The sequence below is a fragment of the Bufo gargarizans genome, chromosome 1, assembly GCF_014858855.1.
Source record: "Bufo gargarizans isolate SCDJY-AF-19 chromosome 1, ASM1485885v1, whole genome shotgun sequence".
NCBI lineage: Eukaryota > Metazoa > Chordata > Amphibia > Anura > Bufonidae > Bufo > Bufo gargarizans.
In genome coordinates, this window is record NC_058080.1 from 323900837 (window position 1) to 324045015 (window position 144179).

The 144179-nt window shown below is 42.3% G+C and overlaps 1 long non-coding RNA gene across 1 annotated transcript; it reads right to left on the minus strand.

The window, feature by feature from the left end:
* Positions 1 to 33101: 33101 nt before the first annotated feature.
* On the minus strand, positions 33102 to 78245 carry LOC122928628. The gene is made up of 5 exons (XR_006387907.1): positions 78133 to 78245; positions 38222 to 38305; positions 37580 to 37672; positions 35099 to 35131; positions 33102 to 33195 (listed from the first exon to the last, which is right to left on the minus strand). It is a non-coding gene; the product is annotated as an uncharacterized LOC122928628 (long non-coding RNA).
* Between the last annotated feature and the right edge of the window lie 65934 nt (positions 78246 to 144179).

Here is a 144179-nt window from a genome sequence, read left to right on the forward strand (position 1 = left end):
TCACCTCTTCTCATTGTGCAGCATTTTCTGCCACACTTTTTCCTTCCCACAGACTTCCCACTGAGGTGCCTTGATACAGCACTCTGGGAACAGCCTATTCGTTCAGAAATTTCTTTCTGTGTCTTACCCTCTTGCTTGAGGGTGTCAATGATGGCCTTCTGGACAGCAGTCAGGTCGGCAGTCTTACCCATGATTGCGGTTTTGAGTAATGAACCAGGCTGGGAGTTTTTAAAAGCCTCAGGAATCTTTTGCAGGTGTTTAGAGTTAATTAGTTGATTCAGATGTTTAGGTCAATAGCTCGTTTTGAGAACCTTTTCATGATATGCTAATTTTTTTAGATAGGAATTTGGGGTTTTCATTAGCTGTATGCCAAAATCATCAATATTAAAACAATAAAAGGCTTGAACTACTTCAGTTGGTGTGTAATGAATCTAAAATATATGAAAGTCTAATGTTTATCAGTACATTACAGAAAATAATGAACTTTATCACAATATGCTAATTTTTTGAGAAGGACCTGTAGAGATAGCTAACAAAGAACATGAGTCCTAGCCCAGAGACCAGAGGAGAGTGGGAAGAGGCCCAGAGAAGATATCATCTTCATCTGTTAGAATATACTTAGAAGAAGTTATTGTATCAGAAACAAGTGGTGTTCTCGGAAGGGGACAAAAACAGGAGGGCTTTGGCTTATTTAGCAAAAACTGAAAACCCTCAGACAGTGGTCTCCGTTATTACCAATGCGGAAAGAATCCAGTTTTCCCAACCAGGGGATATTTGTACTCTATTTGCCTGTTTTTATTCTGACTTATATACCTCTAAAACGCCATTTGCAGCTAGTGATATTCAGGGGTTTCTGAAGAACGTTCTGGCTTACGTCACTTTCTCACTTGGACAGATCTTTTCTGGATGCTTCCATTGAGGTGGGGGAGGTCAGGGCAGCGATAGAAAGTATGGTGGTGGGGAAATCTTCTGGTCCGGACGGTTTGCCGTTAGAATGGTATAAATCGGATGTAGACAAACAAAGTGCATGGTTGTTAAACTCCTCAACTATGCCTTTAAGTGCAATAGATTGCCCCCATCATTCATGGAGGCGACTATTGTGGCAATCCACAAACCAGGGAAACCTCCGGACCAGTGCAGCTCCTATAGACCAATCTCACTTTTGAACGTAGATGCAAAAATCCTAGCTAAACATTTGATCAGGACTGTATTACTCGTAAACTGGAGGCTTGGGAAAATTTGCCACTGATGTTAATAGTTAGAACAAATATGATAAAAATGATTTTGTTGCTGAAACTTCTGTATCTGTACAGAGCAGCTCCTACATTTCCCATACCCACTTCGAGTCCCTGGATAAGATTTTGTCCCCTTTTCTGTGGAAACACCAATCCTCTCGCATTGCTAGGAAATCTCTGAAAGCCTTATATAATCAGGGAGTTTTGAGACTACCAGATATGTATTTGTACTACGTTGTTGCCCAATTAATGTATGCCTCCTGGTGGATTAGGGCGGATGCCAATAATCCTGCAGCTCTGGTGGGCTCTTATAAGGCATTGGCCAATTTGGTATATTGGGGGGGGGGGGGGGGGGGGGAGGGGTGACCTCAGCCTTGCATTACACTAAAGCGATGGCTGCAGTGATGATGGCTTGGAAGCAGTTTGTGAAGACGCACATTGAGAGTGAGGGGGGTGATACTTGGTCCCCGTATATACCATTGTGGCGCAATAAACAGTTGCAGGAGTTGTTTCACTTATATGACTATGAATTTTGGCCCCAAAGGGGTGTGAAGTACCTCACTCAATTGTATGTAGATGGGGTCTTCTGCTCATTTGAGAGTCTTAACAGAGAATATAATTTACCCCGTACAAGTTTTTATCGGTACCTCCAGCTGAGGCACGCCTGTGAGGCCCAATTTAAATCTTTATCTCTGTGTTTAAAGTGTGGCCCCATTGAGTCTGTGGCTCGGTTGAAACAACCATATAAACCTATTTCATCATTCTTTGTTGAAATTATGAAAATGCAGCAGTACTGGAGTGAAATGTGTGGGTTTATATCCTCAAAGCTGGGGCTTCCAGGGATACTTTCTCCTATAGTCTGTCTGTTAGGTTTGGTGACAGAGATAGTTCCTACCAAATATGGAAGGAAGCTGCTTCGTTTACTTATGTTCTATGGGAGGAAAACAAGCCTCTTGAATTGGAAACCTCCAAAGAACCCCACCCTTGGTTCCTGGATCCAACTAATAAACGCTGACCTACAGATGTACAAACTCACTTATGCACCAAGGGGGACTCCTGATAGGTTTGATCAGATTTGGGGCCTGTGGTTGAGTGCCCAGAGTACTATTTAATTTTAGGTGCAGGGCTCTGGGACTCCAGGACATATGTGTGTGTGAATGGGTTGTCTAGTCCTGGACTCGTAAATTTGCCATGATGTAACTCGGGACTGCCTATTTGTCTAGTAACATATGTTACTAGACAAATGATAATATTTGTTGCTGTACCATTTCTAGGAACCCTGGAAAAACTTCAGGCTGACCTATTTCGTAGGCTTCATCAAGCCTGTCAGTGAGATCAGAATTTGACTTAGCAGCCTTTTCAGCCAACTCATGATATTCCTGGGCTTCCTGCTCATTAATTGTATGATTGAATACCTGAATGGGTAATAGGAAATTATTAGTACTTGGACGTATGATTATATCTCGTGGCACTAATACACTGACTGCATAAGACAGTATCTGGGATGACTTGATTGCTTCATGTTCATCCATAAAGCCATCAGGATTCCCCTTTAATCTTGTCCATAATGTGGAATTTACTATATCCACATGGATGGCAAAACAATGTATTATATCGTTACCAATGTAACGATGTTACCATGGGATATCAGGGCTCATTAAGCACCAGGAATAAATGAGTTGCTGATTTACCTGCAATAGAAATGGTTAACATACATTTTGCAATTATATTATAGCTATTAGATTCAGTATCCAAGTCATGGACCCAATTATCCTGAGGATTTGGATACCTAATTACTTTTGGATCGGCCAATTGATTTAGTAGATCCCTACTAATATAACTATTTTAATGGTGCTAATCCAATTTAGCCCTTTTAGTTCTTCCTAGGTCATTCACTTGTACTGGGAAGAACACCTCATCATCCACCTTTTCAATCCCCACCAGGAATTGTTCCTGACCACTAAACCCAGCAGGGTCAGTAGTTTCTGGATGTAGATGGATTGTAATAACATCTCCTTCCAAACAGACATCTTTATGTCACGCCTTGCCCTGTGAATGTGCGGAGGTCTGTCAGACTGGCTGCACATGTCTGACTTCTCTGTTTGTTTTGGTTTGGGTTTGAGCTGGATCCACCTTCCCTCAGGTGTACTGGGTTTGATTGTTCGTGAGGCTATTTATCCCTCCTTCCCCGCCCCTCCAGTGGCCTGTGCAGGTTATAGTTCTTTCCTGTGAGCTCTGGATGTGTGGTGGATCATCTGCCTCAGCTCTGCTCTAAGATCCTCTCTGTTATTTCCCATTGTGTCTTTTATCTAGGCCTTTAGGGAGACGCTTGCTTCCTCTGGGTTTGAAGAAGCAGGTTGCCTCTTCAGTTTTCCCTACAGCTTAGGGTTTGCCCAGGGTGTATAGGTTTAGGCATGAGGGCATGTGTATATCCATCATTAGGGTATGCACATGGGCACAGCAGTTTAGTGAAAAGTTTTAGGGATCGCTAGGATGTGACCATTTTCTCCCTAGCTTTTGGGCCTAGTCATTTGTTCTGTTTGTTTTCCTGTGTTTGGTTATTTACCCGCTAACCTACCTATCATGACATTATAACCTGCCCAAAAACTGTAATTTTCCTGCTGTTTGCGAAATGGAGGCTATAGATGCTTTGGTTGATGGCATGCAGGGATTATCGCTGGAGGTTGCTGATCTCCGCAGTTCTGTTGCACGGTGTCAGAATGCTTTGGCATCTGGCGCCGTTGGAGGAAATCAGGTCTGCTTAGAGCCTAAAGTCGCTCTCCCTGATAGGTTCTCAGGGGGTGTTGATGACTTTATTCGGTTCAGGGAGTCCTGCAGGTTGTATTTTTGTCTGCGTACGATTTCATCTTGTGACGAGAATAGAACAGTGGGAATCATTATATCTCTGCTCAAAGGGGACACGCAGTCCTGGGCTTTTTATCTGCCGACCGGTTCACCATCGCTCCGGTCGGTGGATGAATTTTTCAGAGCCTTGGGCTTGATTTATGATGACCCAGACCGGGTCTCTATGGCTGAATCTAAGTTGCGCAGTTTGTTACAGGAAGAGCGTACTGCAGAGTCGTATTGTGCAGAATTTAGAAGATGGGCAACTGACTCGGGGTGGAATGATCCTGCACTCCGGAGTCCGTTTTGTCAGGGGCTATCTGGGAGGTTGAAAGATGCCCTTGCTTTTCACGAGTATCCCGATTTATTGGAGACGGCCATGTCTTTGGCAGTGCGGCTTGATAGACATCTTAGAGAGAAGTATAAGACTCCTCTCGAGCGGGGGGTTCCGTCTGAAAGTGGATCCGTCCCACCTAATACCCGGGGTAATATGACATTTGAATCTGGGGCAGGAGAGGAGCCTATGCAGTTGGGCTAGGTTTCCATCGGCTCAGGTGATAGGGAAGTTTAGGAAGCTGCATAAGCTATGTTACTTCTGTGGAATAGAAGGTAATTTTGTTTGTGCATGTCCTTTTGTTAAACCTCAAAGCGGTAATGAAAAAGTACGGAGGTATTTACATTAAAAAAAAAAACTTTCCTGACTCTTGGTAGTGTGAATGGGGAGTCTGAGTAAGCAAATATGCATTCTACCTGCAATACCCATTTCTTCCTGCCTGCCATGGTGGACCAGGAAATTTTGATTTTGAGGCATTTGTTGACAGTGGTGCGGGGGTAAACCTTATTGATTTTCATTTCCTCCAAAATCTTGGTTTTAGAACTAGCACATTAGATAAAGAGATACCAGTGTTTGCTATTGATTCCTCCCCTCTCTCACAAAAGAGTCTTATTCATATCGTTCATGACAGTCAGTTAAAGGGGTTGTCCGGGTTCAGAGCTGAACCCGGACATACCCTTATTTTCACCCCGGCAGCCCCCCTGAGCCTAGCATCGGAGCATCTCATGCTCCGATGCGCTCCAGTGCCCTGCGCTAGATCGCGCAGTTCACGGGCTCTTTTGTTTTTAATAACACACTGCCGGGCGGTAACTTCCGCCCAGCAGTGTGTTCGGTGACGTCACCGGCTCTGAGGGGCGGGCTTTAGCTCTGCCCTAGCCGTTTTACTGGCTAGGGCAGAGCCAAATCCCGCCCATCAGTGCCGGTGACGTCACCGGGGTTCCTGTCAGCCCCATGGAGAGCCCGGTATGTCACCGGAACTCTGAAAAATGCCTTTGCCCTGCGCGATTTAGCGCAGGGCAAAGGAGAGCATCGGAGCATGAACTGCTCCGATGCTCATGTCAGGGGGGCTGCTGGGGTGAAAATAGAGGGCTGTCCAGGTTCAGCTCTGAACCTGGACAACCCCTTTAAGGGTGGGTGATTCACATGTTGAGTTCATTTCTTGTTTTGTGATGAAGGGCTTGCCTGCTCTGATGATTCCAGGTTTGCCGTGGTTGAAAAAGCATAAACCCTACTATTGATTAGCAAACAAGACAAATCAGTAATTGGAGTGAACAACTGTCTTAGTGCCTCTATTTCGGGAGTGTGGAGGGTGGAGCTCAGGAGTTGCCCCCCCATTGAGATTATGATTGTCTGGTCAATCTCATCCCTGGAGCTAAACTGCCAAAATATAGGCTATACAACCCTTCCCACCCCGAAAGAGAAGCTATGCGGAAGTATATTGCCGAGAGTTTGGCAAAGGGACATATTAGGCCATCTAAGTCCCCTGTGGCCGCGGGCTTCTTTTTCGTAAATTAGAAAGACGGATCACTTAGACCGTGTTTAGATTTCCGGGAATTGAATCTCATTGCGGTCCGTGATCCGTATCCCCTTCCTTTGATTTCTGATCTATTTGATCAAATTGTCGGGGCCAAGGTGTTCTCCAAGTTCAATACACCTGAAGGTCATTTCGAGAATCTTGTCATGCCCTTTGGTTTTACTAATGCGCCAGCGGTCTTTCAGCAATTTATCAATGATATTTTCCATCATTTAGTGGAAAGGTTCATTGTTATTTACCTTGATGACATTCTAATTTACTCACCCGATTTGGAGACCCATCAGGATCATGTGAGACAGGTGTTGTCGATCCTTCGGGAGAATAAATTGTATGCAAAATTGGAAAAATTTGTATTTGCTGTCCAGGAGCTACCGTTTTTGGGATACCTGCTTTCTGACTCTGGCTTTCGTATGGACCCCGAAAAGGTCTGGGCGGTACTGTAATGGGACCAGCTTGAGAATCAGAAAGCTCTGATATGGTTTTTGGGTTTTACCAATTACTACGGAAATTTCATCTTGAATTATTCCACCATTGTAAAACCTTTGACAGGTATGACTTAAAAAGGTGCCGACTTCTCTGTCTGGTCGGATGAGGCATTACAGGCCTTTTCTGCTATTAAGAAATGTTTTGCGTCTGCTCCCATTCTGATGCAACCTGATGTGTCTCAACTGTTCGTCGTAGAGGTTGATGCATCTGTCGCAGGGTTCATCCCCTAGTAAATGGCGTCCGTGTGCTTTTTTCTCCCAAAAACTCTCGGCTGCTGAAAGAAATTATGATGTAGGAGAATTACTGGCCATCAAATTGGCCTTTGAGGAATGGCGTCATTGGTTGGAAAGGGCTACTCATCCTAGTACGGTATATACTGATCACAAGAATTTGGCTTACCTGCAGTCTGCTAAGCGCCTGAATCCTAGACAGTCTAGATGGTCACTGTTTTTTACTAGGTTCAATTTTGTGGTCACCTTTTGCCCTGGGGTTAAAAACGTCAAGGCAGATGCATTGTCACATAGTTTTTCTGGGGAGAGTGATTTGGAGGATCATACTCTGATTTTGGCTGATTGGGTGGTGGTTTCTGCTCTGTACCCCGACTTGGAGATGGAGGAGTTGGGGGCCCAGAAGGAGGCTCCTGATTCTTGTCCTCCAGACAAGTTGTTTGTTCCTGCTGAACTGCGATACAAGGTGTTCAAGATACATCATGATATGGTCCTTGCGGGACATCCTGGAAGCGAATCCACCATAGATCTTATTTCCCGGAGATTTTGGTGACCAGGGTTGTGAAAGGGTGTGGAGGGTTATGTGGAAGCTTGTTAGACCTGTGCACGTGCGAAGGTGGCTCACACTTGGCCTTCAGGATCCCTTCTTTCTTTGTCCATCCCGTCTCGTACTTGGACACATTTGTCAATGGACTTTATTACCGATTTACCTAGTTCATCTGGGAAAACTGTGATTTTGGTGGTAGTGGATTGCTTCAGTAAGATGGCCCACTTTGTACCGTAAACCTAGCTTGCCCAATGCAAAAAATATCGCTCAGGTTTTTATCGATAACATTGTTAAACTACATGGCATTCCCTCTGATGTGGTGTCTGATAGTGGGACATCATTTTTTTCCAGGTTTTGGAGGGTGTTCTGCTCTCGTCTGGGAATTCAACTGTCTTTCTCTTTGGCTTTTCATCCCCAGTCGAATGGTCAAACCTATTTGAGGTGTTTTGTTGCTGAGAACCAGGATGACTGGTCCTCGTTATTGTCTCTAGCCGAATTTGCATTGAATAACCGTAGACAGGAGTCCACTGATAAGTCACCATTTTTTGGTGCATATGGTTTTCACCCACAGTTTGGTACTTTTTCTGGGGCTGGATCTTCTGGGATGCCAGAAGAGGAGAGATTATCTTCCCCCTTGTCATCTATCTTGCGGAAGATCCAAGTTAATTTGGAAAAGATGGGGGAAAGATATAAGCGGATGGCTGACAGGAGATGTATGACTGGTCCAGACCTGTGTGTGGGTGATTTGGTGTGGTTGTCCACTAAAAACATTAAGCTGAAGGTACCATCGAGGAAATTGGGTCCAAGATTTATTGGCCCTTACAAAATGCTATTGTCAACCCGGTGGCATTTCGTCTGGATCTTCTACAGACCTGGAAGATCCATAATGTGTTTCACAGGTCTTTATTGAAGAAATATGTGGAACCATCTCCATTGCCACCTCCCCCTGTCCTGGTGTATAGCAATTTGGAGTTTGAGATCTCTAGGATTCTCGACTCACGTGTTCTTTGGGGTTCCCTTCAGTATTTGGTGCACAGGAAGGGATACGGTCCCGAAGAATGTGGGTACCGGCTACTGATGTTAGTGCTAGCCACCTGGTGAGGGTATTTCACAGAGCACACCCGGATAAAGTTGGTCTGGGGTGTCCAGAGGTCACCAGTAGAAGGGGGGGTACTGTCACGCCTTGCCCTGTGAATGTGCGGAGGTCTGTCAGACTGGCTGCACATGTCTGACTTTTGTTTTGGGTTTGAGCTGGATCCACCATCCCTTAGGTGTACTGGGTTTGATTGTTAGTGAGGGTATTTATCCCTCCTTCCCCCAGTGGCCTGTGCGGGTTATAGTTCTTTCCTGTGAGCTATAGATGTGTGGTGGATCGTCTGCTCCAGCTCTGCTCTAAGATAAGTCTTCTCCATTATTTCCCATTGTGTCTTTTATCTAGGCTTCTAGGGAGAGGCTTGCTTCCTCCTGGTTTGAAGAAGCAGGTTGCCTCTTCCTTTTTCCTTACAACTTAGGGTTTGCCCAGGGTGCATAGGTTTAGGCACAAGGGCATGTGCATATCTACCATTAGGGTATGCACATGGGCACAGCAGTTTAGGGAAAACTTTTAGGGATCGCTAGGAGGTGACCCTTTTCTCCCTAACTTTTGGGCCTAGTCATTTGTTCTGTTTGTTTTCCTGTGTTTGGTTATTTCCCTGCTTACCTACCTATCGTGACACTTTAACTCGTTCAGGAGCTACACATAAGGTGTTATCCTCCTGTCCACCTACAGTGGTGTTAGGGGTTGCTGGCAGGAAAGAGACATCAGGGACTTGACTATTTCTGAAATGTATCTCAATGGAATCCGGCCTTTCCTCTATCACATGGCAGCTATGCTGACTGTGATAGGATTGTGACTGTTCATAATTGATGGGCATCCTCACTTGAGACCATATAACCATATTAAAATCAATCACGGGGCTTAATCCTTTGAGGAAATCAATGCCAATAATTAATCGATGGGGCATATCCACGATCAATGTAGGATAGCTGATTACATTATTTCCTACTTTAAAATCCAGCCAAGCTCTACCTAATACCTTCAGGGCATTTGCCTGAGACACTTACCAGGGTAGCATTAAAACTTTTTAACTTATACTTCTCAGAAGATATATCCTGTAGTTGTTGGAAATACTTTTGAGATAAAAAAGTTGCTTGGCTACCGGTATCCATCAAGGCTATTATTGGTGGGAAATTATCAAATAATTCAACTTTCATATAATATCGGTGTTCTATTTCCTGTAAGGAACAAAGATATTTGGAATGAAAAGTGAAATTGTTTTCTTGCTCCGCAGTCATACTTACCCTCGACTCCTCCTCCTTCCTTTTATTAGCAGGATTGCATGTCGTCATCTGCACATCTGAAGACTTTGTGGGCTGTAAGACAGAACAAACATGTTGCCCCTCCCCCTTGCCATGTGGCTTTGTAAGGGTTAAGTTATTTTCATAGGGAAAGACCTTTGTGTTAGTTTCCCCATTATTACATACACTTAAGTCTTCAGTATTTGCAACACTGCACATACTTACCTGCTTCCCCCATTTATAATTGGGGAGGATTCTCTACAGGAGGAGCTGCTCCTAAAAAAGGATTTTTCGGGTTAGCAGAAAATGCTTTGGACAACTCTTTCATCCACGGCATCATCACTCCAAACTGGCTTTGGATTTGATCCATGTGATTATACAAATTACTTCTATTTTTCCCATAACCTTTTGGAGGTTGATTTTGGGACCTATATGATTGGGATCTCCCATAAACATCTGACTCAGAACCACTTTGAACCCTTTCCGGCCCACGTTGAAATCTCCTGTAATAATTTCTCTGGTATCATTGGAAAGGAGGGAACCGCCTTGGGTTTTCAGCAACATTTGGGCCCTTATTATCATCTGGCCTAGGCTGAATTTTATTTGGCTGGGAAGACCTAGAGCTTTTTAACACCTTAGCATAACTCCTTTGGGGCTCTCAAATTTACCCTGATGTCTTTTTATATGAGTTTCAGCTATCTCCTCATTGGATTTTTTAAATCTCCTATCTGGAGACTCATCACTATTTTATAGCGCCGCATACAGAGTTGTACTTTCTGTTAGCATCCAATCCAGAGTTTTTCTGGGATGGTAATCCCTAGCCAAAATAAATGTTATTTTATTTGGCAAAGCGTCATAAAACAAATGGATGAATTCATGGTTTTCAAAATTGGGATCTTTTTCAGATAGACTATAAGCATTTTTAAGGACAGACAAAAATTCCCTGGGACTTTCATTTGGCCTGCACTTCAGTTTAAACAGGGCCCTCCCTGCAGCAGTAGACTTATAGGGGCCAAACTCAGTCTTAATCTCCGACACTATTTCTGACCAGGTATATTTGCCCACATCTCTGAGCTCAAATACCCAGGTAATATATTCCATTTTTTGTCTATCCTTTTCTAAATGTAATATTTTAATTGCCTCTTCCTATGTTTCTAGATGATTGATTATGGAGGGTGATCCCTTTTTTGTGAATTGACCCACAGTTTCTTTTAGAAACTTGATCACTTTGGTGGTTTCTATCATAGGCTGATAGGCTTTCTGTGTCAAACTTTTTGTAGACCTAAGGGGTGATATGGGTTTTAACTTAGGAAGTGAATGTTCTCTCAGAGACATTAGTTCTTCTCCTTCAGAAGGGCCACAATATTCGCTTTCTGCATCTAACCTCCATATTGAATGTCTAACCTTTACTTTACTCTTCCTGTCTATATGGCAGAGATGTTAAATCCTGGCTGTCTAGCTCTTTTTGCAAATTTCTATTGTCATTATACAATCTTTTGCATTCCTTTTTCCATCAACTCTTTATGGTGATTATCTCTGTCACAATATTCTGATAATTTAGCGGATAATTGTGCTAATTCACCAGAAACTGTGGAGACCTTAATTTCAATCTCACTTATTTCTTCAGCCTGCTGCCAATTTTTATATTTCGCCTTTTATAATCGTTTTGCGAATTCACAAATTACAAGCATGAATTCAGGCCAAGATTAAAGGATCATCGTATCCTTATCCTTTTTGTGTTTAGCTTGAGCAATTCTATAGATAAACTCGGCAAACCTGGATTCCTTAGTCCAAATATCATTGGGATATTCTGCAAGTGTTTCTTGCATAATAGCTCCCCATACTTTTAAATTCCCTTTGATTTCTAATCTATCTTGAATATGCAGTAATACTTGATCTTTCATTAATGCTTGCCTTTCTTCACTTTGCTTCTGCACCAGCCTGCAATGCCTTTCTTGCCTCACCATTGTCTTCAGCCATTTTTCTACTTTTTGCACTACAAGTACCACAATAACTTTATCAAATATATATTTTGCACCCCACATTTTTGTGTCAACTAGGCAGATCTTGGTGGGACCTAAAATTATGTCGGAATATTGAAGCTGTCTCCGATTGACGGTCTGTAATGAAGGAGATTCTAATCTATTATCATAAATACCAAGCTAAAACGAGCTCGTGATCTGCGCTAAGTTAGATGACAAAAAGAAGGCGGTGGTATATCAAAATATATATTTATTAAATAACAATAATATGGTGCAAACTAATATATAAGAAAATGGGTGACAATTGACATTCAAGCAATGATATGCAAAATAGTAGGAAAGTCAAAATAATCTAAAGTATATATATTAACTACTATGCCTTAGTATAACAATACCCCTCAATTTATATTTTAAATCAATTTGATACCTGATTTCTCTCAGCCGACAAATGTCTGATTAAATCCAAATATGGTCTATTTCAGATTTTCCTCTTTTATAAATACATCTATATATATATATATATATATATATATATATATATATATATATATAACCAACCATACCGGCCTAGAACTAAATTCAGTTATTTGGAGATGATACCGTGTTTCCAACAGTATATATAAATCTCCCTGAATCGGATAAAGTTTTAGGATGATGATGCAGGTACACCTCAATCTTATTCCAAAACAGATACTATACACAAGGTAGGGTTAATTTAATATATATAGATATATATTATATTAATTAATTATCCTATAAAATATAGGTAAGGTTATACTATTTCAATGGTTTGAAGATGGTTGCCTCCAATGGCTGAAAAGGTGGTCAGGGCTGGGTCTGATGGAGTAAGATGTCCTCATTAAGATAACCATCCCAAGCTGATTCAAGAAAATGATGATCTGCCTCCTGATGATCCCTCTCTCAGCCCATACCATCTTTTTATCCTATTTAAAATGGGACTGGTCTAGTTTAATCAACAACTACTGACATCACTTTATAACTAATAGGACCTCCCCTAGAGATTTTGCAATAAATTCCTTAATTTTATCCTAACACTAGGTGGCACTAAGGCTCCATATAAAAGTATTTGGCAATTGTAGCTATTTCAGGTATATATTTTTTTAATTTAAAGAAGGGATACATTTTAACTAAAGTTTCACACAGACCTTGAAGAGATCGAAAAGAGACAATGAAGTTAATCTTTTGTCAAACATCTAGTCTCTTTCTAATTCTCTGACTAAGGCCTCTTTCACACTTGCGTTGTCCGGATCCGGCGTGTACTCCACTTGCCGGAATTACACGCCGGATCCGGAAAAACGCAAGTGTACTGAAAGCATTTGAAGACGGATCCGTCTTCAAAATGCTTTCAGTGTTACTATGGCACCCAGGATGCTATTAAAGTCCTGGTTGCCATAGTAGGAGCGGGATACTTACAGTCCGCATGGCTCCCGGGGTGCTCCAGAATGACGTCAGAGCGCCCCATGCGCATGGATGACGTGCCATGCGATCACTTCATCCATGTGCGTGGGGCGCCCTGACGTCACTCTGGAGCGCCCCCGGGAGCCGCACGGATGGTAACCATTCAGAAAAAGCTAAACGTCGGATCCGGCAATGGGCCGAAACGACGTTTAGCTTAAGGCCGGATCCGGATCAATGCCTTTCAATGGGCATTAATTCCGGATCCGGCCTTGCGGCAAGCCTATGGGGCAGACAGGCCAATCAGGAGTGCACGAATATATACCTCCCAGTATATATTGCACTAGGAGGTGCTGACTGACCCCCTTTTTTTTGCAGATTTGCAGTGCTGGAGATGTGGCACTCCAGTGAGTCGTGCACTCCTGATTGGCCTGTCTGCCCCATAGGCTGATTTTAATTGCTTTCAGTATGGAGCTGTGGCCTGCTCTCACTGCATTCATTGGAAGCTGTCTAGCACCAGGAAGGGTATAGAGTGGGCTCAGCATGCATGTTGGTACCTGCATCCCTTGCAATGGAGGCCATTTTGGCACAAAAAATGGAAAAAGGCAGAGTGGATCCAACATGCATGTGGGTCCAACACTCCCTGAATTTTATGGCGGTCATTATTGCGCATAACAGGTAGTATTTAGTGTTAGGACCCGTCTAACAGAGATCGCCTTGACGTTCGGCAGATGGGCTTAGATGGTTTTGTACAAAATGCATTGTCCAAGCATCTTGCTTTTATAAATAAGCGTAGTATTAGCACAATAATTTTTGTAAGCATTGTTGTACTTTGTCTGATTTGCAGAGTGCTGCTGCATTGTCTCTTTCTTTCCTCTAGGTCTTTGCCATGGCAGCGTGCACCTGCGCACTGGGAGGTGCTGACTGACCCCCTTTTTTTTTACAAATATTTAGCATGCACAAACGTTATACAGGAGATGTAGCGCAGGTAATGTCACTGTCACCAGCGGTGAAAAAATTACACTGAATGTTACTTATGTTTAGGATGCAAAAAACGTTATACAGGAGATGTAGTGCAGGTAATATCGCTGTCACCCACGGCTAAGAAAAAATTATACTGACTGTCACAGATATTTAGAATGTGCGAACGTTATACAGGAGATGTAGCACAGGTAATGTCACCAGTGGCGAAAAAATTACACTGCATGTCACAGATATTTAGGATGCGCAAACACAATACAGGAGATTTAGCGCAGGTAATGTCGCTGTCACCAGCAGCTAAGAAAAAATTTGACTGAATGTTACAGATATTTAGGATGCGCAAACGTTAAACAGGAGATGTAGCGCAGGTAATGTTGCTGTCAGCAGCGGCCAAACAATTGTGCTGAATGTCACAGATATTTAGGATGCACAAATGTAACACAACAGATGAAGCAGAGGTTGTGTCACTGTCAGCAGCGACCAAACAATTGCACGCAATTTAGCGCAGGTTGCACTAATAATATATATTGCAGCCAGATTAAACACCTTTCAACACTAAACCCTGCCTAAAAAATAAAATAAAAATTCCTGTCCCTACACTATCTGTCCCTTCTGCTGCAGCTCTCCCTGACTAAGACTGAGCCGAACCACGTGCTATATGATGCGTTCCGGCCAGTCAATCACTGTAATACCAGGAACCAACATGGCTACTTCATTACAGTGAGTGCCAGTACTTCCCTGCGCGTTTATTAGCTGCGGGGAGGAGACCCGAGCATCGCGCTTGAGCACACGTGGTGTTCGGCCGAACACAGCGATGTGCCGAGCATCACTGTGCTCGAGTCAAAATGGTGTTCGGCCGAGCATGCATGTGGCAAGTGCAAAAAATTGCTGAGTTTATGGATTTTGTTTAAATATAGATATTGACATGGAAAATTAAAAATAACATAACATCAAAAGTTCTTTAAGAACTTATTTAACATAAAAATGACACCAAAAAGTTTACCTGCTGTTATGGCAATTGGCCCTTATCTATGATTGCTGGAGTCCAAATCAAACTGCAGAGTTTAATGTGCACATAAAGAAAACTGACACAGACACAATGGCTGGTTCAAGTAATCTGTTAATTGTTTGAAGAATACAATCTTATATCAGAATTTTACTGACAGTCGTTCAACAGCCATGACCGTCACATAACTTGAGCGAAAACCACAAAGACAGAGAAGCGAGACAGTTTCTTATCAGAAAAAGATGTGGAACTAGAACAGCAGAAGTTAGCATTTCTAAGAAGAGAGAAGGTGGGGGGGTCGACTGCTCCCCCATACCTGCACTTCAGCTGACATTTCACTAGCCTCTTATTGAACTCTGGTTCAGAGGAACAAGATGGAGTTCTATCTCCCACAATTCCCCCATTTCAAGAAATCTGTGAACTGTTACCGCCCAAAGGTACTTCAGAACAAGCTAACCTTATTCTGCCTAACGGGCTTCCCTTCGCGGGGGAACAGTACCATAGATCCTCTCAATAATCTCAATATTGTTTCCCTGTTATACAAACTTAATTAATAAACATAAGCATATGCTTGATTACAATGTAAATAACTGGTAAAATTAGTACCACTAGTGCCATCGTTTGTATGAGTCCCATTTGCTAGCCACCCAGCCCTTTGAACCAGTTGGCAGGATTTAGAAAAGAGAAGGTGTCACTCCACCAACTGTCCCGTTCTGCACTATGGGCCTTCAACCATTTGTCACGTATTTCCTTAATTTTTTTATATACCTGCTCTCACCTGGGGATTACTCTGTGGATCTATGTAGTGGCAACAAGTGGGTCCTATTACTTGACACATTCCTCCCTCATTAGCAGTGAGATAATCCAAAACCAGAGTATGTTGATTAGCTACTATAACTAGCTGGGATTGTACATCATTAGTCTGGTTGAGGAGGCCTAACATATCCCATACTTGATCATCTAGATAATCTGTGGCTACCACCAACTTATCCCACATCTGCATTACCATAAGGCTACTTTCACACTAGCGCTTGATCGGATCCGTTCTGAACGGATCCGATCATATTAATGCAGACGGAGGCTCCGTTCAGTACGGATCCGTCTGCATTAATAACTTAGAAAAATTTCTAAGTGCGCAAGATGCCTGAGCGGATCCGTTCAGACTTTCAATGTAAAGTCAATGGGGGACGGATCCGCTTGAAGATTGAGCCATATGGTGACCTCTTCAAGCGGATCCGTTCCCATTGACTTACATTGTAAGTCTGAACGGATCCGCTCGCCTCCGCACGGCCAGGCGGACAGCTGAACGCTGCAAGCAGCGTTCAGCTGTCCGCCTGTCCGTGCGGAGGCGAGCGGAGCGGAGGCTGAACGCCGCCAGACTGATGCAGTCTGAGCGGATCCGCTCCATTCAGACTGCATCAGGGCTGGACGGAGGCGTTCGGGTCCGCTCGTGAGCTCCTTCAAACGGAGCTCACGAGCGGACCGACGAACGCTAGTGTGAAACTAGCCTTAGATAGATAAACAAAATACCAAAGAACTTGTTTACAATACTCATTTCTACAACGTGGGGTCTTCTGTTGGGCCTGCCACCAGGGTGCCTCCACCCACCCTGCAATTGGGATGGGGACTGCTGTAGAGTTAAAATTGAGAATTTCATCAGTAGATCTGAGATTTTTAACAAAGTCAGTACAGCTCATATCCGCTAGTTCTGACCATGATATGAGTATGGCCAGGTAGGGCATAGTCTTGGAACTCACAGGGCTGTGAGTGCAGATCCAATAGTTTTTATAATTGTCAGCATCTGTCATGTTCTTCAACATGACCTGATGATGCTTGATAATGGCATTTTCCCAGTCATTTTTTAGGTTCACATGCAGAGCTTGAATGCTCAGAGCCAGGACTACCAGTACAAAGATCCTCATCTTCAGGACTTGGCACCTTCTTGCAGTGTGAGGCGTGGATCCAGTTGGTTTTTCCCTCTACTTTCACTGCTGTGTGTGTATTCAGCAGAACTTGGAAAGGACCATCAAATCTGGGATCCAGGCCTTTTCTCATGTGCCTCTTTATCACCACCCAGTCACCTGGTTGCAGACTGAGTTCCTTCTACTGAGTCAGGATCTGGAAGTGAAGCAAACACCTGTTTATGAGTGTGTTCCAACCTTTTTGTGAGGGTCCGCATGTAACTGGTCAGACTGTCATTATTCAGCTGCAGCTCCTGGGGAAAGTACAACTTCCAAACAGGATCTCAAATGGGGATAAGCCTGTCTTCTTGTTTGGGGTGGTCCTTACTGAATACAGGGCCAGAGGTAAGCACTCTGTCCAGGGACTCTGGTTCTCCCGCATGGCCTTTTGTATTTTTAGTTTCAATGTGCCATGCAGGCGCTCAATTCGGCCACTGCTGGGGATGGTAGGCCATGTGAAAGGCTTGGGTCGCCCCTAATGCCTGCATGACCTCCCTTATAACGTCTCTTGTAAAATGAGAACCTCTGTCTGACTCAATGACCTCAGGAACACCATACCTGCATATCAGTTCACTGACCGGTTTCTTTGCAGTGTTCTTGGCACTGGCTTTGGCTATTGGGAAGGTTTCCGGCCAACCTGAAAAGAGATCAACACACACGAGAACAAACTCATACACTCCTACCTTTGGTAGCTGTATATAGTCTATCTGCAGTCTCTGGAACAGGTAAAGTGGCCTGGGGGTCTGCTTGCTTGGAGTCTTTACCACTTGACCAGAGTTATTCAATGCACAGACCATACATCCTTGTGTGAATCGAGCTGCTACTGTAGAGAATCCTGGAGCAATCTACCCTGCATTAACCACACTTACCATGACACCTTTAAATAGGTGAGTGGGCCCGTGGGCCTCCTGAGCCATAGCTGGGTACAGAGGGTGCGGTAGACAAGTTCTGTCTTTGTTTTTCCATACTCCTTGGTCATCTGGCCTTTCCCCTGTTTAGTCCACAGTTCTTTCTCTTCAAGTGGGGCCTGTTCAAACAACTTTATTAAAATGTCTTTAGATATTTCCACAGTTTTTAAGGCTCTTACCGGGGTGGCATCAGCACTCAGTGGCCGGAGCGCAGCTTGCTTGGCTGCCTTGACAGCTCTGTCATTGCCTTTTGCTTCTACCGTGGTACACCTTGTGTGAGCCTTTACCTTTACAATAGCAACTTTTTCTGGCAACAGAAAAGAGTTCATCAGTTCAAGCACAAGATCTTTGTATTTAATACAATTCCAGCAAAGTACAAGACCCTTAAAAACAAAATACTTTATTATAATTGGTTAGAAAAAAAACGTATCCCTTATAAGTATAGTATAATTGATGATGAGTGATCAATTCATCACACAATATAGTACAATATAACTAATACGCAGTTCGCTGCTAAAAGATACACAACTACATGTAACAACAAACAAGCAAATATGATGTCACTGTAGGGTGGGGAGACCTTTCCCTAAAGATCACCCTATGATATATCTCACAGAGACGACCCCTTATGGTGGGGACTCTCTGTCCTCGTGCCTGGGCTATAACACCCTAACTGGCCGTCATCAGGTCCTAGCACCCCTAGCACCCCGATGTGTTTCTCCCAAACACTGGGTTCCTCAGGGAGTCAGTGTAATGGGTGGACCCTACTAGATGCTTGAAGGTAACCAATGAATACATGGACACATAAGTCACAAAGAAAAGCAGATAGTCAAACAAACGTATATATAAACAAAACTCCTTAATAAATACAGCAATAGAGTGTGCTGCCTGTATTTGAGAGTAGTGTTGAGCGCGAACATTCGAATATCGATTTTATTTTAGCGAAAATTGGCACTTTGCCAATTCGCGAATATTTAGAATATGGTGCTATAAATTCGCTATTTCGAATATGTATTTTTTTATTTTATTGTTATATTTTTTTTCTTTCCCACTTCCCAAAAGTAGTTCTTACCTGTCCTGAGGATTCCTGGCTTCCTGGCTGCTCCAGTCAGTGCCCGTTGCCGCTTCTGCCGACTTCCGTGCTCATGGAGCGTCCCCATCACCATGGGAATGCCTCCATACTAGAATGTACTGTCGGATGTGAGAATTAAGCTGAAATTGCAACGCGATTGATATAACTTGAAGTAATCGCATTGCGATTTCAATTTAGCACTTCTATATTCCATATTCATTAACTTCGTTAATTCAAGCCTAGAAATAACAAAGTTAACGAACAAATATGGAATATAACAGTGCTAAGTTGAAATTGCAATGCGATTAATATAATTTGAAGTAATCGCATTGCGATTTCAACTTAGACCTGGTTTACTATGATAGAATTTGCGAAGATGACAAATATGACGAATGTATTCGTCATATTCTTCAAAACGAAGATTTTCTCCATCTTCGTTTTAGCTCCATATTCGTCAACTTCGCTAATTCTATCAATCAAATAGGAAAGTTGACTATAGAGACAGCTGTACCACATCAAAAGACCGCTTAGCAGTAAATATAAGTGAGGGAAGAATAATTATCATGCACTAGAACACCTTCCCAATTAAAATATACCTTTTATTAATAATGAACTAAAATCTGGCCTACAGCCGGACTACATATAACAGGAGAGTCAGCAAGACATACAATACATTACTATAATCAATGAGACAAGGGGTATACTGGTAGTACATGTGACAACATCCAAAAAGGAATCCTTGACATGTATATAGGAGACAGCTGAGGAATCAATTGCGATACGATAAACGACAATTATAGCTCAATGATGACCTGATATTGGTGGGGCCATCATAAAAAAACAGTAATGCAATATGGTCAATTGACTTAACATATATTCCACAGTTAGACACGGTTTGCTGAATCACTATGCATATATTCCGTGAAAATTCACGCGTTGCTGAAATACTGAAGAAAGGTTTTGTGGTTACTCACGGTTTGCTGAGATACCAGTAGGTATAGAACTTAACGGTTTGCTGAGATGTCAGTGGGTGTAGTTCTCAATAGCCAGGTGTGGAACCAACACTGGTGAATGAAGCAATCAGGTGAATATTTAACATTACTGATAACCAGGATGGTCCGGAGGCCGTAATATTAGTGCAGCTCAGAGATGTAATGTCCAATAGTCATTGAAATCCTATCCTACATGAATCTCTCCGTGACCCTAATTAAGCTCAGCCCAGGGACACCCCTTAAAGGTAGAGGTTCCCTGTCCTCGTGCCTGACTCTCCCTGTATGCCCCTATCCTCATTAACCAATAGTATATAACATAACAGACACACTAAAGAAAACAACAAAAAAAACACAAATCCCTTCTGACTGGTGAGTTAGGGGAGGTGGAGAACAATACTCCAGCAGCAGTGTCTCACAATGGAGATTTTCAATTTAGCGTCCCTCAATCGAGACCCTCCAGGAATAGGAGCCCAGATGTAGGCAATAGATGACCGGTGTCCAAGATCCTAATCAAAATCAGCGCCTTATAAAGTATCCTCCCTCAGCTAGTCCCTCCCCTTTAGACAATTATTTACTTAGTATAGATTAAAGAGAACAAATTATATCATAAGCGATACCTTATAGTATAATTATCAGCCCCCTTATGTATAACAATACTGTATTTATAAGGAAAAGATAATAAAGCACCTTAAAATTGAATGCTCCATTGGTGCAGCATGCGAACGCCAATTTGGAACGCATATGCGTTCCAAAGACCGAAAGTGATGTATTAAACCGGAAGTGACGTAGCGGGAGTGACGTACATAGTGCTGCTCCGATAACCGGAAGTTGCTCTGGAACGCAAATTGCGTTCCACACTGCGATTATAAGGTTTAGGAAAGCAATGCATGCGGCTTCCAGTCATCCCACTATTTTAATGATAGGAAATACCAATATTTTTAGTATGATGTTCCTCTTTTATATAATATTTCAGTCAGGATCTTATTAGAAGGAGGAATAGAACACCAATTAATCTGGGGGTAATAGGTCTAACCAGGAAACAATGAGGATTACAATTCTTAAAACTTAGGCTGGATCACACCGGACATGGCATTTTTTCAGCCATCCATGGGGAAAATGTAATTACAAAATACACCCCATTCCGGCAACATTATATACATTAGAGGATCACTTTTGATCCGATATTTTAGATGATGACAGGATTCATGATACCAATAAAGTCACCATTGGTGGTTGGTTTATTTAGAGAGAAGAGGGGGGAGCCACCCCAGAAAGGGAGGGCCCCCAATACGCGGACATTATGATTTAGTAGTCGTGTCAGAGTGGGCAAATACAGAACCAAAGGAGTATAAGCCCTTGACAAGCCATAATATAGGGAAATTATAGTCGTGGTCAAGTGGGCACTATTGAAAACATTGTAGTCGTGTCCAAGTGGGCAATCTGAAACAATGTGGGGATTATGATGGAAAGACCTTTAGGAAGGAGGAGTGATTGAAAGCGGGAGAGCACCTATTTCACAGGAAACAGCTAAACGATAATTGTTCGTTAAGACCATATGGACTGTACGTTTTTAATCTATATATCCACTGGCATTCCTTCTGTAAAATCTTTTTATCCCAATCTCCCTTACGTGGAGAGGGAGGAATGATGTTGATAATTTGGAATCCCAAGGATCTTGGATCGCCCCCATGGAACTCAAGTGCATGATTCGCCATAGGTTTGTCTTGTCTGTGTCTAATATCTCCTAAGTGCTCTCCCACTCTCCTCCTCAACTCCCTCTTAGTCTTGCCCACATAATTCATGGGACAGGAGCATGTTATCAAGTAAACCACTCCGCAACTCCTACAATTACCAAAATCCCTTATCTCAAAGGTTCTACCCGTTATGATACTTTTAAAGGTTTTAGATGTAGTGATGAATGGGCATGGTTTGCATCCACTACATTTAAATGTTCCCAACGGTCTCCTATCCAACCAGGTTCCAGAAGTTTTTGGTGTCGTGTAAAGACTGTGTACCAGGAGATCCCTTATCGATTTTCCCCTCCAAAAGGTAATCCCTGGTTTGGATGGGAGCACATCCACCAGGTCTCTATCTGTTCGGAGAATATCCCAGTGTCTTCTCAGGATTTCGAAGATTCTCTCATGGGAATCATCGTAGGTCCTGATGACCCTTATAGTCTGGTCCTGTGTTTTCTTCTTTTTGTGGGGGTGCAGAAAATCTTCTCTATTATGAGTAAGGGATTGTCTAAAGGCCTTTTTTAATGTTTCATCCGGATAGCCTCTATTTAAGAAGCTATCCCTTAGGTCCCTGGACTGTGTCATGAATGTTGGGGTATCAGTGCAGTTCCTTTTAATCCGGATGTACTGGCCCTTCGGAATGCCTCTTTTACTGGGTTCGGATGGAAGCTACCCCAGTGTAAAAGGCTATTAGTAGCCGTTGGCTTCCTAAGTGTTTCAGTACACAGTAGTCCATTCCTTTTAGAAATTTTGATATCTAGAAATGAGATCTCCCTATTATTAATTTCATAGGTAAATCTCAAGCCTATAGGATTGTTATTCAGCGATGTGACAAACGACTTAAAGGCAACCTCTGGACAATCCCACAGGAGAAAGATATCATCAATATACCTTCCCCAGAAGGTAATGTGGGTGGTCCATGGTTTCTCCACATCGCTGAATACAAGTTGGTTCTCCCACCATCCCAGGAGAAAATTTGCGTAGGTCGGTGCACAAGGACTACCCATCGCGGTGCCCCTGAGCTGGTGGTAAAAGACATTTTTAAACAGGAAGAAATTGTGTGTTAAAACAAATCTAAGGATGGAGATCATGAAGGAATTATGGGCCCTAAACTGGATGCCCCTAGTCATTAAAAAGGACTTGACTGCCTTGACACCCCATTCATGAGGTATACTGCTGTAGAGGGCCTCCACATCGATAGAGGCCAAAAAAGTATTTTCCTCTACAGCAGTATCCTGGGTTCACAGAAGGAGATCGGTCGTATCCCTTATGTACGAGGGTAACGCTGAGACGAATGGTCTCAAGACCTGGTCAATATAGATACTTGTATTTTGGGAGAGGGAATCAACCCCAGATACTATGGGTCTCCCTTTCAGCGGATCCACCCCCTTATGGATTTTCGGGAGTGTGTAGAAAGTTGGTATCTGAGGATTTTTGGGAGTCATAAACTTAAGCTCATCTGATGAAATTAATTTATCTTAAAATGCTTGCAGGAGAATCTGATCAAATTCTTCTATGAATATGTTCGAGGGATCGTCTAGTTATCGACCAGCATCATTGAGAAGGCCTTCGCACATTCCATTATACATAGCATGGTCCATAATAACGATATTACCCCCCTTATCAGCGGGTTTCACAATGATGCTGTTGTCTTTTTGTAGTTCAATAAGGGCCTCTCTTTCCTGTTTAGTAAGATTTGACCGCGGTACTTGCTGTGGTCTAATCTTTTCCAGATCCTGAATAACCAGTCTGGAGAAGATGTCAATTGCTAAGTTTTCTTTGGGGGGGGGGCGGCATTTTGTTGCTTTTAGGATGCAGTTTGGTGAAGGGGCCCAGACCATTTTGTTGGTAAGGACCATCATTATTGGAAAGGAGGAGTCTGGTATCCATAAGACAGTCTAATGGGATACCCAGTTTGGTACATTCCTCCCTATCATTGTTTTTATAAAACTTGTGCCAACGTAATTTGCGTGTAAAAAGACTTAAGTCCTTCACCCACGAGAATGTATTAAAATTTACCGTAGGTACAAAAGAAAGACCTTTTGACAGGATCTCTAATTCACAGGCTGTCAGTACCTTATTCGTCAGGTTGATAATGCATTTCTCATTCATTTGCACCTTTCCTCTTTCTGCATTGGATCCCTGTCCCTCAGGTGGTAGGGGGGACCAGCTTGATCCTCCCCTCCCTTCCCTAAAAAACTCGTGGGCGTCCCCCAACCCCCAACAACAGCACATGATTCCAAGGAAGATGAGGCATGTCCCCGGCCACTTCTCTGCCATCCTTTTCCTCCCCTTGGTCGAGAATTTCCTCTACCACGTCCTCTGTAGGGTAACTTAGATCTATTGTATCTCTCTGTGTCTGAGGAGTCTATATCAGTACTAGAATCCTCTATACTCTTTGTTTCAGATTTATCTCTCAGAAAATCAAAGGCTCGTTTTTCTCTAAAGGTATTCAGATCAGTTATAAACTGTCTATGTTTCCTCTCTTTGAATTGTGTTTGGAAATTCTCGACCGAGGTTTGGAGAGTGACTTCCTTCCTGTTGAAATCAGGGTCCCCCTTCAGTGTCAGAGCCAATTCTATCTGTTTGTTTAATTTAGTACAGGTGTTATTCAGAATTTATTTTTCTTCTTCAAGGAGGATTTTCATAAAACGTATTGAGCTATCGATTGACTCCTTTTCCCACTTATCTAGTAGTCCAGGAGAACTAGACCTCTGCGCCGGGACTAACCGAATTCTCAGTCCTTTAGGTATTATCCTATTTTTTATATAATTTTCCAAGGTGCGTGTTTCCCACCACGATTTAAGATTTTCTTTATAGTCGAGAAACAGATCCTTAAAAATGGATTTTAATGATAAATGTCCCCTTTTGTTGGAGGAACCCTCCTGCTCAGAGAAGACCCCCCCCCTCCTCCTCCAACCAACTATCCGTATTTATGGGGCCTTTAAGAAAGCCTGCCATCCTATTTGGTCGTAAACTCTACCACATCAAAAGACCGCCTAGAAGTAAATATAAGTGAGGGAAGAATAATTATCATGCGCTAGAACACCTTCACAATTAAAATATACCTTTTATTAATAATGAACTAAAATCTGGCCTACAGCCGGACTACATATAACAGGAGAGTCAGCAAGACATACAATACATTACTATAATCAATGAGACAAGGGGTATACTTGTAGAACATGTGACAACATCCAAAAAGGAATCCTTGACATGTATATAGGAGACAGCTGAGGAATCAATTGTGATACGAAAAATGACAATTATAGCTCAATGATGACCTGATATTGGTGGGGCCATCATAAAAAAACAGTAATGCAATATGGTCAATTGACTCGACATATATTCTGCAGTTAGACACGATTTGCTGAATCACTATGCATATATTCCGTGAAAATTCACGCGTTGCTGAAATACTGAAGAAAGGTTTTGTGGTTACTCACGGTTTGCTGAGATACCAGTAGGTATAGAACTTAACGGTTTGCTGAGATGTCAGTGGGTGTAGTTCTCAATAGCCAGGTGGGGAACCAACACTGGTGAATGAAGCAATCAGGTGAATATTTAACATTACTGATAACCAGGATGGTCCGGAGGCCGTAATAATAGTGCAGCTCAGAGACGTAATGTCCAATAGTCATTGAAATCCTATCCTACATGAATCCTTCCGTGACCCTAATTAAGCTCAGCCCAGGGACACCCCTTAAAGGTAGAGGTTCCCTGTCCTTGATCCCCCTATCCTCATTAACCAATAGTATATAACATAACAGACACACTAAAGAAAACAAAAGAAAAAACACAAATCCCAACATTACGTTTCCCCAGCCAGTATGACTTCTGGTTCGTCAGGGGAAGTGGAGAACAATACTCCAGCAGCAGTGTCTCACAATGGAGATTTTCAATTTAGCGTCCCTCAATCGAGACCCTCCAGGAATAGGAGCCCAGATGTAGGCAATAGATGACCGGTGTCCCCAGATCCTAATCAGCGCCTTATAAAGTATCCTCCCCCAGCTAGTCCCTCCCCTTTAGACAATTATTTACTTAGTATAGATTAAAGAAAACTCAGCAATTTACATCTTCTCCAGACTAGTTATTCAGGATCTGGAAAAGATTAGACCACAGCAAGTACTGCAGTCAAATCTTACTAAACAGGAAAGAGAGGCCCTTATTGAACTACAAAAAGACAACAGCATCATTGTGAAACCCGCCGATATGTATAATGGAATGTGCAAAGGCCTTCTCAATGATGCTGGATGTTACGGTCGATTACGGGACGATCCCTCGAACATATTCATAGAAGAATTAGATCAGATTCTCCTGCAAACATTTGAAGATAAATTAATTTCTTCAGATGAGCTTAAGTTTATGACTCCCAAAAATCCTCAGATACCAACTTTCTACGCACTCCCGAAAATCCATAAGGGGGTGGATCCGCTGAAAGGGAGACCCATAGTATCTGGGGTTGATTCCCTCTCCCAAAATACAAGTATCTATATTGGCCAGGTCTTGAGACCATTCGTCTCAGCGTTACCCTCGTACATAAGGGATACGACCGATCTCCTTCTGTGAATCCAGGATACTGCTGTAGAGGAAAATACTTTTTTGGCCTCTATCGATGTGGAGGCCCTCTACAGCAGTATACCTCATGAATGGGGTGTCAAGGCAATCAAGTCCTTTTTAATGACTAGGGGCATCCAGTTTAGGGCCCATAATTCCTTCATGATCTCCATCCTTAGATTTGTTTTAACACACAATTTCTTCCTGTTTAAAAAAGTCTTTTACCACCAGCTCAGGGGCACCGCGATAGGTAGTCCTTGTGCACCGACCTACGAAAATTTGCTCCTGGGCTGGTGGGAGGACCAACTTGTATTCAGCGATGTGGAGGAACCCTGGACCACCCACATTACCTTCTGGGGAAGGTATATTGATGATATCTTTCTCCTGTGGGATTGTCCAGAGGTTGCCTTTAAGTCGTTTGTCACATCGCTGAATAACAATCCTATAGGCTTGAGATTTACCTATGAAATTAATAATAGGGAGATCTCATTTCTAGATATCAAAATTTCTAAAAGGAATGGACTACTGTGTACTAAAACATTTAGGAAGCCAACGGCTACTAATAGCTTTTTACACTGGGGTAGCTTCCATCCGAACCCAGTAAAAAGAGGCATTCCGAAGGGCCAGTACATCCGGATTAGAAGGAACTGCACTGATACCCCTACATTCATGACACAGTCCAGGGACCTAAGGGATAGATTCTTAAATAGAGGCTATCCGGATGAAACATTAAAAAAGGCCTTTAGACAATCCCTTACTCATAATAGAGAAGATTTTCTGCACCCCTACAAAAAGGAGAAAACACAGGACCAGACTATAAGGGTCATCAGGACCTACGATGATTCCCATGAGAGAATCTTCGAAATCCTGAGAAGACACTGGGATATTCTCCGAACAGATAGAGACCTTGTGGATGTGCTCCCATCCAAACCAGGGATTACCTTTAGGAGGGGAAAATCGATAAGGGATCTCCTGGTACACAGTCTCTACACGACACCAAAAACTTCTGGAACCTGGTTGGATAGGAGACCATTGGGAACATTTAAATGTAGTGGATGCATAGCATGCCCATTCATGGGTAGAACCTTTGAGATAAGGGATTTTGGCAATTGTAGGAGTTGCGGAGTGGTTTACTTGATAACATGCTCCTGTCCCATGAATTATGTGGGCAAGACTAAGAGGGAGTTGAGGAGGAGAGTGGGAGAGCACTTAGGAGATATTAGACATAGACGAGACAAACCTATGGCGAATCATGCACTTGAGTTCCATGGGGGCGATCCAAGATCCCTGGGATTCCAAATTATCAACATAATTCCTCCCTCTCCACGTAAGGGAAATAGGTGCTCTCCCGCTCTCACTCCCTCCTCCCTCCTAAAGGTCTTTCCATCATAATCCCCACATTGTTTCAGATTGCCCACTTGGACACAACTACAATGTTTTCAATAGTGCCCACTTGACCATGACTATAATTTCCCTATAATTATGGCTTGTCAAGGGCTTATACTCCTTTGGTTCTGTATTTGCCCACTCTGACACGACTACTAAATCATAATGTCCGCGTATTGGGGGCCCTCCCTTTCTGGGGTGGCTCCCCCCTCTTCTCTCTAAATAAACCAACCACCAATGGTGACTTTATTGGTATCATGAATCCTGTCATCATCTAAAATATCGGATCAAAAGTGATCCTCTAATGTATATAATGTTGCCGGAATGGGGTGTATTTTGTAATTACATTTTCCCCATGGATGGCTGAAAAAATGCCATGTCCGGTGTGATCCAGCCTAAGTTTTAAGAATTGTAATCCTCATTGTTTCCTGGTTAGACCTATTACCCCCAGATTAATTGGTGTTCTATTCCTCCTTCTAATAAGATCCTGACTGAAATATTATATAAAAGAGGAACATCATACTAAAAATATCGGTATTTCCTATCATTAAAATAGTGGGATGGCTGGAAGCCGCATGCATTGCTTTTCTAAACTTTATAATCGCAGTGTGGAAGAGCAACTTCCGGTTATCGGAGCAGCACTATGTACGTCACTCCCGCTACGTCACTTTCGGTTTAATACATCACTTTCGGTCTTTGGAATGCATATGCGTTCCAAATCGGCGTTCGCATGCTGTACCAATGGAGCATTAAATTTTAAGGTTCTTTATTATCTTTTCCTTATAAATACAGTATTGTTATACATAAGGGGGCTGATAATTATACTATAAGGTATCGCTTATGATATAATTTGTTCTCCTTAATCTATACTAAGTAAATAATTGTCTAAAGGGGAGGGACTAGCTGGGGGAGGATACTTTAAAAGGCGCTGATTTTGATTAGGATCTTGGACACCGGTCATCTATTGCCTACATCTGGGCTCCTATTCCTGGAGGGTCTTGATTGAGGGACGCTAAATTGAAAATCTCCATTGTGAGACACTGCTGCTGGAGTATTGTTCTCCACTTCCCCTGACGAACCAATCAGAAGTCATACTGGCTGGGGAAACGTAACGTTGGGATTTTTTTTCTTTAGTGTGTCTGTTATGTTATATACTATTGATTAATCAGGATAGGGGCATTCAGGGAGAGTCAGATTTGGCACGAGGACAGGGAACCTCTACCTTTAAGGGGTGTCCCTGGGCTGAGCTTAATTAGGGTCACAGAGGGATTCATGTAGGATAGGATTTCAATGACTATTGGACATTACGTCTCTGAGCTGCACTAATATTACGGCCTCCGGACCATCCTGGTTATCAGTAATGTTAAATATTCACCTGATTGCTTCATTCACCAGTGTTGGTTCCCCATCTGGCTATTGAGAACTACACCCACTGACATCTCAGTAAACCGTTAAGTTCTATACCTACTGGTATCTCAGCAAACCGTGAGTAACCACAAAACCTTTCTTCAGTATTTCAGCAACGCGTGAATTTTCACGGAATATATGCATAGTGATTCAGCAAACCGTGTCTAACTGCGGAATATATGTCGAGTCAATTGACCATATTGCATTATTGATTTTTTATGATGGCCCCACCAATATCAGGTCATCATTGAGCTATAATTGTTGTTTATCGTATCGCAATTGATTCCTCAGCTGTCTCCTATATACATGTCAAGGATTCCTTTTTGGATGTTGTCACATGTACTACAAGTATACCCCTTTTCTCATTGATTATAGTAATGTATTGTATATCTTGCTGACTCTCCTGTTATATGTAATCCGGCTGTAGGCCACATTTTAGTTCATTATTAATAAAAGGTATTGTTAAAGATGTGTGAATTTTACTGTTAAAGATGTGTGAATTTTATTCTATGTGTTTGTATATCTAGGACTGCAATGAGTTAAACTTTTTCTTCTCCAAGTGCCTCCCTCCCACTCCTCTCATTGTCTCAAGCCGGAGAGGAAAGGGGGGGGGCAAAGTGCTGCGGGCAGTGTCTGATTTCTCACCTTTCTGCAGGTGTCCCATGGAGTGTGGTGGAATGTGTAAACCAATCATATGACTTGATGATATATGTTGTTCACTGCCTATAGAGAAGCACCTCTTTGAAGTGTTACATATGACGTATGCAGTAGTAGTGTTAGATTGTCCACCATTACAAAATGGAGTACCTTAGATGTTTACAATTAGCTTAACATTCCAAGGTGGTACACACTGCGCAGATGTTGAGTGTTATCTCTGTTTCTCTTATCTCTTTTTTCCCTTTGACCAATGAAACAATGGTTTGTGTCTCAGTGAGGACTGCCCTCTTCTGAAGAGATACATATGTCTACCTCATGTAATAAAGAGAGAGAGTAAGATTGCTTTGACCAACTTCTGTGTCAGTGTTCAGTCTTTCTACCATGCGTGGATATTAACCCCCTGAGGGTACATTTATTCGGAACACCAGAGTGTATCTTAAATGCCCTAATTAAGAGTGGCTTTAACAGTATATTTAAATTGGGAAGGTGTTCTAGTGCATTATAGAGACAGCTGTGTTTAATTTGCTATGCGATTATATTACTTTGCTTTTTTTAAAAATAAATAGAATAATTATAATAATTATCAAGTATTATAATTATTCTATTTATAAAAAAAAGGCAAAGTAATATTATCGCATAGCGCATTAAAAACATAGCTGTCTCTAGTCAACTTTCCTATTTGATTGCTAGAATTAACGAAGTTGACGAATATGGAGCTAAAACGAAGATGGAGACTATTTTGTTATCTTCGTTTGGAGGAATATGACGAATACATTCATCATATTCGTCATCTTCGCTAATTCTAGATATCAAACCAATAGGAAAGTTGCCTTAAGATAAAATCATAATACGCGATTATTTAAATCGCATATTAATCGCGATAACTAGAATAATGAAGAATATTCGATTTCGACGAATATTCAAGCGAATATTTGCTAATTTTGTTGAAATAGAATATGGAACCTCCCGCTCATCACTACTTGGGAGCAGACAAATCACCTTTACCAGGCTGAGCGGGCTCTTATGTGTCCCAAAATAAAGAAATACCAGCCTCATTTGAAGACTCCACAAAGCGGACACAGCCTGACAGATCTTGACATGTACATGGGTATATACCAACCACCTAATACATCTTGACACAGACGATTCAGCAATGCTCAGTTAAGGCTATAGCAGATCCACTGTTCAGTAACCACTTCAATCAAACCCAGGATCAGTGTGAAAACAGACCAGGATGGATGGCTACCTAATGGACTCCCCAAGCAAGCGTCAGACAGACATCTATCCTGGTCTGTTTTCACACTGACTCTCGGTTTGATTGCAGGAACTGAAATTCCTCATCATATTTTGGAATAACCAGGCTGGGGCGGAGGTTATGCGCAGCTTCACTGTATGAAAATTATTCAAATGCCTCTTCTGTCAGGTGAAATGGGTCAGATGACAGACAATCATAGAGAGGCTGCATTAACATGGAGGCATGTCTAATCCAGGGATGACAGTATGACACCAACCCCAAAAATACCCGTAGGCTTTGTGCTCCTTTGGGCACTTGTATCCTTTTAGCAGCCTCCTTTATTTCTAAGGTTAGGTGGCAAGCTCCATGGGAAAAGCAGTGTAATAGAAATAGAACCTTATTTTTACAAAACTGCAGCTTCTGCTTTGAGGCTTTACACCCGTTCTGATGCAGGAAAATTTAAAGAGAAATAGTTGCCTCACATCAAGTCTCATTGTCGTATTTTCTCTTTTGGTCGCCAGAGTTACTTGGTATGGTCCCCATGGTCTGTCTCAGTCCAATTCCAGGATTTGGGTCTTGCTCACAAGGCACTTTAACACCCCAAATCCTGAATTACATGATTTTCCTTTCGGGATTCCCCTAGGTCCTCCTGTCTCGGATTATAATCCTTGACCTAGTCAAAACTTACCCTAGGTCCTCCTTCCTTTAGACAGTACTTCTGGTTCACCTAGTCAGGACTTACGCACAGACCACCTTGGGGACTGGTCTATAATAACCAGGTCTATAATAACCTCACGGGGTGTCCCTTTTTTTTTTTGATCAGACAAGTAAATTATCAGTACATACAATACTGTAGTTTGTCACAAGAATATTTGCACCCGTAGTCTGCCAGAAGTGTCAGCAGGGACAAAGTAGCCTGCTCACACACCAGGCGAGACTCTGAGCAAAGAAGCAAATCATCAACATATTGTAACAGTACCACAGTCTGAGGAGGTTCCCAGTTAACTAATACAGACTGCAGGGCTTGGGTGTACAGAGTGGGTGAATTCTGTGCACCCTGTGGTAACACTGTCCAGGTATATTGATTGCCCTTAAAGGGTTTCTGTCATGAGAAATAACGTTATGTAGCTGACTAACATTAGCGATATGCTAATGTCAGCAGTATATAACATTATGCTTTATAGCTCTCTGCCTGCCGCTGTTCTCTTAAAATAAAGACTTTTAAAATATGCTAATGAGCCTCTAGGTGCTATTAGGGCATTGCTTCAGCAACAAGAGGCTCGGTCTACGCACCCTTTGGCACGCCCAGGTCCAGTTGATTGACTTTCGAGTTCTCCTTATCTTCCCTTAAATCCTGCGCCTGCGCCGTCCCATTTAGTATTCGATGCAGGCAAAGTGAGTGAAGGACGCGCTCCTGCTGCCGGCTTCCTCACTGCGGCGAAGGAAGTCCAAATCAAACTGCAGAGTTTAATGTGCACACAGAAAAAACTGACGCAGAAACAATGGCTGGATCAAGTAATCTGTTTATTGTTTGAAGAATACAATCTTATATCAGAATTTTACTGGCAGACGTCCAACAGCCATGGGCATCACATAACTTCAGCGAAAACCACAAAGACAGAGAAGCGAGACAGTTTCTTATCAGAAAAGGATGTGGAACTAGAACAGCAGAAGATAGCCTTTCTGAGAAGAGAGTAGGGGGGAGGGGTCAACTGCTCCCCCGCACCTGCACTTCAGCTGACATTTTCACTAACCACTTATTGAACTCTGGTTCAGAGGAACAAGATGGAGTTCTATTTCCCACACTACCAGTTAAACCAGCTAGTAACACATATGCTTTTTTCTAGTCTGTTTTTATGTATTGATTGTAGATTTTTTTATTTTATTTCCTGAACATTATTATGTTGGCTGCCATCTTGGCTGAGCTGTTCTTAACCATGGACCATAGACACAATGGTCAGGAAGGTACCCTATTAACTTACATGGGAGGGTTTTCTAAGCATGCTCTGTGACCTTTGCAGAGGAAAGAATAGATAAGATTTGACAATCACCTATATAGGCAGGATTAGAATGAGATAACCTTTTGCAGATACAAAAGGGGGGACATGGTGTCAGGGAACCCCCCCCCCACACTTTGGTATGTGCAAGGGCATATTTGGATGTGAATGGGTTAAGTTTGATCCTGCCTGGTTGATCCTGCCAGTAGCATATGCTTGTCTCAAAGATTAAGCCATGCACGTGTAAGTACGCACGGCCGGTACAGTGAAACTGCAAATGGCTCATGCTGGGCTGAACTTGTCCTCATGGGCACGTGAAGATCTTGATTGGTCTGCTGGTAACAGTCAGCACGAGTTACCTGTAAGAGAAAAAGATTTCAGTTACTTGCTGCGCATACAGAAGTTGACAGCGAAGAATCCGGACCAGCTCTGCGATGGAGGATCTCATGAGAAAGCTTGTCAAGAGAGCCGCATCTCAAGGTGGAGAAGAATGGCTGCGATCCTGCCTGTTGCTTGAATCAACCACAGTTAATCTTCCTCTGCAATCTACTAATGAGGGCTGCGCTGCTTTTCACACTGAGAGCGCTGAGCCAGTTAGGAATGCAGAGGTCATCCATGTCGATCCTCCTGATTTATCGCAGCCACATTCATCTCCACTGAGGAAGAGGATTCACAAAAACACAATTTCTCTCCAGTCTGGCACTCAAAAGGATCGAAGCAGAAGAAAACTGCTGTCACGGCTGAGGATGGGGAAAACCCTCAAGCGTGCGTTGGTGGAAGATGGTCGCTGCTTGACCAGGACGACAGGATTAGGGAGCAGGTCACCTCCTATCGCGTCCCTAACCTGACCCTAACTCCTAGCTGCATGGGCTGACCTTTAAGGTAGGAGGACCCATGCTCAGGAACCTCGGAGCCCTAACTCACCCTCCGACCGGTCCCTGGACTAGGAGTCAGGGTAAGACAACCTGTTCCTTCTGGATACGGAGGAACAGGAGTCTCACTGGCCAAGCTGCAAGGAAGGGAGAACAAGTACAACCTATGGCAATGGCAGGTACTTTCTACAAGCATAACACTCACCTGCCACAGACACAAAGCCTGGAACCCATGTGGAACTACTGACCACAGACAACAGGACTCAGCACACAACACACGGGAACCCAGGACCATAGGTGCAATAAACATACATACAACCAAACACATCTTCAAGACACCAAACGAGATATTATTTTGCTATGACCAGAAGGATGGCAAGTAACCAGGAGGATGTCTCCAGCCAGCATGACTGAAGCACCCTCTCTGGCTACTGCCTACAACTATATAGGGCCAAAAGGCCACACCCAACAGTCAGACACACCCCGTGACTCACACACACAGAAAAGGGAGTTAACCCTTCCAATACCACAGAAGGGAAAACACAACTTAAAGGGGAAGTGTCAAACTCAGGAACACACTGTGGCTGTTGCCGCAGGCAACGACATGGGTGGCAACCATGTCCAGGGAGTCAGCCCGAAGGCCGGGACACTGCCACCACATGTACACTATACAACCAAACGTTGCCACGGGCAACCACAGTGAAGGAAAGATGTCAGTGCACACCACACATAACACAGAGTGCACACCAGACATACAACAGTGCATCCAAACACGCACACAACTCCAAGGGGACCGCACACATAGCTGTTGTCCGCGGCAACCGCACTTGAGGCTAACAACAATATGCCTCCAGATGCGGTTGACACTACAACCCAAACCGCGGGCAACTGTATGCGGCTCCCAAGGAGTCACGGCCATAAACATGGTCATGACAACTGCTGCGCCACCTGGCCCGAGCAGTGTGTACAGCAACCGTAAACAACCTCATTCATCATCTGTTGGTTTAACGGCATCTGTTCATGCCCCCTGCCCTACTATTTTGCAGCATGATTTACAATTAGAGGATATAGATCCTTCTACTAGCAAATCCTCTCAAAGTAATTACTTGTCCTCAGCTATCCCAGTATCTGTTTCTGGGGATCAGTCTGCACTTTCATCTATTCCTAATATTCAGTTGTTCAAGGAATTTTTATCTTTTTTTAGAGCAGAGGGATAATGTGCGGGGATTAGATGTACCTAAAGTACCTTGGTCCCCCCCTGTTAATCATGCTGCTTCTGAGGGTCAGTTTAATTCGGATCAACATAGGATGGCTGGGAATGATAAATGTTTTTTCCCTTGTACTGACGGAAATAGTGGGGTTAAGGATATTTCTTTCAAATAAACTTTACCTTGTGTAATGTCTCCACTAGGTTTCCATTTATCTGCAAGTATAAAGGAAAAAATTTGGAACCGTGAATACATAGATTTATTAACTCTTTTACCATCTGTCAAAGATAGGAAGGAAGAAGATGATAAAAAGAAAGGGAGCACTCAGAAGAGCATTTTTGCCTGGATTCAGGCTTTTTGTATCTTTGCCGCAGTTTTAGGTGAAAAACACCCGTCTCTTTGTAGTGGTCTTTTTTTATCATTTAGAATCTGTTTTGGAGGCTTATAGGAGTTTTAGAGGTTCCGCTTGGTTTAACTACGACGAGTCTTTCAGACAAAAACTAGCAGTTTACCCTGACCTTCGTTGGGGCTTCAAAGACGTTGGATTATGGCTTAATCTTATGCTGCCTCAACGCTCTCATAATTTTCGCCTCCAATCTCCAAGGAAAGGCTTCTGTTTTGCCTATAATGAATCCTCCTGTAAATGGCAAAGTAATTGCAAATATAGGCATGAATGCTCTTTCTGTACAGCATTCATTCAAATGCTTCAAAAAGAATAGTAACAATAAAGAAGGAAATAAAACAAGTGACTCCTCTGAATCTGGAAAGATTAATTCAATGTATAAAATTCTTTCCAGACAGGGAGAAGGACCTTCTACTAACTGAAGGTTTTTCTGCCGGTATCTATGTGCCGGAATTTAAAGGCCATGGTTGTGTTTTAGTTAAAAATGTGTTTTCTGTCAATATTAATAAAAATAAAGTTTTGGAAAAAATTAATAATGAAATTGTGGAACATAGAATTGCAGGCCCTTTCTCTCCCCCCCCCCTTTCAACAATTTTAGAATTTCCCCTCTCGGTTTTGTTCCCAAGAAGGAGCCGGGTAGCTTCCGTTTGATTTATAATTTATCTTATCCACTTAATTCTTCACTTAATAACTCTATTGATAGGGACTCTGCTTCAGTGCATTACGCATCTTTTGATCAGGCTTTGTCTTTTTTAAGGAAAGCAGGACCAAAAGCGTTGTTAGCTAAAGTGGACATCAAATCTGCATTTAGATTACTCCCAATCAATCCGTCTGGATATAATTAATTAGGTTTTTATTTGGATGGTCTGTATTTTTATGACATGGCATTACCCATGGGTTTTTCCTTATCTTGCCAATATTTCAAGGCTTTCTCCACTTTCCTGCAATGGATGCTTGAGTCACATTATAAAGGAGGTTACACCCTGAATTATTTGGATGACTTTTTATTCATTGGCAATGCCCAGTCTGATTATTGTGCCAATTTATTAAAGACATTTAGACTCATATCTTCCTATTTCAACGTTCCTTTAGCTGAGGAAAAAACTGTTCCACCAACTACTTTTATAAAATTCTTGGGCATTGAAATTGATTCGGTCAACATGTTGTTTAAGATTCCTGTAGGAAAAATTAACTCCTCATTGAAAGTTTTAAACTTTTTGTTAATATGTAAAAAGAGCACTTTGAAGATATTGCAGTCTGTTCTGGGATCTCTGAATTTTATCTCTAGGGTTATTCCTTTGGGTAGGGTGTTCTCTAAGCGTCTTTATGCATCCATTGCAGGAAAAAAGAAGGCACATGATCATATTAGGATTACTGCAGCTTTAAAAGATGATATTCGTATCTGGATTAATTTCTTGGAAAATTTTAACGGATGTTCTGTTTGGCAAGAGGAGTTTATAGATTCAGATTCCTTAATGTTATTCACCGATGCTGCTGCTTCAATCGGATACGGTGCATTTTTTATCAAGCAATGGTCTGCAGAATTCTGGCCTAGCACTTGGAAGGATAAACCGTTTATGAAAAATATTAATTTTCTGGAATTGTTTCCGGTATTCGTTTACTAGAAATAAACGTATAATCTTATTGTCCGATAATAAGGGTGTTGTTTTTTCTATTAATTGTTTGTCTGCAAAATCTGTTGAAGTAACCACTACTTTAAGATTTATAGTTTTGTTATGTTTGGAAAACAATATTTGGCTCAAGGCTAAACATGTGGAAGGTAAACAAAATGTAATTGCCGACTCTTTATCTCGGCAGGAATTCCAGATATTCAGGAAGCTAATCCCGGATGCAGATTTGGAGGGGATCCAGTGTCCACCACAATTGTGGGAGATAATTCTTTCTTAATTTTTGACTTATTAAAAAATGCACTTGCAAGTAATACATGGGCTGCGTATTTGTCAGCTTGGAGATGTTGGGTGACTTTTTGCAGAGTCAACAATCATGAGACTTGGGATTCTAATCCCGAATCTTGTATCCATTTTGTTTTAGACCTCATTAAATCTGGTAAGACAGGTAGATACATTCAAAACATTTTGGCAGGCGTGTCTTACTTTCAAAAATGTTTTAATTTACCACCATTTTCTAATAACTTTGGTGTAAAACAATTTATTAAGGGAGCTGACAAGCTGGCCCCAGTTAAAGAAAGAATTATACCTTTATGTCCTGTTTATCTTAAAAAAAATTGTAAACTACTTACCTTGTTTGTGTTCATCTTCTTAAGAGTCTTCACTTTTTAGCACTGTATTTATAGTGGCCTTTTTTGGTGCACTTCGAATTTCAGAATTTGCAGCTGCAAAAAGAAACACAGAACCCCCTTTGTATTTATCTGATGCAAAAAAAATTACGATAAGGTCTGTATTTTTATAAAGAAATCCAAAACAGATCAAAAAGGTCAAGGTACTTGGGTGTCTTTAAATAAAATTCAAGATACGGTTATTTGCCCAGTTTTGGCTTAAAAAAAATGGTTAACTTTTAGGTCCAGTTGTATCGGGACATTATTCATGCATGTTGACCACTCCCCTTTAACCTTATACCAATTTAATTACATGTTAAATATGATATGAATAATTTTGATTGTCTAAGAAAAGGTAACTGTAAAAACACAGTGGCCTTTATATATCCAAAAACAATGTTAAATTTATAAGAATAAAATATCTTATTATCTAATCTGGCAGAGTCTCAGTCTCTTTTGTGTCTAATTTGGTTAGTGGTGGAATATGACACCATGAGTTAACCTTTTGCGGATACAAAAGGGGGGACATGGTGTCAGGGAACACCCCCCACTTTGGTATGTGCAAGGGCATATTTGGATGTGAATGGGTTAAGTTTGTTTACTTACCTGTAATGTGTGCTGGGCTGAACTTGTCCTAATGGGCACGTGAAGATCTTGATTGGTCTGCTGGTAACAGTCAGCACGAGTTACCTGTAAGAGAAAAAGATTTCAGTTACGTGCTGCGCATACAGAAGTTGACAGCGAAGAATCCCCCAACCCCACCCCCCCTTTTTGTTTTGTTTTCGTCACAGTGTTTATATGGGGTAATAGTCGCTCTTTGAGCGGACTAGTTTGGGTCTTAGACAAGGTTTTGGTTTTAATGAGTTCATATGATCTCAGTCTCTTTTGTGTCTAATTTGGGTAGTGGTGGAATATGACACCATGAGTTAACTGCATTAGTGATCTGTACAAACCAAAAAGTGGCACCAATTGTTAGGTATAGTGGCCAGTACAAAAACTGCAGGGTTTTTTTTGGTTTTAGTTTAAATAAAAAACGTGATGGCAAATAAAAAATAACATTATCAAAATTTTTCCAAAAAATGTTAAACATTAAAAAGTGATTTTCTGATGACACATTTAATTTAAATCTTCTCTTCACTGCACTTTATCCCCTGTGATAGTGTTACACTTCTTACATTGTTTCACATTCATTTAAATGCATTGTCTGACTTTTCACGCTTCTTTCAAGCAAATATTTGCATGTCACTAATATGAATGGCTTATATTTTGGCAAATGTAAATTGGAAATACAGTTTAAACACAAAGGCAATAGGAACTTTGCATTTGCATATCACATTGTGCAAAGATTTGTTTTAGGCCTCATGCACACAACCGTATTTTGTTACCGTGTCTGATCCGATTTTTTTGCGGATAGGATGCGGACCCATTCATTTCAATGGGTCCGCAAAAAAACGCAGACAGCACACCGTGTGCTGTCCGCATCAGTATCTCCGTTCCGTTGCTCCGCAAAAAAAGGATCCACAAAAAAACAGATGCCATACAGAACGTCATCCGTTTTTTTTTGCGGATCCGGAATTTGCGGACCGCAAAACACATACGGTGGTGTGCCTGTAGCCTTAGTTGTAAGATTTTTTTATTAAAATACCAATAAATTTAAAAGATTGCTGTGATCTCTACACTAGCTCAAAGAGGACTTTGGTGCCTAACCTTCATGCTTTGAATTTCTTAAAGAGGACCTGCAACCACACAATGCAGTGTAATCTACAGGAAACATGTTCCTGAGCAGGAGAAGCTGAGGAGATTGATAATGTAATTTTATGGGAAAAGATTCAGTAAATCATGTAATTTATACATTTAAGGGCTCATGCACACGATTGTATGTATTTTGCTGTCCTAAAAAAATACGGATGACGTCCATGTGCATTTCGTATTTTGCAGAACGAAAAAGCAGGCCCCTAATAGAAAAGCACTATCTTTGTCTGTAATGCGGACAATAATGGGACATGTTCTAATTCTTTGCGGAACGGAAATGTGGAAATACGGAATTTTTTTGTGGACCCATTAAATAAATTTTTCCGCATACTGTCCGCAAAAAAATGGAACTGATACGGAAAGAAAATACGTTTGTGTGCATGAGCCCCAAACTTGTACTTTTTCTGAACTTACGACTACCCTCGTGTACAGCTAACAATGATTGACAGCTGTCTCTGTGACTTAAAGGGGTTGTCCGAGTTATGGAAAAAAGCACTGTTAGGGCTCATTCAGACGGCCGTATGCTGTCCGCAAAAATACTGAATGCTATCCGCAAACTGATCCGCAAAAAAACGGATAGCATTCAGTATTTTTGCTGACCCATAGACTTCAATAGGGCCATGTCCTGATTTTCACGGAGAAGTATAGGACATGTTTCATTTATTTTGCGGAACCTTGGAATAGAAAAGGGCCCCATAGAAGTGAATAGGTCAGCATCTAATCCGCAAAAAAACGGATCCGCATTTTTGCGGATAGCATACGGCCGTCTGAATGAGCCCTAAATCTGATAGTCAGCGATATATAACTAAGCTAAGCAAGTTTTAGGCAAAAATACATAAAAATCTATTTCCTCATTTCCCTGGTTCTCTTCGGGCCCTTTGTTTACTTGCATTAAAAACAATCTCTGCCCCTCCCCCTGCACTGCTAATGGAGTGAATACAAGTACTGCCCTGAGTGACATGTCTGCCTGCAGGGAGACTCAGCAGCATGTTGTATGTGTAGAACTATAAGTCCCAGCTGTATAATGACACTGCTAAGGGAGTGAATACAAGTGCTGCCCTGAGTGACATGTCTGCCTGCTGGGAGACTCAGCAGCATGTTGCATGTATAGAACCACAAGTCCTAGCTGTATAATGACACTGCTAATACACACAGGATCTTCCCCCTACCTGCAATGCTCTGCAGAACTTCTCTTTCAGATTCTGTGCCCAACATTTGTCTCCTCGCTGCCTGCTGCTACACCGTAAACACTTCAGCCCTGAGTCTGTGCAGCTGAAGGGGTTAAGAATCCTGGGAGAGAACAATAAGCAGTAGCCAGCAGTGTAGGGGGGCGTGGCCAGCACAGTGACGTCTAGTGTACAGATGTCTCAGGCTTGTACATGAACATTATCAGAGCAGGGAGAGAAGATGACATAACAGGTCATGTGACCCTCAGTGAAATCTGAGAAACCAGCTACTGGAGATAAAGTGAGTTAATTAGAAAGCTGTTGCATTTGCCTAGTTAGAAACATAGAAAGAACAAAAAAATAACTCAGATAACCCCTTTAAATCCCAGAACCATACAGCTACAGCGCACTTATTGAGCGGGTGCAGGAGCTGCGTCCACCGAATCAGCAGTAGGGGTCCAGCTGTTCCCATTAGTCATGCCCCTGCTGTATGTGCCAGCATAGGTGAAAACACTGATGCCGATGCATTAACCCTAGCTGTGCCGCCGTCAGCGCTGACCGTGGTGTGTGCAATGTTTGTGGAGTGCTGCCTTACATGTAAGCCTGTGAGACCCAACCCCCAGGTCTCAAAGGCAAGCAGGCTATAGGTGTATTACACTGTGTAATACACTTACAGACAATAGATTACAATGTAGATGTATTGTAATGCATTGTAGAGGGGATCAGACACCCAAAAGTTAAAAAAAAGTAAAAAAATAGTTTTACACAATAAAAGATAAAAAATTTCAAGAAAAGAATTAAAACAGTGCCAAAACAGACATTTTCTGGTCACCTGGCCTGACAAAATGTGTATGCAGTGGCCAGGTTTGGGATGGCCCCCAACGCTACGCTGAGTCCCCCTGGACACCATTGAGGTGTCACCATATGTTGCTGCTCTCCGGAAGGGATGATAAGGCATGGTGCACCCCAATGGGAAATAAGTCCAGAGAGTCAGGGTCTGCTGTAAACCAGGGTGCTTCATTACTGGAGGAATTCAGGTACAAAACAATACAGGCGATGCATTAGGCTGGCTCCAATCTCCTCCCTGGAAGAAGAAGGGTTTGATACTGAGGAAAGGCCTGGGCTAGCTGTCCCTCTCTCTTTTCAGAAGGCTGGAACCCTGGTCCAAGGCTGGTGATCCAGGGTCTGTGGCAGTGTATCCCCGTCTCAATGTCTTTTTGGTCACTCAGTTGTCTGGCAAAGTCTCCTCCCCTGCAGAAGAAAGGCTTGATGTTGAGGAAAGGCCTAAGCTGGCTGTCCTTCTCCCTCTCTCTCAAAGGGCTGGCATCCTGGTCAAGGGCCCATGGTCTGTAGTTCAGTAGTCCAGAGGGCTCCTTGGTCACAGGACTAGCGACTCATGGTCTGTCACTCAGCGTCCCCATCTCAGCGTCTTCTTCTGGTCACTCATGCAGGCTGGCATGAGTCTTCCCTCCAAGCATTGGTCCCTAACTGCAGCACTCTAAGGGCTCTGACTGCTCTCCTTATATACACTTTCTAGCTAGACTAGAACCTTCTAGTGGGAGGGGTAGAGTGGAGAAACTCAGCACAAACAAATATATTGTTTCAACTCCCTGCTGGTATAGACTTACATTAGAGCTTCAATGATATTCAAAGGCAATGACAGAGGTTTTTCCAGACAAAATCAAGTTTCCAGACATAACAACATAGGTAAAACCAGACACTTAAAAGGTCCGACTGTCTGCTTTTAGTGGTAAAAAAGCCTGGGTTTTTCCCTCTAAAACAGGGTGGTAAACAAGTCTGGGATTTCCTTCCAAAACAGGGTGGTAAACAAGTCTGGGTTTTTCCCTCCAAAACATGGTCTTCTTTAACCCATTCAGGATCCTGCCAATTTTCACCTTAAAGGGAACCTTTCATCAACTTTATGCTGCCCATACTAACGGCAGCATAAAGTAGAGACAGGTGAGTTGATTTCAGCGGTCTGCCATTTAAAAGTTAAAAGTGGTTGCCGAGAACCAACATCACAATCATTGCAGACTGGGCCTGGAAAAGAGTCACGGCCACCTCAGAAGAGTCATGGTTATTCATAAATTCCTGCTCTCTCTGCCCACCTGCTGATGGCTGAAAGTATTCTACCTAGTTTTCTCCCTTTCTCTCTAGGAGAGAATTGCCAATCATTAGCAGATGGCAAGAGATTATGAATAACCATGACTCTTCTCAAGTAGATTTGACTCTTTTCAAGGCCTGGGCTGCAATGATTATGATGCTAGTTCTCAGCAACCACTTGAATTTAGCTCATGAGTGACACACCGCTGAAATCAGCATTTTTGTCACTATTTTATGCTGCCCTCAGTGAGGTGTGTCACTTTATGTGGTGATAACTTTAAAACACTTTTACCAATCCAGGCCATTCTGAGACTGTTTTCTTGTCACATATTGTACTTTATGACAGTAGTAAATTTGAGTCAAAATATTTCATTTTTATTTATATAAAAATACCAAATTTATTTAAAAAATTGGAAAAATGAGCAAATTTCCAACGTTCAATTTCTAAAATGTTATAATAGATAGTTATACCTCCAAAAATAGTTATTACTTTACATTCCCCATATGTCTATTTCATGTTTGGATCATTTTAAACATGACATTTAATTTTTTGGGACATTAGAAGGCTTAGAAGTTTAGAGGCAAATCTTAAGATTTTTAAGAAAAATTCCAAAACTCAATTTTATAAGGACCATTTCAGATATGAAGTCACTTTGTGGGGCTTACATATTAAAAACCATCCATAAATGATCCTATTTTAGAAACTACACCCCTCAAGCTATTCAAAACTGACTTTACAAACTTTGTTAACCTTTTAGGTGCCCTACGAGAATTGAAATTTCAAAATGTCACTTTTTTTTAGCAGATTTTAAATTTTTATCTATCTTTTCTGCAACACATCAAGGGTTAACAGCCAAACAAAACACTAAATCTATTACCCTGAATCCGGAGCTTACAGAAATACCCCATATGTTCTCAAAAACAGATGTATGGGCGTACTGCAGGCTTCAGAGTGGAAGGAGCACCATATGGCTTTTGGAGAGCGGATTTAGCTGGAATGGTAATAGGGAGCTATGTTGCATATGAAGACACCCTGAGGTGGCCCTACAGTGGAAACCACAAAAAGTGACCCCATTTTGGAAACTACACCCCTCAAGGAATCTTGCAAGGTGTGCAGTGAGCACTTTGACCTGAAAGGTGTTTCCTAGAATTAGGAAGCACTTGGCAGTGAAAATGAAAAGTTGCTTTTTTTCAAAACAATAAGTTGCTTTACACCCACATTTTTCACTTTCCCAAAGGGTAATAGGACAAAATGCACCCTACATTTTGTTCCCCATTTCCCCCCGAATATGGCCACACCCCATATGTGCTCAAAAAATTATGTCAAGCTGCAAAATATGGAATTTTCTGACCTGAATTGGCAGACATTGATTTTAGGTGCCATGTTGCATGTTAAAACATTCCTCAGGTCACCAGAAATTAAAAACCCCAAGAAGTCGCCTAATTTTAGAAAGAGCAGCCCCATCCGAAAGGGTACTTTTCAGCAAACTGGTGTCTCACAGAAGGCAGAAACACATGTTAAAGGATTTCAAAGCACACATTTGTGAAAATGAAAATTACTAGCAGACCCAGATTTTTCACTTTCACCAGGGGTTAAAGGAGAAAATGTACCCCAGTATGTGTTCCCCATTTTCTCTCCATTTAGGAAACACCCCATATGTGCTTGTAGCCTGCTATATGGGCGCACAGCAGGCAAACAGCAAAATATGGATTGCTGGCAAGCCTGAATTGGCAGACATTTATTTTAGGTGCCATGTTGCATTAAAAAATTCCTGATATCCCCAGAAATTAAAAAACCCAAGAAGTGACCCCATTTTGGAAAGAGCACCCCGTATGAACATTTTAAGGGGTGTAAAGGGCACTTTTGACCTAACAGGTGTTCACTGAAATGAATATGTAGTGGTTGGTGAAAAGTGGATCTGTAAGCTATGCAGACTAAGTCAGAGATATAAGGTGGTAAAACTACAGGGTACATACATCATGGATGAAATTAAATTAATACTCCATGGATGAGTGGTAGATTTTAAAACACTTGTTAATGCACAGACCAGGTTTTTCAGGGCAGCTTTTGCAGTCGTCAGTGGTGTCTTTCTTATCCCACTTTTAGAACACACCCTGCATCTTTTTTGGGTCCTTCCCTTCCTTGCTGTCTGGGGGACTTGACCTGGAAAATGTTGCCCTGGTACAACATGGGCGCCATAACTTCCTGAAGTACTGGGACCCTCCCTGGCCTGGCTTTGAAAAATTAGGGCCTTGATAACCACCTCTTGGAACTGAAGGAAAGTTCCTGTGTGGCCTGTAGATTGAAATAGCATGTACGCATTGCACATTGCCATCTGTACAATGGGTACGGCCAGCTTTTTGTACCACACTTTAGTTTTTCGTGTGGCACTGTAGAGCTTCAGAAGTTGATCTGAAACATCCACCTCTCCCATGTGCCTGTTATAGTCCAGGATACAAACTGGTTTGGGGGTTGTGGTACCTCATACAGGAGCAGGGGAGCTGGTGTTAGTGTGAATGGTGGTCAGTACAAGGACATCCCTCTTGTCCTTGCACTTAACCACCAGCATGTTATCATGGAGGAGAGCCCTACTTTCACCCATTCTCAGTGGTTGCCCTACCATGGATCTAGGGAGGTCTCTCTGATTTTTGGGCAATGTGCCGCAAACCACAGTACCTCTATCAGTTAGGGACATGAATAGGAGTATGCTGGTATAATAGTTATCCACATAGAGGTGGTAACCCTTATCCAACTACTAGGATGGGGGGCATTCTGGGAGTTCTATCCGGGAATCTTTCCCTTCGTAAATGCGGAACTTGTGGGTGTACCCGGAGCTACTCTCACAAAGTTTGTATATCATTATGCCATACCTTGCCCATTTGCTAAGCTGGTACTGGCAGAATCTAATCCTCCCTTTGAAAAGTAATAGGGACTCATCTACACTGACATTTTTATCTGGGTTGTACACCTCAGCAAATTTGCTGTTAACCCCTTAAGGACTCAGCCCTATTTCACCTTAAGGACTTGGCATTTTTTGCAAATCTGACCAGTGTCACTTTAAGTGGTGATAACTTTAAAACGCTTTGACTTATCCAGGCCATTCTGAGACTGTTTTTTCGTCACATATTGTACTTCATGACACTGGTAAAATGAGGTCAAAAAAATTATTATTTTTGCATAAAAAAATACTTAATTTACCACAAATTGGGAAAAATTTGCAAATTTCAAAGTTTCAGTTTCTCTACTTCTGTAATACATAGTAATACCCCCAAAAATTGTGATGACTTTACATTCCCCATATGTCTACTTCATGTTTGAATTATTTTGGGAATGATATTACATTTTTTGGGGATTTTACAAGGTTTAGAACTTTAGAAGCAAATATTGAAATTTTTCAGAAATTTGCAAAAACCCAATTTTTAGGGACCACTACAGCTCTGAAGTCACTTTGCGAGGCTTACATAATAGAAACCACCCCAAAATGACCCCATTCTATAAACTACACCCCCTCAAGGTATTCAAAACTGTTTTTACAAACTTCGTTAACCCTTTAGGTGTTGCACAAGAGTTATTGGCAAATAGGGATGAAATTTGAGAATTTCATTTTTTTGCCTAATTTTCCATTTTAACCCATTTTTTCCACTAACAAAGCAAGGGTTAACAGCCAAACAAGACTGTATCTTTATTGCCCTGACTCTGCCGTTTACAGATACACCCCATTTGTGGCCGTAAACTACTGTACGGCCACATAGCGGGGCGTAGAGTGAAAGGTGCGCCGTTTGGTTTTTGGAAGGCAGATTTTGCTGGACTGGTTTATTTACACCATGTCCCATTTGAAGCCCCCTGATGCACCCCTAGAGTAGAAACTCCCTAAAAGTGACCCCATCTAAAAAACTTCACCCCTCAAGGTATTCAAAACTGATTTTACAAACTTTGTTAACCCTTTAGGTGTTGCACAAGATTTAATGGAAAATAGAGATACAATTTCAAAATTTCACTTTTTTGGCAGATTTTCCATTTTAATATTTTTTTCAAGTAACAAAGCAAGGGTTAACAGCCAAACAAAACTCACTATTTATGGCCCTGATTCTGTAGTTTACAGAAACACCTCATATGTGGTTGTAAAACGCTGTACAGGCACACGGCAGGGCGCAGAAGGAAAGGAATGCCATACGGTTTTTGGAAGGCAGATTTTGCTAGACTGTTTTTTTTTACACCATGTCCCATTTGAAGCCCCCCTGATTAGCACCCCTAGAGTAGAAACTCCCAAAAAGTGACCCCATTTTAGAAACTACGGGATAGGGTGGCAGTTTTGTTGGTACTAGTTTAGGGTACATACGATTTTTGGTTGCTCTATATTACACTTTTTGTGCAGCAAGGTAACAAGAAATAGATTTTTTGGCACCGTTTTTTTTGTGCTATTTACAAAATTCATCTGAAAGGTTAGATCATGTGTTAATTTTATAGAGCAGGTTGTCACGGACGCGGCGATACCTAATATGTATACCATTTTTTTTTATTTATGTAAGTTTTCCACAATGATTTCATTTTTAAAACAAAAAAAGTTTTAGTGTCTCCATAGCCTAAGAGCCATAGTTTTTTCAGTTTTTGGGCGATTATCTTGATGAGATGGCTGTTTTATTGGCACTATTTTGGGGTGCATATGACTTTTTGATCGCTTGCTATTGCACTTTTTGTGACGTAAGATGACAAAAAATTGCTTTTTTTAAACTTTTTTTTTTTTTTTTTACGGTGGTCATCTGAGGGGTTAACTCATGTGATATTTTTTTAGAGCCAGTCCATACGGACACGGCGATACCTAATATGTATACTTTTTTTTATTTATGTAAGTTTTACACAATGATTTCATTTTTGAAACAAAAAAAATAATGTTTTAATGTTTCCATAGTCTAAGAGCCATAGTTTTTTCAGTTTTTGGGCGATTATCTTGGGTAGGGTCTCATTTTTTGCGGGATGAGATGACTGTTTGATTGGCACTATTTTGGAATACATACAACTTTTTTGATCACTTTTATTACCTTTTTTGGGAAGTAAGGTGGGCAAAATTTCAATTTTCTCATAGTTTTTATTTTTATTTTTTATGGCGTTCTTCGTGCAGGGAAAGTAACATGACCGTTTTATATATCAGGTCGTTGCGGACGCGGCGATACCAAACATGTGTAGGGAATTTTATTTTTTTCATTTTTAATCAGTGATAAATGTGTTTTTTGATTTTTCCTTTTTTTTTTTTCACTTTTTTTTACTTTGAAGATCCAGTGGGTCTGATGTCTGTATAATACAGTACAGTACAATATAAATTGTACTGTACTGTATTTTACTTACACTTTGTCTGAACAGATCTATGCCTTTAGCATAGATCTGTTCAGCACCATGGACAGCAGGACGCCTGAGAAGGCGTCCTGTTGCCATGGGAACCTTCCCCGTCTGCGAAGTTGTGGCCACAACCTCGCAGACGGGGAAGGGTAAGGACTGGGGCTCCCTCCCTCTGTCACCCCATCCTGTCGGGGGGCTGCAAAGGCACAGCAGCCCCCCGATGGGAGAGGGAGCCGCATCTTACTGTTAACTCTTTCCATACAGCGGTCCGTACGGACCGCTGTATGGAAAGGGTTAAACGGCTGACATCCATTCACAGATGTCAGCCGTTTATACCAGAGTGTCAGCAATGTGCTGACACTTTGGTATACCACTGTACACCAACGATTCGGCGGGAGGCAGGGGGGGTGGAATTTTTTTTTATATGCAGCATTTTTAAGTTTGATCCTGCGGTCAGGGACCTGCAGTTTGCTGCGATCACCGATACGGGGCGGTCATATGAATTCCCCCCAGCGTTGTGACAGGATGCCGGCTGAATGATTTCAGCCGGTATCCTGTGCGGATTAACCCTAGCAGGGCCGCAATCTCACTTTAAACTCATGACGTACCGGTACGTCAGGGGTCCTTAAGGACTCGGGATCCATGCCGTACTGGTACGTCATGGGTCCCTAAGGGGTTAAAGTGGTGAATAACCAGCCTAACCTTGAACAGACGGTCAAATATTGGGTCGTTTTGGGGTGGGCACTGTGTATTGTCGTTGTAGTGTAGGAATTTCCTAATTGACCTAAATCGCTTCCAGGTCATGGTCTTACTGTAAATTGCATTCTGGTAGAAAATATCCAAACCCCAATATTGTCTAATGTTTGGCTTCTTTACAACGCCCATATGCAGCTCGAGTCCCCAAACCTTCATCATCTCTGCTGCACTTACTGGGGTCCAAACTAGAGGTCTAGCGTATGCCGATGTAGGGTTCTGATCAATTAATTGTTGGGTGTATAAATTGGTTTAGGCCGCTCAGTTACCTCCCTATACTCCACACCATTGAAAATAACCTGAGCTCTTGGTCAGCCTTAAATGTCTCCTAGTTCGGTAGAATAAACACCTTAAAAATGGATGTTCTACCCAGGCTCCTATATCTATTCCAGACAATCCCCTGTCGGATCCCAGCCTCTTACTTTACACGACTAAGAAAGCTTGCTTCCCGCTTTATTTAGGGTAGGTCCAAAGCCAGACTGAGCTACAATCTTATGATTAGATCCAAGGACCACGGGGGAACGGGTTTGCCTGACTTCCTATCATACTACAGAGCGGCGGTTGCCAATTGCGTGATTGATCTCACTCACAACCTTGAGAGGGTCGAACTAGAACACGCTCTAGCCCCTGGTCTAATTCCAGGCATTTTTTTGTTTCCGACAAACACCCTGACCCATGTACCCATCCAAAGGCTATCACCTTTCCTATCTTCCTTAGTAGATATATGGACTAGGTTTGCCTCCGCGGCCCGATTGGCCACGATCCCTGGCCCACTCACAAACATATCTGGTCACCTGCTGATGCCTGCCACACTGTCAGCCCTACCATCTCTCGGGTTACACTCCAAGCCTCAGATCAGGGTCAAAGACATATATTCTGACAGAGGGATTAAGGAACTTAAAGACCTGGGACATCTTATCCCTGACTCACCAGGGCGATGGTTCCACTACTTACAACTGCGTAGTTTCACTGGATCTTTGGCACCCGGTACGCAACTACAAGCCTCCTTATCTGACTTTGAGAAACTATGCCTAGCTACTTCTGCTCCCGGGTATTCTATATCTCTCATATATGCCATTCTGAACTCGGGAGAGATCGGGGATGACACGGAAGAATTCCCTGCTCCGGCTAAGGAAATTATGCAATCATGGGAATCAGAGTTGGGATATACCCTAACGCCTGATCAATGGAAGAGATCTCTTCTATTCACTCATAAGTCCTCTATCTCCTGTAAGATCCAGGAACTCAATTACAAGATCTGGTCTAGGTGGTATAGGACCCCGGTCAAGTTTAGCCAATTTTACCCCACTGTTCCAGACACTTGCTGGAGGTGTTTGAATTCTAGAGGCACTATGATACACATCTGGTGGGAATGTCCAGATGTAGCAACACTATGGCGCAATGTATTTTCGCTTTATGACCATTTACACAAAGTCTGTACACCTATCTCTCCTCAGTTAGCTCTTCTTTCAGTTTACTCAAGCAGAATTAAAGGGGTCAGGAAAGGCATCCTCAGATTCTTTATCATAGCAATGCGCCAAATAATTCCTCGAGTTTGGCGCTCAACAGAAAGTCTCCTGGGTTGGGGCTTTGGATTCTCTGGCGCTCCTGGAAGAGTTGGGTGCCGAAGATCAGGGCTCTGGCGTAGCACACGCTAGAAAATGGGAAGCCTGGTATCAGTTCTGGGCTTCGACGGGTTTCTCGGGTTGGTTAACCTCAGGTTCTATTACCTAACTTACTCTGTTTAGTTTGGTTGCAATAGAATCTTGTCTGGAATACTAGTACACTACCTACTTAGTCTCCTCTAACCCTATCGCGCATTTCTATAGGTTAGCGGTCAGTCCAGCCTTCCTAAGGGAGTCCACTACAGTCTGCACTTTGGGTAGATGACTTTCCCAGTCAGTACTGTGGATGATGATATCCTCCAGGTAAGCCGACGTGTACCGATGATGTGGACAAAGTACAATACAGACCAAAGGGTAACACTTTATACTGATACAGCCCCTCAGGGGTGACAAAGGCAGTTTTCTCTTTTGCAGCCTCTGTTAAGGGCACCTGCCAGTAGCCGTTCATGAGGTCCAAAACTGAAAAATATCCGGCTTGTCCTAACCTCTCGATAAGCTCATCTATCGGGGGCATGGCATATGCATCAAACTTGAAGATTTCGTTTAGTTTGCAAAAATCGTTACTTAACCATAACGTCCCGTCCGGCTTCGACATTGAGACTATCGGACTGGCCCATTCACTTTTGGACTCCTCAATGACGTCTAGTTTCAGCATTAGCTGCACTTCCCCCGCGATGGCTTGTCGCCGAGCCTTGGGTACCAGGTATGGTTTTAACCAGACTTTTTCCTGAGGCTCAGTGACATGGTCATACTGGATTATGGAAGTGCGTCCAGGGATATCAGAGAACACATCCGTGTTCCGACTAATGAACTCCCTGGCTTCCTGAGCCTGTTTAGAGAAGAGGCTGTCAGCAATTTTTACTGTGGCAACTGCTTCTCTTGCATCAGACCAAGGAGCCTTAACCTTTTCTCCTACAAAACCTGGCCGTGGGCTGTCTTCAGTAGAGGACTCCTTATCTTTCCATGGTTTTAGTAAATTCACACGATACACCTGCTCCGGCTGATGTACCTTCTAATTTACCTCTCCCACTTTCTCGAGTACCTCGTAGGGCCCCTGCCACCTGGCTAGGAACTTACTGTCTACGGTTGGTACCAGAACCAAAACCCGATCACCCGGGTTAAAGTTCTGGACCCGAGCCTGACGATTATAGACCTTGTGGAGTATTTGAATGTACAGAATGATATGAACATGCGGTTCATTTACCAGTTTGGGGGCAACCGAATCGAGTTCCTGGATGTAGTGGTCTCTGTAGTGGAGGGGGAGTTGGTGACGGAGGGATTTCGGAAGCCAACCGCCGCTAACTCCCTCCTCCATTTCTCTAGCTATCACCCAAATACAGTGAAAAAATCGGTGCCATATGGCCAATTTAGAAGACTTGCTCGTATTAATACTACCCCAATGAGCTATGAAAAACAGGCGCTGGATTTGCGCGATAGGCTGCGGCATAGAGGTTATCCCCCAGATTTGTTAAATCAAGCCTTGCAAAAAGCGTAGAGAGTACACCAGACAGAATTGAGGGAGGGTAAAACCACAATCAAATCTCCCCCACCCTTTGCTTTTTCCTTTAAATATAGTCCTATGGCCGAAAAAATAAAACAGGTCATAGGAAAAAATTGGAGTATCTTAGCGAGGGATGAATCACTACAAAATTAAAAGATACGAAACCAGTGTTTAGAAGGTGCCATACAATACGTGATCAAGTAGTAACTAGCCATTTTAGAAAAAAACGCTATACATGGCTGTCTGAACAGAGACCAAAAAGGAATAAGAGATGCAGAAGTTGTTCCTTCTGCAACTTTAATTCCCAATTGCAAGTGATCTCTGTTGCAGGGATAGAACATAAGATTTTCCCACTTATTACCTGTCGCAGCAAATGTGTGGTTTATTTAATTCTATGTAGATGCGGACGCTTCTACATTGGTAAAACCATCCGCTGTTTATTTGAAAGATTCCGTGAACACCTAAATTCCTTAAAAACAGGAAAGGGGGTCCCGCGGTTAATAGATCATGTGAACAGGGTACATAATGGAAATCCCAGTGTATTAACCTTTGCCGGTCTTGAAATAGTTAACCGCACAGAGAGAGGTGGAGACAGAGAGAGGGAACTTCTGAGAAGAGAAACAAAGTGGATCCTACGCACAGATGCAATGGGTCCCTTGGGATTAAATGAAAAAATAGACATGAATGTATTTCTGTAATGAATTATTCCTATATGTATTGTCTTTTCGTATTTGTATTGTTTTATTGTTTTATGTAGTTGCACATGCACTTTACACTATTGAAGGGGTCCCGCTATCTATCAAGAATCCCTGCCCTCCGTTGTGGAATTTCAGGTGTTAATTAAGTAAGTAATTACTGCGATGATGCGGCTTCCTGTGCACATTTAAAAGTGCCGTGACCCCGCCAATAGTGGAAAGCCAGAAGAAGCGCACACACGTGTGAAACGGCTGTTGCTTAATGCTGTGTTTGCACTTCCCTCCTGCCATGGAATAAAGTGTACCTTTCTACAAACATTCTCCCAGTCCCAGGATAAGGTTGGGTCCCGGTGTTGTGCAGTTCCGAAATTTTTACCGGAGACATTGAGTTCTGCCAATTCAGGACCTGGCGGCAAGTCCTCAACATCTCCTACCAACACACTCAGCGGGGTTGTCTCCCCCTCTTCCACCAAAGTGGCGGTCACCCCTACCGCTGGCCCTTCGGCCCAGGGTTCTGGCCTCCTGCCTGAGCCAGGCCACTCTGATGAAGTTACCCCTGACTCAGGGGCATCAATAACTCTCACAGCCAGCCACAGGGCTGGGAGGCCTGGAAAGTCTTTTAATATTGTTAATTCATAAGGTAAAGTGGTGGCAAGGGCCACCTCGTGGGTCCACTTGCCGCCTCCCATGGATAGAGTCACCAGGGCGGTGGGATAGTCCTTTAAATCTCCATGTATGCATACGACCCCGATTTTTTTGGCCAGTTGTTGTCTATAGTCTCTGTCTATAGTCTCTGGGATACCTGATGCACACAGCTTCCTGGCGTACAATGAGTTGCAGTATCCATAGTTAGTATCCATGGGTATGCCCCGATGGGGACAGTCAGCCCTTATGTGGCCAGGTTCCTGACACACTGCCAGCATACTATCGGAGCCAGGTCTATGGGGGGTACACCCCGGGCAGACTTGGTTGGCATAAGTCTCTGGGTCTGGGATGGAGATTGCTGGGGTTTGGCTGCCCCCCTCCCAAATGAACCCCCTTTTAAATCCCTGGTAGCCTTATAGCGTTCCACCAGGTCCACCATCTCAAGGGCATTACCCGGAGACGCATGCTGATCCACTGCTGGAGGGGGTATGGCAAAGCCCTCCAGAACACATCAGCCAACAGACGGTCCAACATAGCAGTGGGACTCAGCACGTCAGGTTTCAGCCATTTTTGCAACAGGTGTAATAGGGTATAGTACTGGGGCCTCGCGGTGTCACAGTCCCTCAGGTGACTGATGTCAGGAAATCAAGGAGATTGCCTGAGTATGGAGGAATCTAACAGGCTCCGTGATTTCTCTTGATTCAGTGTTGATAGGGTTAATGACCACTTCCCTTTTCGCAGCTGTTGCTCAGTGGTCATCACTTCTACCCTTTATAGTCTCACCCCACCCTTCTGACTAGGCGGTTGATCAGGACCATCCAAATCCCCAGTGGCTACTGGGTTGTTCTTTGTAAAAAAAAAAGATGGTACCCTTAGACAATGTCTGGACTTCAGTGAGCTCAACCGTATTTCCGTCCGTGATCCTTACTCCCTTCCTTTGATTCTGGATTTGTTTAGTCAGATTGTCAGTGCCAAGGTGTTCTCTAAATTGGATCTGAGGGGGGCACATAATCTGGTAAGGATCAGGGAGGGGGATGAGTGGAAGACCGCATTTAATACCCCTGAGGGTCATTTTGAAAACCTGGTCATGCCCTTTGGATTAAACAACTCTCAGTTTTTCAACACTTTATCAATGACATCTTTCATCATCTGGTGGGGAGATTTGTTGTTGTATATCTGGATGACATTCTAATTTATTCTCCAGACATGGAGACTCATAAGGATCATGTTAGACAGGTGTTACAGATCCTAAGAGAAAATAAATTGTATGCGAAGATGGAAAAATGTGTTTTTGCTGTTCAGGAAGTACAATTGTTGGGTTACCTGCTCTCACCAGGGTCGGCGGCTCTATAATAAGGCAGAACAAGAGCACAGAGAAGGGGGGGCGGCGTCAGGACAGAAATTTTATATATATATTTTTAAAATACATTACTTTCAAATTTGCCCCGCTGGGCCTGGCCGCTCGCTCCAGCCTGCAGGTGTGCCGTGCGGCCCTGGCCCTCACTTCCTCACAGAGCGGCACGCAGGCTCAGCAGCAGCATGGCATCGGCAACACAGACAGTCACTGGGTCAGGAGTGTGTGACTGCCGAGTGGCACTGCAGTGGTGGGCGACAGGCAGCAGCAACTGGTGTAGACTGGGGAGCGGAGGTCTGGAGACTGGAGGCGGAGCTGTTGGTGGTGAGTAACTGTGTGGACAAATGTCTCTGAGTAGTCTGTCTGTTGGGCCCACAGGGAGAAATGTATGTGGCATGGGGGGGTTAAATGGACATGATGGAGGGGGAAGAAATGTAACAACATGGATGGAGGGGGAGAAATGTGGCAACATGGATGGAGGGGGAGAAATGTGACAATATGGATGGAGGGGGAGAGAAATGTGACAACATGGATGGAGGGGGAGAAATGTGACAACATGGATGGAGGGGGGAGAAATGTGACAACATGGATGGAAGGAGGAGAAATGTGACAACATGGATGGAGGGGGAGAAATGTGACAACATGAAAGGAGGGGGGAAAATGTGGCAACATAGATGGAGGGGGGGAAATGTGACAACATGGATGGAGGGGGAGAAATGTGAGGGCTGATGTGACATAGGTGATTGACAAGGAGGCAGAGAAATGTGACATAGAGGGGTGAGAAATGTGACATTGAGGGGTGAGAAATGTGACATGGAGGGGCAGAAATGTGACATGGAGGCCTTGAGGGGGAGAAATGTGACATGGGGGCCTGATGACTGACATGGGGGCATAATGGCTGACATGGGGGGTGATGGCTCACATGGGGGTCTGATCTGAGGCCTGATTAACATTGGGGGTCTGATTGCTAGTCTGACCTGAAGTGTAATGGAAAATTTCTTATTATCCTCCTCTAAAACCTCTTATGGGCTGGTGTGTTTTATCGGGTGAAAAATAAGTTCCTCAAACCAGCGATTGTCTGAAGCAGAGCAAAGATACCAGGACCACACAGAGGAAAGCCAGATGATGCAGACGGAGGCCTTGGTGAGCTGCGGGGGGCAAAATGTAGCTTTGCTTGTGTTGGCAAAAATCCTTGCATCGGCGCTGGCTCTCATCCTCAGGTTTTGTATGGATCCCGAGAAAGTCCATGCGGTGTTGGACTGGGATCGACCTGAAAATCTGAAAGCACTTATGCAGTTTTTGGGATTCAACAACTACTACCGTAAATTCATCTTGAACTATTCAACTGTGGTTAAACCTTTAACAGACATGACTAGGAAGGGGGTCGATTTCTCTGTTTGGTCTGAGGTGGCATTAAAAGCCTTTTCTGCTGTGAAGGAATGTTTTGCTGTAGCCCCTATTCTGGTACAACCGGACGTGTGTCAGCCATTCAATGTAGAGGTCCTTCACCTAGTAAATGGCGCCCATGTGCTTTTTTCTCAAAAAAAAACTTTTGACTGCTGAAAGAAATTATGATGTGGTAATAGGGAATTGCTGGCCATTAAGTTAGCTTTTGAAGAATGGCACCATTGGTTGGAAAGAGCAATTCATTCTATTATGGTAATTACTAATCACAAAAATCTGGCTTACCTTGAGTCGGCTAAATGACTGAATCCAAGGCAGGCCAGATGGTTGCTGTTTTTCACCAGATTTAACTACATTGTCACCTACCGCCCCGGGGTTAAGAATGTCAAGGCGCATTCTTTGTTGCGCAGCTTTCCTGGTTAGGGGTGATTCTAAAGATCCTAGTCCTATTTTGTCTGAAGGGGTAGTCATATCTGCCCTAGATCCTGCTCTTGAGGCTAAGGTGTTGGAGGCCCAAGAGGATGCTCCGGACTCTTGTCCCCCAGGGAAATTGTTTGTTCCTTCAGACTTATGTCATAAGGTATTTGAGGAGCATCACTGTACTGTCTTGGCTGGACACCCTGGGAGTAGATCCACTGTCGATCTCATCTCGCACAGATTTTGGTGGCTGGGGCTGCGTAAGTGTGTTGAGGACTATGGGACTTATCATTAGCTCAAGTCAAAATAATGGAGTGAAAAAAGCGTACATTTTTGTGCAATCGCTAAAACTGCACAGAAATTTTGCTCTGCGCTATACTCGCAAGTTTTCTGAAAGTGGGCGTGTTTTCTTATGTAAATGAATCTCTAGACAGATTTACTATTGTGACAATTTTTAAAAGTCACAAAAAATTGCGCAATTTCACTCCAGTGAGGACCATGCTTATCTCATGTGACTATTTAATAGAACATACAACTTTTTCGTAAAGACATGAGACTTTTGTAAAGCCCCTTACTGAAGGAAGAACTGCTACCGTGAAACCACATTTATCACAGTATTAAAGGACCATTAATAAATCTGACTTAGCCAAAAGTGGAGTAACATGTAAGTGTAATGATAAATCTTGCCCTATGTGTCAGCCTGTTTTACCTGTGCTTGTGCTAAGGTGACACATACTCGGCCTTCTGGATCTCTTCTTCCATTACAAATCCCATCCAGACCTTGGATGCATTTGTCCATGGACTTTATCATAGATTTACCAAATTCTTCAGGAAAAACCGTGATCCTGGTGGTAGTGGATCGGTTTAGCAAAATTGCACATTTTAAAGCATTGCTTACTCTACCTAATGCCAAGGCTTTTGCACAGGTGTTTGTCGATAACATTGTGAAACTACATGGCATTCCCTCTGATGTGGTGTCTGATCGGAGGACTCAGTTTGTTTCCAAATTCTGGAAAGCTTTCTGTACTCAACTGGGGGTACAATTGTACTTTTCTTCGGCTTTTCATCCGCAGTCGAATGGACAGCCGGAGTGTATCAATCAGAATCTGGAGACTTACTTGAGATGTTTTGTTTCGGAGAACCAGGAGGAGTGGTCTTCATACTTGCCGTAAGTTGAGTTTGCCATTAATAACCATAGACAGGAGTCCACTGATAAGTCACAGTTTTTTGGGGCATATGGATTCCATCCACAGTTTGGCACATTTTCTGGTTCTCAAACGTCCCGTATTCCTGAGGAAGAACGATTTTCCTCTTCTTTGTCTTCGATTTGGTCGAAAATTCAAACTTACCTGAAAGAGATGGGCAACAAGTATAAGCGTGTGGCTGACAGGAGACGTATGAATGGTCCAGACCTGAGAGTGGGTGATTCTGTGTGGCTGTCTACAAGAAACATTAATCTTAAGGTACCTTCTTGGAAGTTGGGCCCAAGATTTATTGGTCCATATAAGATCACTGCCATTGTTAACCCTGTAGCCTTCTGTTTTGAACTTCCTAGGACTTTGAAAATTTATAATGTACTTCAGAAGTCGTTGTTGAAGAAATGTGTCAAATCTGTTAAGCCGCCCTCCTTGCCTCCCGCTCCTGTCATGGTGGACGGTAATTTAGAATTTCAAATCAGCAGGATTGCAGACTCCCGAGTTCTTTGCAGATCCCTCCAGTACTTCGTCCACTGGAAGGGTTACGGACCAGAAGAGAGGATGTGGGTTCTAGCGGCCGATGTTAATGCGAATCGTGTGGTGAAGGCCTTTCACAGAGCCCATCCTGATAAGGTCAGTCCTGGGTGCCCGGAGGTCACCCATAGAAGGGGGGTACTGTCACGGTCCCTCAGGTGACTGATGTCAGGAAATCAAGGAGATTGGCTGAGCATGGAGGAATCTAACAGGCTCCTTGATTTCTCTTGATTCAGTGTTGATAGGGTTGATGACCACTTCCCTTTTCTCAGCTGTTGCTCAGTGGTCATCAATTTTACCCATTATAGTCTCACCCCACCCTTCTGAGTATGTGGTTGATAGCTTAATTTGGGTTTGGCTGAGCTGGTGTGAGATCCTCTTTGGTGTTCCTGTTCTTCTATCTCTACAGAAGTTAAGTGTTGCGTTTGTTTGTATTTGTTAAATTCCCTGTTGTTGTATCTGGGCCTGAGACAGAGACTTCTATTCACCTATCTGGGGAGGAATGGGTTGTCTCTGGTCCTATACTTATTCCAGGGCCTTATAGGGAAATCAGGGCCTGGGTATACTGCTTATGAATATCCCTACCATTAATAAATCTGACTTAGCCAAAAGTGGAGTAACATGTAAGTGTAATGATAAATCTTGCCCTATGTGTCAGCCTGTTTTACCTGTGCTTGTGCTAAGGTGACACATACTCGGCCTTCTGGATCTCTTCTTCCATTACAAATGCCATCCAGACCTTGGATGCATTTGTCCATGGACTTTATCATAGATTTACCAAATTCTTCAGGAAAAACCGTGATCCTGGTGGTAGTGGATCGGTTTAGCAAAATTGCGCAAGGTCTACCTTCAAGGTCTATTCATATTGATAGGTAATCAGGGCCTGGATTAATGTTGTCTAGGAGGTGACCTGTTTCTTCCCTAGTTTCCATGCCCAGTTACTGTTCCCCTTCCCTCCTGTGTTCAGTGTGGAGTTTCTCCCCCACACTGATCGTGACATGCATGCTCAGCCGGGTTAAACTCCCACTGATGCACCCGCTGGGCCCGGACTAATACATTCACCCCTAGTCTCGCCAGGGTCTCACCCTTTACTGTCGGGTAATCAGCCGCTTGATCATCCAGTAAGTCAAAATACACCTGCTGGTGGGAGGGTTGAGACTCCATGTTGTGCCTTGTACAGCCATTTTATGTTATAAGCCTGGGTATTCCAAAGCACAATGAGGAATTGAACCTGTTCTGTTTAGAAATGCAGGGTCACAGTACTGCTGTGCTTACTCAGAAGCATGGTGAACGTCAACGCCCAGTGGCATACTTCTCAGCTAGATTAGATCCTCTTGCTCGAGGCGCCCCCTCCTGTTTCAGGGCAGTCGCGGCAGTGCAGGCAATGATTAAAAAAGCCTCAGAAGTAGTGTTGGACTACCCGGTGATTGTGCAAACTCCCCATGGCATACAGGGCATTCTCACACAGATGCACCCAAAACATATTTCTGTGGCTAGACAACTCAGACTCCAATGTGCCCTCCTCATGCCAGACAATATTTCTTTCAGAACGTGTACTACTCTGAATCTGCTACTTTGTTATAAATTACAGATTCAGAAATGGGGGACGGTAGCACAGGTAGCCTTTTGTCAGATTTAGCTGAAAATTATCCTCATGATTGTATACAGTTGATGCAACAAGAAACTTCTGGATTTTCTCATGTGCATAAAAAGCCTCTTGATAAACCTGATGTTGAGTATTTTGTAGATGGAAGCAGGTTTATGGGAGAGGATGGCCGGTTTCATACTGGATATACAGTGGTCACACAGCATGAGGTAGCCGTTGCTGAACCATTCCCTCCGCACATGTCTGCACAGGAGGCAGAGTTGAAGGCACTCACTGAGGTGTGTAAAATGGCCAAAGGGAAGAAGGTGAACATCTACACGGACTCTAGGTATGATTTTGGTATTGCACATGACTATGGACCCATATGGTGGGCTAGAGACTTTTTGACTTCTGCAGGTCAGCCCATTAAAAACAAAGACTCTGTGCTTGACTAATGAACTCTATTGTGAAAGTAAAGGCTCGCATAAGGTGTACCATGGCAGAGGTAAAAGGCAATGACAGAGCTGATAAGGCAGCCAAGCTAGCTGTGCTCCGGCTACTGAATGCTGATGCCACCCCGGTAAGAGCCTTAAAACCTGTGAATATATCCAAAGACACTCTGGTCAAATTGTCTGAGCAGGCCCCACCTGAAGAAAAAGTACTATGGACTAAACAAGGGCCTGGGCAAGATGACCATGGACTATGGAGAAACAAAGACAGAAATCTGCCTGCCACGCCCTTTGTACCCAGCTATGGCTCAGGAGGCCCATGGGCCTACATATCTGTTGAATAGTGTCATGGTAAGTGTGGTAAACGAAGGGTGGATTGCTCCAGGGTTTTCTGCAGTAGCCGCTCGTTTTGTACAAAGATGTATGGTATGTGCATTGAACAACCCCGGCCAAGTGGTGATGACTCCAAGCAAGCACACCTTTAGGCCATTTTACCCATTCCAGAGACTGCAGATAGACTATATACAACTGCCTAAGGTAGGAGTATATGAGTTTGTTCTTGTGTGTTGATCTCTTTTCAGGGTGGATGGAAGCTTATCCCGTGTCTAAGGAAAATGCAAAGAACACTGCAAAAAAACTGGTCAGTGAACTGATATGCAGGTATGGTGTTCGTGAAGTTATTCAGTCAAATAGAGGTTCCTACTTTACAGGTGAAGTGATGAGAGAGGTTATGCAAGCATTAGGGGTGACCCAAGCCTTCCAGCTTACTATCCCCAGCAGTGGCCGAGTTGAGCGCCTGAATGGCACATTGAAACGGAAAATACAGGCCATGCGGTAGACCCAGAGACCCTAGACAGAGTGTTTTCCTCTAGCCTTATATCCCATAAGAACCACTCCAAACAAGAAGACATGGTTATCCCCATTTGAGGTATTGTTTGGCAGTGCCCCAAGGCAAGGATTGTATTTTTCGCAACAGTTGCAGTTGCAGAAGGATAGTATGGTCAGTTAGATGAAGGCCCTTACTGAAAGGTTAGTTCACATTCATAAACAAGTGTTTGCTTCCATTCCATACCCTGATTCAGTAGAGGGTACACACATTCTTGAACCTAGAGATTGGGTGGTGATATAGAGGCACGTGAGAAAAACTCTTGAGCCCAGATTTGATGGTCCCTTCCAAGTTTTGCTGAAAGCCGCAACCTCTGTAAAGGTGGAAGGAAAGCCTAACTGGATTCACGCCTTACATTGTAAGAAAGTGCTTAACTCTAAGTGACTGGGATAATTCCCTTATTAGGTATCATCAGGTTATGTTGAAAAACATGAAAAAGGCGGACAATAAAAAAAAAACTGTTGGATCTGCACTCAAAGTCCTATGAGTTCAAAGACTATGCCTTACCTGGCCATTCCGGTACCGTGGTCAGAATTAGTTAACATGAACTGCAAAGACTTCTTATCAATCAGTAGGCTAGGAGATGATAGCCTTAACCTCAATTCTACAGCAGTTCCCCTCCCTATCACAGGGTGAGTTGAAGCCCCTGGTGGCAAGCCAATATTACTGACCTGAAAAATAGAACTGTTCGAGTATGGGCATAGTACAAGGGATAATGCAGATTTTGTTGATTGTTGCACTCATTTAAATTGTAATTAAGCTCACATTGATGTGCTTGAATAAAATGTGTAACAGGGATCGAAACAGGACAGATTATGAAACATGTTGAGATGATTCCTCACGCAGATACAGATATGCAGAATCTGTGAAAACCAGCAGCAAGGGGAATTTCCAGCTGAAGTATGTGTATCTGTTACCCGCGATGAGTGAATATCTCAAAATGGGGGAATTGTGAGGGTTGAGAATCCATTTTGTGCCTTGTACAGCCATTTTATGTTATAAGCTTTAAAAACCTTTGTGTGTAGAATCTGTGAATTTCTCTGTGTTAAAGTAATTTGTACAAGTCTGTGACAAACACCCACATTTAAGATTAAGGGGACGCTTCAGGCGTATAGCCAAGAAATGCTTATTTCAGATTGTGAGTTATGATATACAGTCGTGGCCAAAAGTTTTGAGAATTACATAAATATTGGAAATTGGAAAAGTTGCTGCTTAAGTTTTTATAATAGCAATTTGCATATACTCCAGAATGTTATGAAGAGTGATCAGATGAATTGCATAGTCCTTCTTTGCCATGAAAATTAACTTAATCCCAAAAAACCTTTCCACTGCATTTCATTGCTGTCATTAAAGGACCTGCTGAGATCATTTCAGTAATCGTCTTGTTAACTCAGGTGAGAATGTTGTCGAGCACAAGGCTGGAGAGCATTATGTCAGCCTGATTGGGTTAAAATGGCAGACTTGACCTGTTAAAAGGAGGGTGATGCTTGAAATCATTGTTCTTCCATTGTTAACCATGGTGACCTGCAGAGAAACGCGTGCAGCCATCATTGTGGCTTTTAAGGCAAAATGGCTTCACAGGCAAGGATATTGTGGCTACTAAGAATGCACCTCAATCAACAATTTATAGGATCATCAAGAACTTCAAGTTAAGAGGTTTAATTCTTGTTAAGAAGGCTTCTGTCATGTCCTGCTCTGACTATGTACGGAGGTCAGCCAGAATAGAAGTGGCGGTGACAGTACCCCTCCCTCTACGGGTGGACTCCGGACACTCAGAGCTCACCTTCTCAGGATGAGACCTATGGAAAGCCCTGATAAGACGAGTGGCCTTAATGTCCGCCACTGGGACCCACATCCTCTCCTCAGGACCATAACCCTACCAATGAACGAGGTACTGGAGAGAACCGCTGATAATGCGATAATCCACAATCCTGGAGACCTGAAATTCAAGATTACCATCAACAACAATCGGAAGAGGAGGCAAAGAGGAGGGTACAGTGGGTTGGACATAATGTTTTAATAGGGACCTGTGAAAAACATTATGGATCTTCCAAGTCTGAGGAAGATCAAGACGGAAGGCAACGGGATTGATGACGTACAAGATCTTGTAAGGCCCAATAAACTTAGGACCCAACTTCCAGTAGGGAACCTTCAGTTTGATATTCTTTGTAGACAACCACACCAGATCACCCTCATTCAGGTCCGGACCAGGCACACGTCTCTTATCCGCACACGCTTATATCTCTCACTCATCCTCTTCAGATTACCCTGAATCTTTTGCCAAATAAATGACAAAGACGAGGAAAATCTCTCCTCATCAGGTAAACCAGAAGACCCCTCTCTAGAGAATATCCCAAACTGCGGATGAAACCCATATGCACCAAAAAATTGTGACTTATCAAAGGACTCCTGGCAACAGTTATTTAAAGCAAACTCAGCAAGGGACAAAAAAGAACACCAATCCTCCTGATTCTCCACCACAAAACAGCGCAGATATGTCTCCAGATTGTGATTGACGCGTTGGGTCTGACCATTCGACTGTGGGTGAAAAGCAGAAGAGAACGACGACCGAACACCCAAGCAAGAACAGAAGGCCTTCCAGAATCTGGAAACAAATTGCGTGCCCCTATCAGAGACGATGTCTGTAGGAATGCCATGCAATTTAACAATGTGATCAACAAACGCTTGCGCCTGTGTCTTAGCATTGGGTAACCCAGAAAAGGGAATGAAATGCGCCATTTTGCTAAAACGGTCCACTACTACCAGAATCACAGTCTTCCCCGAGGAACGAGGCAGGTCCGTTATGAAGTCCATGGACAGATGCGTCCAAGGACGGGAAGGAATGGGTAACGGGAGGAGAGAACCCGATGGCCGTGCATGAGGGACCTTGGCACGAGCGTAGGTCTCGCAGGCTGCCACAAAACCCTCAACCGTCTTATGAAGAGCCGGCCACCAGAATCTCTGAGCAATGAGATCCACTGTGGCTCTGCTCCCCGGGTGCCCAGCAAGGACTACTTAAAAACCTTGTGTCGTAAAGCGAGAGGCACAAACAACCTCCCAGGGGGACAAAGATCAGGAGCCTCTGCCTCCAAATCAGGATAAAGAGCAGAGACGACCACCCCTTCAGACAAAATGGGACCCAGGTCTTCAAAGTTCCCCCCTCCCGGAAAACAACGTGACAGGGCATCCGCCTTCACATTTTTAACCCCAGACGCTTGGACTTCGATTCCAAGTAGGCCAGATTCTTATGGTCTGTAAACACGGTAATAGGGTGTCTGGCTCCCTATAACCAATGGCGCCATTCCTCAAAAGCTTATTTGATGGACAACAACTCTCTATCTCCCACATCGTAATTTCTCTCTGCAGAGGAGAGTTTCCTTGAGAAAAAGGCACACGGTCGCCATTTGACAGGAGAGGGACCCTGAGATAAGACCGCACCCACACCCACCTCAGAAGCGTCCACCTCAACAATAAAAGGTAGAGAGACATCAGGTTGTACTAAAATGGGAGCGGAAGCAAAACTCTCTTTGATACTAGAAAAGGCTTTAAGCGCATCTACCGACCACGAAGAAAAATCTACCCCCTTTTTAGTCATATCAGTGAGTGGCTTAACAACAGAGAAATAATTCAAAATGAACTTTCTGTAATAATTGGCAAAACCCAAAAACCGCATCAGCGCCTTCTGATTCTCAGGAAGCTCCCAATCAAGCACAGCGTGGACCTTCTCAGGGTCCATGCACAGCGGAGAGAAGAAAACCAAGAAATTGAATCTCCGGAACCGCCAAAACACATTTTTCCAGTTTAGCATACAATTTATTTTCCCGCCGAATCAGCAAGACCTGACGTAGGTGGTCTCGATGAGTCTTGAAATTAGGAGAAAAAAACGAAATGTCATCCAGATACACCAGTACAAATTTCCCCATTAAATGATGAAAAATGCTGTTCACAAAATGTTGGAAGACGACCGGAGCATTCATCAAACCAAAAGGCATAACCTAATTCTCGAAATGACCCTTAGGGGTATTGAAGGCCGTCTTCCATTCGTCCCCTTCCCTGACCCTGACTAGATTGTATGCCCCTCTTAAATCAAACTTAGAAAAAACCTTAGCCCCAACAATCTTGTTAAACAGGTCCGCGATCAGAGGAAGCGGATATGGGTCACGAATCGTGATACGGTTCAGCTCCCTGAAATCCAAACAAGGTCTTAAAGAACCAGCTTTTTTAGCACAGTCTTGGCAGAAACCTCTGAAAGAAACGTTGTGAAGCAATTCTCTCTGCAAAACTCACTCCAACCATTTATTTGCCTTGCTTGCCAATCAACGGTGGGGTAAGAGGTAGAGGAGTAGGCAATCTGCTTAAGACGAAACATGACATATCCTCAACATGAGCGTCACCCACAGTAAAACGGATATTGTGAACTATGCCCTTTAACGATCTTTGAGAAAGTGGAGCGGAATCGATAGCAAAAACAGGTATATCCTTTTCCAAAGTGCATACCTGGAAACCATGCGTTATTGCAAATTGATTATCAATGAGATTGACAGCTGCTCCACTATGTACAAAAATCTCACAAACAATGTTCTTGCTGTCTAGCGCCACCCTGACAGGTAGGAGAAAACGGGAACTGAAAGTTAATGGCAAACCTTCAATTTCCACGTCAATAGTAGCAAATGGAAAGTTTTTAGAGGGTTTTTTTCTTTTTGTTTTTCTTTTATTATGCTCAGAAAACTCCATGAATCTGCCAAATGATTTATACCCCCACAACAGAAACAAATCCTCCTCTAAGAGCTGAATCCTCTACTATCAGAGGCAAGCAAACCCAGCTGCATGGCCTCCTCCTCAGAGGGGATTGAGACCGACTGAGACCCCTGCGCACTGAATTAGGCAGCCCCATTGTCCTTGGACTGAATATGACAGGAAGGAGTAGTCTCCTTTCTCTCTCTCTCTCTAAGACGCCTGTCAATAAGAACAGCTAGAGGCATGGCAGATTCTAACGAGGCTGGTCTCTCATGAAAAGCAAATGCATCTTTCAATCTTTCCGAAAGACCATGGCAAAATTGAATTCGGAGTGCAGCATCATTCCAACCAGTATCAGCTGCCCATCTCTGAAATTCTGAACAATATACAAACCGGATTCCAAAAAAGTTGGGACACTATACAAATCGTGAATAAAAACTGAATGCAATGATGTGGAAGTGCCAACTTCTAATATTTTATTCAGAATAGAACATAAATCACGGAACAAAAGTTTAAACTGAGAAAATGTACCATTTTAAGGAAAAAATATGTTGAATCAGAATTTCATGGTGTCAACAAATCCCCAAAAAGTTGGGACAAGGCCATTTTCACCACTGTGTGGCATCTCCCCTTCTTCTTACAACACTCAACAGACGTCTGGGGACCGAGGAGACCAGTTTCTCAAGTTTAGAAATAGGAATGCTCTCCCATTCTTGTCTAATACAGGCCTCTAACTGGTCAATTGTCTTGGGCCTTCTTTGTTGCACCTTCCTCTTTATGATGCCCCAAATGTTCTCTATAGGTGAAAGATCTGGACTGCAGACTGGCCATTTCAGTACCCGGATTCTTCTCCTACGCAGCCATGATGTTGTGATTGATGCAGAATGTGGTCTGGCATTATCTTGTTGAAAAATGCAGGGTCTTCCCTGAAAGAGACGTCTGGATGGGAGCATATGTTGTTCTAGAACCTGAATATATTTTTCTGCATTGATGGTGCCTTTCCAGACATGCAAGCTGCCCATGCCACACGCACTCATGCAACCCCATACCATCAGAGATGCAGGCTTCTGAACTGAGCGTTGATAACAACTTGGGTTGTCCTTGTCCTCTTTGGTCCGGATGACATGGCGTCCCAGATTTCCAAAAAGAACTTCGAATCGTGACTCGTCTGACCACAGAACAGTCTTCCATTTTGCCACACTCCATTTTAAATGATCCCTGGCCCAGTGAAAACACCTGAGCTTGTGGATCTTGCTTAGAAATGGCTTCTCCTTTGCACTGTAGAGTTTTAGCTGGCAACGGCGGATGGCACGGTGGATTGTGTTCACTGACAATGGTTTCTGGAAGTATTCCTGAGCCCATTCTGTGATTTCCTTTACAGTAGCATTCCTGTTTGTGGTGCAGTGTCGTTTAAGGGCCCGGAGATCACGGGCATCCAGTATGGTTTTACGGCCTTGACCCTTACGCACAGAGATTGTTCCAGATTCTCTGAATCTTCGGATGATGTTATGCACAGTTGATGATGATAGATGCAAAGTCTTTGCAATTTTTCGCTGGGTAACACCTTGTTATTGCTCCACTATCTTTCTGCGCAACATTGTGGGAATTGGTGATCCTCTACCCATCTTGGCTTCTGAGAGACACTGCCACTCTGAGAAGCTCTTTTTATACCCAATCATGTTGCCAATTGACCTAATTAGTGTTAATTGGTCTTCCAGCTCTTCGTTATGCTCAAATTTACTTTTTCCAGCCTCTTATTGCTACTTGTCCCAACTTTTTGGGGATTCGTTGACACCGAGAAAATTTGAATCAACGTATTTTTCCTTTAAAATGATACATTCACTTGGATTAAACATTTGATCTGTCATCTACATTCTATTACAAATAAAATATTGACATTTGCCATCTCCACATCATTGCATTCAGTTTTTATTCACAATTTGTTTAGTGTCCCAACTTTTTGGGAATCCGGTTTGTATCTCTGCGGACTGTTTACCCTGGCATAAAAGATGCAGTTTAGATTCAGCCAGAGTAATACGATCCGGGTCATCATATATCTGCCCCAGGGCTACAAAAAATTAATCCACCGAACGAGGGGCCGTGCCCCGATCGGCAGCGAAAAGGCCCAAGACTGAGCATTATCCCTGAGCAGCGAGATGATGATCCCCACCCTCTGCTCCTCATCACCTCTCTAAAGCGAACAAAATTCTCACTACCCCCGGAGAACGTATCCGGAAGCGAGATCTTAAGCTCAGAACAAACTCCATGAACGCCAGCAGAACCGGTCACCTGAAATTGAGACACAGTTTTAAGGAGATCTGCTACCTCCAGCAAAAGACCCTGCATGTGGTAAATCAAGGCTGAAACCGGATCCATGCTTAAGACAGTTATGGCGGTTTATAATGTCACGGATGGTGTTGCAGAAACCTGGAACTTATAAATAAACATTCGACTGGCTTGATCCCAAACTAAGGAGCATATGGGTGAGCTCTATAAAACCCCTAGAGCTCTCCCTGACTGCTATGCCCATGCAAAGGTCTTTATGGTAGACGATTGCATGTCCACATACCTTATACTATGTGACACCTGAAAACCCTATAATAGTGAGGGGACATGACCACCGACTCCCTGCACTTAATACGGATGGAGTCAGGGTCACCTAGAATCAAGCCAGCAAGGAAACACAAAAAAAGGAAACAGACTTACCCGAGGCCAGGAACCTTAGTGAAACATACCTTCCGTCAACGATGGACCCTTGAGCCTTCCTACAACATATACAGACGTGGACAAAATTGTTGGTACCCTTTGGTCAATGAAAGAAAAAGTCACAATGGTCACAGAAATAACTTTAATCTGACAAAAGTAATAATAAATTAAAATTCTATAAATGTTAACCAATGAAAGTCAGACATTGTTTTTCAACCATGCTTCAACAGAATTATGTAAAAAAATAAACTCATGAAACAGGCATGGACAAAAATGATGGTACCCCTAACTTAATATTTTGTTGCGCAACCTTTTGAGGCAATCACTGCAATCAAACGCTTCCTGTAACTGTCAATGAGACATCTGCACCTCTCAGCAGGTATTTTGGCCCACTCCTCATGAGCAAACTGCTCCAGTTGTGTCCGGTTTGAAGGGTGCCTTTTCCAGACTGCATGTTTCAGCTCCTTCCAAAGATGCTCAATAGGATTGAGGTCAGGGCTCATAGAAGGCCACTTTAGAATAGTCCAATTTTTTCCTCTTAGCCATTCTTGGGTGTTTTTAGCGGTGTGTTTTGGGTCATTGTCCTGTTGCAAGACTCATGACCTGCGACTGAGACCAAGCTTTCTGACACTGGCTAGTACATTTCTCTCTAGAATTCCTTGATAGTCTTGAGATTTCATTGTACCCTGCACAGATTCAAGACACCCTGTGCCAGACGCAGCAAAGCAGCCCCAGAACATAACAGAGCCTCCTCCATGTTTCACAGTAGGGACAGTGTTCTTTTCTTGATATGCTTCATTTTTTCGTCTGTGAACATACAGCTGATGTGCCTTGGCAAAAACTTCGATTTTTGTCTCATCTGTCCACAGGACATTCTCCCAGAAGCTTTGTGGCTTGTCAACATGTAGTTTGGCATATTCCAGTCTTGCTTTTTTATGATTCGTTTTCAACAATGGTGTCCTCCTTGGTCGTCTCCCATGTAGTCCACTTTGGCTCAAACAACGACGGATGGTGCGATCTGACACTGATGTTCCTTGAGCATGAAGTTCACCTTGAATCTCTTTAGAAGTCTTTCTAGGCTCTTTTGTTACCATTCGGATTATCCGTCTCTTAGATTTGTCATCAATTTTCCTCCTGCGGCCACGTCCAGGGAGGTTGGCTACAGTCCCATGGATCTTAAACTTATGAATAATATGTGCAACTGTACTCACAGGAACATCTAGTTGCTTGGAGATGGTCTTATAGCCTTTACCTTTAACATGCTTGTCTATAATTTTCTTTCTGATCTCTTGAGACAGCTCTTTCATTTGCTTCCTCTGGTCCATGTCGAGTGTGGTACACACCATATCACCAAACAACACAGTGATTACCTGGAGCCATATATATAGGCCCAATGGCTGATTACAAGGTTGTAGACACCTGTGATGCTAATTAGTGGACACACCTTGAATTAACATGTCCCTTTGGTCACATTATGTTCTGTGTTTTCTAGGGGTACCATCATTTTTGTCCATGCCTGTTTCATGAGTTTATTTTTTTACATAATTCTGTTGAAGCATGGTTGAAAAACAATGTCTGACTTTCATTGGTTAACATTTATAGAATTTTAATTTATTATTACTTTTGTCAGATTAAAGTTATTTCTGTGACCATTGTGACTTTTTCTTTCATTGACCAAAGGGTACCAACAATTTTGTCCACGTCTGTATATAAGATTATAATTACTAATTAATATTACTTCAATTTAAAAAAAAGCAATCAAAAAAAATCTGCACCAAAAAAATGAAGTACTGAACAGTGGTTTACGGACTGATCAGTGCGGTAATAGCTTGCACGCAGAAAAAGTGGTGCAGAGCTGGAAAATTGTAAAAAAATAAATAAATAAATAACCAAAAAAAGCGCATGGACCAAATGGCGTCCATAAAAAAAAGCAAGGGGGGGGGGGGGGAGGAGGGGCGGGAAGGGACAGGGATGGAGGGTGGTTTAGGGATCTGGAACAGCTGCAAATGAGAAAAAATTGGTGCAGCAATTCCAGATGTTATTCTTTTCTTCTTTCAGCATGAAAAGCTCAAATTGCAGTGGTGGTGCACCACAAGTCCCAGCAAGCCAAAAAGCAGAACAGAGAAGCACAAAACCTCTCTGCATGCAGTGACCAGCTAGAATGGCTCCATGCACAGAGGTTTAGCTCTTTACTGTGCAGCTATAGCGCTGTCTTTGGCTGGAGTGTTGTTCGCAGCGCTGGCAGGGGATGCCAAACACTGGAGTGCCCTGTCTGACCTCAGAGGAGACAGGTGCTGACTAATGTTGATCACAAATATTCGAATTGCAAATTTTTATCGTGAATATCGGCACCTCAAGAATTTGCAAATATTTAGAATAAAGTGATATATATTTGTAATTTCAAATATTCAAGATTTTCTTTTTAAATCAGTACACATGATCCCTCTCTGCTTTTAGCTTGTGGGCCAATGAGAAGGCTGCAATATCTTTGACTATAGGAGTAGTGTTGATTGCGAATTTTTCAATTGCCGATTTCCGCAATCATGAAAATAATGACCGGAGATAACAAATTCTCAAACTTGCAAATATATGGCGAATATTCGCCCAAATATTCGTGAAATATCACAAATTCGAATATTGCCCCTGCCGCTCATGACTAGTGTTGACTAGTTCAGCACAGGTCACCTCCTCATGACTCCCCCCAGCTCCGCCTTCATTGACCAGCCAATCACAGCGCTTGGAGCTGCAGGGGGGTGGAAAGACACCATGCTGCCCTTACCTGGCATAGATTCCCCAATTTCTCCGCGATTGTGCCCCAGCATCCGGTCCTTAGGTCACCTCCAGCTGAACCGTACATGTACGGCGCTGATACTTAAGGGGTTAAACCCTATGGCATCTGTGGAAAATTACCAGCTTCTCAATCAAAGTCCTATTCATTAACCCTTTCCACAGAGCCATGTAAATTCAGTGATAATGAAGAGGATATATATCACAACATATATATAAATGCAATAACACAGTAATAAACAGTATAAGTTAACCCTTTCAAGAGAAATAAAGTAAGAAGTTTTAACTTTGCATAGGGGATATAGGCAAATGTCCACAAATGTCCAAATGTCAAAGTACTCCCTGCTCCAGGGCACTACAGGGCACTACATGTAATACCAAGCGATCAAAAAGGCATATATACCCCAAAACACAAATCAAACCATCATCTCATCCCACAAAAAATGAGACCCTACCTAAGACAATTGCTCAAAAATTAAAAAAAATAATATGGCTCTCAGAAAATGGCAACAAGATATTGTTCTTGTCAAAAATGCTTTTTACTGTGTAAAATGTAACAAAAATAAAAATAAAAGACATATTAGGCACAATAATAGACACAACCCGCTCTATAAAAATATCACATGATATACCCTGTCAGGTGAACGACGATGTAAAAATAAAAACTGTGCCAAAACAGCCATTATCTGGTCACCTTGCCTCACAAAAAGTGTAGTACCAAGTGATCAAAAAGCCATATCTAATTCAAAATGGTACCAATCAAAAAATAATAGACATATTAGGTATCAGAGTGATCAAGTTAGCTTGTAGTATATGGACATCTTCCATAGACTGTACAATACTACATACCATATTTTTCGCTTTATAAGACGCACCTGATGATAAGACGCACCTAGGTTTTTGAAGAGGAAAATAAGAAAAAAATATTTGCAACCAAAAGGTGTGCTTTTGGTAGGTTTTGAACTAATGGTGGTCTGTGGATGCCGCACTGTTATGAGGGATCTGTGGATGACGTACTGTTATGGGGGATCTGTGGATGATGCACTGTTATGAGGGATCTATGGATGATGCACTGTTATGGGGGATCTGTGGATGACGCACTGTTATGGGAGGACCTGTGGATGACGCACTGTTATGGGGGGGATCTGTGGATTACACTGATGGGGGATCTGTGGATGACACTTATGGGGCTTTGTGGATGACACTTATGTCATCCACAGATCCCCATAAGTGTCATCTACAGATCCCCCATCAGATGCATCAGTGTGGAAGGAGGAGGCGAAGACACTCATGACGGGGCACGGTGCAGTGACTCTACTCTAATACACTGGGCCCTGCAGCTGTTAAGTACATTCAATCAGAATGGGTCCGCAATTACTGTACTTACTGTAGTACCTTATGTATAGCATTAAGACGGCACAGACCAGCAGCTCCCTCGGTCATGCGCAGCCTGCCCCGCCTGCCACAGCTCCCTCCTCATGCACCGCCTGCCTGCTTATCTCACTTTATGAATGAACAGGCAGGCGGGGCAGGCGGCGCATGAGGAGGGAGCTGCGGCAGGCAGGGCAGGTGGCGCATGAGGAGGGAGCTGCCGGTCTGCGCCGTATTAAACATTAAGCCTTTCACTCACCGCTCCGTGGCCTCCCGTCGGCACCGTGACATCAGATCCCTCCCAGCACCAGAAAATACCAGCCCTCCCCCTCCGCCCTACAGGGAGCTGCTCTTGCCTGCTATCTGTGAATAGAAGCGCACGGCATCTCTGTACACACTGATGTAGTGCACCCCAAGGCACCAGCACTGAAAGGGTTTCTAGCAGTAAGATAACCTGCACTTCATCCAGCCGTAAACAATACCTCCCCCTAACCTGCTATCTGTGAATGGGAGCGCACGGCATCAGTGTGTACAAAGATGCAGTGTACTCCCATTCACAGATACGGTAGCGAGCAAGAGGAGCTCACTGTAGGGGCAGGAGGAGGGGGAGGGTGAGTATTGCCTGCTGCTAGACTAATTGCAGATTATCTTATTGCTGGCCACCCTTTTACTGCCTGTAACCTCGAGAGCACAGCATCCCCGTAACACTGTGATGTCCTGCGCTCCAGTAAACAGAAGCATCACTCCTGTACCCTGGAGCGCAGTGGCGTAGCGTAAGTTGCCAGCACCCGGGGCAAGCCATGTATTGCACCCCCCCAACCTGTGGACACGCCCATTTTACAGATAATGTAGAAGTCCTATATAACACCACAGATAACATGGTGGTAACTCTCTAAGTACAGATGATGTAGTAGATGGGTATAAGGCCCCAGAATTCAGAACACACACAGTGTGACCTGAAGTCTGGGGCAAGGATGCGGCAGGGTGGGTCAAATTCTCAATCCACCCCCCAACCCTACCGTGAAACAAATATGTGTTTGGACATTACATACAGTACAGATCAAAAGTTTGGACACACCTTCTCATTCAAAGAGTTTTCATTATTTTCATGACTATGAAAATTGTAGATTCACACTGAAGGCATCAAAACTATGAATTAACACATGTGAAATTATATACATAACAAAAAAGTGTGAAACAACTGAAAATATGTCATATTCTAGGTTCTTCAAAGTAGCCACCTTTTGCTTTGATTACTGCTTTGCACAGTCTTGGCATTCTCTTGATGAGCTTCAAGAGGTAGTCACCTGAAATGGTCTTCCAACAGTCTTGAAGGAGTTTCCAGAGATGCTTAGCACTTGTTGTCCCTTTTGCCTTCACTCTGTGGTCCAGCTCACCCGAAACCATCTCGATTGGATTCAGGTCTGGTGACTGTGGAGGCCAGGTCATCTGGCGCAGCACCCCATCACTCTCCTTCATGGTCAAATAGCCCTTACACAGCCTGGAGGTGTGTTTGGGGTCATTGTCCTGTTGAAAAATAAATGATGGTCCAACTAAACGCAAACCGAATGGAATATCATGCTGCTGCAAGATGCTGTGGTAAGCCATGCTGGTTCAGTATGCCTTGAATTTTGAATAAATCCCCAACAGTGTCACCAGCAAAGCACCCCACACCATCACACCTCCGCCTCCATGCTTCACGGTGGGAACCAGGCATGTAGAGTTTATCCATTCACCTTTTCTGCGTCGCACAAAGACACGGTGGTTGGAACCAAAGATCTCAAATTTGGACTCATCAGACCAAAGCACAGATTACCACTGGTCTAATGTCCATTCCTTGTGTTCTTTAGCCCAAACAAGTCTCTTCTGCTTGTTGCCTGTCCTTAGCAGTGGTTTCCTAGCAGATATTCTACCGTGAAGGCCTGATTCACAAAGTCTCCTCTTTTAACAGTTGTTCTAGAGATGTGTCTGCTGCTAGAACTCTGTGTGGCATTGACCTGGTCTCTAATCTGAGCTGCTGTTAACCTGCGATTTATGAGGCTGGTGACTCGGATGAACTTATCCTCCGCAGCAGAGGTGACTCTTGGTCTTCCTTTCCTGGGGCGGTCTGCATGTGAGCCAGTTTCTTTGTAGCGCTTGATGGTTTTTGTGACTGCACTTGGGGACACTTTCAAAGTTTTCCCAATTTTTCGGACTGACTGACCTTCATTTCTTAAAGTAATGATGGCCACTTGTTTTTCTTTACTTAGCTGCTTTTTTCTTGCCATAATACAAATTCTAACAGTCTATTCAGTAGGACTATCAGCTGTGTATCCACCTGACTTTTCCACAACGCAACTGATGGTCCCAACCCCATTTATAAAGCAAGAAATCCCACTTATTAAACCTGACAGGGCACACCTGTGAAGTGAAAACCAATTCACATGACTACCTCTTGAAGCTCATCAAGAGAATGCCAAGAGTGTGCAAAGCAGTAATCAAAGCAAAAGGTGGCTACTTTGAAGAACCTAGAATATGCCATATTTTCAGTTGTTTCACGCTTTTTTGTTATGTATATAATTCCACATGTGTTAATTCATAGTTTTGATGCCTTCAGTGTGAATCTACAATTTTCATAGTCATGAAAATAATGAAAACTCTTTGAATGAGGTGTGTCCAAACTTTTGGTCTGTACTGTATATTGCCCCATTAGTTTTAATGTCTAAATGTTGTGCCATCAGTAGCTATAATAACCCCCTGTATTGCCCTAGGTAGTTACAATGTCATCCCCTGGTATTTGTACTGTCCCCAGTAGTTGTATTGTTCACCTCCTGTATTGCTCCAAAAGTAGAAAAAAAAAAAAAAGTCCTGCGCAGACTGCGAAGCAGGCCTCTTCTGGCCCAAAATTCGGAGAATTGGCTGGGCAGAAACAGCTGCAGACTGCGGTTTGTGTCTGGCCATTTCCCGGGATTCTGGTGCCCATATCACTCTGCCGCAGATGTGAACGTAGCCTAAGGATGCTATATACACTATAGGGCACAATTAGGTACTGCAATGCTGGAGTTGGATGATCATTAATGATAGGAGGTGTTTATTTATCAACCCCAGATTAAACCTGTCAAGCAGTACCTAAAAACGCATTGGGAAATACTGGAGGTAGATCATAACCACAAAAAATGTCTGTTTGCCCTGGGTATACAGTCCCTAATAAGAGTATCCTTTGGTGCTTTACAATCAACCTGCACTGGGGGAGATTAGGTGGATGGGACACTAATCACCATATGGATGAACCCTTTCAACATATACTATGATCAGGAGTATCGTATACACTGTATTACAGTTCCCTTTGCTGTTTTTTGAAGAATACACACTCAGTCAGACACTAACCACTATCTTAGGGTTCCCACAGAATACCTGGCCCATTTTTTGGTGCAGATATAAGCAGGCCTTAGATTTAAGTCTGGCGCATGGCATGTTGGACAATAAGCCAAATATATGATGAGGCTTGCCTTTGATTATGGACTGTTAACCTCTTAATTACCATAGTCATTTGCGACCCTGGCATATGAGTGGCCATTAACTGGGAGCTCTGCACTTCCGGGGACCAAATGGAACCCTTGTGACAAGATTGCAGGAGCCATTTAGTTGCTACGGCAATCTCGGCCCTTCTGAAGGACCTTTCTGATTCTGATTGTTTACTGGTATATGCAATCAGATGATACCATGGTAAAGTTCCCTAGGGAGAATAAAATAAATGTAAAAACAGTTTAAAAGTTTTTAGAAAAATAAAAAAGATATAAAAAGTCTTTTCGCATTTTGCAAATAAAAATTATAAAAAATAAACATGATTTACATAACTTGCATCCAAAAATGTCTGAGTAAGGCCCCATGTACACGGCCGTGTTTCACGGCCGTGTGCGGGCCGTGGAACCGTGGCCTGGATCCTTCCTGAGAGCAGGAGCGCACGGCGTTACTGGTTGCTATGACGCCGTGCGCTCCCTGCTGCCGGCACAGTACAGTAATACACTGGTATGATCTATACCAGTGTATTACTGTACTGTGCCGGCAGCAGGGAGCGCACGGCGTCATAGCAACCAGTGACGCCGTGCGCTCCTGCTCTCAGGAGGGATCCAGGCCGCGGTTCCACGGCCCGCACACGGCCGTGAAACACGGCCGTGTGCATGGGGCCTTATTAAAACATAAATGTATTTATCCTGTACGGTGAACAGCGTAACAGAACAAAAAAAAAAATGCTCAATTGGCCATTTTTTTGGGTCACTGTACCGCCAAATTTTTTTTAATAAAAAGTGATTAAAAAGTCATACACACCCCAAAATAGTATCAATGAAAAATAGAGATCGCCCCACAAAAATAGTCCCTCAAGCAGCTCTGTAGTTGCCCATAGCAACCAATCATAGCTCAGCTTTCGGTTCCTACAAGGCTCTAAAAAAAATGAAAGCTGAGCTCTTAATGGTTGCTACGGACAACTAAGACAGATTTACTATTAGGCAGTTTGATTTGGAGATATTGGAGGCGGGCTACTTTGTCGTGGGCCACCCTGTAGTATGGAAAATCTTGAAGGACTGTTTCATACAGAGGCCAGGTTGTGATGAACATGTCTCACAGTGCTAGCTGGTTTCCTTTCTGTTGCCCTTTTTAGAAATGCTGTCCGGGCATTATTCTTGAGGTCTGAAATGTTGTTGTGGTATTTCGGCCTGCCTCCTCCTGGTCCTCCTATATGAGGGCCCTTATTATATTTTCTGGAAATTCAAGAAATGTTCCCCCACGGCTACCACTTCTGTGAAGCACAAATATACACTGTACAGTATTATATAATGCGATCTGTGTAATAAGCATCACCAGTTTTTTGTACCATACTCAGAACTTTCGTAGGGCACTGTAGGGTTTGAGAACCTGATCAGACAGGTTTCCCCTCCCTAAATTTATTATATTCTTGAATACACACTGGTTGTTTAAGAGGTTCAGTGCTTGGACCATTAAGGGTACTTTCACATTTGCGTTGTTTGATTCCGGCAGGCAGTTCTGTTGTCTGAACTGCCTGCCTGATCAGGCAAACTGTATGTAAACGCATGTCATTTTTTCAACTTGCATCAGGCAGAAAAATTCATTGCAATACCGGATCAGTTTTTTCCAGTGTCATCAGGGAAAAACGGATCCGGTATTTATTTATTTTTTATTTTAAAATGTCTGCGCATGCATTTAGGCAAGTGTTCAGTTTTTTGGGCCGGAAATCAAACAGCAGTATGCTGCGGTATTATCTCCGTCCTGAAAAATCTAAAAGACTGAACTGAAGACATTAAATAGCAAACAGTACCCCTGGTGCTCACTTATACTCTTGCTTACCTACTTGGCTGCTGGTGTCGCAGCGGCACCATACGAACCGCTGCCAAACTGGAAACTGGAAATATCAATAGATATGACACTGCTCTATCCCCAGCCTCTGCCAGCCCACTATCACACACTAAAGGTGTCACCGACACACTTGCCAATAGATAACACAGGCTTATGGTGATTACCTGATCCTTGGCATTTCCTCTGTGTCTATTCCTTCTTCTTACGTGTGAACAAACGTGATGCTGGGTGTCAGGCTAGGATAACTAGATTATGGCTAACGCCCTGGTCGGTGGCGTGATGCCGAGTGTATCATTCGTACCTCGTGCATGTTTCCTGAGGCGATGTGAGGTATTTCAACAACAACTTTATTCAGACACAAACAATATAACAAAGGTTTTAAACTGTCATATTTATATATCCTACAGGTGGCAGTAAACATGTTAACATGTATAACTCCTAACTGTATTTTCTCAAACCTTAATCCTTTCGGTATTGTGTCCCATTCCAAGTATCTCTTTAGCGATGTTATTTCCCATAGATCTTTAAATTCTAGGGTTAACAGATATTCCAATTGCTGCAAGGTATTTCTAATGTAAGTAAATTGTCTTGTGTTCACTTCATCTATTATACCCCTCTGTGATTTATTTTGTGATGTATGGCTAGATGTAACCACAACCCCACATATAAATTAGCGAACCCCGGTGCGAACCTCGTCCCCATTGCGGTCCCCCATGTCTGGAGGTAGAATCTATCATCATAAGTAAAATAGTTCCTTTGTAGAACAAACATAATGCAGTCCCCCAAAAATTTAATTTGGGCTTCTGGCATATCTCCCTTTCTTCCAAGAAAGAATTTCGCCGCCTCAGAACCTCTTTGGTTCTCAATAACTGTATAAAGCGATTTAACATCCAGCATTGCTAGTATATATCCCTCTTCCCACTTGATCTCATTTAAAATTTGTAAAACATGTGTAGTGTCCTTCAAATATGTGGGTAGGGATTGTGCAAGTGGTTGTAGCTGTTCATCAACATATTTGGAAAGGGCGCTAGTGAGGCACTCTATGCCCGACACAATGGGCCTGCCTGGTGGTTTTGTGAATTTTTTGATTGTGGTAAAATGCTGCTATTCTAGGGTATGGTGAATAAATAAATGGCCTCCTCTTTCCTTAAAATGCCCTGATTCCTCAATCTTTGTACTAGTTCTTTTATCTCCTTTTTGTAGACTTCAGTTGGGTCTCTCTTCAGTTGTTGGTATGTCTTACTATCATTCAGGATATTCTTTGCCTCCTTGTGGTAATCCTCCTTAGACATTATAACGATCTCCCCTCCTTTATCCACTGGGCGGATCACGATATTGTTATTCTCTTGCATGGATATAATTGCTTTTCTTTCCCCCACTGTAATATTACTAGGGTACTGGGGATTTTTTGGTTTCTTTAACTTCCTTATTTCCTTTGTGACATCGTGAACGTATTGAATGCTGCTGAATATTCTTGAAGAGGATGGTATTTGGATTTGCTTTTTACATTTTTACAAAAGGATGAGGTCAGTCAGATGAACAGACAAATATTATTAAAGGAAAAACCAAAACCAGAAGAACCGGATACAACAATTCCCCCCCTTATTTTACTGTATAATGGCCAGGTGAATATTTAAAAAAAAATGGTGAATAAATATTGGAGCTCCCTTAGGGAGGACAAAGTGGTAAGGTTCATTTATAGGAAAGCTAAAAACATAGGCAATATTATAGCATCTTCAAATAGCTGCATCACAAAACAAGTAGAGAACAAAGATAAAATCAAAAAACACAAAAAAAAGGGAATGCACTATGGGGGAATAGGCCAACAAAATGGCTTTTTCCCCTGCAGAAAATGCGCAGGGCGTAAGATATCCAATAACAAAATACAAGTCAGTTTAGTAAATAATAACGGCACGTATAAAGAAGACATAAGAGGTTTTATTACATGTAATAGCTGGGGGGCAATATATGCAATTACATGCTCGTGCAACAATATGGTCAAACTAAAATACAAATAAAGAAAAGAGTGGGGGAACACATATACAACATCAAAAGTTTGAGGGGCACCCACTGTCAAGGCATTATATATAGAGAAACATGAGGGGAGATTTGACGGCTCAACCTTTTGTGGGATCGAATTGATTAGATTGGGATCTAGAGAGGGGGATTTAATCAAGAGCATGTTAAGAGCAGAAACTAAATGGATCTTCAATATGGATACATTAACACCTGGAAGGTTAAACTCTGAGATTGAGCTGTTTGCATTTGAGGGATCTATGGTGAGTGTGCACCCAGGAATCTAGGACCAAAAGACGTTGAGCAGAGGAGTGAAAGGGTTAAGGTTATAGAGAGGAGTGTATAAATATTAGGTACTGAGGAATGTAGATAAAGACGCGGCACTCACCACAGGTCTGCTCGAAATTGCTTTATTGCAGTTCAACTTGCATGCTGCGCAGGCGGGGGAGCGGGATGGCCACCGCTGGTGCACATCGTGGCCATCCCGCTCCCCCGCCTGCGCAGCATGCAAGTTGAACTGCAATAAAGCAATTTCGAGCAGACCTGTGGTGAGTGCCGCGTCTTTATCTACATTCCTCGATTTGATTCTTCTGATACACGCTGAGCACCGCTGTTCCCAGTCACTGCAAGCTACCGCACCACGTTTGGATTCTTGACAGAAGATAAGGGGCGCCTAGGTGAGAAGCGGAGTGCCGCTGATATTCCTTTTCCCTTCTTACTTACCATTTGTTAAATATTAGGTACCAACCAGCATCGCTGTATTCCTTTTCCTGACGAAGGACAGCGTACTGTCCGAAACACGTAGATAGGAATTTTGATACCCACTACTCACCGTAGTCTGTATAGTGATGTCACTATCTGCGCGAGGTACGAATTATACACTCGGCATCACGCCACCTGCCAGGGTGTGAGCCGTAATCTAGTTATCCTAGCCTGACATCCAGCATTACGTCTGTTCACACGTAAGAAGAAGGAATAGACACAGAGGAAGCGCCAAGGAAAAGGTAATCACCATAAGCCTGTGCTATCTATTGGCAAGTGTGTCGGTGACACCTTCAGTGTGTGATAGAGGGCTGGCAGGTGCTGGGGAGAGCACGGTGTCATATCTATTGAACTGAAGACATCCTGATGCATCCTGAACAGATTACTCTCCATTCAGAATGCATTAGAATAAAACTGATCAGTTCTTTTCCGGTATAGAGCCCCTAGGACGAAACTCTATGCCGGAAAAGAAAAACGACAGTGTGAAAGTATCCTAACAGGGACAGGGTTGTTGCTGTCACAATGTATGCTGGGCATTGCGGGTGCTTTGCGGGAAAAGATGCATGTGCATTGTGGGAAAATGCACGATTTTTCCATGCGAGTGCAAAGCGTTTTAATGTGTTTTGCACGCGCGTGAGAATGGTGATGGACCATGTGATTGACCATGTGATGAGCGCAGTGACGTCACCAGGTCCTCAAAAAAGAAGAAAGAAGACAAGCCGGGCTGCGCGAACAAGTGGATGAGGTGAGTTACATTTTTTTTTTTTTAACCCCACTGTCCCTAATTTACTTAGCATTCTGTATTAAGAATGCTATTATTTTCCCTTATAACCATGTTATAAGGGAAAATAATAAAGATCAGGTCCCCATCTCAATTGTCACCTAGCAACCATGCTTGCAGATGCTTGCGATTTTTACGCAGTCCCATTCACTTCTATGGGGCCTGCGTTACGTGGAAAACACACAACATAGAGCATGCTGCGATTTTCACAGCGCACAAGTGATGCATGAAAATCGACGCTCATCTGCACAGCTCCATTGAAGTGAATGGGTCAGGATTCAGTGCGGGTGCAATGCGTTCACCTCATGCATTGCACCCGCACAGAATTCTCGGCCGTGTGAAAGGGGCCTTAGCATTTGCCTCAGCAGTGTTTTTGGAAGGCCTCTTTGGTTCTTCCTTATGGTGCTGCATGCCACCCTACTTCTTCCAGAAAGGCACTTAAAAAGCGGTATGCTGGAGTAAATGTTGTCAAGTTACAAATGGTAGCCTTGATCCCACAGTGGGTGAACCAATTTTCCCAAGGGTGGGTGGACATTATAAGGGTGCTATTCTTGAATCCTTTCCCTTTTATATTTTAAAGCAAAGTATGTACCCAGATTCACTTTCGCACATTTTATACATTTGTATCCTGTACCATGCCCTTTTGTTAGGTAGGGACTGTCATCAACAACAATATGTTTATGGAGGTGTACACTTCCGCAGATTTCCAATAAAAATGGGTGATTGAGGGCCTTAACCCCATAGGGACACAGCCTTATTTCACCTTAAGGACCAGGCCATTTTTTGCGAATCTGACCAGTGTCACTTTAAGTGGTGATAACGTTTTTTTTTTTTTTTTTTTTTTATTTGTATTTTTATTTTACAGACAATATAAAAGCAAATTTCCAATCAGATATACTATAATAGCGCACATTAGACAGTGTATCGTCTCCATGCCATATATCGGACACATACAACAAAACAATCTGTGACCAGAGGAGTCAGCTCTAATACCAGTACATAGGCATGGGATCCACAACCCAAAAAAAAAACACACAAGAATAAAAAAAAAAAAACATAAGCCCAACCCCCCTCCACCCCGCCCCCTCACCCCCCACCCGTTTCCACCCGGCTTGGTGCGGCCGCCGCGAGGGGCGGCGGAGTATTCCTGCCCCCCTCATAAGGATTTTCATTAGAGCCTTTACAATTTCACACGTATTCTGGCGTGGGCTGTGTTGATAGAGTTTATCTAGGAATATATAATGGTTTGTTGGGGTATATCAGTGGTCTCCCCAGTTACTAGCCATCAATTCTGCTCTGGGGTATTACGGCTGGCTATTTCCCTTCTCTATGGGCCCATTCCGGTAGCGTCGTTTAATCCACGTCGTTTCATGCCCTCAAAATGTGTTATTCGCGTCATTAAACTTTGCCAATCATTGATTGTTGGGGGTCTATCTTTCACCCACTGTCTCAAGATTATCACTTTGGCCAAAAGAAACCCCTTTAACCAGTATACCTGTTCATTTTTAGTGGTTTTATTTTTATACTCAGGAGGAAGCAATCCAAGAACTGCTACTTGAATAGTCATGGGAGGACTGTTCCTGCTGTTTGCCACCATTGTCTGGTGGTGATAACGTTAAAACGCTTTGACGTTATCCAGGCCGTTCTGAGATTGTTTTTTCGTCACATACTCTACTTCATGACACTGGAAAAATAAAGTCAAAATTTTTTTTTTGCATTAAAAAAATACATCATTTACAAAAAAATTGGAAAAATTTGCAAATTTCAAAGTTTCAGTTTCTCTACTTCTGTAATACATAGTAATACCCCCAAAAATTGTGATGACTTTGCATTCCCCATATGTCTACTTCATGTTTTAATTATGTTGGGAATGATATTTTATTTTTTGGGGATGTTACAAGGCTTAGAAGTTTAGAAGCAAATCTTGACATTTTTCAGAAATCCAATTTTTAGGGACCAGTTCAGGTCTGAAGTCACTTTGCGAGGCTTACATAATAGAAACAACCCAAAAATGAGCTCATTCTATAAACTACACCCCTCAAGGTATTCAAAACTGATTTTACAAACTTCGTTAACCCTTTAGGTGTTGCACAAGAGTTATTGGCAAATGGGGATGAAATTTGAGAATTTCATTTTTTTGCCTAATTTTCCATTTTAACCCATTTTTTCCACTAACAAAGCAAGGGTTAACAGCCAAACAAGACTGTATCTTTATTGCCCTGACTCTGCAGTTTACATAAACACCCCATATGTGTCCGTAAACTACTGTACGGCCACACAGCGGGGCGTAGAGTGAAAGGTGCGCCGTTTGGTTTTTGGAAGACAGATTTTGCTGGACTGGTTTATTTACACCATGTCCCATTTGAAGCCCCCCTGATGCACCCCTAGAGTAGAAACTCCATAAAAGTGACCCCATCTAAGAAACTACACCCTCAAGGTATTCAAAACTGATTTTACAAACTGTGTTAACCCTTTAGGTGTTGCACAAGATTTAATGGAAAATAAAGATACAATTTCAAAATTTCACATTTTTGGCAGATTTTTCATTTAAATATTTTTTTCCAGTTACAAAGCAAGGGTTAACAATGTTTATGGCCCTGATTCTGTAGTTTACAGAAACACCCCATATGTGGTCGTAAACTGCTGTACGGGCACACCGCAGGGCGCAGAAGGAAAGGAATGCCATATGGTTTTTGGAAGGCAGATTTTGCTGGACTGTTTTTTTTGACACAATGTCCCATTTGAAGCCCCCCTGATACACCCCTAGAGTAGAAACTTTAAAAAAGTGACCCCATTTTAGAAACTATGGGATAGGGTGGCAGTTTTGTTGGTACTAGTTTAGGGTACATATTATTTTTGGTTGCTCTATATTACACTTTTTGTGAGGCAAGGTAACAAGAAATAGCTTTTTTGGCACCGTTTTTTTTTTGTTAATTACAACATTCATCTGACAGGTTAGATCATGTGGTAATTTTATAGAGCAGATTGTCACGTACGCAGCGATACCTAATATGTATACTTTTTTTTAATGTAAGTTTTACATAATGATTTCATTTTGAAAACAAAAAAAATGTTTTAGTGTCTCCATAGTCTAAGAGCCATAGTTTTTTCAGTTTTTTGGTGATTATCTTAAATAGGGTCTCTTTTTTTGCGGGATAAGATGACGGTTTGATTGGCACTATTTTGGGGTGCATATGACTTTTTGATCGCATGCTATTACACTTTTTGTGACGTAAGATGACAAAAAATGGCTTTTTTTACACCGTTTTTATTTTTTTACGGTGTCACCTGAGGGGTTAGATCATGTGATATTTTTATACAGCCGGTCAATACGGATGCGCCGATACCTAATATGTATACTTTTTTAAATTTATGTAAGTTTTACACAATGATTTCATTTTTTAAACCAAAAAAAAATCATGTTTTAGTGTTTCCATAGTCTAAGAGCCATAGTTTTTTCAGTCTTGGGGCGATTATCTTGGGTAGGGTATGACTTTTGCAGGATGAGATGACGGCTTGATTGTAAAAATTTTGGCATACATTCAACTTTTTTGATCACTTTTATTACCTTTTTTTGGGAAGTAAGGTGGGCAAAATTTCTATTTCATCATAGTTTTTTATTTTTTTATTTTTATGGCATTCACCGTTTGGGAAAAGTAACATGACCGTTTTATAGATCAGGTCGTTACGGACGCGGCGATACCAAACATGGGTAGGGAATTTTATTTTTTTCATTTTTAATCAGTGATAAATGTGTTTTTTTTTTTACTTTTTTTTACCCAGACCCACTTGGTTCTTGAAGATACAGTGGGTCTGATGTCTGTATAATACAGTACAATACACTATATAGGGTATTGTACTGTATTTTTTTATTTTTTTTTTAAATATTTCTTTATTGTTATACAAAACACATTAAATATACAGTATCAGACCGTCCGACGGGTCATTACAATAATCATTCAAATTAACTTTTTAGCCCTACCGCCCCCCCAGCCCCCCCCCCACCCAAGCACACCACTATTTATAATAACAGTATAAGGTACTATATATAATAACAATATATGGCTATATTTGTTTTTCCCTTCCCCTTCTTCCACCCTCCCTCTTCCCTTTTTACAAATATCCTTTTGTTACCATCGTCTCAAAAATAATCATCTATAGATTGGATAGGAATTACAACATTTTATTTACAACCGTCAGAAAAAGATGAGGAAAAAAAGGAAAGGGAAAACATTCCATTCCTAATCTATACATACCCAAGTATTTTTATTCCCCAATTTCCCACCCTCCCGCCGCCCTTAGGGGGGAGGGGGGGGGGGAGGGGGAGACGTGCGATAAAAAAAAAAAAAAAAAAAAAAAAAAAAAAAAAAAAAGCAACCTATCTATCCAGCCCTAAAGTAGCCAACTCTTCCATATTTCATCCGAAGTTTTTCCTTTTCTACTATGGTCCTCCATCACCCGTTCTTCTTTAATCATGTCCTCTACTGCTTTTCTCCACTGCCGAACTGTTGGAGGGTCAACCCCTACCCATTTCTTGAGTATTAAGAGTCTAGCTTGAAATAAAACCTTACTAAGGACCATACTTATATCTCTATTTAAACCCAGATGTTCGGTTGCCCCCAAAATACACGTCATCGGATCCTCTGATATTTGAACCTTCAAAATTTGATATATAGTATCTGTTATTTCTGTCCAATATCTAAACAATCTGGGACATCTCCAGAAACAATGCATTAAGTCGGCTCTCTCTCCCCCACATTTTACACAATCATCCGAGGGTCTAACGCCCATTCTTTTCAATATCCATGGGGATCTATGCAACCTATGAACCACAAAAAATTGTGAAATCTTATGTGAACCCCTGTTTGAGACTCGAGAATAATTCTTTAATGCATCGTTCCATTTTTTTTCCGTAAAAAATTCCAGTTCATTCTCCCATTTTTTCCTAGCTAGTATTGTAACCCGTTTCTTTTTTCCACCCATCAATATCTTATATCTTTTTGCCGTTATTCCTCTTCTTTCACCCAGATTAGTAAATTTATATAATATCTCAGATCTTTCCAACTTATATTTATCCTCTTGCATAACTGACCTCAATGCATTCCTAAGCTGAAAGTATTTGTATATGTCCTTATGCGGTATACCAAACTCTCTAACCATTGTATTAAAGTCTTTCAATTTACCCTGCTCGAATATCTGGTTTAAGTATTTCATCCCATTTTTCTCCCAGTCGATATACATTTTAATCCCCTGCAGTTCCTTAAGGTTAATATTTTTCCATATAGGTGTGTATTGCAAAAACCCTTTAATCTCCAGTGTTTTTTTTAATCTCTACCCATATATATTCCATTAAATTTAAAACTCTATTTCCTGTATTTTTTCCTGCCAGTGTACCCGATTCCAACACCTCTAAAAAGTTCCATTCTTCTTTCCATCCCAGTCTATTTACTACCTGACTACCCACCAACCCATCCAAGCTACTCTTTATTTGACCATATTGTGTAATTATATAATAGAAAAACCAATTCGGAACTGCGAGTCCACCTTCTCTCACTGGGAGTTGAAGTATCTCTCTCTTTATTCTGGGAATCTTACCTTTCCAAAGAAAATCTCCCATTAACCTATCAAGCAGTCTAAAGGTATCCTGCGACAACCTGACTGGGGCATTTTGAAGGACATATAGTATTTTGGGGAGAAAAAACATTTTTATTAGGTTTACCCGACCCTGTATTGAAATTGGTAATCTACGCCAGACATGTATTTTGGCCCTAAGTTCTTTTATTAGGGGAAGTACATTTAATTTTTCATATTCTCCTATGTTTCCGGAAATTTGTATCCCCAAATATTTAAAGTTTTCTTGTTTTCCCAACACCTGCACCTTTAAGAACCCCTGTGGTTGTGCATCTCCCAGCATCAACATATATGATTTCCCCCAATTAATATTTAAACCAGAAAAACAACCAAACTTATCTATTATATCTATAACTCTATTAAACTGGTCTCCAGTACTGTGCATAAATAACAAAATATCATCCGCGTACATTAACAATTTTTCTTCCCCTCCATCATAGTGAAAGCCTTTAATTTCCCTATCGTTTCTTATTATACTTGCCATAGGTTCGATCGCAATGGCGAATAATAGTGGAGAGAGAGGGCATCCCTGCCTAGTGCCCCGATATAGGGCAAGGGGCAGGGACAAGCTCCCATCCACCATCACTCTGGCCCGCGGATCCTGATATATTAACTGTATCCATCTTATAAATCCTTCCCCTATACCGACCCTTTTTAATACTGCCCATAAATATTCCCATTCAATACAGTTGAATGCCTTTTGGGCATCCAGTGATAATACGGCTTTCTCCCCCGCTTCTGTTCTATTAGCTTCAATATTTAAATACAACCTTCTTATATTTGAGTATATCGTTCTGCCCGGTATAAAACCTGTTTGATCTATGTTTATTATACCCTTAATCACCCTTGAAAGTCTATCGGCCAAGACTTTTGCCAAAATTTTAACATCGGTATTTAAAAGAGATATTGGCCTATATGATCCCGGGTCTAGTTGTTCTTTGCCCTTTTTTGGAACTAGTGTTATAATTGCCTCTTTCATAGAGTCTGGTAAGTCCCCAATTTTTTTAGCCTCATCCAATGTTGTTTTTAGTTCTGGTACTAACACCTGGGAGAAGGTTTTATAAATTTCAAAAGGGAGCCCGTCACTTCCTGGTGCCTTTTCAGATTTTACTTGCCCCAGGACCTTATTTATTTCTACAATTGATATTTCTTTTTCTAGAAATATTTTTTGGGCCTGGGATATCTCTTGTACTGTATTTTACTTACACTTTGTCTGAACAGATCTATGCCTTTAGCACAGATCTGTTCAGCACCATGGACAGCAGGGTGCCTGAGAAGGCGTCCTGTTGCCATGGGAACCTGCCCCGTCTGCCACAACTTTGTAGATGGGAAAGGGTAAGGACGGGGCTGTCTGGGGGCTCTCTCGCATCACAGATGTCAGCCGTTTATACCAGGGTGTCAGCAATGTGCTGGCACCCTGGTATACCCACTAACCACCAATGATTATTCAAGGGGAGGCGGGCGGGGGATCGCGATCCTGCCTGCCGCACCGCCTGCAACCCTCCCCCTGCACCTCCCGGCAGTGATCGGAACAACACATGACATACCGGTACGTCATGTGTCCTTAAGTACCAGGACATCATGACATACTGGTACGTCATGTGTCCTTAAGAGGTTAAAGGAAATGTGCTACCAAAAATTGCATCTGCCAGTTAACACCACATAGTAAGGCTACATGCACACGACAGTATGTGTTTTGTGGTCCGCAAAAAAAAAGGATGACATCCGTATGCCATCCGTTTTTTTGGGCAGATCCATTTTACGATGCCTTAAACGGACAAGAATAGGACCTGTTTCAATTTTTTTTTTTGCGGGGCTACAGAACAGACATTTTTTGGCGGACCCATTGAAGTGGATGGGCCCGCATCCTATCCGCCAAAAAAAACGGAACGGACACGGAAATAAACAACGTTCGTGTGCATGAGGCCTTATATATATCTTTTTTTTCTAATTTGTATTTATTTTCTGATTGCAGATTTCTTTATTCTATTTCCTGAACATGATTATGGGGGCAACTATCTTGAGTGAGCTGTTCTTAACATTTAAAAAGTTCATTCCAGTGAGGACCATGCCTATCTTATGCGACTTTTTAATATAAACAGCTACTTTTTCGTAAAGACAATATATAATACTGGAAGACTGGCACTCTCAACACGTGGAGTCGTAAGGTTTAAATGCAGGTCACAAAATTTATTGATAAGTACATAAAAGGTTAAAAAACTAAAAATGTGTTAATATATACACTAACAATGAATTGTTATTGAGGTTAAATTGTCACAGTATGGTACCAGTGATAGCATAATATCATAAATCATATATTTAAATGCTCCATATCAAAGATTAGTCCTTATAATGGTCCACAGTTGAGTACCTATAAAGGAAAATAGAAGGAGAATAGGAAAAGGAAAGTCCTCCTTCTTCTTATCCTTAGCGAGGAACAATGTCCACTGGGATAAAATCAATAGTCCAGTTGTAATAGACTTTAAGTGTAATTGTTTTTTTCTTATGCAAACTTTGCAATTTGGCAATTAGAATGTGCCTAGTAATAACCCACTATGTGGGCTTACCTTTCCTTCGTGCCGGTCGGCCACTCAGATTTTTCGGGGCCCGCTGAAAGCCGGCGTCCCGGCTGTTGCTTGATCAGCGTCCCACGTGGATTCAGAGACGAATTCGTCGCTCCGGAAGTGACGTATCAACACTCAGGATTATGTTCGTTGATTATTTCTTCCGATTTTCTTAGGCTCAAGCTTTAGTTGTTACAGCCAATGTCGAGTTTACAGTGCACTGTTTTCTCGCAAGATGTAAGAGTTTTCTTCTTACAGATGGGTCATATTTGGATCTCTGGTCAGATCGCTGGAAACCAAACGCGTTTCGGGGACGGCTCTCCCCTTCCTCAGTGGTAATGACCCTACTTCGTATTTGGTTGGTTTTTATACCCTTAATTGGCAAATTCCAAAATCAGACATGGAATATATGCAAATAATATTTCTTTCAATTTTTGGACATTTTGAGTATGATTTTTTCTCTAACAAATGTCCTTTATATCTTTTTTTCATTAGATTTTTCACATATTCGATTATTTTTCTATTTTTCCATTTGCGTTTTGGTTGCGCTTTCAATGCGTTTTATATTTAACACACGAAGGAAAGGTAAGCCCACATAGTGGGTTATTACTAGGCACATTCTAATTGCCAAATTGCAAAGTTTGCATAAGAAAAAAACAATTACACTTAAAGTCTATTACAACTGGACTATTGATTTTATCCCAGTGGACATTGTTCCTCGCTAAGGATAAGAAGAAGGAGGACTTTCCTTTTCCTATTCTCCTTCTATTTTCCTTTATAGGTACTCAACTGTGGACGATTATAAGGACTGATCTTTGATATGGAGCATTTAAATATATGATTTATGATATTACGCTATCACTGGTACCATACTGTGACAATTTAACCTCAATAACAATTCATTGTTAGTGTATATATTAACACATTTTTAGTTTTTTAACCTTTTATGTACTTATCAATAAATTTTGTGACCTGCATTTAAACCATACGACTCCACGTGTTGAGAGTGCCAGTCTTCCAGTATTATATATTTTCTTGTAACCGTGAAGGGTGAGTCACTTTTACACTAGAGCACCTCTTAGTGGCTGTGAGTGGGTGTAGCTATTTCCTATATCACTATTTTTCGTAAAGACGTGCGACTTTTGTAATGCCGCTTACTGAAGGATAACTGCTACCGTCAAACCACATTTATAACAGTATTAAAGGACGATTAATTAATCTTAGCCAAAAGTGACTTTGGACATATGTAAAAGTGGAGTAAGATGTAAGTGTAATGATAAATCTGGCCCAATGTCTGGAGAGGACCTCATTGACTTCTGAGATAATTTTCTAGGCATGCTCTATGACCTGTGCAGAGGTCAGGAAGGAGCTGATAAGCTGTGATATCACCTGAATGGTGGACCCTGTGTTGTCTGTACACAGAGGTGATATGATGAGGCTGTAATGTTAACCAGATAACTGTAGTAAAGTGATCTGTAGAGACTGTGAAGTGGCGCCCTTTATTAGGCTTAGTGGCCAGTGTGAAAACTGCAGGACTTTATGGTTTTTATTTAAATATAGATATTGACATGGAAAATTTAAACTAACCTCACCAAAAATTCTTTAACAACATTTTTAACATAAAAACATGATTTAAACAATAGGTCATTTTCTGAGGCAATTTTTTATGATTGCATTTTTAATTATTTTGGGCTAATAAAATCTTTTTTTCAGTTGATCTTTATTAAAAATATTGATACATTCTGTCACAAAGGGTTAACTGTTTTTCTAGCTATGTGACTGGTAATTTCACTTTTACTTTGTGCCAAGAGGTCATAAACATTTATTTAAGCCACATTCTTAGGCCTCTTGCCCACGGCCATAATGAGTGTTTATAATTTTAGGTCAGATGGCTGGCTAAAGACCAGTTTAAAACATTTTTAGCTCAAAAGTAGTACAATGCATTAATTTTAAAAAATGGCCCCAAAGGCGTAGCCTTTAATTTATACAATCTATCAAAACTGGGATCATCTTGGGGTGGGCATGTTGAGTTGTCATTGTAATGTATTAATTTCATCATGGCTTCAAATCGCATTCTAGCCATGGCCAATGCCCCAAAATTTAAGCATCTCCCCTTCATCAGTAGGGTTCTGGGAAATAAATTGTTTGGCATTAGAGATTAGCGAACCCTAACCCCCTCTAGCCTCCTAGGACTCATAATTTTTAGAAAAAATTATTATCTCTTTTTTTTATGATTTTATTTCTCCCCAAGCTCTGAAACGCAATGACAGCAATAGTAAATGATGTCTGAGTGACACTAAAATATATAGCTGTGGATTTGACGGCATTAACATACAGCATGTTTGAAAAAAACACTGTGTTGGCACATGTGTTATGCTTTTTGCATATACCAAAGCTTCCAAAAATTGTCCCTTATCAGGGGCAGATGATGTTTAACCCCTTAGGCTGCTTTCACACTAGCGTTCGGGTGTCCGCTCGTGAGCTCCGTTTGAAGGGGCTCACGAGCGGACCCGAACGCAGCCGTCCAGCCCTGATGCAGTCTGAATGGAGCGGATCCGCTCAGACTGCATCAGTCTGGCGGCGTTCAGCCTCAGCTCCGCTCGCCTCCGCACGGACAGGCGGACAGCTGAACGCTGCTTGCAGCGTTCGGGTGTCCGCCTGGCCGTGCGGAGCCGTGCGGATCCGTGCGGATCCGTCCAGACTTACAATGTAAGTCAATGGGGACGGATCCGTTTGAAGATGCCACAATGTGGCTCAATCTTCAGGCGGATCCGTCCCCCATTGACTTTACATTGAAAGTCTGGACGGATCCGTCCGAGGCTATTTTCACACTTAGCTTTTTTTTTGCTATTTTAATGCAGACGGATCCGTTCTGAACGGAGCCTCCGTCTGCATTATTATGAGCGGATCCGTTCAGAACGGATCCGCCCGAACGCTAGTGTGAAAGTAGCCTTAGTGACCAAGCCTGTTTGGGCCTTTATGACCAAGCGTTTTTCTTCCTTTTTTCATGGTCTCGTTCAAAGAGCTATAACTTTTTTATTTTTTCGTCTATATAGCTTTATGATGGCTTGTTTTTTATGGGACAAGTTGTAGTTTTTAATGGCACCATTTTGGGGTACACATAACTTTCTGATTAACTTTTATTAACTTTAAAAGTTAGCAATACTGCCACTGCGTTTTTACATTATAAATTTTACGGCGTTCATTTTTCGGTACAAATAACATAATATCTTTATTCTCTGGGTCAGTACGATTACAGTGATACTAAATACTTATAATTTTTTTTACGTTTTACTACTTTTTTCCAATAAAATCCCTTTTATTAACCAAAAATATTATTTTGCATTGCCACTTCACAAGACCCATAACTTTTTTTTTCTTTTTCTATGGAGTTGTGCGAGGGCTTGATTTTTGAGGGACAACTTGTATTTTTCATTGGTATCATTTTGGAGTAAATGGCGCTTTTTGATCGCTTGTTATTACGTTTTTTTCGGTGGAAACTAAGAATAAATGAGAAATTCTGTCTTTTTTTATTTTTTATGGCGTTCACCATAGGGGATAATTTATGTAATATTTATGTAGTCCGGGTCGTTACGGACGCGGCAATACCAAACATATAGGGGATATTTTCTTTTTGCAATTTTTTCATTGAAAAGCGTATTTTCAATGGAAAAAAAAGCATATTTTTTTATTTTATGGAATTTTTTTTATTTAATAAATGTGTATTTTTTTCTAATTTTTTTTACTACTTAAAAGTCCCACAAGGGGACTATAATATACAGTATTTTGATTGCTTTTAAAATGTAATGCATTATCTCTATAAATGCATTACATTTCAATAGCAATGCTATTCAAACCTTGACCAGCAGGCTGCGCCAGAGAGGCACAGCCTGCTGGAGAGAACTGAAGACAGGCTCGGGGCCCTGATCGGAAGCAAGGTAAGCTTCCGAACACATCAGCACCCCGCGATCTTATTTTCGGGGTGCTGATGGGAGACAGAGGGAGTCCGCTCCCTCTGTCACCACTTTACATGCAGCGGGCGCCATTGCGCCCGGCATGTAAAGGGTTAAACAGCCCGGATCGGCACTCCTGCCGGTCCGGGCTGTTAGAGCAGGGTCCCGGCTCTCATGTGAGAGCCGGGTCCGCGCTCCCCGCTGCACGGGGGAGCCGTGCAGTGCTTAGACCGGGCCGCCGTAAAAACGCGGCGGCCCAGCCTAAGGCCCCTTAGTGACCGCCGTAGAAACACGTATGGGTGGTCACTAAGGGGTTAAACACGCACAATGTTATGGGATTTAAAAAAAATCCAAAAAGTGGCTTGTTCCTCAACAAGCGTCCAAAAATGATGCAAGTGCTGATTGTCAGAAGAAAAAGTGGCTCGTTGTGAATGACCAAAAAAAAAATCTCCCTTGTAATTGGGAAATGCAGCAGTGCAGTGTTGATGTGTAAAGCGTATGGTACGGATGTAGTGGTATGGGGCTGAAATAGTAGCAGTAGCAGAAGCAGCATAGCATGGAACAAGGCTGTCCATGGGTAGTAGTAGTAATAGAAGTGATAGTGGTCGTGGTGGCAGAAACTTTGCATTAATTTTGGTGGCAGTAGAGGATTGGCAGCAAGGTGCAGCACCAGCTGAGGAATCACCGGCTGAAGCAGTAGCCATTTGCTACACGTCAGCAGAAAGGCAGCAGCATGATGGAGACAGCAAATGCCTTACGAAATATTATGATCAGCAGGCCGCAGCAGTGGCTTGTTGGCGGTGGTGGCATAATGGAGGCAGCAGCAGCCATACAGAATGTCATGGTAGGTAGGTCACAGCAGTGGCATGATGGAGGCAGCAGCATCAGCCATACAGAACGTGATGGTAGGCATGATGGTAAGCAGGTCGCAAGAGTGACATGATAGAGACAGCAGCAGCCGTACAGAACGTGATGGTAGACAGGTCACAACAGTGGCATGATGGTGGCAGGCAGACAGCAACAGTCGCAAGATGGAGCACTGCCAGCAAGGATAGATCTATTTATCGGAATCAGCGTGAAGGAGTATAGAGAAGTGTGAAAATCCTCCTGAATCCAGAATTTGTTCATTTTGACAAAAGTGATGTTTTAGACAGTGGCAGAGGACAACTTGGCCACCGCGGCTCTGAAAATGGTTTCCGAAATGAAACTGGAGGCTGGGCAAGAAAGAAGAAAGAGAGCGTGCTGTGCCAATTCAGGACACTATTCCAGTCTGCCCGCCCAGAAATCCATGGGGTCAGGGAACAGGGTATGCATCAGAGACTGGCAAGAGTTTAGGTAGGCCTGAATCTGGGCACTGAGATGGGAGCTGTTGGCTTGCTGACTGGACTCAACCTGGGGCAACATGTAAAACAACTGCTCCATATTGAGCAGACTGAAATGGCTGCTCCTGCTGCTTCTTTTGCTGCAGCTTCTGCTGGTCATGGGAGGGGGGTGGCTCTGTGGGGGAGGAGGCGAAGAGAGGGACTCCCTTTCAGACATGCTGGTAACAGGCGTCTGCTCACCTTAAGCTGCGGCAAGCTGCGTACACAGTGTTTTCTTGTAACAGTGTAATTTTGCCTTCTTTTCTGTGAGAGGAAAGCATTCCCCCCATTTTGCCTTGGTAGTGAGGGTGTAAAAGCATGGCCATCCAGTAATCATCAGACTGCTTGATATCAATAAAATGCCTGTTACTGCGTAAGAAAACGAGCATACAGGTCGCCATTCTGGCCAGTGTGCCCAAGGAGCCAGTTCTTACCAGTTCCACCCCCCACTGAGACGATTAGTTGTCTTGGTCATCATCCTCTTGCTCCTACACCTCCTCCTCCCCCTCCTCTTGCAGTGACCGCTCCTCATTTTCATCATCATCCTCCTCCTCCTCCATGGCAGAGTCCCTTTGTGTATCCCTAAACAGCTATAAGGTGGACAGCAAGATGCGTTAGCTGCTCTTCTGCTGAGGTTCCCTGCTGCATGAGCATCAGCGTCTGTTCTAAGATAAATATGAGAGACATGACATCATTCATGCTGCAGTTTACCCTTCTGACAAACTTTGTGGCCTCTTCGAAAGGCTTAGGCACCCAACAGGCATCTCAGCTGAGCTGCCACTGCCTGACCTTGAAGCATTGCTCCCAGCTGCTGAGGCTGTCTGGTGCATGATAAAATATTTCACGGCTTTCCACTGCTCGTACAGACACTCAAGCATTTGCAATGTTGAATTCCATTGTTAGTATCCATATTGCTTCCTTTGCTGACTGGATTCATTTTTCATTCACATTATATACTCCTCTTTTCCAAGGTTACAAAAACCCTGCAATCCATCAGCGCTGGACATGCTTGCACACTATAGGAAAAAGTACCAGCATCTCTAGTGGTCAGGACCATGCGAGCTTACATAGGCTGGTGATTTTTTTCTATAGTGTGCAAGCATGGCCACCGGTGATGGATTGCAGGGTGGTCATAACCATGGAAGCAAGCAATGTATAATATTATGAAAAATGAATCAAGCCAGCAAAGGAAGCAATACGGACAATCACAATACATTAGTAAGTGTCTTGTCTTATACATGATAAATTCTATTTGCTGGGAACATAGAGTTGTTTCCTGGCAACGCATTCTATTGTCGATGGCTAACAATGAAGCAGAGGAGGAGTCTGAGTGGGAGAAGTGGAAAGGGATGATGATGATATGTAAGATACCATACTGCCAATAATGCCCCCGCAAGGGGGACTGGGAGAAGGATAGAACTCGTGCTGTGGTGGCTGGCTGCCACCTCTGTTTGCCTATGAGATTGGGTGATGCCGCTTCATGTGGTTCAAGTGGTTTGTGTTTGCCTGCCAACTACTTATTTTGCTTTTGCACTGCTTGCACAAAGCAAAGCTTCCCGCACCAGCAGCATCACCAGATCCCAAAGCAGATGTGGCCCTGGCTGTTTTTTGAGAGGTATTTGGCCACTACTCTTTATTGCTGATGTCATCACCCTCCTCCCCTGATGTTGCCTCCTCCTCAGCACCGGCTCCCAGGTCCTGTCCAGCACACAATCATCATTAGAGTCCTCACCTTCCCTCAGACTTTGGATTACCATGGTAGGTTCTTTTGCCCCCCTCCCCTGCTCTGCCCCAACTGCAACTGTTGCTGCCCCCAACATCAATACCGCAGCTTTGGATGCCACTACTACCACGACCAACACCTCTATGCCTGGGGTCTGGAGCCTCTTCCTCCACCTCCTCCTCAGGGCAGTACAAACACTGATTGCTCTCACACAAGTCATCAACAGGGAGACTTAATTGACTATCTCGCAACTTCTTAGGAAAAAGGAAGGCGCCCTGCTAAGAAGGGGCAGTGAAAACTGAGAGGACTCTACTGAAAGCTTTCTTTTGGGCTGCAAGCAGGAGGAGCAGGAGGAACTCTGTGACCCCTGGCTCCACGGCACAGTGTCTGTGTCTGAAGCCACCCCCACATCATCCTGCTGCGACTGAGAGAAGGAGTGAGCCATCCAATTCACAATCTAATCCTCTTTCTCCTCAACGATTATGTTGTGCCTTTCCAAAGCCAGCAGGGACAACTGTGGCCTACTACTACTAGTACTTCTGGCCGGATAGTTGGTGCTGCTACTACCCACATTCTGTTTCTGGGTCTTTCGTTTAGAACCCTTCAGCCTGGATATTTTTAGGCCCATTATATAATTTTTTGCACTACCCTGTGTATTGATGTAGTAATGACATATATATGGTGGTTTGAATATAACAACCCCAATAAAAAATAAAATAATTGATTGGAAACTCGCCGGCTGCCGGCTTACTCACTACGCCTGCACTGAATACTGAACGGGACGGCGCAGGCACGAGATTTACACGTCAGACTAGGGCCCAGCAGGAGAACCAACGCTGGCCTGGCCCTGTCAATCAAGAAAGAAGTGTGTGGAAATGAGGTGGCGAATGGAGCCTCTAGTAACAGGTGCAAGCCCCCCTGCTCCTAGAGGCTAATTTGCATGTAATAAAAGTTAAAATTACACGAAAACGGGGGCTTACTTAAATTTTAAAAAATGCAGAGTTAAATTCAGGTGACATTTTCATATGCATAATGTCAGCCTGTTTAATAGTGAAAATTGGGGTGACAGAAACCCGTTAAGTTCCAGGCCTGATGCTTAATTTCACATTAACACTCATAGGTCAATTGTTGCCCTAGCTTTTGTAAATTTTTACTCTAGCCCAGTGATGGCTAACCTCCAGCACTCCAGCTGTGGTGAAGCTACGACTCCCAACATGCTCCATTCATTTCTCTTTCTTTCTTTTCTTTCTTTCTTTCTTTCTTATTCTCCCTCATTGTGTTGTCACTCTCTGTGACTCTCTTAGATAGTTTTTCTAGCAGACACACAATGGCATTCTGCTCGTTTTTGTAGGGAACCCTGCCTGCTGCAGCATTAATTTTCTCATCCAGACTCTCTGTCAGCCTGGGAGCCTCTCTCCCCAAATTCCTCTCATGGTCATGTGAGGCCCCTTCTTCTTCCTCCTGATTGTTTTTTTCCCTGCCGACATGTGCATTAAAATGGAGCTAAGCGCTATTTTAGTGGATTCCTCTGAAATGAAGCTGATAAGATTCAGGTTCGTCTGCCATCAAAAAAATAGCCCAGTTTGGTACAAACCGGTTCCCTCATCCTTAGTTGGCATATAGGTTTGTTTGCTCAACCAACAATCATCAGAAAAAAAAGCTTATAATTATCTACTTCCCTAAACCTAATATATGTGTCAGCTCTGATTTTCTGCACCTGGGGCTTATAGTTATTTGGGGGTGTCCAAATTGTTTAGAGTCTTGATTGGGTCAATGACTCATCATCAACCCTGTTGCATCTTCTGGGGGGGGGGGGGGGGGTTCATCTGATTCACTTGAAGATGATAAAATAAAACTTGCTTTACCTTCACTAGCAGATTCTGTGTATGAAAAAACAATGGCCTACAATTCCTCACAGTAAGCAGTCTGCGGCGGGCCCTGGGAGACAATGACTCTCTCTGATCACCTCTCTGACCGAACTGAATGGATCAGAGGGCCTGAAGGTGTCTCTTACCCAGACTCCTGCCCTCCTATGTGCTCTGATTGATGTGTGACTTCTCACAGACAAATCAGAGCAATTGTCTATCCAGGACCACCCTGACTGGTCCTAGGCTGGCAAGCTGTAATTGACAGCTGTCTGAGACAGCTGCCAAACACAGCTCTTTCACCAGCAAAAAAAAATACATTTAGCTGCCTTTTTGAGTCAGTCACTTGCCACTAGGGTCTATTTCTTTAGTTCAAAACATATTACATTTTATTGATGATGTAAGGGTTGGGCCCCAAGAATAATCTCTTCTAGTGAGCCTAAGGAACCCCAGTCTGACTTTGCCTGTCCTCATCATACAAAGTGATTTACAGCTTCCAGCATCTATTTATGACTGTTATATTTAAGGACTTGCTTTACCTGTCTTAGTTATTTGCCTATTTTTCTTAAAGAGCCTCTGTCAGCATGTCAACCCTATTAAAACAGGCATACTGCCTGGTAGGGTTGATCATGCTAATTAAAACGATACTTTTCTTTTGTTTGGATTGGATGTTAAACAGCTGCATAGATATCTGTGTTTTTATTCACACAGTATATTAGAGAATGGAGTACCACACACTATTTTACTCTTCCCGTTGCCAGCAAAGACCCGATGGTCATCCAACAATAGTATAAATATGCGGCACACAGAATATTCTTTGCAATTTAAAGGTAATTTTATTTAGCAATTTTCACAATAAGAGGTTCATGATCTAGTTAGGAAATTAAATGCTGCGTAACAACTATCCATATATGAGCCAGACGTTTCGGTCCATAGGGACCTTCTTCAGCGGCTTGGAGTTTCTGTGGTCAGAGATAAAGGGATATCTGGATCCAACCCTATCATATTGAGAGGAGTGTTTTTAACCCTGGATTCAACCCTATCATATTGAGAAGAGTGGTCTTCTATACTTACAAAGCTAACACATATTACTAGTTTCTTTATAATCATAGATTATGCCAGTGAATAAACCAGTAATATGTATTGGCTTTTTAAGCATAGAAAACCTCTATTCTCAACATGGTAAAGCTATAGTAAGTAGTGTATATGATATGTACATGCTAGGACACAGCTCTGCCCTCAGCATGCTGATGTCCAGCCCTGTCAACCAAGGAGAGGGGGCAGTGTGCAGAGCACAGAGGTGTTACAAAAGCAGTGCTGCAAGGATAACATCAGTGTTCCCTCTACATTTTTTGCAGACCTATTGACTTAAGTGGGTCCATAGACCTCATTCTAAGGACCGGAATAGAACATAGTTACATAGTTTCTAAAGGCTGAAAAAAGTCAATCCAGTTCAGCCTGTTATCCTGCAATTTGATCCAGAGGAAGGCAAAAAAAACCTGTGAGGTAGAAGCCAATTTTTCTCACTTTAGGGGAAAAAATTCCTTCCCAACTCCAATGAGGCAATCAAAATAACTCCCGGTATCAATGACCTATCTCTAGTAGCTATAGCCTGTAATATTATTACACTCCAGAAATACATCTAGGCCCCTCTTGAACTTTTTTTAGTGAACTCACCATCACCACCTCCTCAGCCAGAGAGTTCCATAGTCTCACTGCCCTTACCATAAATAATCCTCTTCTATGTTTGTGTACAAACCTTCTTTCCTACAGACGCAGAGAATGTCCCCTCGTCACAGTCTTAGGAATAAATACAGTTGTGTTCAAAATAATAGCAGTCAGACATCACTAACCTGATCAATCACTGTTTTTGGTAGAAATGATATTTCTACGTGGCAAATGATTTACTAGCAGGTATAGTAGAGTAATAGAAATCCAACAGACCCAACAGTCATGCAATGCATGCTGCTGATTCTCTGCAATTCAATCACTTATTGAAAGGGGCATGTTCAAAATAATAGCAGTGTGGAGTTCAATTAGTGAGGTCATTCATTCTTTGAAAAACAGGTGGCAATTAATGCCCTTATTTAAGGAAGGAAGGCAGCAAATGTTGTATATGCTGGTTACAGTACATTTCTCTCTGAAATTCTGAGTAAAATGGGTTGTTCCAGACATTGTTCAGAAGAACAGTGTACCTTGATTATATAGTTGATTGGAGAGGAGAAAACATATAAAGAAGTGAAGAAAATGATAGGCTGCTCAGATAAAATGATTGCAAATGCTGTAAAATGGCAACCAAAACCTGAAAGATGTGGAAGAAAGTGAAAAACTACTATTCGAATGGATAGCAGAATAGCCATAATGGCAATGACTCAGCTCCAGGAAGATCAAAGAAGGTCTAAAGTTACCAGTGAGTACTGTTACAATTAGAAGATGCCTATGTGAAGCCAAGCTATCTGCAAGTAGTCCCCGCAAAGTCCCACTGTTGAAAAAAACACGTGCTGAAGAGGTTGCAATTTGCCAAAGAGCACATTACTTGGCCTAAAGAGAAATGGCGCAACATTTTGTGGACTGATGAAAGTAAGATTGTTCTTTGTGGGATCTAATGGCCTTAAACAGTTTGTCAGACGACCCCCAAACACTGAATTCAAGCTACAGTACACTGTTAAGACAGTGAAGCATGGTGACGCAAGCATCATGATATGGGGATGTTCTCATACTACGGTGTTGGGCCTATTTATCGCATACCAGGGATCATGGATCAGTTTGAATACATCAGAATACTTGAAGAGGTCATGCTGCCTTATGCTGAAGAGGAAATTCCCTTTAAATGGGTGTTCCAACAAGACAACGACAGCAAACACACCAGTAAACGTGCAACATCTGGGTTCCAGACCAACAAGATTGATGTTATGGAGTGGCCAGCCCAATCCCCGGATCTTAATCCAATTGAAAACTTGTGGGGTGACATCAAAAATGCAGTTTCTGAGGCAAAACCAAGACATAGAGAAGAACTGTGGAATCTAGTCCAATCATCCTGGGCTGGCATATCTGTTCACAGGTGCCAGAAGTTGGTTGACTCCATGCAACACAGATGTACAGCAGTTCTCAGAAACAGTGGTTATACAACTAAATATTAGTTAAGTGATTCAAAGGAAAGCAAAATCTTCAAACATTTTTCAGTTTATGTAGTGAATGTTTGCGTTTGTAAAGAAGAATACAAACACTGCTAATTTTTTAACAGTCTAATATTCACTTTTCTAAAAAATTTTAGAGGAACAACACAAATTTGCTATATTTTTCTTTATGTTTTGATTTGTAATAGAATGTGTAGTGTTCCCAATGCATTTGTGTGTATGGAAATAGCAAGGGATTTTGAGCTGTATTCACTTTTTTAAACACACTGCTATTATTTTGAACATAACTGAAGATGATGGGAGAGATCTCTAGTTTTAGATCTCCCCTCAGTTGTCTTTTTTCTAACGTGAATAACCCTAATTTTGATAATCTTTCAGGGTACTGTAGTCCACCCATTCCAGTTATTACTTTAGTTGCCCTCCTTTGACCCCTCTCCAGCTCTGCTATGTCTGCCTTGTTCACAGGAGCCCAGAAACTGTACACAGTACTCTATGTGTCTTACTAGTTATTTGTAAAGTGGCAGGGCCATGTTCTCATCACGGGCATCTATGCCCCTTTTGATGCAACCCATTTTCTTATTGGCCTTGGTAGCAGCTGCTAACTGGTTTCTACAGCTTAGTTTGTGGTTCACCAAAATTCCTAGGTCCTTTTCCATGTCAGTGTTAGCCAGCTCATCTGCAACTTCTCTGCCCAAGCCTCAAATCTATCCAGATCCATATGCAGCCGTATACTGTCTTCTTGCGTGTTAATTACTTTACACAGTTTAGTATTATCTGCAAAAATTGATATTTTACTGTGCAAGCCTTCTACAAGATCATTAATAAATATATTGAAGAGAATAGGGCCCAATACTGACCCCTGTGGTACCCTACTAGTGACAGTGACCTGAGTGTGTACCGTTAATAACCACCCTCTGTTTCCTATCACTGAGCCAGTTACATACCCACGTACAGACATTTTCCCCTAGTCCAAGCATTCTCATTTTATATACTAACCTATTTTGTTGTACAGTGTCAAATGCTTTGGAGAAATCCATCTATACAACATCTATTGATTGTCTGCGGTCAAATCTAGACCTGACCTCCTCATTGAAACTGATGAGTTTGACATGACTGATCACTCATGAAACCAGACTGATATGGCGTTATTTGCTTATTTTCATTGAGGTACTCCAAGATTGCATCTCTTAGAAAACCTTCAAACAGTTTACCCACGACAGATGTTAAACTTTCCGGCCTATAGTTTCCAGGCTCTGTTGTTAGACACTTTTTGAATATTGGCACCATATTTGCTATGCACCAATCCTGTGGCACACTCCCTGTCATTATAGAGTCCTTAAATATCAGAAATAAGGGTCTGGCTATGACATTACTTAATTATCTTAGGATACGGGGGTGTATGCCATCTGGTCCTGGCGATTTGTCTATTTTAATATTTTTAGGACGCCTCTGTACTTCTTCCTGGGTCAGTCAGGTCACTTTTAATGGGGAATTTACATGTTCTATAATTTGAGAACGGACATATGCATGGGGACAGCACCCAGATGGTATCCGTTTCTTGCAGCTGTGCGGTTTATGGACTGCAAAACAGATACACTTGTGTGCATAAGACCTTATAGTTAGAGCATCAGGTGACGTTAATTTCTGTCATTTCCTGAAGACGGCGCTTCTATTATTATTATTATCACGTTTTGTGATTTTTATTATTTATTTTGTGCCATAATTTTTTTTGGGTAATTGCTAAAATAATATAAAATGTCCTAGTATATATAGAAAAACAAAACTTCTATACAATGTCCTGGTATATATAGAGATATATCTGTAGATTCCAGTACATTGTATATGTGAATATATAATACATACTACTGAAGTTTTTAGCCATAGAAAATCTGGAGCCCTATAACAAAATGTTTAAAGTCTTTGCCTTCAATGCAGAAGGTTGTTGGTTTGAGACAATGCAGAGACAATTTATAAATTGACACATAAAAGGGTATTTCCATCTCAGACAATGGGGGCATATCGCTAGGATATGCCCCCATTGTCTTATAGGTGCAGGTCCCACCTCTTGGACCCGCACTTACAATGAGAACGGAGCAGGGAAATAAACAGAGGGTGCACTGCGCATGCTTGGTGGCGGACGAACCCCGGGAAATCTGGGGTCCTTCAGCCACAGCTCTCCCCGCTCCGTTCTCGTTGTAGGTGCGGGTCCTAGCAATATGCCCCCATAAAAGTTAAGTACACAGGGGTGTCTCCAGTCATGCTAACAATGGTTGGAAATATATGGGGCCAGAGCAGGAAATTCCAGAAGACTTGACTCCTCATATAGACACCGGGCAGGGACTCCAAACCGATATATGGAACCAGGGCAGGGACTCCCAAGTAGTGCAGAGCAGAGAAAATACCAGCAAGTCAATGGGCCGGTAAAAAAAATAGCTGTACCAGCAGTCTGAGCAAAATACTGGCTAGGCCAGTGCCATACTGACCAGGTGGCATCCCTATGCAGGCCCTGATGCCTTTGTAAGCTCCTCCCTCTACAGACCCCTTAGATATGGCATTCAGCATTGACTTTGGCATCTAAGGAGTTAATCTGTCGACATCTGAATTTTCACCGATGCCAACAGATACAGCAGGGACCTGGTTATTAGTAACAGCCAGGCTCCAACCACTGATCCAGCGAGTGCAGCTTCTGTGCCGGCTCTATAAGCATACCGTATGTTTGACACTGGTCCTTAACTTCCTTTCTGCATTGTACATATATGGCGCATGTCACTTGGCCATTGTTACAACCAATTGAAGAGTATGGGGCTATTCACATGGCCGTTTTTTCTTTAGCTCCAAGTGAATAGCGGCTAGCAAAAAACAGGACATGTTCTATTTCTCATCATTTTCATGACCAGAAAGATCCCATTGAAATCAATGGTACCATTTTTATTATCTGTTTATACAGAAGTGCACCCATCTAATGGCCATTAAAAAAAATGTACACTAGAGGGAAAATGGCATTTTAAGGGTTAAACAAAAAAAAATATTCACCTTCACCATGTGATACTCGCTCCTCACTGAATGTTCCCAGTGTGATGATGTCACATGATCAAGGAGTGCAGGTCCTACTGTCTCCAGTGAAAAGTCAGTGTCCCCATGCATGCAATTGGTTGACATTTTTTTTTCTGTAGACAGTAAAAAGAAATGCTAGAGGCCACTATGGGGGACGTTATTAATGCTAGGGGCCACTATGGGGAAACCTCATTTATGCTGGTGGTCACTATGGAGGGCAATATTTAAAAAGAGGGCCACTATGGGGGGGGGAAGTATTATCTACAATGAGGGCCACTATAGGGGACATTGCAAAAAATGGTTTAAAAATAGCAACAAAAACTGTGTTTCTGTTTTAATGGCCTTTCTTTTCTTGGGTTCATGTATATTGCAGGCAGCTGGGGAAGAGAAGGATGCTTTTTACATGGGATGGGGTTTGGGAAGGCTGAAGGGAGGGAGGGATGTCATTTACATGTGACTACGTTTGATGGAGGGGAGTAATGCTATTTACATGGGACTGTATGGTGGAGGGGGGTGAAGGCAGGGAAGTGATCTTATCAGCATGGTGTGTTTGAGGGGGCTAATCGGGGGATCTTATTTACAATGGACTGTATTTTGGAGGGGAGGGAAATTATGCTATTTACATGGGACTGAATGTTTTAGGGGCTGGAGCATTATCATTTCTGGGAGAATTATAACTACAGGGGACACTGCAGGGGGTCAATATAAGTACTGGAGGCCTAGCAGGGGGCATTTTTAATACTGGGGGCACTACAGGGGAGCATTTTGAATCATGGGGGTACTACAGGGTGCATTATAACAACAGAGGGCTCTAAAGGTGCATTATAAATACTGGGGCCACTGTAGGGGGTATTATAACTACTGAGTACACTATAGGGGTCCTTATTTCTTCTGGGGCTCTATTGGAGTGCCTTATGGATAGGCCTGATTTATTCTAGGAGGTCTATAGGGTTGCCTTTTAGAGAGGGCACAATAGGGAGCCTTATTACCATTTTGGGCCCTATAGGGGGCCTTGTTTCTACTGGGGGCTCTGTGGGGCCATTATTACTATTGGTGTAATGTGGGGCATTATTATTATAAGGGACAGTATTGCTAATGAGGGCATTCTGGGAGGGAAATACTATTGGTGGGACTATGAGGAGCACTATTACTATGGGAATACTATATTTCTAGGACTATTTTTTCTTCACCATAGTATTTTGGGGCATTGGGGAACAAAGTGGTCATAGTATTGGGGGTAGCAGCAGCATAACACTATTGGGGAACCAGGTTGGGGGGAATGATAGAAAAGTGAGGAACCTAAATGAGGAATCAAGAGACATGACTGAAAGTTGTTATGGAGGTCTAGGCTGAATAGTGGACATCAGGAAAGAGAACGTCTACATCAGGGGAGGAGACTTTCATGGATGGAAGAGTTATTTAGTGCTCAATTGTCTTGGCTGTGGGGAAGGAATTGGTTAATTAGAATTTGGCACAGGAAGGGGCACCATTTCCATTTTTGCCGTAGGAGGTAGAAAAGCTAGAATCAGCCCTGTTTGCAGCGTCAACAAGGCAGAGGAGGAGGAGAAAGAAGAGTGATTCTCCTCTGCACTGTGGTGATAAGTCTTAAGCTGATGGAGCAGCAGTGAGTAGTGTAGGGTGCGAATATTTGAATCACGAATATTAATCGCGAATATCAGCACTTTAAGAATTTGTGAATATTTATAATATAGTGATATATATTCGTATTTTCAAATATTCTAGATTTTGTTTCATCTGAACCCATGATCCCTCCCTGCTTCTTGCTTGTGGGCCAATGAGAAGGCTGCAATGTCTTTGTCTGAGCTTAGCAACATCCCTAGCAACCAATAGGAAAGTTGCCTACCCCTTACTATATAAGAACCTCCCCAGCAGCCATTTTCTGTAGTTTTATGGAGTTCTGAGAGAGCAGTGTCCCTGCTGTGCTCTGTGCCTTCCACTCATTACATTAGATAGATAGTTAGCTAGCTTATATATATAATACAGATAGTTAGTAGGAGATAGTCAGTGTAGTTTATATCCTGATATAGTGTACCTGTTGCAGTACAGTGTGTTATGTAGTGTGATAGGTTCTGCTGTCCATACATACATGCTACAGACATAGTGCTGTGATGTCACAAGTTCACAACAATACTGAGTGCACCAATCAGTAATATGTAGTTAGACCTGCTAAAATGTGAAGTTGCACGTATTGCGATAAATTTTAGCATCATTAGTGCCAATTAGCGCAATTGCAAATATATTGGAGCACTCTATCTGCATATAAATCCATTTTTAATGTTCTGCTGTGCCAACCATTTTCTCCAGTATCAGGAAACTTCTAGCAGCTTCGAAAATGTAGCAAAAGTGACCCACACTTGTATTGCTCGTAAATATTACATTGCCGATTTTTGCAATCAAGAAAATACAGAAGTATTGGAATGCATTGTAAAAGGGATTAGACCCCCAAAAGTTGAAGACCTAAATTGGGACAAAAAATAAAGTAAAAAAAAAGTTGGAAAAATAAAGTTTTGCCCCCCAAAAATTAAGTTTGAAGTAAAAATAAACAAAAACTTCATTTTCCCCAAATAAAGTTAAAAAAAAATTGTAAAAAATAGGGGGGGAATTAGGAATATTAGGTATCGCCGCGTCCGTATTGACCAGCTCTATAAACATATCACATGACCCAACCCCTCAGATGAACACCGTACAAAATAAAAACTGTGCTATATAAACAATTTTTTTGGCACCTTACATAACAAAAAGTACAACAGTAAGTGATCAAAAAGACGTATGCCCACCAAAATAGTACCAATTTAACTGTCACCTCATCCCACAAAAAATTAGCCCCTACCTAAGACAATCGCCCAAAAAATAAAAAAACTATGACTCAGAATATGGAGACACTAAAACATAAATTTTTTGGCTTTAAAAAAGCTGTTATTGTGTAAAACTTAAGTAAATTAAAAAAAGTATATATATTAGGTATCCCTGCATCCGTATCGACCGGCTCTATGAAAATATCACATGACCTAACCCCTCAGGTGAACACTGTAGAAAAAAAAACGGTGTAAAAAAAGCCATTTTTTGTCATCTTCCATCACAAAAAGTGCAAAAGCAAGTGATCAAAAAGTCATATGCACCCCAAAATAGTGCCAATCAAACCATCATCTCATCCTGCAAATCATACCCTACCGAAGATATTTGCCTAAAAACTGAAAAAAACTATGGCTCTTAGACTATGGAGACACTAAAACATTATTTTTTTTGTTTCAAAAATGAAATCATTGTGTAAAACTTACATAAATGAAAAATAGCATACATATTAGGTATCACCGCGTCCATAATAACCTACTCTATTAAAATCTCACATGACCTAACCCCTCAGATGAACACCGTAAAAAAATAAGAAAATGGTGTAAAAAAAAAGCTATTTTTGGTCATCTTACATCACAAAAAGTGTAATAGCAAGCGATCAAAAAGTCATATGCACCCCAAAATAGTGCCAATCGAACAAACATCTCATCCTGTAAAAAATTAGACCCTACCCTGCCCAAAAACTGAAAAAACTATGGCTCTCAGACTATGGAGACACTAAAACATGATTTTTTTTTGTTTCAAAAATTAAATCATTCTGTAAAAATTACATAAATAAATAAAAAGTATACATATTAGGTATCGCCGCGTCCGTGACAACCTGCTCTATAAAAATACCACATGATCTATCTTGTCAGATGAATGTTGTAAATAACAAAAAAAAAAAAAATTATGGCATTCCTTTCCTTCTCTGCCCTGCCGTGTGCCCGTACAGCAGTTTACTACCACATATGGGGTGTTTCTTTAAACGACAGAATCAGGGCCATAAATATTGAGTTTTGTTTGGCTTCTAACCCTTGCTTTGTAACTGGAAAAAATGGAAATTGAAAATTTGCCCAAAAATGTAAAATCTGAAATTTCATCTCTATTTGCCAATTACTCTTGTGGAACACCTAAAGGGTCAACAACGTTTGTAAAATCAGTTTTGAATACCTTCAGGGGTGTAGTTTCTTAGATGGGGTCACTTTTATGGAGTTTCTACTCTAGGGGTGCATCAGGGGGGCTTCAAATGGGACATGGTGTAAAAAAAAAAAACAGTCCAGCAACGTCCCCCAAAAATAAAATGTCATTCCCAAAATGATCCTAACATGAAGTAGACATATGGGGAATGTAAAGTAATAACTATTTTTGTAGGTATTACTATGTATTATAGAAGAAGAGAAATTAAAATTTGGAAATTTGCAAATTTTTCCAAATCTTTTGCAAATTTTGTATTTTTATAAATAAAAATGTTTGTTTTTTTTTACTCCATTTTACCAATGTCATGAAGTAACATATGTGACGAAAAAACTATCTCAGAATAGCCTGGATAAGTCAAAGAGTTTTAAAGTTATCACCACGTAAAGTGACACTGGTCAGATTTGCAAAAAATCGCCTGGTCCTTAAGGTGAAATAAGGCTGTGTCCTTTAAGACCGATGTCTAAAATGCCGGTCTTAATAAATGTGCCCCTTTATATCCGCAGCATGTCTATTTATGCTGCAGATTGCCACCATGGGTTTTACCCTTTCCAATGCTTAACTAATCTGCATGGAAATTCTACCCTGTGTGGTCCTGACAGTGCTTCAGAGCAATGCCATGTATTCAAATCAAGTCACCAACTATGAAAATCATGCACCTTGCTCAGCTGACTCTCTGAGCACGATTGATGTGCTGCATCCATAGAACCAAACATACGGATACTAATGTTTTATTGTTTTTAAATCAAAAGAGAGAAACACTACTGCCCTGAACACTGCTCAGAATGACTGGTCATTTTGATGAAATTTGAGGTTCGATCGACTTTTATTCAATGTGTATGGCCAGCTTTAAACTGTCAGCGTTATGTGTATGTACAGTACGCATGGTTTGGCTGGGTGACAGACTCTCTTTAAATTTAAAATGTGTAAAACTAATCTTCCCTCTTTGAAGAATTAAATTGCACAGCCTTCTTTTATTCCCTGCATCCTATTATAAGTGCTAAGAGGGTGGCAACTAGTTAGAAAAGAATTGTTATAAGGTACCCCCTGCTGTACAGTAACTATAAACCGATAGATTGTTTACTGTATAGGTGGATTAACACTAGGCTTTGAACTTTTATACATGTTACAGTACTTTTGTAAAATTTACATTTAAATTATAGTAGAGGATATGCTAACAAAACACAAACACAAGCCACCTTAAAGAATGCTAATTCTATTCTATTTGATGATGAAAGATTAGAGGTCACTGTATTGTTACAGTATGTAAATAACCCTTAACTCTTTCAAGACCAAGCAATTTTTCCCCTTTGTGACCAGTCCTAATTTTGCTAATCTGAGATGTGTCACTTTATGTGCTAATAACTTTGGAATGCTTTTACTTATCCAAGCCATTCTGAGATTGTTTTCTCATGACATCTTGTACTTGATGTTAGAGGTAAATTTGGGTCTATATGTTTTACCTTTATATTATAAAAAATCCAATTACAGTAACATTTAGAAAAAAATGGCAATTTTCTAAATTCACATTTTTACGCATTAAAGGCAGATAGTGATACCTCATTAGATAGTTTTTTACTTGAGTCCCTATAATTCTACTTTATGTTGGCATCATTTAAAAAAAAATTTAGGACGTTAGAAGGCTTAGAATTAAAGAAGCAATTTTTCAAATTTTATGTAAAATTTTCAAAACCTACTTTTCAAGAACCAATTCAGTTCTGAAGTCAATTTGAAGTCCTAACATAACAGAAACTCCCCATAAGTGACCCCAAACTACACCCCTAAAATTATTCAAAACACAATTTTACAAGCTATGTTAATCCTTTAGGTGTTCAACAATAATTAATGGAAAATGGAGGTGAAATTTACAATTTCCCGTTTTTGTTTTGGATTTTTAATTTTAATCAAATTTTTCCTGTAACACAGCAACGGTTAACAGCAAAACAAATTTATTACCCTGATTCTGCAGTTTACAAAAACACCCCATTTATGTTCGTAAACGGCTGTATAGGCACAGGACAAGTCTCAGAAGGAAAAGAGCAAAATATTGTTTTTGGAGAGCAGATTTTTGGAGAGCAGTATCATATTTGAAGGCACACCTAGAGTAGAAATCCACAAAATGTGACCCCATTTTGGAAACTACACCCCTCAAAGAATTTACTGAGGAGTGTACTGACCACTTTGACTTCATAGGAGTTTCATAATATTTAGAAACACTTGGCTGTGAAAATTAAAAATGAAAATTTTTTACAAGGAAAAGTCGCCAAATTTTTCACTTTAACAAGGGATAACAGAAGAAAATGCACCATATAATTTGTTACCCATTTTCCCCTGAATACAGCAACACCCCCATATATAGTCGTAAACAGCTGTAATGGGCAGATGGCAGAATTCAAAGGAGAGGCATCTGCATTTTCTAAAATGGAATTTGCTGAAATAGATTTTAAGGGCTATACGTTTTTTATTTTTGTTGACTGAGCTGTGGGGGCTCATTTTTTGTGGGACAGCTGTAGTTTTTAATGCTACCATTTTTGGGTAAATCCAGCTTTTTGATCGCTTTTTATTTAATATTTTTATGAGGTAAAATGGGCTAATATTGCAATTCTGTATTTTTATTTTTTTATTTTTTGTGGGGTTCTCAATGTGGTATATTTGATAATTGATAAGTTAATTTTATTCTCTGCATTTATATGGTTATGATCATACCTAATTTATATAATTTTTTTCATGTTTCACCACTTTCATATCATAATCATCATTTGTTTTGCATCACCAAAATCTAAGACCCATAACTTTTTTTATTTTTTCCGTCAACATAGTTGCTTGAGGGCTTATTTTTTGCAGAATAGGCTGTAGTTTTTATTGGTATCATTTTTGGGATGCTTATGACTTTTTGATTACTTTTTATTAAATTTTTTGGAGAGGTGATGCAAAAAAACAGCAATTCTGCCATTGTTCTTTATTTTTATTTTTTACAGTATTCATCACAGGGGTTTAGTACTCTTTACGGTAAGAGCAGTGAGACTATGGAACTCTCTGCCTGAGGAGGTGGTGATGGTGAGTACAATAAAGGAATTCAAGAGGGGCCTGGATGTATTTCTGGAGCGTAATAATATTACAGGCTATAGCTACTAGAGAGAGATCGTTGATCCAGGGATTTATTCTGATTGCCTGATTGGAGTCGGGAAGGAATTTTTATTCCCCTAAAGTGAGGAAAATTGGCTTCTACCTCACAGGGTTTTTTTGCCTTCCTCTGGATCAACTTGCAGGATGACAGGTCGAACTGGATGGACAAATGTCTTTTTTCGGCCTTATGTACTATGTTACTATGTTACTATGTTACCATGATCATTTTATAGATCAGGTCATTATGGAAATGTCGATACCAATTATGTGTAGCTTATTTTTTCTTCTTCATCTTTTAAACTCTTATAAATGAGCTGATGAATTTCTTTTATTTTTTATTGACATTTTTATTTATTTATTTTATATTAATTTTTATTTTTTTTTATTTTTTTTATTTTTCATTTTACCTTTTTTTTTATCACTCAATCTTGAAAATCCAGTGGGGCTTATGGCTGTACTATATTTTAAAATGCTCTTGTATTGCAAAGTATAATACTATCCGTTTTACACTGATAGATATCAACACTCCAACACTGAACGCCTTTGCAAGGTGTCCCGTCGCCATGGTAACCATCGGACTGCTGCCGTCGTAGCATGGCAGCAAGATGGTTGAGAGAGGGAGTCCCCTCCCTCTATTAACCCCATGGATACCGCTGACTGTGGCATCTAAGGGGTTACAGCAGGTGTATTTCGGAAAGGGTGTCTAGGTTGTGACAGGATTAATTTAAAAAAAACTGTATGACAGGTGATTAATTTATTGTAATTTGTGCCATATAGGATAAACACTAAAAGAGGCCACAACTGAAAGTGGCTGATTAATGCATTGCAGATACCATGTTTATAAAGTATATGTGTCACCCAAAACGTTATCTGGCAGTTAAAACCAGATAGCAATATATATCCTTTTTCTAATCTATTTTTATGTAATGATTGCAAATTTTGAACATGGTTATGGGGCGGCCATCTTGCCTGAGCTGTTTTTGGGAGAATTTTCTAGGCATGCTTTGTGAACTGTGCAGAGGTCATTGTACAAGGAAAGAATAGATAATCACCTATTGTGAATGGAGGATCCCATCTTACCTATACACAGAGGTTATATTATTACAGACAAGATTAGAATAATAGATAAGCAGAATAACTGCAGTAAAGTGATTTGTACAGACCAAGAAGTGGAGCCTATTACTTGGCTTAGTGGCCAGTGTGAAAATTGCAGGATTTTATGGCTTTTGTTAAATTATACATATTTGACATGGAAAATGAAAAATAACACCATCAAACATTCTTTAAAAATATGTTAAACATAAAAATGTAATTTAAACAATGTTATTTTCTGATGACACATTCCCTTTAAGTTTTTAAAAATCAAAAACTAATAGAAATTTACAATTCACCTTTCCCAATTTTTTATATTAACCCTTTTCTAAGAGGGGGCCATGTGGTGCCTTTTGCTTTACACAGCAGACCCCCGGCAGCAGAGCAGGGGCGTAACTAGAAGTGACTGGGCCCCACAGCAAATATTTGTAAGGGCCCCCTCCAGCGCGCTTCGCATCTCCCTCCTCCTGTGTAAACCCCACTCCTTTGGCACAGTGTAGCGGTATACTGTATATTGTGGGGCACAGTGTAGCGGTATACTGTATATTGTGGGGCACAGTGTAGCGGTATACTGTATATTGTGGGACACAGTGTAGAGGTGTATATTGTGGGGCACAGTGTAGAGGCATACTGTATATTGTGGGGCACAGTGTAGAGGTATACTGTATATTGTGGGGCACAGTGTAGAGGTATATTGTGAGGCACAGTGTAGAGGTATACTGTATATTGTGGGGCACAGTGTAGAGGTGTATATTGTGGGGCACAGTGTAGAGGCATACTGTTTATTGTGGGGCACAGTGTAGAGGTATACTGTATATTGTGGGGCACAATGTAGCAGTATACTGTACATTGTGGGGCACGGTGTATGCTATGTGTGTATAACATAAACATATTTCATATGAACACTTACAGTTACTTGGCTTTGCCCTTGGGGATCTCGGACGCCACTTCCACACTTTGGCCGGGGGCTCGGCGGAGCTGATGTGTTTTATCCTAATGAGAAAGATTTCATAATAAGGATTTGGAGAAGGGGCAGAGGGATAGCAGAGCAGGGAGAGGCTGGTGCTGCTATTAGGGGGCTCATACCAAGGGGGAGTAATAAAGCCCACCATAATGCCCCCCCAGTAGAAATAATTCTCCTTATAATGTGACAGTGCAAAAATACCCCCTTGTAATGCCCCCAGTTGAGCTAATGTCCCCATAGTGCCCCCATAATGTGCCAGTATAAAATACCCCTATATAGTGCCCCAGTAAATTCCCCCATAGTGCTCCTCTCCCCCTTCCTGCTAGTGCCCCTCATAATGTACCAGTATAAAATGCCCCATATATAGTGCCCCTCAGTGTCCGGCCTCTGATAGGCTGCCAGCCTAGTGTCCCCCATAATGCCCCCCAATAATGTGCCAGTAAGTGTCCCCATAGATGCCCCCCCATCATGTGCCAGTATCAAGTGCCTCTCCCCCCCCCACATGTCCCAGTATCATAGTGCCATCTCCCCACATGTGCCAGTATCAAGTGCCTCTCTCCTTCCCACCTCCCATGTGCCAGTATCATAGTGCCAAACCCCCCCATGTGCCAGTATCAAGTGCCTCTCTCTTCCCCCCCATGTCCCATTATCATAGTGCCATCTCCCCCCAAAAAAGTGCCAGTATTAAGTGCCTCTCCCCCCCCATGTGCCAGTTTCATAGTGCCAACCCCCCCCACACATGCCAGTATCAAGTGCCTCTCTCCTCCCCCCCATGTCCCAGTATCACCAGTGCCAACTGCCATCTCCCCCCCAAAAAAATATCAAGTGCCTCTCTCCCTTCCCATGTGCCAGTATCAGGTTCCTCTCTCCCCCCCCCATGTGCCAGTATCAAGTGCCAACCCCCCTCTCCCCTCCAGGTGCCAGTATCAGGTGCCTCTCCCCCCCCCATGTCCCAGTATCATAGTGCCATCTCCCCCCCCCCCCACAAAAAAAGTGCCAGTATCAAGTGCCTCTCTCCCTCCCCCCCACCCCATATGCCAGTATCAGGTGCCAACCCCTCTCCCCCCCATGTGCCAGTATGAGGTGCCTCTTCCCCCCCCATGTGCCAGTATGAGGTGCCTCTTCCCCCCCCATGTGCCAGTATCAGGTGCCAACCCCCCTCCCCCCAGGTGCCAGTATCAGGTGCCACTCTCCCCCCCCATATGCCAGTATCAGGTGCCACTCTCCCTCCCCCCATGCCAGTATCAGGTGCCACTCTCCCTCCCCCCATGCCAGTATCAGGTGCCACTCTCCCTCCCCCCCATGCCAGTATCAGGTGCCAACCCCTCTCCCCCCCATGTGCCAGTATCAGGTGCCTCTTCCCCCCATGTGCCAGTATCAGGTGCCAACCCCCCTCCCCCCCCCAGGTGCCAGTATCAAGTGCCAACCCCCCTCCCCCCATGTGCCAGTATCAGGTGCCACTCTCCCCCCCCATGCCAGTATCAGGTGCCTCCCGCTCCCCCATGGCAGTAACAGTCGGGTATTAAAAAAAAAAAATAAACACTTATACTTACCTCCATGTCAGCGATGCGATGCGATGCAGCCTCTTCCTGTGTCCCGCCTTGTATGTCCTTATATGGAGTCAGTGCTTGTACTTCAGAAAAAGCTTCTGCTGAGATTCGAACCCACAACCTTCGACTTCAGAGGCAAAGCAGCTAACCACTAGACCAGACCAGCTGCCTTGCTCCTCACTGAAAAAAATATGAGACTTCTACTGTTATAGCTGGCTCACATCTATACACATGACAGCTGCTCATATATAGATATAGCAGAGCTGAATGTGCTGAGACAGCTGTCATATACAGATATAGCAGTATCTCAGATATATCTCTATATGACAGCTGTTCCAGCACACTCAGCTCTGCTATATCTCTATATGATAGCTGCCCCAGCAAACCCAGCTCTGCTACATCTATGCATATGACAGCTGCTCAAACACACCCAGCACTGCTATATCTCTATATGACAGCTGTCCCAGCACACTCAGCTCTGCTATATCTCTATATATGACAGCTGCTCCAGCACACCCAGCTCTGCTACATCTATATATCTCTAAGTATTGCTATACAGTAGATAGATATATAGAGATATAGCAGAGCTGAGTGTGCTGGGGCAGCTGTCATGTGTATAGATGTAGCAGAGCTGGCTGTGTTTCGGCAGCTGTCATGTGTATAGATGTAGTAGAGCTAGGTTTGCTGGGGCAGTTGTCATATATAGAGATATAGTAGAGCTGAGTGTGCTGGTGCAGCTGTCATGTGTATAGATGTAGCAGAGCTGGCTGTGTTTCGGCAGCTGTCATGTGTATAGATGTAGTAGAGCTGGGTTTGCTGGGGCAGCTGTCATATATAGAGACATAGCAGAGCTGATTGTGCTGGGACAGCTGTCATATAGAGATATAGCAGTGCCTGGTGTGTTGGGGGCAGCTGTCATGCTATATCTCTATATATGACAGCTGCCCCAGCAAACACAGCCCTACTACATCTATACACATGACAGCTGCCAAAACACAGTCAGCTCTGCTACATCTATACAGATGTGTATAGATGTAGTAGAGCTGGGTTTGCTGGGGCAGCTGTCATATATAGAGATATAGCAGAGCTGAGTGTGTTGGGGGCAGCTGTCATGTGTATAGATGTAGCAGAGCTGGCTGTGTTTCGGTAGCTGTCATGTGTATAGATGTAGCAGAGCTGGGTTTGCTGGGGCAGCTGTCATATATAGAGATATAGCAGAGCTGAGTGTGCAGGGACAGCTGTCATATAGAGATATAGCAGTGCTAGGTGTGTTTGGGCAGCTGTCATGTGTATAGATGTACAATTAGCCAGCTATAACAGTAGAAGTCTCATATTTTCTCAATGACTTGTAATGCAGCCTTTATGGCTGTGAGGGTAAATGCTTTGCCACTGATACACTGCTAGAGGGGTTTGAATCCCAGACCAGGAGACTTTAGCAGACAGTAAAATTAGATCATACTAGCTGCTGTGAAGGGGCCCTGAACACGATATTTAACTAAATTGAAAATAAAACTGACACACACGGTGCCGGGCCCCGAAGCAGCTGCTTCCCCGGTAGTTACGCCACTGCAGCAGAGTCTGTGATTGGCAATCACGACGAGCAGTCTTTACTTGGGAGCGCTTTCTTCTGGGGACCAAATGGCTCCCTGCACCAGAGACTGAGACTTCCCTGAGACTTTGGGAACTGCTTGGAAACTAAGGCAGCCTTAGGCCTTCTGAAGGCTCCGAGACCTACCATAATGAAGTTCCTATCAAGCCCTGCCTGTGGCAGGACTTCGTGGAAACATAGAAATTTTCCTATAGGTTGCAGTAAATCTATGTGAGAAACAATCAGACCATCACATGTTAAAAGACTCTAAGGCCTCTTTCACACTGGCGTTGCAGGAAAAGGTGCGGGTGCGTTGCAGGAACATGCACGATTTTTCTGCGCGAGTGCAAAACATTGTAATGCGTTTTGCACGTGCGTGAGAAAAATCGGCATGTTTGGTACCCGAACTTCTTCACAGACGTTTGGGTTTGGGATCGGTGTTCTGTAGATTGTATTATTTTCCCTTATAACATGGTTATAAGGGAAAATAACAGCATTCTGAATACAGAATGCATAGTACACTTGTGCTGGAGGGGTTAAAAAATAAATACTTTTTTTTAACTCACCTTAATCCACTTGCTCGCGCAGCCCGGCTTCTCTTCTTTGCTGTGTACAGGAAAATGGTGGGAGTGGGTGAAGAGTAAAATTAAGTCTTTCTTTAAAAAGTGGGGATATAAAAAAGCGCGGATGGCAAGGAATGAATATAAAGAGTTAAATGTGAGGCATGATTGGTTGCAAAAATTGAGTGAGTTAGGGATTGACGTGAGTGATTTATTGATGGAGGTGAAAAAACAAAAGAAAAATTTTGTTGAGAAAAAAGGGAAAGAGATTATATATAGATCTAAAGTGGAATACCTGGAAAAAAATGAAAAATGTACCAGATTTTTCTTTAAAAAAATATGTGGTAAGAAAGACAAAATGGAAGCGATTGTGAATAAGAATGGGGAAAGTGTTAGTGGAAAAGAAGTGATGGGGGTGGTTGAGGTTTTTTATCAGGAGTTGTTTGCGAAAAAATGGATTGATGTAAGTTTAATGCGTGAAGTTTTGGATAAGTTGGACAAGAGTCTGGGTGGTGAGGAATGTGTGGATATGTGTAGTGAAATTACTGACGTTGAAATTAGGAATGTGGTTAAGGAAAGTAAGAAAAATAAAACCCCTGGTTTGGATGGTATCCCGGTGGAGCTGTATGAGAAAGCTTGGGAGTGGATAGGGGATGATTTGGTGGAAGTGTGCAGGTTTATGTGGGATTTTGGGGTGTTAAGTGAAAGTATGAAAGAAAGTGTGGTGGTTTTGATCCATAAAAAAGGGTCAAAGGAAAAGCTTGAAAATTGGAGACCGATTTCTTTACTCAATTCGGACTACAAGATCTTTAGTAAACTGTTGGCTGGTAGGATGAGGAGTGTGATTGGGAAGGTCGTGGATGTGGATCAGGTATGTGCTATTCCAGGCAGAAGTATGTCTGATAACTTAATTTTGTTACGGGACATAATTAGTGATTGTATTAGTCGTAAACAAAAATGTATGTTATTTATGGTTGATTTCGAGAAAGCATTTGATAGGGTTGCGCATGATTTCATGTTTGTTGTGTTAGAAAGGATGGGTTTTCCGAGAAAGTTTGTAGAGTGTGTTAAGTGTTTGTATAAGGAGGCTAAAAGTAGATTTTTGGTGAATGGATGGCTGAGTGGAGAAGTACAGATTAGATCAGGTGTGAGACAAGGATGCCCGATGTCGCCAATGTTGTTTGTTTGTGTGATTGAGGTACTGTTATGTGTGATGAGAAAAGATAAGGTTATGTCTGGGTTGAGGATTCCTGGGAGTATGGGTCAAACTGTAAGTGTGTTAAGTTATATGGATGACATTGTGATTTTGAATGATAACATGGCTGCAATTAGAAGGAGTCGATTGTGTTTAGATCTTTTTTGTGGAGCGTCTGGGTTTAAGGTGAATTGGGATAAGTGTATTTTTAAATGCTTTGGTGATGCAAGTGTCAAGTTTGAGAATGTGAAAAATGAGGAGGGTGCGGTAAAAGTTTTGGGGATTTGGTTCAATGAGGATTTAAAAGGGAATGAGAGTTGGGATGAGTGCTGTGGGAAGATTGAGAGGAAGATGAATTTTTGGCGAATGAGAGAACTTACTTTTAGTGGTAAGGTCCTTATTATCAAGGCAATTTTTTTCCCCTTGATCCTTTTTGTGTATTCGATTTATCCTGTTAATGTTAAAAAAGTGTTGAAAGTTGAGAAAATGATGTTTACCTTTTTTTGGGGAAGTTGTATGGAAAAATTGAAGAGAGAGAATGTATATAAAGCGTGTGAGAATGGTGGTATGGGAATACCTAATTTGCATATTTTTTTAGGTATAAATTATATTAAATTGTTTGTTGTGCTGTTAGAGAAGAAGAATAAGAGTTATTTTATGGCGCGTTATGCTGCGGGATGGATGTTGTATGGTTTGAAGTGGTTTGTACGGGATGCTAGGGTGCCTGTTGCTTTTAAGTGTCCTGCTTGGTATGCAATGATTGAGAATTTCATTAAGAAGAATGACCTGTTGTCAATTAGTATGAATGGTTTTAAAGATAAGAAAGGTGTGATGGCGAAAATACGGCAGAGGGAGATTGTTTGTGATATAGTAAGTCTGAGTTTGAATAATGCAGTAGGGGTATGGAAGAAAATTGCTATTGAAGGTGTGTCTAATAGGCAGAAAGATATTGCGTGGATGGGTTTTCATAATATATTGCCTGTGCGTGAAGTACAGAAGAGGAGAGATCTTGTTAGGTCAGAAATGTGTCCAAGAGAAGGATGTGGTGCAAATGAATCAGTTAGACATTTGTTTTGGGAGTGTGGGTATGCGCGTGATGTATGGATGAAATTAGGAGCACTGACTAAGGAACTAACAGGAGTAGCGCATGTAGATTGGAGATGTGCAATGTTTGGTCTGGGTGCTTGTGGGAAACTAAGATCAAGGATGTTATGGTTTATAATGATGTGTGTCATGGAAAGCTTATGGGATGTAAGAAATTTGATTGTGTTTAAGAGGAGGGACGTGTCTGTTTTTGGATGTGTGAGTTTGGTATTGTCCAGAATGTATGTAATTTATTTATGGGAGCGTCAGAAGGGTGGTATGGATGCAGAGGGTGTGTGGAAGCACAAGAAATGGAGATTTTTGGTGAAAGAGTAAAATTGCAATTTTCAGAAATAAAAATAAAGAATGGCCATGATGATGATTGATCAAAGCAATAAAGAACTTGTTTATTAAGTAAGTTATACTTAATGCTTATGATTAACCTGAATGGTTTAAAAAAAAAAAAAAAAAAAAAAAAAAAAAAATCAGATGATCTTTTACCATGGTAATGGATCATGTGATGGACCATGTGATGACCGGAGTGACATCACCACAGGTCCTTTTCCTGTACACAGCAAAGAAGAAGACAGAAGAATTATTTTAACCCCTCCAGCGCTATCGTACTATGCATTCTGTATTCGGAATGCTATTATTTTCCCTTATAACCATGCCATAAGGGAAAATAATAAAGATCAGGTCTCCATCCCGATCGTCACCTAGCAACCGTGAGTGAAAATCGCACCGCATCTGCACTTGCTTGCGGATGCTTGCGATTTTCACGCAGCCCCATTCACTTCATGAAAAAAGCACAAAATAGAGCTTGCCGCGATTTTCACGCAACGCACAAGTGATGTGTGAAAATCACCGCTCATGTGAACAGCCCCATAGAAATGAATGGGTCCTGATTCAGTGCAGGTGCAATGCATTCAACTCACGCATTGCACCCGCGTGGAAAACTCGCCCGTGTGAAAGGGCCCTAAGGGGACTAAAAAAAAGCAAAGAAAAAGATATAGAAATTCAAATCGCCTCCTTTTCCTATTTTCCAAATAACATTAAATAATAAAATATAAAGATCATTGGTATCGCCATGTCCCAAAATGCCTGTACTATTAAAATATAAAAATGCCTGATTCACATTATTTTGGTCACGTCACCTCTCAAAATTTTTTATAAAAAGTAAACAAAAAGTTATACACTCTCCAAAATATCAATGAACACTACAGAGCACCACACATAAAAATGATTCTTCACACAGCTTTGTAATAAATATTTAAAAGAATTAACCCTTTCTCTTTCAGCGCCGTATATGTACAGCACTGGAGCGAAGTGCAAAGATAGCGCCCACTCGTGCCTGCAACGAACATCAGGGCTGGCGCGTCTCCGCTGTTAAAAACAGTAGAGACCGGCAGCTAATGACTGCAATCAGCATTATTGTCATTAAAGTCTTTAGATGCTGTGATCAAGTGAGATCACGGTATCTAAAGGGTGAAAAATCCAGAAGCTCGCGCTTCCAGGCTTCTTACCGGCATCCTCTGCGGCCAATGAGGATGGCGGGAAATTGAATTCAATACGCTGGGTCGCTCTGAAGAGACCCAGGGTACTGACACTGCAATACCAGGTGGCAGGCCAGCAGGTGGCAGGCCAACATAAGAAATGAGCAATTCTGTACAAAATATTGGGTCTAAAAGACCCATGATTGTTCAGAATTTAGAAACAAAATGGATTTTGTAGGTTTAAAAACTAGCTTCAAAATAATTTAAAAAAGTAAAAAAACCTATTAAATATATAAAAAATTAAAAAAAAATAAAAGTTTAAATCACTTCCCTTTTCGTAGAATAAAAAATAAATACATAAATAACAAAATATATAAACATCATGTGTCCGAAAATGTCCATATTATTAAAATCTATAAATATTTTTCCAATGGCATAACAGAAAAAAGGGTCAAAAACTTCTCTTACCCCCAATAATTTGATCAAAAAGTCACACATGCTCCAAAATACTATCAATAAAAACTCCAGGTTTTGTGCAATACCACACCTCTTTTCTGATAAGCAATGTTCCCTTTTCATGCAAATAATAGATCAGCATCTCTGCTGCCTGAGGCGAACTATAGAAAGGCACCCTGCTTATGAACTAGTAAACTACCTGTATATCAAATGAAGCAGAATTCAATGAGTTTATTTTTTATTGTCTTTACACAACAAACAAAATAAATTAATTTTTAAATTGGAGAACATTTAGAACATTTGTGTGTTTACTTGTTAAAGTGCTGTATGCTACAGAAAATACGATTTTAAGCATACTATCTCTGGCTTATGCACAAAACCATACTTTTCATCAGTGTGCTATGCATATTTTTTATGGATAGCACACTGACCCATTAATTTTGATGAAGCACGCAACTATATTTTTTGCAGACTTGTGTGGCCTATCCTCAAATCTCAGTGCAGGTCCTATTCATGGTCATACTGTCCTATTTCTGTACCAGAGATTAACAATGAAAATGGTTCAACAAATATTCTGCTAGGTGTAACTTCAAAGCTGATCTTTCCCCAGTGACCCCCAGTGATTAGTTGTAATCTGTGGTAGGTCTGCAGCGCCACCACAGGGAAAATTATGCATTAAAGCAGGTCTCATTCAAATCAGTGGAGAACCCCTTTTCTTAGAATTCCATAATAGGGTATATAAAAAAGGTTTTTTGAAACTGGAAAAACCCTTAAAGGGCCTATTCACACAACTGCATTTTTCTTCTGCATCCATTACTCAAGTTTGCGGATCAGATGCAGAATCATTCATTTCAATTAGGCTGCAAAAGATGCAGGCAGCACAGGATGTAATGCTCTGTTTCTCCCCTCAGTGGGCATGTGCTGGGGAGATTAGCAGTGGACTGATTAGCTCAGCTGCTCTATAGTGATGTAGTATAATGCCATATTTGATTTCAGGAAATTTCGTGAATATTCGATTGAATATTCATCTTATATTAGTCGAAATCGAATATTCGCCATTATTCTAATTATCGCGAATATTATGCAATTTAATTATTCGCGTATTGCGATTTTCTTTTAACTGTATGAGGCGAATTTCCTATTGGTTGAGTATTTAGAATAATCACATTTTTTCCCCATTCTGTATAGTTATTCGCATACTCCTCCCCGACAAGCGTCCCCGTCACCATGGAAACGAATGTGGGTTAGAAAATACCATTGGATCTGAGTTTTCCATGAGCTCGTGAAACCTCAGATCCCATGGTATATTCTAACCCACAGGCGTTTCCATGGTGACGGGGACTCTTGTCGGGGAGGAGTATGCGAACGACCGTACAGATTGAAAAAAAAAAAAGAATATTCTAAATAACGAATATATTCGCTATATTGCTATATATTCGTTTTTTAGAATATTCGTCATATTCTAAAACACAAAGTTATAGCAATATAGCGAATATTCGTGAAATACACATATAGACTGCAATTTAGCTAATATAGTTCTATAATCTTTTTTTTTTTTCTCTTTTCTGAAGTTAAGATTTGGAAAAAAATTGCACTATTAAAAAAATACTATAGCACTATATTAGCTAAATTGCAGTCTATATGTGTATTTCACAAATATTCGCTATATTGCTATAACTTCGTGTTTTATAATATGACGAATATTCTAAAAAATGAAGTTATAGCAATATGGCGAATATATTCGTTATTTATCTTTTTTTTTTAATCTGCACTGTTATTCCACTTTGGCATACTCCTCCCTGACAAGTGTCCTCGTCACCATAGGAACACCTGTGGGTCAGAATATACCATCGGATCTGAGTTTTCACGATCTCAGGGAAAACTCAGATCTGATGGTATTTTCTAACCCACAGGCGTTCCCATGGTGGCGGGGACGCTTGTCGGGGAGGAGTATGCGAACAACTGCACAAATTGAAAAAAAGAAAAGCGAATATTCTAAATAACGAATATATTCACTATATTGGTATATATTCTTTTTTTAGAATATTTGTCATTTTATTTTCCATATGAAAACATGATTCCTTCCTGCTTAAGTTGCTTGTGGGCCAATGACTCATTGACCCACAAGAAAGAAGCAGGGAGGAATCATGTTTTCAGATGTTAAAAAATTACGAATATTCGATATAGCGAATATATAGCACTATATTTGAAATATTCGTGAATTTGCGAAGTTGCGATATTAGCTATTTGAATATTCGCGCTCGACACTACTGCTCTATTACTGTGTACTAATGTTTCTGACTAATGAAGCACTGAGTCAATGGACCTATCCGGTTCTGATCCAAGGACTCAGCGTTCTATTTAAATCCCTTCCTGGCCATACACCATTGCCAGTGATAGTCTTTTTTGACTCACTAGCTAGGTACCTTTTTCCCTGTTCCTGCAGTTGCATACTGATTCCTATGTGCTTCTGACCTCGGCTTGTCTTCTGATCACCCTATGTCTCTTGTTTGGTAGTGCGTAGCCCGTCTGGTTCTTACCTATTTCCGTATGACTGCTTTGGTATTTGTCTGTTGGTGTTGGTCTATCTCTACACTTTTTTAGAGTAGGGACCATCGTCCAATTGCGGTTCTGCCAAGTAGGGATTATACTGCAAGTAGGTATGAAAGTGGGCTGTATTTTACGTTAGGGCTCACTCATCTTTCCTTACCTATAGGTATTATAGCAACAGTTACTGATAGTGAAAGAGGAATTTTGAGAGCAATACAAGTTTTTGGTAAAATTGTGCATATCCTGATTTGGCAGATGTACTCCAGCACACTCTTTTGATTATGGCAATTTGCTGGTATGTATCTGGAGAGAGATTTAATTTCATAATACAGCTCAGCTTCATCAATATTGACAAGATGGTCATGCGAGCAGTTTTTCAAGCTCATCACACTGCCCTCAAAGGCTTTCTGGGGTAAGATCCTTTATTTGGTACATATTATACAATAATCCAAACACATTGCTATGTTCTCTAAACTGCAAGAAGTGATCTTCAACAGACTATATATAGCACAATCAAGGACCTGATTAAAGAACCCCATCCTAAATAGTTGTTTAGAATCTCTTATTTGTTCATACTACAGTAATCAAAAAAGGTAAGTTCTTTTCCAGGTTTGAACTTCGCGTTTTGGGAATGGAGAATCCCCTTTGTCAGGTTCACTGGAAACAAGGTAAGTATGGTACGATCACAGAGTTAAAGGGAATTTGGCAAAATCATTCCAGAGGAAGGGTTAACCCCTTGACTGGCAGTTATGGAAAAACTCATAAATCATAAATTAATTATGAGTTATACTAAAAATTAATACATAAATAAATAAATATACTAATGACTATAAAACTCACTGAATGTAAGACTCCTTCATCTTCTGGTGAAGAATTAATGTATTAATATTGTAGCGAAAAATCCACTGGGGGTCACTATTGGCCTGAAATTGGAAAAATAAAACTGATACATACATTGCAGCACTAGTTCTCAAATCAATAAATAAATAAATAAATAATGCATTAGCTAAATTAGAGGCAAATAAAAGGAATGTTATATCTTTTATTAAGGACAAGTTATAAAAAGATTAATGTAACAAGAAATCTATGGTAGGTATCATGATCAGTGATGGCCAGTTCGCAGTGTTCGCCTGTGAACACATGCGATCTGCCATCTTAACTGACAAGTCCGGCGAGGCACAGGTAAGTCCTTACCAGTGCCTGTGCGTGAGTCAGTCTGAAATTAAATGCAGTCTCCTGGAGCAAGCTGTTCCGAGAACGGCCTGCTCCCGGAGACTGCATTTCATTTCAGACCGGCTCGCACACAGGCAAGGACTTATCTGTGCCTCGCCAGACTTGTCAGGTAAGATGGCAGATCGCATGTGTTCGCGGGCGAACACTGCGAACTGGCCATCTCTAATCATGATGGATGTGGTCTACGGGAGTGATTATAATAGATTCTTGACTGCCATTATGTTGGTCTGTGTAGTGTTGGGACAGACCATGTTTGAGATATTTTTTATGGGTATTGTGACAGCGCTTGTTGACTCTCTCATGTAATCTTGAGTGGTTCTACCAAAATGTGGACCATGTAACAAAATTCAATAAAGTAAATTACGTAAGAAGATTCACAGTTGAGTGAATGTCCAATTTTGAACTTGTGTCCTGTGATCCGTGAATGAAATTCAGTAAGATTGTGAGTAAAGCTCTGACAGCACAAACAACAGGGCCTACTTGAGTAACCGTATTCTGTCAGCCTGCTGGGGGCCAATATGAGTTTTATCGTAACGGCTCGCCTATAGGTGATGAACGTTCGGGCAAAGCTTTGCCTAAATATGGATTCATCAGGAGAATAGGCCAATGTTTAAACAGAATACCCCTAATTGGTGAATATGTTGTCAGAAGACTTTTCCTTGTCCTAGTGTTGCTGTCACCATTTTTTGAATACCCCAATTGTTAAATATGTTGTCAGAAAACTTTTTCTTGTCCCATTCTTGCTGTCACCATTTTTTGTATTTACTGTTGGCTGTAAACACTGCTGTTGGTCCAGCTGTTCAGTGCTCAAGTTTCACGGCAACAATTTTTACACACCCAAAGACATGGTATGTTCCCAAGTCTAAAATGCGCCCGATGCTCAAGCATAATAAGATGCGACCATATTACCCATCCTCACACTGGTCAATGTTTCCTTGTCAAAGAGTTTTTCATATGCGACTCTTCCTTTGTGGTCTATTTATTGAGAGACAATTAATTTATTATTTTGTTTTCAAGCAAATAATACAAAACATCATTTTTCAAAAGAGTCATAATAGTACTACAGAGATGTACATACTAGAGGAAGGTCGCAAGGGTCCCTTGTTGACGGAAGGTATGTGTCACCGAGGTTCCTGGCCTCGGTGAAGTAAGAGCCATTATTTTCAGGTGTCAGCGCCATCTAATGCTGATTGAGACTTTGCTATTGTAGTCATGGGTAGGTGACTACGCCCCACGTTCCAGGCCGGCTCTTGACTGGCCTATAAAAACCCAGCCAGCAGTGTCAGCTGTGAGTGGATAACTCCTCTCTGTGTTAGGACCTGGGAGTTTGGGCCTGGATTAAGGCCTGCTACCTTGTTGTTGTCAAAGCAGGTGGATTCTGCTTTGTCCAAGGCCTTCTTCTTTGCTGCAATGGTGTGAACAAACACCAGAATCACAAGGTGACTGTTTTCCTTGAAACTGACTTTTTGTTTTGTCATTTGCTTAACTTTTTGTTTTGTCATTTACTTAACGTGTGAATAAACACTGAACTGTTTAATTCAAATACTTTGTTGCCTCTATACTGCGTCCGCTAACCTGCCTACCAGAGTGAATCCCCACACTGGCTACTAGAAGGAATGCATGTACTTGTAGAGGATTCTTGTGTTTCTGATGAAAAGAACTTCAGAATAGCTCCTTTCTGTTTTTAGCAGCCTCCTTGGCTTCCCGCTTCTTTCTGTATGCAGCTACAGAAAGCCTTTTCCGTAGATTAGACATTATCTGCTATGCAACCCTTTTCTAAGAAAAAAGCATAATCTATATGTAGCCTTTACTATATACAATTTATTCCCACAATAATGTAACTATATATTACTTCTAAATATACTGTTCTAGTAGGATTACTTGGCTTTGAACAAGTCTTTTTCATTTGTTGTTTGTGTGGTTAAAAGACATCCATAGTGCTCCCAAAGCAGTGACATCCACCATGTCACCATAACAGTGACATTCACAGTTGCCCATAATAGTGACATCCACAGTGGCCCATAACAGTGACATCCACGCTGCCCCCATAACAGTGACATCCACGCTGCCCCGATAACAATGACATCCACAGTGCCCCCATAACAGTGACATCCAGAGTGCTCCTATAACAATGACATCCACAGTGTCCCCAATAACACTGGGATCAACAGTGTCACATAACAATGACATCCACAGTTCTTCCATAACAGTGACATCCCAGAACTAGAGGATCAGAATCCTAAGATGTTCTAGGATAGTCTCGGTGAATGTTATGGCTCAGCAGAGGTTATAGAAAATGCATTATTCAAAAGAATTGAGGATTTCCCTAGAATAGCTAGTAAGGGCTACCAAAAACTTTGGGAACTAAGTGGCCTGTTATTGGAACAGCAAGTTGCCAAAGCAGAAAGAGATTTATTGGGACTTGCATTCCTAGACACAGCTAAAGTTGTCAACCCTATAGTACAAAAGCTTCCCTACAACCAGCGGAAGAAATGTGTCACTCACGGCTCTAAGTATAAGCAAACTTATAATGTACCATTTCCTCCCTTCAGAGTGTTTGTGGACTTTATTACACAACAAGCAATAGTCAGGAACGATCCAAGATTTGATTTTACGCTGTCATGCTGGTCTCAAACACCATAGAAAACCAGTGGCAGTTCACAAAACTAATGTTTCTCCTAAAGATTATCCTTGCAGGTCTGCAAGGTCCTCTAACCAAGAAGACAAAGTCCCTTGCACAGGAAGCCACATTCTCTACTGAAATGCAGAGCCTTCAAGGAGAAGTCCATAGAGGACAGCAAATCCTTCTTTTAGTCTAAAAATTGAATTATTGAAGGATTATACAGAATATGGGAAACATAAAAAATGTGATTTGTTACCACAAAGCGTGTGGAAATTAGGATTCGCTGTGTCAACTTTGATTTACTCATCTCTAGTCATTATAGAAGATGTTTGTCTAGGAAGTGTGCACAAACCAGCCTCAGTTAACAGCATGATTACTAGCACACAAGAGAATGGACACCCTTTTAGTTACCAACAATTTAAAAGTAATTTCTTCATAAAAGAGTTGCCTCAAACCCTCCCTGTACCCTCATAAGCCCTCATAAGCACTTCCTGTGACAACCAAGCATGTTACAATGACCAAAACCATTTAGGATGCACAGTCTGACACCTTTACCTGCCAAAAAATTGAAAAATATAAATAAATGGAGACAACACGTCCAAAAAAGTGGAATTTATTCCAGATACAATGTTTTGGCTGGAGAGCCTTTCTCAATGCTTGACAAAGGGTCTCCAGCCGAAACGTTGCATCTGTTATAAATTCCATTTTTTTGGACATGCTTTCTCCATTTTTTTTATTTAAGCTTACCACTTCTCCTGGAGACGTGCACTTACCGCTCATATTCTAGGAAGGGGTGTTCATTTGACTTTATTTCAAACCTTTACCTTCCAACTGGAAAAAGAGATTTGTGGATAGAGTCTCTAACAACACTATCTAGTCTTCATGTTGTGCATCCATATGTTCCTGTGCCATATGCAGAAGTTTAATCACAAATACTTTGGAGGTCATTTATTAAGACTGGCATTTTAGATGCTGATCTTAAGAAGCCCCTGTGCTGGCGGTGGATCCGCTGAAGTTATGTAGAGGTGCAAGCCTCTACATAAGTTCGGTGAATCCACCTCTGCTTCTAAATCTATGCCAGCTCCCTTGCTGGTGTAGATTTAGACCATTTTTTATGTCTTAGAAAAGCGTAGAAAATGATGAATGAGATGGGCCTACCTTTCCTCCTCAACGCCATGTACACTTTTTTTAGACCTGGCGTTAGCAGGGAAAAGTCGAAGATTGCAGTGCAGAGCACCTTTGCGCCACAATCATTGCCAGAAATATGCCTAATATAGACATATTTCTGTTGGTGCGTTTTCTGATGCTTTTGTTAAATCTATTGCCACTGTAGCCTATCTGAAAACAGTGGACATCCAAGGATAATTCCACATAGAGTTTATCTTGGGCAAAGCAAAACTTGCACCCCTCCCTGAGCACACAATATCCAAACTAGAACTCTGTGCCACAGTATTAGCAGTTGTTGCTGAGCTGTTCACAACAGTTTATATGTCTATGTCAACAATAGGGTACTGAGAATCAGGAGTTAAACCTGCCCAGAACAGTGGCATTTTGTGCCTACTGACCACAATTCTGCAGATCTAGCAACCAGAGCCATTGCTGCTAATAACCTCAAGGACATAATTGGGTTTATAGGTCCTGCATTTTTGTACAATCCAGAACATAGCACTACAGATCCAGCCACATTTGAACTAGTGAATACAGATATAGATGCAGATATCCGCCCTCAGGTATCAGCAATGCAAGCAATAACTTTAGACATTTCCCTTAAACCTCATCGATTCAGTAGGTTCTCAACCTGGAAGTCACTTGTTCGTGCTTATCCCACAGAGCATGTTCTTTCAAATATGCTTCAGCTGCTCATGTCAATGGCTGCAAAGGCTTTTAATAGGCTGTAAATATGTCTACACAGTAGCTGAATAGGATGAGGCAAAAAATGTGATAATTCAACAGGAAGTCTATGCTAGAGAAATTGGCAGTATCATCAACCAAAGGCCTAACTTGATCCATTCATTGAGGAAGAGGCCTGGTAAGAGTTGGAGGCAGGGGAATAGCTATGGGGGTGCAGAGATAGCAGTCACTACCGAGCCCAGGAATCTGAGGGGTCCCAAAGACCCTTGTGCCACATAAAAAGACACTGGTATTATAGAAAGTGCATGCTGGTCAAGTTACACCTTTGGCTGAAGAGAAGGGGTTAGGTCAAGAACTTGGCATGGGTGGGTCATCAGCCAGCACAAAGGCTATGTGGTCCCCTGCACCTGGCCACAAAACACTGAGGTAAGGGGGGCCCAAGCTGAACTCTTGCACCAGGGCCCATGAGTATTTAGCTACGCCCCTGGAGGGCGTCTTAAAAAAGCCAGAATAGACTTAACAGAGAAACATCCTATATTAATCCCTGGTCATTATCACATCGCTTCTTCACTTGTGCAAGATTACCAGGAACAGGTAAAACATCAGGGCAAACTGTTTACAGAGGGGGCTTTACAAGCTGCTAGACTGTGGATAGTTGGCGCAAAGATATTCATGAACAAATTCCTTTTCAAATGTGTTATTTTCCAAAAACTCCAAGGTGTTTTCAAAACACAGAAGATAGCTAATCTTCCATCTGACCAGCTTAGTACAGACCCTCCTTTCACCAACATTGGTCTTGATGTATTTGGTCCCTGGTCTGCAGCTACTCGATACACCAGATGAAGTCAAGCGAACAGTAAACGCTGGGAAACATTCGCTCTGACAGAGGTACAAACTTTATCAGTGCAGCCACAGAGCTGCACATTCCTGCAAACCTGGATACAGGATACAGTGTCCAAAGATATCTAAGTGAACAAGGCTGCACTTGGACTTTCAATCCACTGCACTCGTCTCATATGGGTGGAGCTTGGGAGAGAATGATAGTTATAGCAGGTAGAATCCTAAATGCCATCTCCCTGCAAGTGGTTGCAGCAAGGCTTACACATGAGTGCCTAACTACTTTCACAGCAGAGGGTTCGGCTATCATTAATGCCAAGCCTTTGACTTCAGTCTCAAGTGATCCTGAAGATCCAGCGATTTTTACGCCTGCTAAGATGCTTATGCAAAAGACTGACACTTGATGCTTCTGCTGTAGAATTTGATGCTAAAGACTAGTGTTCAGTGAAACAAGCTTAGGATGCTTCATCCGAAGTCGCTTTGTTCAAAACTTTGGAATAATACTGTACGGAGATTCAGTATTAGAATGTATGTGCTCCAATGACCCAAAGTAAGTTATTTGCGAAGTCGCGTGTGACTTTGTAGAATTACTTCGGTACTTGATTTTTAAATTGGAAACCACTTTAAAACTTGAAACCGAACTCGGCTTCGGTTCCGACGAATCTCAGTACAGTATTAGTCCGAAGTTTTGAATGAAGCATTCGAAACTCGTTTTGCTCAACAGTACTAAAGACCTATACAAATGTCAATGGAGAGAAGTACAAAGCCTCGCCAATACCTTTTGTGACAGCTGGAGGAAGCAATAGATCTTCACACTACAACCAAAGAAAAGGTAGCAAACCACCAAACCAAATCTCAGAACTGGTGACGTCATACTTATGAAAGACTGGCAATCACATAGGAATGAGAGGCCTTTAGGCTTTGTTACCAAAACATGGTGAGGCAAAATACGCAAAGTTTAGGTCAAGGTTCATACTCAAAATGAGACCAAACTATTCCTTAGACCAGTAACAGAACTTATTTTACAGTTTTCATCTGTGGTCTCTGATGGTCAGTGGCGTCGCCAGGGGGGGGGCCAGAGGGGGCCACGGCCCCCCCTACATCATGCTGGGCCCCCCCATGTGCCCCCCCCCCACTAAACTGCGCCCCCCCCCTTCCCAAAGTGAGCCGCCGCCAGGCACAGGGAGATGAGCGCTTCCATTGCGCTCATCTCCTTACTACTGCCTGTGCCAGCGGCATTCACTTGACTGATCCGAGTTCAGCTCAGCTCAGTCACAGTCTCTCTCTCACCTCACGCTGCTGGCAGCAGGGACTCAGGGAGCCGGAGCCTGAGGGAGGGACGGGGAGGAGCGTAATATGATCTCAGAGTGGAAGCTGCTTCTGCCAGCCCCACCCCTCCCCGCCCACCAACCAATCACCAACCAGAGCTGAGGGGGCAAGGCAAGCACAGCACACCAGCAGTTCTGACTGTCGTCTGAGTCACACAAGTGCAGGGAGTCTAAGGATAGAAATGAATCGAATGAGTCACAAGTTAAAAGAATCTAAAGATCCGACTTAGTTTGTGACTCATTCAATTCATTGAGTTAAAAGAGCCGTGAGTCAGTGTAGAGCAGGTTACATTACACTGAGGCTGTGGCTGCTTTTGTTGCAACAGTGATAAGATTAAGGGATAGGAGAAGTGACAGATGACACAAGAGTTTAGATTACAGGTTGAATTAAGGCTACTTTCACACTAGCGTTCGATCGGATCCGATCATAATAATGCAGACGGAGGCTCCGTTCAGAACGGATCCGTCTGCATTATATTGGCAAAAAAAAGCTAAGTGTGAAATTAGCCTGAGCGGATCCGTCCAGACTTTTACATTGAAAGTCAATGAGGGACGGATCCGTTTGAAGATTGAGCCATATTGTGGCATCTTCAAACGGATCCGTCCCCATTGACTTACATTGTAAGTCTGGACGGATCCGCACGCCTCCGCACGGCCAGTGGAGCGGAGGACAAACGGTGCCAGACTGATGCAGTCTGAGCGGATCCGCATCCATTCAGACAATTCACATTGCACACCACAGTGACAGCTTGTGACTCCTGTCTGACTCCTGAGTCCTCCTGTCCGGCGTCAGCCTCAGCTTCCCTTTACTATAATAAATCACTCTTCCTGACTCACTCAATACTAGTAATCAGAGTTCAGAGAGAGCTGAAGAAGACGAGCCGACTGCACTGAGTCAGCAGCGCAGCAAGTAGTGAGTGAATCGAATGTATCAAGCATCTGCGCATGCGCACCGGCACCTAGAGTCTTCGGTTCACTTGCGAGTCAGCTCAGCAGTCAGTGACTCACCAAGTGAACCGAAGATCCGATTCATGAATCGGTTCATTTGAATGAGCTGATTCAAATGAACCGATTCACCTAAAAGATCCGAACTTCCCATCACTAAGCGGCGGTGCAGGGGAGGGAGAGGCGTGTCCCTTCCCCTTGCTCTGATAGGCTGCAGGCACTAGACCGGCAGCCTATCAGAGGCCGGCGCAGGCGGCGCGATGACGTCATCGCGCCGTCTGAGCCATACAGCGTGGGACACAGGCCAGAAGAGGCCTGCATCGCATCGCTGACACTGAGGTAAGTATAAGTGTTTTTTTTTTTTACAATAGTGATACTTGGGGGGGGGGGGGGACTTAATAATGGCACATGATGGGGGGGCTTACTTAATAATGGCACATTGGGGGGACTTACTTAATAATGGCACATGATGGGGGGGTACTTACTTAATAATGGCACATGATGGGGGGGACTTACTTAATAATGGCACATTGGGGGGGGACTTACTTAATAATGGCACATGATGGGGGGGTACTTACTTAATAATGGCACATGATGGGGGAGACTTAATACTGGCACATGATGGGGGGGCCTTAATACTGGCACATGATGGGGGGGACCTAATACTGGCACATGATGGGGGGGACCTAATACTGGCACATGATGGGGGGCTTATTACTGGCACATGATGGGGGGCTTATTACTGGCACATGATGGGGGGCTTATTACTGGCACGTAATGGGGGGCTTATTACTGGCACGTAATGGGGGTCTTATTACTGGCACGTAATGGGGGTCTTATTACTGGCACGTAATGGGGTCTTATTACTGGCACGTAATGGGGGGCTTATTACTGGCACGTAATGGGGGCTTATTACTGGCACATGGTGGGCACTATAGGGGCATCAACTGAGGCAACACAAAGAAAGGGTGTTTTATATGGGGGGCTCTGTACAGTAGCATTTTATACGGGGACACATTATGGCGGGTACTATGGGGAAGGGGGGAGAGGAGTACTATGGAGTCATCTACGGGGGCACTAAGAAGGGGTAATTTATACTTGCAAAATTATGGGGGACATTGAGGGCATCTACTTGGGCATTTTATACTGGTACATTATGGGGGCACTAGGAGGAAGGGGGAGAGGAGCACTATGGGGCATTTACTGGGGGCACTATATAGGGGTATTTTATACTGGCACATTATGGGGGACATTAGCTCAACTGGGGGCATAAGGGGGTATTTTTTGCATTGTCACATTATAAGGAGAATTATTACTACTGGGGGGCATTATGGTGGGCTTTATTACTCCCCCATGGTATGACCCCTAGTAGCAGCACCAGCCTCTCCCTGCTCTGCTATCCCTCTGCCCCTCCTCTAAATCCTTATTATGAAATCTTTCTCATAGGATAAAACACAACATCAGCTCCGCCGAGCCCCCGGCCAAAGTGTGGAAGTGGCGACCGAGACCCCCAAGGGCCAAGCCAAGTAACTGTAAGTGTTCATGTGAAATATGTTTGTTATACACATATAGCCTACACTGTGCCCCACAATATACAGTATACCGCTACACTGTGCCCCACAATATATAGTATGCCTCTACACTGTGTAGTCTGTTCTATAAGCACCCTTGTTCTGTGGCGGCGGACAGAAAATAATCTGGAAGTACCCCTCCCGAGACCAGGCTCTGATCCGCCACTGGACCGCTCACAGGAGTGTACATTTCTTCTAAACTGTAATCCGTATGCTCTGACCTGCAGAAATCAGCACTCGCTCGATAACAACTAACAGGCAGGACCTGTAGGCTGTAGCCTGGCCCTGTTACCGAAGCTAGCCGAGTGGTGTAAGGTTAAGGTACTAGTAGAGATGAGCGGCCGCTTAATCCTGATTTAAAGTTAAAGTTACTGCAGGATATGGATTACGGTTTAGAAATGTCAAATGTACACTTCTGTGAGAGGCGGGGAGGGAGATCTGTGGATGACACTGTTATAGGGAGGGGCATCTCTGGATGACACTGTTATAGGGAGGGGCATCTGTGGATGACACTGTTATAGGGAGGGGGAAATGGGGATGACACTGTCATGGGGTGGATCTGTGGATGACACATATAGCATAAGATGCTATACATTACACGGTATGTGGCATCCACAAATCCCCCCCCATAGCAGTGCCATCCACAGATCCCCCTCTCTATGAAAGTGTCATCCACAGACAGCAGGACTTTTCTTCCCTGTTGCGGTTTTAGGTATTGGGTAAAGTATTGCAGCATTTCTAAGCGTACTTGTGTAAATGTATCGTTGCTATAGCTGCCCCCCCTACTTTTGTCCTGGCCCCCAGTGTGCCCCCCCAAAATTTGAAAGCTAGAGACGCCACTGCTGATGGTGGCATCAATTGACACCAGGTGGGGAGTGTTCTGTCCATAGACAAGGGGTGCCATCTAGTGGAAATTATTGGTAATTGTCTATTGTGTAATTACTTTATTTTCCACCCAAAAGGAAGTGGAAGGAAAAAAGGAGAAAAGCACTCTGGGAAGGAAAAGGTCAGTCTCCTGCATGTCTGCACACAAAAAAAAGGACCTGTGATTTGTAGTTCATCCCTTTGTTGGGAACCATAGTGGCACATGGTCAGCCACTATGGTTCTATACTGTGTTTGTCGGACTAGGGTGCCTAGGGCCCACCAGAAAAATTCATTCTGGGGGCCCACTGCTCATATGCCTGCAAATATTACTAATTCACACAGTGGCAGACAGCAGCAAGACATTATAACTGTGCCAGGTGTGCAGAAAGTGGGGGACTAGTTGCCCACCTTAATCTGGACCAACCAAGGGATTCACCTGTACCGCTGATGGCATATTTGCATGTATCTGTGTAGTGGGCCCCTGTCTGACATTGGAGAGCACTACAACTCCCTGCATGTCTTTTCTGTTATTGTGGGATATCAGAGGACAATTCAGAGAGGGAGTATAAGAGAAGAGCACTTACAGAGAGAACTTACAAGGTTTCTCAGGCTCACCACTTCTCCACTGTTGAACTCCATCCTTACCTACACTGATCACATGGTGGTTATATCATCACAGGTCCTTCCCACTCCTCCTCTCCACTGCTGAGCTCCGACCATTCCTGCACTGATCACATGGTGGTAATATCATCACAGGTCCTTCCCACTTCTCTCTATTGCTGAGCTCTGGCAGTGATATCATCACAGGTCCTTCCCACTTCTCCCCTCTACTGCTGAGCTCAGGTCCCTCCTGCACTGATCACATGAAGGTGACGTCATCACAGGTCCTTCAGCTCTTGCGCTGTAGCAAATTATAGTGCCTGTCCTCCTGTGCACCACACTCCCACCCTCTTTCCCCTTGAGAATCCCAGGCATTTTTGGTAATTTATCAATTCTGACTGGGCAGAATGTTAGGTCCCAGAAAGAGTACATGTCGGGAAAATAGAGGACAAATGGTCAACCAAAAGTTAAAGGCACAACTATGGATATAGTGGAAACCTATAGAGGGCTTTGGCTGCAATTTATAGGATACTAACTAATGACCCGGTGTTGCTCGGGTATTTATTTTTTGCAATTTTATATTAAATTACAGTGACTTTAACAATGGCCGCCCCTTTAACGGTGACCACCCCTTTAACAGTGACTTTCACAGTGGCCACCCCTTTAACGGTGACCGCCCCTTTAACAGTGACATACACAATGGCCGCCCCTTTAACAGTGACTTTTACAGTGGCCGCCCCTTTAACGGTGACTGCCCCTTTAACAGTGACTTTCACGGTGGCTGCCCTTTTAACAGTGACTGCCCCTTTAACAGTGACTTTCATGGTGGCCGCCCCTCTAACGGTGGCCGCCCTTTTAACAATGACTTTCACGTGGCCATCCCTTTAATGGTGACCGCCCCTTTAACAGTGACTTTCACGGTGGGTGCCCCTTTAACAGTGACCGCCCCTTTAACAGTGACTTTCACGGTGGCTGACCTTTTAACAGTGACTTTCACAGTGGCCGCCCCTTTAACGGTGACCACCCCTTTAACCACTTCACATCAGTGCCATTTGCCCCCTTCCTGACCAGGCATAATTTAGCAAATCTGACATATGTCACTTTATGTGGTAATAGCTTTGGAACGCTTTTATTATCCAAGCCATTCAGAGACTGTTTTCTCGTGACACATTGTATTTCATGATGGTCATAAATTTGAGTCAATATATTTCACCTTTAATAGTGACTTTCACAGTGGCTGCCCCTTTAACAGTGACCGCCCCTTTAACAGTGACTTTTACAGTGGCCGCCACTTTAACAGTGACCGCCCCTTTAACCACTTCACATCCGGGCCATTTGCCCCCTTCCTGACTAGGCCTAATTTAGCAAATCTGACATATGTCACTTTATGTGGTAATAGCTTTGGAACACTTTTATTATCCAAGCCATTTAGAGACTGTTTTCTTGTGACACATTGTATTTCATGATAGTCATAAATTTGAGTCAATATATTTCACCTTTATTTATGAAAAAATCCCAAATTTACCCAAAATTTTGAAAAATTCACAATTTTCAAAATTTACATTTCTCTGCTTTTAAAACAGAAAGTGATACCTCATAAAATATTTATTGCTTAACATTCCCCATATGTCTACTTTATGTTGGCATCAATTTGTAAATGTCATTTTATTTTTTAGGACATTAGAAGGCTTAGAATTTTAGAAGCAATTCTTAAAATTCTTAAGAAAATTGCCAAAACCCACTTTTTAAGGACTAGTTCGGGTCTGAAGTCACTTTGTGGGGCTTACATAGTAGATACCACCATAGATGACCCCATTGAAGAAACTACACCCCTCAAGTTACTTAAAACTGATTTTACAAACTTTGTTAACAGATCGAGGGTTAACAGCCAAACAAAACTCAATATTTATGGCCCTGATTCTGTAGTTTATAGAAACACCCCATATGACATAGGGGTTCACAAACTTTTTCCACCTGCACTGTGAATGTTTACATGGTGTGTTCAATAAAAACATGGTAACATTTAATTCTTTGTGTTATTAGTTTAAGCAGACTGTGATTGTCTATTGTTGTGACTTAGATGAAGATCAGATCACATTTTATGACCAATAAATCCATATCATTCCAAAGGGTTCACATACTTTTTCTTGCAACTGTATACCATATATGTCCCAGATGGGAATACCCCTTTAACCTTCTTCATGAGAAAATCATGCATACACCCCTGAAACCAAAGAACACAAAATAAAGACACAGAACACATTAATTGGGGAATAAATGGCCAAATTGTTTATGTAAAATATAAAAAATGGCAAACCCCCGACTCACAGAGAGTCACCCTCCAGCATTCAGGAGAGGAAAACCCCTGTGGCGGAACCTCACGGGTAACCATGGCTGGAGGGCTTCCCTTCCCTTGGGCTTAGAGGGTAATGCCACTATGAAGCTACCACATAAATAGTAAAGGGGGTGGTGCAGCAGCCGGGCTGATCTAGTTGGCTAGGCAGATGCCCCTTTCCTCCCATTGGGCGATGGGCTTCCTGCTAGAACCTTTAAAATTCGTCAAGGTGTGGTGGGCGGGGGTAGTCAAGCTCAAGGTCCTCAGGCCATGAAGTATGGCCGCTCGCCCGCTTTTTACAAGAGTTCTTCCCTTATGACACATGTGCTTCTGATGTCACAGGTGTCTGTGACTAATGTTGGTGGCAGTGTTTTGAAGGGACCCTTTAGTAACTATCAATGTGCCTTACTGCAGAGGTCCATAACCTCTTCCTGACAGCACTTTGTTTCCTCCTTCAGGGGAGCATTTTTGTTCTGTTACTGACAGCCACTGGTCCAGGTGCCGAATCCGAGTACACAGACCATTGGCTCTTATTTAACCCCTTCCACCACCATGTGGCACCATGTAAATGAACAGGCTAACAGCATGGTCTGGTCAGTTTAATATGTGACCCTCGATCCTATCCTGCGACTGCACTTAAGTATGGCGCAGCCATGAGACAGATGCTTGCATTTTGACTTTACCCAAACAGGAGGTGCAGTCACCATTGGGCACAAAGCTTAATGGTTACATAGTTATTATAAGCTTGGTGGTTGCTATGGGCAACTGAACAGTCTATCAGGTAAACGGCTTGATGGTGTCAGTCTTTCACTGAGGCACGTGGCCCTATAGTTACAAATCTCGCCCTAAGAGCACTTGGTTGTAGTTTCTGACAAATGACACTAACAAGATGTGGTGGGACACGTGGATCAGGGCTGTCTTGTCAGGGCCACGCTATGGAGGCCATTAGACACTCTCTACCCTTCTCCCAACTGTCATCCTCTCCTCAACTGCCCAGGGACGGCACCACCCATAAGCAAAGTACGCCACCGCGTAAAACGCACTCTTGCTGGGGGCACCGCCGCTGCTCTAGCCAGGCTTAGCATTAGGACCTTTTTATCCTAGCTAATTTATTCACTTCACTTGCCTCTGAGGTAAATGCAGAGAAGCGCCGGTAATCTTGCACAGGTGCACTGGATACAGTAGTCTGCGCCCGGGCCGTGAGGACTACTGGCAGAGGCATCGTTGAGTGAAGTGCACATGTGCCGTCTTCCTGCACACCTTGCTCGACGATGCCTCTGCCAGTAGTCAGCAGGGGCGCAGACTACTGTATTCAGTGCGCCTGTGTGAGATCACGGAGCTTCTCTGCATTTACCTCAGTGGCAAGTGAAGTGAATAAATTAGCTAGGAGGCGGCGCGTGGTGGGGAGGGGATCTGTGGATGTACACTTGTGAGGATCTGTGGATGTGACACTTGTGGGGATCTGTGGATGTGACACTTGTGGGGATCTGTGGATGTGACACTTGTGGGGATCTGTGGATGTGACACTTGTGGGGATCTGTGGATGTGACACTTGTGGGGATCTGTGGATGTGACACTTGTGGGGATATGTGGATGTGACACTTGTGGGGATCTGTGGATGTGACACTTGTGGGGATCTGTGGATGTGACACTTGTGGGGATCTGTGGATGTGACACTTGTGGGGATCTGTGGATGTGACACTTAAGGGGATCTATGGATGACACTTGTGGGGATCTGTGGGTGACACTTGTGGGGATCTCTGGATGTGACACTTATGGGGATCTGTGGATGTGACACTTATGGGGATCTGTGGATGACATTTATGGGTATGTGTGTGACATGGTATGTAGCTCGAGGGAGAAAATGTGGCCTTACCACAATGAAGGGTACAGCCTGTATAAATAGGTGGGCAACAAAAAAGGGGCGGATAAAAGGGCGTGGTCAATAGGCAGGGCGGCAAAATTTGCTTTTGCCTAGGGTGGCAAAAATCCTTGCACCAGTCCTGCAACTGCCTCTTGCTTCTCCGCTTGTCTTCTCTCCTTGACTGAGCCTAGACATCTGATCATCAGCCACATCCCTGATTGGCGCTGGACCCTTCAGACATCAGATACAAGAAGACAAGTAAAGAGAGCAGACATCATACATGACTGCTGGGCTCCCTCTGCACTCTCAGGGACACCGGCTCTTACACGGAAAGCATGGATGAAATAATTTAAAGGGGCAGCACCACCCTTTTACAAGCTGCAGTATGGTCGCAACTTCAAGGCCACAGCACAGTGGATTGAGTCTTTTGCTTTTGGCTCCATCCACTGTTTTGAATCTATGCTGCTGAAAACAGCGAATCTGTAGGGTGCCGGGTCTCTACTAGGGTTGCCACCTGCCTGGTAAACCACAGGCCTAGCAGGTATTACCAGTAATCTGCTCTGAAAAGTGGCAACCCTATATGTCATTCATCCATTATATAATAGGTTAGGGTGACCACTTTCATAACCCTCAAAAGGAGAACACAATACCCGGGACAGGGGGGTGACAATACAACACACAGAAAGCATAACCTATATCACATCATCAAGAAAGATTACAGGGAGGTATAAGAGGAGAGGACTACAACTCTCAGCATGTTGGGGCTGATATAATGTAATATCAGAGGAGATTACAGGGAAGGGGTACAAGAGAAGAGGACTACAACTCTGAGCATGTCCATGCAGTTATATGATTTCAGAGGATAGTACAAGAATGAGGTTAAGGAGAAGACATCTACAAATCCCATCATGTCCATGTCTTTATTATAGGATATCAGAGTGCATTTCAGCGAGGGGTATAAGAGGAGAGGATTACAACCCCCACCATGTCCAGGCAGCTATTATGGGATATTAGAGGATATTTCAGGGAGGGGGTATGAGAGGACTACAATCAGTGTCACACTTTGGTGTCTAGGCCCACCAGTAACATTTATGCTGGGGGTTCACTACACAGATACATGCAAATATTACCCAGTCACACAGCGACAGACAGCAGCAAGACACTACAAGGTGATTAATTATATGGCTCCCTGCACCGACCTCAAGAAGCCAGGTGTCCAGTTAACAAGGATGCTGGCTGGCCTGCCTTTGTGCCTAGAAGTCATCTCAGCCACCAGATGCATCTATAATAATTAACTGTTAAATAATCTATCAAGTTTTTATATGGACATAGGCTGGTTGAGATGCTGTATACTGCCTATCTATATGTAGTAAAGTCACTCTACTGTACCATGTGCCATATGTGCAGGGGGTGGGGAACTAGGGGCCCAGCTTGCTCAGGGACCACCGGGGGATTCACCTGTACCATACGGATCCGTTCTGACACACAATGTAAGTCAATGGGGACGGATCAGTTTTGTATGACACAATCTGGCACAATAGAAAACGGATCCGTCCTCCTATAACTTTCAATGGTGTTCAAGACGGATCCGTCTTGGCTATGTTAAAGATAATACAAATGGATCTGTTCTGAACGGATGCAGACGTTTGTATTATCTGATCCGTCTGTGTAGATCCATGACGGATCCGCACCAAACGCAAGTGTGAAAGTATCCTAATGTAAGGAGGAAAATAAGTGAGTATAGAAAGTATAAGAGGAATCATGTGTTGAAGTATCACAGAAGATATCGACCTGAGAGTCGAGGTTGTGTTTCTCTATCTGCTGGATAATACAAGAATGGTAGCTGGTATATGATATGACACAGTATGGTAGTTTGTATGAAACATATAACAACTATATGTAGGGTATATGCCAATAATATAAAAAAGCAGAGGAATGTATTGAGCTGCATCCATGCAGGCAAAATCAACTACAGTACCAGTGGTCAAAGGTAGTGGGGTATCTGGATCACTTTCTCAGCCAGATCTGGCATCTATTTAAAGTATATTGGCTTTTCTGAGCGTTAGTCACGTGATTACGTCTTCACGTGATGTGGGCGGTGCCGGCAATGCGTTCCACAACCTTATGCCAGGTCTGGCATACATATGTGATGTATGGGTTCTGATAAGTTGTGATCATGTCGACATGTGATGTGGGTGGTGTAGGGAATGCGTTCCACAGCATCACGTGATGCGTTCCAGTGGTAAAATATTTATGGTCTAAGGTGAGGGGTTGATGATTGTGGTGGTGTATGCAAATAGAGCAAGAGAGTAAAAAATATAAAAAAGAAATAGAGTATGGAAGTGAGATAGAACATGTTGTAGTAAGTACATAAAACAAATGGACATAATATTAGGCAAACACAATAAGAAAGAAAACATATATGGAAAATAATAACATTTTTGTTAATGCTGCTAGAAGGACATAAAATTATTGTCAATGCTACTAGAAAACTACAATACCGGCAAGTTAGGGTTGGGGAGGAAAAAGAGAGGAGAGTATTGCTCATTCCTCTTCTTTTTTATATTACTGGCATATACCCTACATATAATTGCATTTCATACAAACTACCATACTGTGTCATATCATATACCAGCTACCATTCTTGTATTGTCCAGCAGATAGAGCAACACAACCTCGACTCTCAGGTCGATATCTTCTCTGATACTTAAACACATGATTCCTCTTTTACTCTCTATACTCACTTATTTTCCTCTGTACATTAGCTCCATTTCTCACTATGTGATTGTGTATATATCCCATTTAATACTTCATCTATCACAAAGAGGTCAGATACCTCATTATAGATGTGCTATTATTTTCCCTGTAAAAATTCCAAGTCGCTGAAGAAAGTCCTTATGGACCGAAACATCCGTCTCTAATATGTAAAGTAGTTACACAGTATTTAATTTCCTATAAACTGGATCATGAACCTCTAATTGTGAAAATTACTAAATAAAATCGCCTTTAAATTGCAAAGAATATCCTGTGTGCCACATATTTACAGTGCCTTGCAAAAGTATTCACCCCCTTGACTTTTTTCGTGTTTTAGTGCCTCACAACCTCAAATTAACATCGATTGTTTGAGGATTTGCATAATTTAATTTACTGAATATGCCCACAACTTTGAAGATTTATTTTTATTTTTTTAATTGTGAAGCAAACACCAAATAGGATAAAATTACTGAAAAAGTCAATGTGCATAACAACTATTCACTCCTCTAAAGTCAATACTTTGGAGAAGTCTCTATGAGCTTGCCACATCTTACCACTGGGATTTTTTCCCATTCCTCCTTGCTTCTTCAAGTTGGATGGTTTGCACTTGTGAACAGCAAGATTTAAGTCTGACCACAGGCTTTCTATTGGATTGAGATCTGGGCTTTGACTAGGCCATTCCAACACATTTACATGTTTCCCCTTAAACCACTCAAGTGTTCCTTTAGCAGTGTGTTTGGGGTCATTGTCCTGCAGGAAGGTGAACCTCAGTCCTAGCCTCAAATCACGCACAGAGTTGTACAGGTATTTAGCACCATCTATCTGTCACTCAACTCTGACCAGTTTCCCAG